At 42.8% G+C, this 144,179-nt stretch overlaps 1 protein-coding gene, 2 non-coding genes and 1 pseudogene across 3 annotated transcripts; 3 read left to right on the top strand and 1 right to left on the bottom strand.

Moving 5' to 3' along the window:
- The first annotated feature begins 16,431 nt into the window (after positions 1-16,431).
- LOC103286630 (dual specificity protein phosphatase 5-like) lies at positions 16,432-18,552 on the top strand (annotated as a pseudogene).
- Positions 18,553-23,925: 5,373 nt separating this feature from the next.
- On the top strand, positions 23,926-81,715 carry SLC28A3 (solute carrier family 28 member 3). The gene is made up of 18 exons (XM_028146238.2): positions 23,926-24,114; positions 50,607-50,702; positions 52,565-52,647; positions 55,382-55,473; positions 57,239-57,428; positions 58,490-58,634; positions 60,089-60,202; positions 61,080-61,157; positions 63,206-63,286; positions 64,902-64,982; positions 66,941-67,066; positions 68,624-68,754; positions 70,409-70,577; positions 70,976-71,173; positions 76,017-76,098; positions 76,812-76,910; positions 77,141-77,261; positions 80,507-81,715. Exons 1-18 carry the CDS (start codon positions 24,037-24,039, stop codon positions 80,631-80,633), a joined length of 2,091 nt encoding a protein of 696 aa, XP_028002039.2. The 5' UTR covers positions 23,926-24,036; the 3' UTR covers positions 80,634-81,715.
- Positions 81,716-84,505: 2,790 nt separating this feature from the next.
- Positions 84,506-84,632, top strand: LOC114231751 (small nucleolar RNA SNORA25). Its single transcript, XR_003617748.2, has one exon. It is a non-coding gene; the product is annotated as a small nucleolar RNA SNORA25 (small nucleolar RNA).
- A 900-nt stretch (positions 84,633-85,532) lies between these two features.
- Positions 85,533-85,639, bottom strand: LOC114231736 (U6 spliceosomal RNA). Its single transcript, XR_003617736.2, has one exon. It is a non-coding gene; the product is annotated as a U6 spliceosomal RNA (small nuclear RNA).
- Between the last annotated feature and the right edge of the window lie 58,540 nt (positions 85,640-144,179).

Here is a 144,179-nt window from a genome sequence, read left to right as displayed (position 1 = left end):
GATTTGGTTGTCACAGACCTTCCACCTCAGTGGAAATAATTACACAGGACTACTTTATCCTAGTGAGGAACTAGCGCCAGGTGGGGGGCAGGAATGCTGGAAGCTGGAGTGGCTTCAATATGAATATCAGGTTTTTGCTCCATCACACTCACCCTTTCACGCTTCTGGCAGGGAGAGAGGGAAAGGAACCATTTATAACTACAAGAGAGCACCGTGTTCTTCTTAACAGGCCATGCCCTCAGGAGAAACTGCTTCACCAGAGCTTAACCTGCTGGGGTTCTATCAGAGCCTAACTGACCCAGGGAAAGGGCAATACCCAACTCCAGCCCCCTCTGGCCTTGCATGTGAAGGAAAGGAAACACAGAACCCCACTTCTTCTAACTATCCTGTCCCACCTAAGGGAAGGAACACTGAGAAGCACCTGTGAAGGTCACAGTCTAGGGACACAGGGTCACTCAAAGACTGAGAGCTCATCAGAGGACAGTAGAATTCTTCCCCTCCCCCTACACCTTACCACCAAGTTCCTCGAAGTCATTTATAACAGTTCCTTTTACCCACTACATCATGTCTGGCTATGAAGAAGAAAACAACAGTTTACAGAAACAGAGCATCCCTGGCTGGGTAGCTCAGTTGGTTAGAGCATCATTCTGATAGGCCAAGGTTGCAGGTTCGATCCTTAGTCAGGGCACAGACTGGGAGATAATACTTGCAAAAGACTCATCTGATAAAGGACTATTATCCAAAATATACACACACAAAAAAAAAAACCACCACTTCTTAAAACTCAACAATAAAAAACAAACAATCTGACTATAAATAGGCCAAAAACCTTAATAGACACCTCACCAAAGAGGATATACATTGCAAATAAGCACAGGAAAAGATGATCCATATCACATGTTGTCAGAGAAATGCAAATTAAAACAATGAGATACCCAAGTACATCATGTACACGCCTATTACAATGGCAAAAATCCAGACACTGACAACATTAAATGCTGGTGAGGATGTGGAGCAACAGGAACTCTCATTCATTGTTGTGTGAATGCAAAATGGTAGAGCCACTTTAGAATACACACTGGCAATTTCTTACAAAACTACACTTACTCTAGCACAGGTAGTCACACTCCTTGATATGGACATAACAAAGTTAAAAACCTGTGACTAGCCAAGGCCAGATAACTCAATTGGTTGGAACATCATCCCATACACCAAAAGGTTGTGGGTTCAATTCCTGGTCAGAGCACATACCTAGATTGTGGGTTTGATCCCCAGCCACGGTGCATACTGGAGGCAACTAATTGATGTTTCTCTCTCTTTTTCTCTCTCTCTCCCTTTCCCTTTCTCTCTCTCTCTCTCCCTCTCTCTCTCTCTCTCTCTCTCTCTCTCTCTCTCTCAAATCAATAAAACATATCCTCAGGTAAGGATAAATGAAAAATAAAATAAAATAAAATCTATGTCCACACAAAAACCTGCACATGGATGTTTATAGCAATGTTAATGATCATTGCCAAAACTTGAAAGCAACCAAGATGTCCTTCAGTAGGTGAATGGATGAGTAAACTATGGAACAGACAGTGGATTATTATTCAACACTAAAAAGAAATGAGTTATTAAGCCATGAAAAGACATGGAGGAATTTTGAATGCATATTACTAAGTGAAAGAAACCAATCTTAAAAGACCACACACTCTATGATTCCAACTATATGACATTCTAGAAAAGTTAAAACTATGGAGATAATTAGAAGATCAGTAGGTGCCAAGCATTTGAGGGGAGGAAAGAAGAAATACACAGAGTACAAAGGACTTCTAGGGCAGTGAAATTACTCTTTTTGATGGCTATATGTCAATATACATATCTGTCCAAACCCATAGAATGTACAACACCAAGAGTGAACCCTACTGTAAACGATGGATTCTGGGTGATAATGATGTGTTACTGGAGGTTTATCACGTATAACAAATATACCAGTCTGCTGTGGGGGAAGAGGTGGGGAGGGGGTAATGGGGAGTCTCTGCATGTGTAGGGACAGGGGATGTATGGGAAATCACTGTACCTTCCACTCAGTTTTGCTGTGAATCTAAAACTGCTTTAAAAACAAAGTCTATTTAAAAAAAGAAAATTCCCCTACTCCCCAGGATATTCAGATATCGTCACCCTGGGGGGCTCCCCACTCCCCAACAACAGCCCCTGTTATGGCCATTTTTAGAAGCCACTGGTTTATGTGTCATTTAATAGTTCTGTGACCCTATGACCTGGGCAAATTCTTTCACCCCTGGCTTCAGTTTATTTCCCATTAAACGGGGATAATCACTTCCTCATGGGATTCCAGGAGGGATTACATGAGGATTCCGTGTGGGGAAAGTACCTAACATTGTAATTCCTTTCCCAATCCCTAAGGAATTTGGGTTTTGGTCGAAGAGCATTTAGGAACTCAATAATTTTCAGGATGGAGGTGATATGATTAGCTATGCTTAGAAAAATCACTGTTTGAGAAAAACCATTTAGTCAGCAATGTGGAGATGGATGGAGAAAGAGAGGGCAGTCTGGAGGCCCAGAAAAATTAGCTGACAGCTTCTTACAGGGCTCCAGGAGAGAGGTAGTAATATCGGATTGAGTGGGGTGGGAAAAAGAGAGATACAAACATTCAAGAAGTTAGGAGGATTAGAAGAGCTTTTGGGATCAGAGTCAGCCTTGGAGCTTGTCTTTCCTTCACAGCCCACATCTGCTCCAACAGTAGTAGGTCTTACCTTCTCCACCACCAAGTACCCAGGTCCTCTTGCCTCTCGATGCTGCTACTTCTGCCACCGACACTGCTCAGTCCCTGTCTTGGGCTGTTACAAAAGGCTTCTGGTGCTCTTCCTGCTTCCAACCCCAATCCATTCTCTAAAAAGCCCCTAGAATGTTATTTGGAAGTGTAAACCAAATCCCATCCACGCCCCACCTTAAAATCCCCAAGTTTCCCACCACACAGAATAAAACAAAACTCTTTAAAGCTCCCCCCCTCCCCGCCCCCAGGATCTGGCTGATTTCCTTTTCCACTTTATTGCTAATTTCCCCCCCTCACTGTGCTCCAGCCTTTCTGTTTTCTACCAGCTAAGCTCAGCCCCACCTTAGAGTGTCTGCAACCAGCGTGTCCTCTGCCTAGAATGCTCTCCATGCCCTCCCATCTACCCAATCCCACCTCATCCCCTCCTCCACCTCCCCACTTCACTCCATGTTTGCTGGCTGGCTCTTAATTCAGATCTGAGCTGCAATGTGACCTCTTCAGAGAGGCCTTCCCTTCATATTTCTATTTTATACCTAGCACTTATTACTACCTATTTTTTCTTGTTCATATATTGATTGATCATTGCACTGTCTAACTCTCCCTATTGAAACGCCACCTCTCCAAGAGCAGAAACTGTCTTGTTCCTTGTACCTGGCCCATAATAGACACGCAATAAAGATTGTTGAATGAATGAAACAAAATTATATGGGAGTGGAGACAACATTTGCAAAAATGCCTCTCGTGATCCAAACCCAACAATTACTTTCATAGCACTTTAAACTCTTGTTCAGTACTTAGTGTACTTCATTGCATTATACTAGTATCTTTTGTACATCTACCTTTCCCATTCCTTTTCAGGATAGGGACAACTCTTTTTATTTATCTTTGCATTCCCAACATGTTGCTCAACATCTGTCACATGGTAAGTGCTTAACAAGTATTCATAAAATGAATGAATGTGTGGATGAAAAAGGGGTTCTACAGAAAGTAACCTCCTGGAGTGGTCTTGCTGTCGGCAGTTAGACAGACATGAGCGGAGCAAGGACGATGGGCCAGGTACAGAAGATCACCAGAACGGAAAGCCCCAGGTGCCTAGCAATGGACAATCGATGGTAGGGTGGGACCTTGCCACCAACGTGACTTTTTCTCCCCTAGCATGTTCCTGGCCTTTCCTCCCTGGAGATAACATCTAGGCCTCAGTTGTATTTCAGCGCCAGGCCCAGATAAGCAACAAAACCAACCACTGCTGACGTCAGAACCAGCCACAGGGAATAATGACCCCCTGCCCTGGTGCCGGTCAATCCATCAGTGGAGACCACAACCCTGAATGGACACACTTGGAAAATTTCTGACTGTTCTATTAAGATCTCCCCCTGGGACCGCCCCTAAAGTCTCCGCCCTGAAAACCCTTAGGACGGAGGACCCAGTGGGCCCTCCCTCCTGGGAGCACACCCTTGCCTTTCCCTTCCTATACCAGGCACGTTACCATTAGCTTCCCCACTCCCAAGCTCCCAGGGCCCTTCTTTTATCTCTATAACTTGTTTCCTAAGCCCATTTCTTCTAGGAATTACTTTTTTCTGCCTCTGTGATTTACACAATAAATGTTCTCTTACAGTTTGGGGTCTTCCTCTGAATTCTTTCCTAGCCAGAACCCAAGTACCGAGGTTGCTGAACCCAGGTTTGGTCTGACCCCATGGGTCAGACACCTGGTGCTATTCCCACAACAATCTGATCATAAGTTTCTAAATGGTCAGGTCATGGTGATAACCATGCCCCAGGCATATAATTTTTTAGTAAAAAATTTACCTTTGCCTTAAGCAAGCGCGGTTCATTGTTTCTGTGCATCTGTATCAACACACCTTTGAAATAATCAACTCCAAGAGACTGCATAGTCTTGTTAACTATCCTATATATCTAACCCTCACCCCTTGCCTTCTCCCACCTTCATGCAACATCCCTTATGTTCACAATTTAATTTCAAATGTATACAAGAAACTGCAAAGCTATCATTCTCTGGAGCATTTGAGATTTTGTTTCCTGGCAATTGTCATCAGTTTTTACTCAAATAAACTCTTACAAAAATTCTCTGCAGGTTTGAACATTCCTTACATTGATGAATGAGTGAATGCCTCTAGGTTGAGGATTTACTTTTTGTTGAGCCTACTTTCTCATGTAGTGGCTTCCTGAGTTATCCCTGCTGGCATTGCTTTAAACTTTATCTCTTGTCCTCACATTTGCAGTTGAGACCTGCTCACCTTCAACATCCACTGTCCTCATACTATACTAGAAAGGAAATGCCCTCTAACCCCTGCCCCCCACACTTCTCTCTCTTTCACCAAATAATTTCTCTGGATTCTCTCACTTCCTCTCCTCCATTCTTGCCCGATTTTACCTCCCCATTGTTCCCCTATACACCCTCTGAGGCAACGTTTCTCCAAGGATGGTTAGAATCAACTTAATTATTAAAAATGTGCATTGCTGGGTCCCTCCTTAGACCTAATGTATTGGACTCTCTCTGGAGTTGAGGTCAGGAAACAGACATTTTTTTAATTTCTCAGATGATTCTGAAGGAAACCAGAATGTCACTCCAAAATATGCTTCTTTCACATGAAAATTATTTTAAGCTCAAGAAACAGTAAACACAGAAAAAACTCCTTTTCTGTCTAAAGGCAGGAATTAAATTCTCCTTTGACTGGAGAGAGACCCTCCTCAGACCAGAACCAGAAACAGAGGAGTCTGGGAACAAACCTTGTTAAACTAAACCTTATCTTCCCAGTTAAGGAAGAGAAGGACTGTCTCGCCCTAGGTGGGCCAACCCCAAACCAAACCCCTTTGTCTCGTCAATTCTTCACAAATGTATTACTTCTTTGCCTGTAAGGTATAAAAGCTTCCTGCTCTGGTCACTTCCTCGTGTCTTAATGCTCTTATGAAGGCTCCCATGTACATATGAAAATTCAATAAAAATTGTACGTATTTCTCCTGTTAATCTGTCATTGCCCCTTTAATTTGCAGACTGAGCGAGGGCCCTAAGAGGGTCAGGGAGATTTTTTCCCTTCACTACAATTCTCAAACACACAAACATTTAGGACTCCTAGTAAACTATTTTTAATTTTTTTAATAGTTATGTCCATACAAAATATGCCCAAAACTGTAGAGTTTTTACAAGAGTTTATTTGAGCCAAACTGATGACATATGCCAGGGAGCAAGATTTCAAATGCTTCCCAGAATGACAGTTTTGCAGTTTCTTTTATGCATTTGAAATTAAGGAGGGAAGGGAAGGGAGAATGGAGTTAAGAAGACTGTGTGCTCTCTTGAGGGTTAATACCCCTTCAAATGGTCCCATAAAACACACAGCATTCTGCGTTCTGTTTTAGATTGTTGCCATTATGTTAGACTGTCTCATTCTATAACCATCTCATTTTCCTATTGAGTTGTTGAGCTTTTCCACATTTATTTGTAGGAGCCCCTTTGAATATTTTTAAATAGCTCTTTTTCATACGCAAATAAATTTTCCTCAGTTTCTCTTTTATCTCTTGATTTTGTTTATGGCATTTTTCCATACAAAGATTTTAAGTTTTAATATTGCAAATTAATCAAACTTTTTGTGGGTTTGTTTATGGTTTTCTTCATGCGTCCAAAAGTCTTTGCCATTCTAAGATTTTTTAATATTCCTCCATTTTCTATTGATATTTTAATGAATTCATTTTTTAATATTTAATATTTTTATCCTTCTGCAATTTATTTTGGTATTTAACATGAAACTGGGATACCATTTCTTTTTCTAGACAGTCAGGTGTTTTCTAGCACTAGGCATTCAGTAAGCCATATTGTCCCTCTGATTTGATGTCACCTTTTTCATGTAATAAATTCCTATATGCACTTGGGTCTGATGAATCCATGTTTCCTCATCTGCTGGACCTTGTCTGTTGTCAAACACAACCTATAGCTGAAGGGCCCACTGCCTTCCGAGGTCTGTCTGCAAAGGCAATACAGGACCGGAGAGGACCATGAAGAACATGGTTAGGCGCTCAGCCCTGATTCCATGAGCAAGGCGTCAGCTCCTGGATCCAGCCACAGAGCTCAGCAACCAGCCTTGCTGAGTAAGGGGAACCATTCTTTATCTAATGCAGTCTTTTCCCTCTGACACTTTATCCCTTGTATTTGAAATAGGAGCATCTCCAGGGCTCTGCCAGTCACGCCCCCACCTTCCCAGGTGCATGATGCTAAGCAGGTTCTCTTTACAAGACCATTTACCATCTTTCCATTTTTTCAATAAATACTCATATTCTCCTCCAGTCTGACCTAACAAAATAAGTCACTGCCACCTCGTTCTTCCAGCCACATCAATTCTATTTTGCTTCCTCTTTGAGTGACAGAGGTTAAGACAATACAATAAAAGTATGCCTTAATTATGCTGTCAGAATGCACATTCTCCAAGGCATTAATCAGGCCTACAGGGGTGGAAGAGAACAAACCTGGGAGAAAGCTTTCAATCTTTGACTTCAAAGATTTAAAGATGCATAAAATTCATTTTTAATACAAAACATATGTACCGTAACTAATTAGAATGAAAGTTTTCTGGAAACCAGAGTCCTAACTGGAACCTACCAGCAATGTCAAGTTTAAAGTAGAAGGTGACATGGGCAAAAATAAAGATAAATGAGGGCTACTAGGGGGAAAATTAGGATCTGACCTCACTTATAACCAGGCAAGACAGGGCCAGTATTTACAATTCATTAGGTTTCAATAACCTAATCAAAAGCAGAAGGTGGCCCTAGAAGCACACCTACTCAGAAAAGATGGGTTCAGTTAGTCTACTCTCAATGGACTGCCAGTGATGCTTTTAAAATGTAAATCAGATTGTGTCATGTCCAATAGGACCCTCCCCAGTCCCTTTTCGCCTTTATGATCTCTCCAGAGCTCCTCCACCTTGGGCAACCTGTCCTTCTCCTAACACACCTTCATATTCCCGCCTTAGGGCATTTTTTCTAGATCTTCTCTGACCACACTTCTGCCAGAGACCTGCTTGCATGGTTCTCAGTGAGGCTGAACACTGAATACTCAATGAGGCTGAGTGAATGCTGAAATAAGCCCTCCTGCCCTTGGCACCCAAATGCCCCTTACTCTTCTCAACTTTTTCCTTTTTTCCCCTAGCACTTAATTACTTTCTAGCATAATATAATTAACGTATTTCCTCTAGTTGTTGTTTTTTTCCCCACCTACACCTTTTAGAATCTACGACAGAAGGATAGGAATCTTTGTTGTTCATTGATTTACCCCCAGAATAATGTATAGCATATAGTTGGTGCTCAATAAATATTGTGGGATGAATAGATGGCTTAGATATTTAAATCAGTTAAAGTGTTGCTGTTTATTTGTTGCAAAATTTTAAAAAGAAAATTAAAACCTCATGTGTTTTTGTTACAATTCCAAACTATAGTCAACCACTCCAGTGGCCTCTTGGCCATCAATACCAGAGATTTGGCTGATTAGCATAATGAGTGTCATAAGTAGATTTTCATTGGTAAAATCAGTTGGCTTGTTAATCAGCATAAGAGTTGTGAAAAGTGAGCTCTTATTTAAGGAAATTAATAGTATTCATGCTATGCAGATTGGTTTAAATATTCCAGGGACTCTACCCAACCAATGGTTGCACAAACAGCATAAAAAAATTCCGTAAAGTCTGTTGACACAGTCTTAGGGATAATGGCCTGGGCTAAATCCTAAGTGATCTGTGTCCTATCATGATCTCAGATTGTGCTGGTTGCCTGATGCCAGCCATCAGTCTAACAGAATCCTACCTCTAGAGCATGCCTTCTCAGCTTCGGCACTATTGTTATTTTGGCCCAGATAATTCCTTTTTGGGGGGAGAGGTGTCTGTCCTATCTGTTGTAGGATGTTTAGCAGCACCCATGGCCTCCACCCACTGGATACCAACAGCACCCAAGCCTTTCTTCTGACAACCAAAAACATCTCCAAATATTACCAAACATTCCCCAGGGCACAAAATGACTCTCTGGCACTGCTGTTCAGTAGCACTTTCTGTGATGATAAAGATGTTCTATATCTGCATGGACCCAACACTAGCCACTAGCCACATGTGTTTTATTGACCCTTGAAAAGTGGTTAAAGTGCCTGAGGAAGTAAATTTTTAATTTTATTTCATTTTAATTCATTTACTTTAAAATCTAAATGACCACATGTAGCTAAAAGCTACCACAATGGACCATACAGGCATAGAATATTATCATACCTGACTTCACATAGAAGGTGGTGGTCAGATCGCATAAAAAGGAGAGAGCTGGGACTTCATCAAGGTGCCAGAACAAGTTGTATGAACTGTGTTTATGGCAGCTTGCTACCAAATGTTTGTTTTATAGATTGAGAGGAAGAAGAAAAAAACACTCCAACCAGATCTGCCCAGTTCCTCTATTTTATGAACCTATTTCCATCCAGTCACACCTCACACATAATCAGAATTCTGTAGGGATTGCACCTTACACACAAACAAATGGAACAGAAGGAGATGAGCATAGACTTTTTTGAGATTTGTCAGAACTTTTACTTAGAAATGAACCTAAATCTTAATTTTCTCTCATATTCATAATTTTTTAATTTCACATTTAATCTATTCTTTATTATCTAGACTTGTAAAAAGTCTGTGCCCCAAAGCAATAAAACTATGATCTAGCCTCTCATCTTTCATCAAAACCCCCTTTCAGTATATTCAAGTAATTATAACAGACAAGCATATGTATCAAAACAGTGCCTTGGATAAAGATTCTGACTTCTCCAGGGATAGAAACTGATGAATGGATACATTTACAGCAGTTGCTCTGGGATTTTTAAACAAGTGGTTCTAAGGTAGAGAGGAGGGAGGCCAATAGAACAATGAATCATGTCTAGATAAGAATTATGACAATCCTCATATTGTGGATGAGACAAAACTGAGGTTTAAAAAGGTTAAATGACTTAGCCAGAACTGGAAAATCACATCTGTAGAATGGACTTGAACTTGGATCTTCTGACCCCAGATCCAGGGTTGCTGCTTCTGTTTTTTGGCATATGATGGAACCAAGGGAAAGTATGTTTTGTTTTGTTTTATTTTGTTTTGTTTTGGAATGTGTACTTTCCTGCATCCTTGACAACTGGACTGAAATCATGGAAATAGTATCATTTTAGAAATGAGATTATCATAACATTCAATTATGATATTTTATAAATGGGATTATTATATCATCCAAAGTGTGAAAGGAATACTTTGTTGATTTTATTGTAATTAATCTATGCAAAGGTAATTTTAAAATCCTGGATGGTGCTAGGTTCCAAACTTTAGTCTGTACCAAATTACTTGTGCCATTTCTTTAAAACATAGTGGAACATGGGTACCCCAACTGCCCATTCTGATTCACAATGCCTGGGGTGAGGCCCACTCATCTTCCTTTTTCTTTTCTTTTTTTTTACTTTGTTAATAAAACACACAATTCTGATGCAGTACAAAGTTTGAGAATTATTTAAATAGGGTATAGGTGATTGAGAAAGAGCAGTAAGGTAGGAGAGTGATGAGTCATAGAAACAAAAAAAAAAGTGCTTCAAAAAGGTGAGTGGACATTTGAGACATAGTGAAGAGATACAGAGAAGTAGCCATTGAACTTGGCAACATGGAGGTCATAGAATTTTTGACAAAAGCAGCTTCAGAGAAATGGGGGTGTCTGAATGTGTTTGGCATTAGATGAAGAGGAGAATAAGGGGAGTCAGAGGAGCCAGAGTGACACTAGACCAAAAAAAAAAATATATATATATATATATATATGTATATATATATATATATATATATATTTGAGAAGTTGAGTTGTTGAAAAAGTCAGAAAAATAGGGTTGAAATAGAGAAAGGGGGAGGTATTGGGTCAGGGAGAATATTTTTAATTTTATTTTTATTTATTTTTCAACGGACATACAATATTATTTTTAGTTTCAGGTATACAACCTAGTAATGAGACATTTATATAACTTACCAAGGGATCACCCTGATAAACCCATCTGACAATCACACATAGTTATTACATTGTGATCGACTATGTTCCCTATGTTGAATTTACATCCCATAACTTTTTATAACTGCCAATTTGTACTTCTTAATTGGATCAGTGAGAATTCGAGATTTTGTTTTTATTTCTCTTTTTCATGAAAGTAATGTACTAGAGAATTCACTGGTATACTGACTAACTAACAATATAAACCACGAGAGAGCAGGGCCTTTGTTGTGTTTATAACAGAATGACTAAGACCCAGGGCTCAGCAGAAATAAACCCATGCACACACAGCCAACTAATACTTGACAAAGAAGGGAGCCAAGAATACTCCATGGGGAAAGGATAGTCTCTTCAATAAATGGCACTGGGAAACTGGACACTCACATGCAAAAGCATGAAACTGGACTCCTATCGTACACTACTCACAAAAATTAACTCAAGATGAATTAAAATACTTAAATGTAAGACATGAAATTGTAAAACTCCCAGAAGAAAACATAAGGGAAAAACTCCCAGACATTGGTCTTGGCAATGATTTTATGGATATGATACCAAAGGCACAAGTAATAAAAGCAAAAATAAACAAATGGGACTACATCAAATTTGAGAGCTTCTGTACAGAAAAAGAAACAATCCAAAAATATGAAAAAGCAACCTAGGAATGGGAGAAATATTTGTAAACCATATATCTGATAAGGGGTTAAGGTCCAAAATATATAAAGAACTCACATATCTCAGTAGCCCTCCCACCAAAAAAAAAAAAAAAAAATCCAATTTAAAAAAATAGGCAAAGGACTTAGATAATTCTTGAATTTTTCCAAAAAGACATTCAAAAGGCCAACAAGCCCCAGGCCTATAACTTCTCTAGTGAAAGGTTGTAAGCAAGCCCTGTCCATTGTTCCTGTGCATCTACGTTACACACCTTTTAAATGTGATACCTTTAAAAACTAGTGCCCCTTCAAGGGAGTATTAACCCTCAGGAGAGCACAAAATCTTAACTCTCCTGTAATCCAATCCCCACCATGCTTTCTCCAATCTTCCTTAAATTCCCTCTTTAATTTCAAATGCATAAAAGAAACTGCAAAACTGTTATTCTCTGGAGCATTTGAGATCTTGCTCCTTGGCATATGTCATCAATTTGGCCCAAATAAACTCTTATAAAAATTCTCTACAAGTTTGGATGTTTCTTACATGACACACCATTTCCCTATAAGTTATTCTAATGTTTTTCTTTTATTACATTGCAATGAACATCCTTGTACCTATCCCTGAGGATTTGTGTGTTTCCATAAAAAAAGAGTCGTACAAGTTGAATGTGGGGTCATGTGAAATGTGCATTGTTTTAAATGTTCATCTGCTTTGCCCTAGCCGGTTTGGCTCAGTGGATAGAGTGCCAGCCTGCAGACCAAAGGGCTCCGAGTTCAATTTCGGTCAAGGGCACCTACTTTGGTTGCAGGCTCGTCCCCGACCAGGGCCATGGTCGGGGTTGGTTCAGGAGGCAACCAATCAATGTGTTTCTCTCACATCGATGTTTCTCTTTATCTTTCCCTCCCTCTTCCACTCTCTCTAAAAGATCAATAAAAAATAAATAAATAAGTTCATCTGGAAAAAAAAATAAAAAAAATTCATCTGCTTTGGCTGCCCTGAGCCTTTTGGTGATGGAAGTGCAGGGTAACTGCAGCTGAGGAGGGCCAAGATTCAGCATCAGAATCGAGACTGCCCAGGGTGTTTGGATTTGTAAGGAGAGGAGTCACTGGTGACCTCAGTGGGTGGGGATTCTGTAGAGGGGTCAGGCACAAGGCGCAGGAAGGTAACCTACAGGTGATGAAGTGGATTCAGCCAGGGTAGCTCCTTCTCTCAGTAACAGTCCAATTAGATCAGAGGCCCTTATTCATCGATAGGCACTGAGCGCCCTGCACACTGTAGCTGCTTCTACCCATGACAAATAACCAGTCACTGCTATTTATTTAGAAATGAAAGTCAGATTTGGGATGAGAGGACTCTGAAGAAAGAGTGAGGAGATCTGAGAGGTCAGGGAGTGAAGAAGAAAAACAAAAGGCACAGAGATCTGCGTCACAGAGTTATGACTTGGTCCACATGGATTCATGAATTTTTTTTCCCTTTAACGACTGAAATCTGAGTTGTCTTCCTATGTCATGTGTGAAATCAAAAGTTAATAAACTTGTTGGGGGGGGGGAGTTGTTTCACTTAGAGGCAGTATACAGATAAGAAATCATTTCCTCTCAGCAAAGAGAGCAGGAGTGCATTTGATTTATAAGCTAATAAAAGCAGAAAAAACAATCCCTCATCTTAAAAATATGCATGTGTTAAAATAACCTACATTTGCAATGAGGTCAGAGTGCACACACAGGTAGCGAGGGGTAAATAGAAAGATGGATGATAAGGGCAGCAAGGAAACTATCGTTTTAAAAAAAGAAAAAGTCTGATTGGATGGGAGGGTATGAAAACAGCCTTGTGTCTTGCTTTGTGAAATTCATGCTTCCTGTACGTAAATTACGAATTCTTTCTGAAACCTCCCCCCACCTCCCTACCCCCCACCCCCTTCTAGGATGCATGCAAGCAAATGCTCTGGGCATCATGGTTTCAGGGCTTCCCTCCACTTCTCACTCATGATCTGGGTCTCCGCGGCGCACTCCACACACCAGGCCCGCTTCCAGGAAGTCTCCGGGCCTTGACAGAACTTCTTGGATCAAAACTGCGGGGTTTCTCTGCAGTTAGAAAATCCCACAAATCCTCTTGTTGGTTAACTGACAGTGATATAACCATATTCTGAGTACTAAGAACAGCAGCCGCTACTGCTTCAATCCTTGTTACTATGTGCCCAGCATAAATGCTTTCTATATAAACTCATTCCATCTTTGTAACAACAAGGGGAGGTTGGCTGAGTCATTGCCCAGGGTCACACAAGTAATAAGTGACAAAGCTGGAAATGATCCCAAGTAATCTGTTCCTACCTACCACCACTTCGTGCTAATCGATGCACTCACCACACACAAAACCCAAGAATCAAATCATAAACAATCACGTTGCCACCAGCCAGAATTGACAGTTTCCATTCAATCCAAGTTGCTTTACAACATTTCCTCTTTAAAACAGTGCTACACACAGGTAAACAACTCTGTCCTCAAGGATCCACGGCCACCGACCCAGCCTTCCCTCTTTTGCTCTAAAGAGGCAAATCAGTGTCAAAGTCAATTCCCATTCTCCTAATCTGATCTGTGGCGATACCATAGACAGTGTCAGGGCACACGGTCTCCTGTCTGTTTCAACCCACGACACTGAAACCCATCTTTTTTCCGAACCACAGACGGTGACACAGCCCACTCTGGGGTGCAAGGGCTGCATCTGGAGAGCAGGTTCCAACGCCGAGGCCAGGGTGTGTGGAAGGTTGTTCAGGTGGGACAGGGGAGAAGCAAGAAGTTTAAAGAGCTGGCTTCTGTCTCTGCCCCCCAGCACTGCCCATCATAGAGCCCCCCACCCCTCTCGGAAGACAGCAGCTCCATCCAGGAGCTCAAGGCACAATTTTTAATGTGATCTTTGGCTTTTTCCAAGTCTTGTAGATCAGATCAGGGATCTTTGTTCGCTGATGATGTCTAGAACAGTGGCTAGCTCATGACAGGAGCTCAGTAAGTAATAGCTTGGAAGCTGGAGATGGCAAAAGCAGACAAGGGGACGGGGGGGAGCCCAAGCCTACAAGGCAGACAGCCTGGGTGGGGTTGTCTCCCTCCAGCAGGTTCTAGCTGTGTGACCCAGGGCACAGTGTCTAACGTTTGGGGCCTGGACAGGATGCTCCATCATGGTTCACTGGGTGGGGCACCCTTTTGACCAGGCAGTTCTGCCTAGGACAGTGGTTGGCAAACTGCAGCTCGCGAGCCACATGCGGCTCTTTGGCCCCTTGAGTGTGGCTCTTGCACAAAATACCACAGCCTGGGCGAGTCTATTTTGAAGAAGTGGCGTTAGAAGAAGTTTAAGTTTAAAAAATTTGGCTCTCAAAAGAAATTTCAATCGTTGTACTGTTGATATTTGGCTCCGTTGACTAATGAGTTTGCCGACCACGGGCCTAGGATACACCCTGCGCCATCTCTTGCCAAGGCTGTGCTAAGCAGTCTCCACTCCCTGACCCCTTCTCCCCGCCCCCCAATCCTGAGGACTTGAGATTCACAGCCTTGATAGGCTTCTTGCGGTTAGTCACACACATTTAGAGGAAGCCAAGAGAGAGGGCTGGGAATCGGAATTCCTACTCACTCGGTGACTAACACAGCAGAGGGAGAGTTACGGGGAAAACCCCAAGCTACTGTGTGCAAGGACAGGTATCACACATACTTACCTCAGGCCTCTCACCCAAGCTCCTCAACAGCTTTGGCAAACATTTGCTGTGTGTCAGACCCTGTCGTCCATGCTAGGGATATGTCAATGAACAAAACAAACATCTCTGCCTTCCGGAGCTCACAGTTTAGCAGGAGAGCCAGCCAACCAATGTAGTGATGAGTACACTGTACTGTTTATAAGGAGATGGTGCTATGGAACTTTTATTCTGGAATAAGAATGATGATCATAAAAGATTTAGTAAAACAATGTTATGGAAGGAGTGGAATTTATTTTGGAAAATTTAAGAAAAATAGGGTCAGTGTGCTGTCTCCTGTTGGGGGTAGGGGGGGCACTACATTATATCTCATATACCTTGTGCCCTGGGATTTTAGAATGTGGTCATGCTGAATAATACCTTCCTACCCTGGTCTGTACCATCTGTCTTCCCTATGTGCCACACATTTGAGGTCCCTCCACCCTGCCCACCTCTCTTCCAGGTTCATGATGAGGAAACAGGGTCAGAGGCCTTAAGGGACTAACTCAGGTCCTGTAGATGGGTTAATTATGGAAGAATCTGGAACCTGGGTCCTGATACCTTTATGGGTTCTCAAGTTTCCCCTGCTGGAAAGTTATGGATAAGGGAGTGGGGAGGAAAGATAGACATATATAGCCACTATGACTGTCATGTTTATTTATTCAGGGAATAACTGGATATTTACAACAACAATAGCTTATTTATTGAGTGTTGAAAGTGCCAGGCCTTGGTCCAACAATTTTACAAATATTCCTATTAGGTCCTCACAGAATCCTAAGAGTCTAGGAAACTGTGGCTCTGAGAGAGTGCATACACTACTCAAAATCTCAACCTCGAAGTGGGGGAATTCACATTAGAATCCAACAGTCTAACTTCAGAACTCTTGAAAAGAGAAACCAAAACATTACAAATGCAAATAAAACAACAACAAAAAAAAAACACAGAAGTGATCATATGTGCTTCATATTGTCCCACATCGGAAGCTCTTAATACCTTGTGTATGTATTGAAGCAAATTGTGCATTTGGATCGGGAGAGTCCTGTATAGCTATTCTCTGTGTTGCCTCCAGGACTCTCTTGTTTGCGAGACAGTCAATCCTTCACTAGAGGTGGGCTGGCAAGAGGACTGGGTGATCTGGGAACCAAGCAATGAGAAAGAACCAGTCCAGAGGCCACTCAAGTTCAAGTGAAAATGCTCTGAGGCAGAACAGAGCCTGGAGGGCCCGGGGAAGATTTTCGAGCAAGGAAGAGAGTTGGATACAATGAGGTAAGGGCCAGGCCTCTGCCTTGTTCCTCTACTAACAGAGAACAAAGGTGCACAGTATCCCAGTGCCTGCCATCTCAGAAGAGGAAGCTTGGCCTGGGATCTTTTTTTCCTTTTAGTAATTGTAATTTGAATTGAGTGAATGAATGAATGAATGAATGAAGTTTTGAATCCTGCTAATGAATACTAACAAAGCAAATGATAAAGTAACAAAATGAAGTCAACAGAAAATTCAGAAACGAGGGTTTCTTCCTTAATTTTACATAGTTTTGTGTACTTGTGATTGTTACATTGCATATGTAGGACATGGTCTTTTTCTTCTCATAAATTATTTGTAGCTCAGTTTTTTTAATAGAATTGAATATAAATATTTCCCAAATATACTACATCTTCCAGATGTTCTGTCATCTGGTTTAAGGGCCCTGACACTATCTCAGGCTTCCACCAGTATGTGAAATAACAGGGTGGAGATGAGTGAAGCTGAAAATATAAGTGAGCTCAAGATGTGATTTAAACATTTACTTTTAGACTTAAAGCAACTTTTAAGACCAACTTAGAACATTTGGGATACATCCTAAAGTTCTTTAAATTTAACATCACTCATAAATGCTAGGCATCCCTATAATTTTGAGCCAGTAATGGAAAATTTTATCTTTTTATGAATATGTGAGAGGAAACCTCTATACTGTACCAGAAACATTAACCCCATCAATAGCAGAATTGTTGTTATTGTTGTTAATGAATCCATCCCAATTCTAACTGACATAATAAAATTTGCATGAAATCTGTATTTAATTACATTGGGGGAAATGTGTGGGATAATATACTGTTTCAGAGATTTATAAAAGTATAAAATAGGGCTTCTGAGGTGTTGAGGAGCCTGCTCAGGTTGGGCACTGAGCATACAGGGTGGCCTGGAATCTTTCTGGTCACATCTACTTCCTCAAAGGAGGTTATGAGACCTTCTACTCAGAACACCCTGGATGCAGCATGGATGTAAAGCCCATTTCACAAGAGAAGTTGAAACTTGAGAGGGCCTTCATTAGCCAGGGTGAGAAACCGGTGCTCAACATCAGCTGCAGGCCATCTTCTGAGCCCTCCCATTCCTCAACCTTGGAAATGCCAACCATGCATCCAGGTTTGAGATCCTCACCAACCTGTTCCTCGTGGTCCTGCTGAGTGTCTCACCGAGGACCTCTGAGGCCTGCCTGGCCCATCTACACTACAAGTGGATCATCGCGGCTCACATTAGCTTCCACTTTTAAGCAACAACAGGCATGGTCCTGGCCCACTGTGAAGCTGGGATCTCCCATTTGCCCACCACCTGCATGGCTTACCTCATGAAGACCAAGCAGCTCCCCCTGAAGGAGGCCTTCAATGACATTAAGCAGAGGAGACATGTGATCTCGCCCAGCTTTGGCTTTTTGGACCAGTTCTTGCAACATGAATCTAAGATCCTGTCTTCCACACCCACCTGCAGGTTCCATACTGCCCAGGGGAGGCAGCCAGCTCTTCATTCACAGCCCACCTGCAGACACTGAGCCCCGGTGGGCAGGGCTCCTACTGAACATGCACAACTGCCCTACCTCCATGTGGGCGCCAGTGCCCGCGCGTCCACAGTCTCAGAGCTCAGCCAGAGCCCCACGGCCACGGCCACATCCTGCAAAAACTGGGGTGGGGAACCAGCCCAGGCCCAAGAGCAACAGCAATTTTGTTTTTTAAACTGGTGGACATTTCATACCTGTGCAATACTATGCCAGTGTGACTGAGTAGTCACCAGGCTCACAGACAAAGTTCAGGCTGACCTTGGGGGCAGGTCTCAGGACTGAAGGAAGGAATGCCAAGCCTGTGAGAGCACATGGAGTCATCCTGTACTTGCAGACTTCCTGCCCATTCAAGCTGCCCAGTCCTGGCACCTCAAAGTTCACCTTTTCACTTCCAGTGTAAGGCAATGCGTACCTGCAGCAACAGGGGAGAAATTCTTGCTAGGCTCGAAGAAAAGCTATTACAAAGCCAATTTATTTGGAAGGAAACACTATTTCCACCTTATTTGTTTTTTACTTTGGTAATCTCAGTATCTGTCTCTGCTTCAGGGCCTAAGCTGATCACCAACGTCTGAGGCAACTAACCCTCCAGGGTTCATCGGGACACCAGATATGTTCTGATTTGACCCCTTAAATGTTTTGGAGGTTCCCTCTGGGTCCAATGGAGGCAGTTGGTTGAAGTAGGGAGACGCTGGCCCTTCTGGGTGGCCTTTTCACTGTGGGCTCTTTCTTGGACTTCGGCATGATTCTTATTCACATTGAACCTTTCTCTCTGCACCTCTCCTCCCAGCAACTTTTGGGTCATTTGAAAGGAATTCTTCAGACCATAGACCGCCAATCACCCCTTCGAGGTGGTGGCAGTGGGGGAGGCGGGAGGGGGTGGGGGGGGAAGGGGCAGGAAAAAGAGGTCCCTGCTATGTATTCTGGAATGAAAACTACGGATTTCCCCAGTTTGCAGTCCTTACTCGTGCTTGTCTGTCTCCTGCGAGACTTGTTTTCTTCCCCACCCCCAGGGTTGTCTGTAAGCTGTTGACTTCTGGGATTTGCAGATTTCATAATGTAGTACTACTTCTTTTTTGTCTGCAGGTTATTTCTCCAGAGGAAAAGGCAGTAATTTCCTCAAATCCATACAAATGTGAAGAAAAGCACTACTACTGGTTGTTGTTCTTTATAGTGCAAAATAAAAATAGTAAGAGAAAAATATATCTTATATAAATTAACCATTTCACTGTCCACATGCATAACTGACCAAGAGTCTAAATTTATACATTTGCATAAAGTGACTAATTCAGAAAAAAATTTTGTAATTTTTCACTCTGATATAATTTCAAACTTAGAGAAAAGTTACAAAAATAACAAAAACTCTCATAATTTAATCAGATTCACAAGTAACAAGCTGCCTCATTTGCTTTCTTTATTCTCTCTCAGAGTCATTTATATTTTCATGGCATTGCTTTTCTTTCTGAACCATTAGGGAATAAATTGCAGACATCATATTCCTTTATTCCTAAATTCTCCAATGTCTAACTAAGGACATTCTCTTACATGACTGGGAAAAGAAAGGATGCTTCAGTTTAATAACCAAGGGAAAACAATGAGCTGCCCTAACATTTCTTACTAAGGCACAAACCATGGGGATGGTCATATCTTTTATAGTTTCTCTTTTTTATTAACTTTTTAAATTGAATTTATGGGGGTGACATTGGTTAATAAAATTATATAAGTTTCAGGTGTACAATTCTATAATACATCATCTGTATATTCTGTTGTGTGTTAACCACCCCAATCTTTTACAGTTTCAACACAAAAGACCAATAAGTATGGAAATCAGTGCCCTGTTTTTGGTAAATCCTGATAAAAATTCACCTGACAGGGGAAAAAACAACTTAAATGTATATTTGAAATAAAAAGTACTTTGGGATTTGTTTTTCTAACAAAATGACTTTTGTGGCTAGATTTTGCTTTTCCACACTCCTCAATTAATATTGATATTTAATTCCATTCAATCTACTGTGCTCTGCGATCTGGAAATACTAGTAAACTAGTTTCAATGCAGTTTAATTACTTTCAGACCCTATCCCCGGACTCCCTGACACCAGGGGGCACCTTATCTTTCCTATACTGTGCATTCCTTCCATTTGCTGTAAACCTGTTAATCATTGAAATGTATGCACCCTAATTGAAACTTCTGATGCACCAGATGTACGTTTTGCTTACTCCTCTGCCTAGATAAGCACCCCACAACTTTTCCAAAGTTGGGGCACTGTTTACAATTTCTTGAAGTTATTCTCTTGGGCCATAGTCCTCGGCAAGGCCTAAATAAAAATCTTTCTAATACTTTCAGAGATTCAGGTTCTTTTCATTGACATAACTATTGTACAATTATTGTAATGAGGAAATTTGATATTGACACATTACTATGTGCAAAATTTAAATTTGGTCAGTTGTCCCTACATGGTCCTTTATAACAATGGACCCACTCCAGGAGCGTGTGTTGCACTTATTCGTCATGTATCTTTGGTAGCCTGCAATCTGGAATGGTGTTTGTCTTCTTTGTCTTTCATGACCTTAACAATTTGGAAGACTACAGATCTTACTTACGTTGTATTTTGGACAAGAATACCACAGAAGGTGCCTTTTGGGCAAGAATACCACAGAAGCGATGTGCCCTCTTCAATGCATCATATCAAGAGGCACATGTCTCTGCCACATTCTTGGTAGCCATTTGGTTAAGATGGTGTATCATAAAGTTGAAAGGGTCTTTCACCCCATTGTGCTTGTACTCTTCAAGTTTACTGTCTACAGCCAAGGGGCAGAAAAATCAATGAGTTGTTACATTTTTATATTTAATCCTCACCTGAGATCTATTTTTATTGATTTTGAGAGAGAGAGGATGGGAGAGAGAGAGGAGAGAGAGAGAGAGAGAGAGAGAGAGAGAGAGAGAGAGATCCGTTGCCTCCCACACACACCCTGACCTGTCACCTTTCAGTGTACATGACACCACTGCAATCAACTGGGCCACTTGGCCAGGGGGGTTGTTGTGTTTTAAAAGGTTCATGTGACAATATCTACAAGAATGTCAGGCATCTGAGTCATGTTTGTGCAATTATGAATAACCGTAAGTGGCAGAATGAAGATTTTCCTTTTCCTCCAGAGACTAAGTTTCCTCCATAATCTTAAAGTAGATTGAGTCTTGAGTTCATCTATCTGCTCCAACAACGTTACCAGGTAGTTTCCCACATTGTTTGCCTTCTGTTTCTCTGCCTCTCTCTTGATCACTTTCACGCTGACGTTTTGTATTTGGTAACACAGGGACTACTTACAGGAAAATCACAAGATGGGGACAGAACTGAAAAAAATTCCCAAGTCTCTATTCTTCAGAGAATCTATAAAGAATCAATACAGAGATAAAGCATAAATAAAGCATGGATAGTGTTGATAAATGGGTAGGACTGGGAACAGGGGTCCAGGAACACAAAGTAAACTAGAAGTCAGGGGTCATCTTTCCCACAGTGCCAACAGGGATTTGGGGGAGATATTGACCTGACCCAATTCAGCAGGGGGTGCTATGCTTTCTTGTGTAAATGCAGCATAACACTTAGGTATACCGGGCTTCAACTAAAAAAATGTACCTAGCCTGGGCAGGGTGGCTCAATTGCTTAAAGTGCCATCCCCATACACCAAGGTTACAGGTTCAATCTTCAGGTTGGGCACATACAAGAATCAACCAATGAATGTGTAAATAAGTGGAACAACAAATCGATGTTTCTCTCCCTCTCTCTCTCTCTCTCTCTCTCTCTCTCTCTCTCTCTCTCTCTCTCTCTTCCCCTCTCCTCTCTCTGAAATCAATCAAAAAATAAAAAGATGTACCTAAAACACATGCAAATCACTTTGTAGAGATCACTTTGCCTTTGTAGCATTTTAAAGTAAGTATTATCTTACAACAAATTTACTATATGCCAGGCATTATTCCACTTGTTTTTAAGTATATTAACACATTTGCCATCTCAATAATAGTGTAAAATAGTTACTATTATTCCCATTTTGTAGATGAATAATCTGAGGCCCAGAGAATACAGTGACTTGTCCAGGTTCACATGGCTATTAAGCACAGAATTTCTGTAAAGGGCCAGGAAGTGAACATTTTAGCCTTGAGCCATGCGGTCTCTGTCGCAACTACCCAGCCCTACATTTGTGGAGCAATAGCCATTAACGATAATACATAAATGAATGAGTATGTTTATGTTCTAACAAAATTTCATTTATGGGCACTGAAATGTGAATTTCATATCATTTGCATGTGTCATGAAATATTTATCCTTTTGATTTTTTCAACCATTTAAAAATCTAAAAAAGCATTCTTTTTTTAAAAAAGGATATTCATTTTATTTTTTATCATAATTATTATTATTATTTAATTATCATCCAACCACATTCTCGGAGAGAGAAAGGGAGAGGGAAAGAGAGAAACATCAATTGGTTGCCTTTTGCAGCTGAACCCGCAACCCAAGTATGTGCCCTGACCAGGAATTAAACCAGTTGGACAACCTTTCAATGGACAGGACTATGGTCAAACAACTGAGCCTCTGGCCAGGCTAAAAAGCAATCTTAACTCCCAGGTGGTATAAAAATGTCAGCAGACTGGGTTTAGCTCTTGAGCTGTAGTTTCCTGCAATAAATGGTAGAGCCAAGATTTGAACCCTGGCAGTGTGAGTCCAGCAAGCTCTTAGCCATTCTGTGTGTGTGTGTGTGTGTGTGTGTGTGTGTGTGTGTACACATGTGCACACATGCACATGCAGGCTATATCATGATGATAATATACAGTGCTCTTTATTTAAAAAAACCTCAGCAAAGTATATAGGAGAAACTAACAACCATCCATAAAATCACAGCTCAGAAATAACCACTAGTAGTATTGGAAAACTTCTTTTATTCTTTTGTCTGCTGTATGTAGTATTCAATTTATTAATTCTAGTTTTTCACTTCTCATAAGCGTTTTCTACATTTCCACATAGGCCACACAACCATCATAGTTAATAGATATGTAATAATTCATTTTAAAATGTACTATTTTGGCCCTGACCGGTTTGGCTCAGTGGCTGGAGCGTCGGCCTGCGGACTGAGGGGTCCCGGGTTCGATTCCGGTCGGGGGCATGTGCCTTGGTTGCGGGCACATCCCCAGTGGGGAGTGTGCGGGAGGCGGCTGATCGGTGTTTCTCTCTCATTGGTGTTTCTAACTCTCTGTCCCTATCCCTTCCTCTCTGTAAAAAGTCAATGAAATATATTAAAAAAAAAAAAAAAAAAAAAAAAAAAAAAAATGTACTATTTTGAAAGAATCCTACAGCTAATAATTTCATAAAGCCAAGGATCCTTTTCTTAAGTGAGCCGTTGGTCACCTTTCATTTATCTCCCACATAGTTGCATTTCTACGAGTGGATTTTTAAAAGCAAGCGGTCTACAGACAGGGATGGAGGGAAAAAGGCTTTGGAATACACCAAACCTGGATTTAGCTTCTCTTCGTGCCTTGATTAGCCAAATGATCCTGAGTACATTGTTAACTTCCCACACCTCCGTTTTGCCTCGCTTTGAAAATAAACCAAGACCACCATATACCAAGTACTGAGCATCTTCCCAGCACAGCGCAATGGTCACTTGGTTGCAGCCAGCCCTTACGTTCCCTGCCACCCCCACCACTCCTAGTCCCCAACGCCACCCACAGGAAATAGGCTATTTCACTCATGGAGGTAAAGAGAGTGTCCTTTTCTGTTTTGTGCAGGACGTGAGCTTTCTCCCTGGAGTGAAAATGGGCTGGCAATCGTGGGGAAACTGGGAGGATTAATGAGGTGGGTGGGACCTGGGTTGAAAGCCTCCACCCCACCCACCTTTCCTGCCCCGCCCCAATGAGGAGGTTACTGTTGAAAATTTTCAAACTGAAGCAGTGCCCGGGTTTCTACAACAGCAGGTGGCATTCTGACATCAGCAGAGGCTGTGCTCCTTCTCCCAGGTACAGAGGACCTCCGACCAGACATCTGGAAGGACTGCAGAGACCAGCCAATCCCATGAGCAGCGAGGAGCCCATGGAGCTCAAGACTGTGACCGCCTCTGAAGCCGACGGCTACAGAAACACTGCCTTCCAGGTGAGCAGAGCTTCCATCTATTTTTAAGACCAAGTAAGTGGAAATAATCCTCTTTCCGTGCCTCTTTGGCAAGTGTCTTAACTAAAGCAGTGGAGTGATTGGGACCCAGTAAGATTTTTAACGGCGCTTTTTAAACCTATTGTTTGTCCTTCTTGGGTGGACAAACCTGAAAAGTCTCTTTTCACCAGAACCTATTTCGATCCCTGGCTTGCCTTATCACTGGGAAACAAGACTCTTCTCCTGCTTTTGTCCAGCTAGCTCCAGGCAGGGACACAGTATGTGCCTGCAGGCTGGGTGAGAGGGAAAGAACAGAGAAAATTCAGATCCTGAATGTAGTTCACACCTCAGGGTTTCTTTCTCTTAAACCAGGTCCCCAACTCTCTGATGGGGGCCTGGGGGCCTACACCAGGGCAGCCGGGTTATACAAACCAGTCTCATGTCATCAACCAAAACTCACTGAGTGATTAATGCTGCTTGGCCTAGGGCTGGGTGCCAAAGAGACGCAGGAGTCCCGTCATTGGGAAACACCAGGCTGCTCCGACTGGGTCTGGCCTGGGGATTTTTCAGGGCTGTTCCTAAATGTGCTTCCTGGGAGCCTGCAATGCCTTGGACTTCAGAGTCACTAAACAGGCAAAACAAACTTCTAGGCATTAGCAAAAGAGGAGCAAGGAAGGTAAAAGGGCTGTGACACAAATCCTGACTCTTTCACTCACAAGTTATTAAAACTTCCCCGAGCCTCAGTCCAGTTGCCTGCACAGAGGTCACAGTGGTGCTCATCCCATAAGTTATAAGTGTTAGGGGGAGGATAAAAATATTTTCCCTACCCTCTTAGATTCAGTGCCTGGGGTCTGTGAATTAAACTGATAAATGATAGATTTACAGGAAAAGTTTTACAAATTTTATTAATATTTTTAATTTTACCTGCACTGGGATTTATAGAAAAGACCTAAGATTCAGGGGCTTATATACCTTTTGAAAATATATATATATACTAGAGGCCCGGTGCACAAAATTCGTGCACGGAGGGGGGTTGTCCCTCAGCCCAGCCTGTACCCTCTCCAATATGGGACCCCTCAAGGGATGTCCGACTGCCCACCGGGATCGGGCCTAAATGGGCAGTCGGACAACCCTCTCACAATCCAGGACTGCTGGCTCCCACTGCTTGCCTGCCTGCCTTCCTGATTGCCCCTAACCGCTTCTGCCTGCCAGCCTGATCACCCCCTAATCACTCTGCTGCCAGCCTGTTTGCCCCCAACTTCCCTCCTCTGCCGGCCTGGTCACCCCTAACTGCCCTCTCCTGCAGGTTTGATCACCTACAACTGCCCTCCCTTGCAGGCTTGGTCCCTCTCAACTGCCCTCCCTTGCAGGCCAGGTGCCTCCCAACTACCCTCTCCTGCTGGCCATCTTGTGGTGGCCATCTTGTGTCCACATGGGGGCAGGATCTTTGACCACATGGGGGAAGCTATATTGTGTGTTGCAGTGATGATCAATCTGCATAGTACTCTTTTATTAGATAGGATAGAGGCCTGGTACAGGGGTGGGGGCCAGCTGGTTTGCCCTGAAGGGTGTCCCTGATCAGGGTGGGGTACCCTTGGGGCATGGGGCGGCCTTAGTGAGGGGCCTGTGGTGGTTTGCAGGCCAGCCACACCCCCTGGCAACGAAAGCGGAGGCCCTGGTATCTGGAATTTATTTTCCTTCTACAATTGAAACTTTGTAGCCTGGAGCAGAGCCAAGCCTGGGGCTCCCTCCGAGGCCCGAAGCCATTTGTGTTGGGGTTATAATTGAAACTTTGTTGCCTTAAGCCGGTGGGCCCGGCCAGGCTGTGTGGAAAGCTTTGCTTCCCCTGTTGCCGGCGGCAACCCTGGCCTGCTCTCTCAAGCTCCATTCTGCCGCCATTTGTTTGAATTTGTTTACCTTCTGTAATTGAAACTTTGTAGCTTGAGTGGAGGCTTAGGCCTGCAACGGCTGGCAGAAAGCTTGGCTTCCTCTGTTACCTAGGAAACCTTGCTCTCTGTGGCTGTAGCCATCTTGGTTTGGGTTAATTTGCATACTTGCTCTGATTGGATGGTGGGCGTGGCTTGTGAGTGTGGCTTGTGGGTGTGTCAGAGGTATGGTCAATTTGCATATTTGTCTATTATTAGATAGGATATGTTTTTATTGATTTTTTTTTTTAGAGAGAGAGGGAGAGTAAGAGAGAGATAGCAACATCTATAGAGAAATAGGGCATCATATACCTTTTTAACAAAGAATGGGTAAATGTGAAGAAGTGTCTAAACAAAGGAAAGAGAGGTTGGACTTTTAAGGCCAATATATTGTGGGAAACTGACTGGGAAGTAAATGGGGGGGACTAATGGAGGATAAGGTTTGTTAGTGAGGTTTGGTTATGCAATCTTACCTCAATGCGATCTCTGTTTCCAGTGATAAGGGTTGTTCACCTCTTTCTGGTTTGGGAGAGGGGGACACATGTACAGGGGAATGTATGCCCTGTCTTAGGGCAGATAGGGGAAAAGAAAGAGCTCTTTCTGTGTCTGCTTTTTGTCAATTGCCTTTAGCTCAAAAAATCGTTATGCCCAAGTGTCATATTTGGGTTGCTATATTTTTTTAAATATATTTTTATTGATTTCAGAGAGGAAAGGAGAGGGAGAGAGGAGGGGGGGGGGAATGATCAACGATGAGAGAATCATTGATTGGCTGCCTCCTGAACTCTCAGCACCAGGGACCGAGCCTGCAACCCTGGGCATGGGCCCTTGACCGGAATCGAACCCAGGACCCTTTAGTCACAAGCCAACACTCTATACACTGAGCCAAACCAGCTGGGGCTGGGGTGGCATATCTTTATCACCTTTAGAAGGGTTAAATGAGAAGAAAAGCATAGAGCAAAGGGCCTATTATGATCCAAGAGGATTAAGGGGATGGAATGGGATAAAGAGGCAACGTGAACACGGCAGCAAGACAGAAGTGTCTGCTAAGGAGAAAGGTCCATGTCACAGCAACTGGCTGCTCCGTCAGCGAGGAGGACACACCCATGGTGGCCCTGCTGTTTTTTGCTTTGTGTTGTTTTGGTGGTGGTGGTGGTGCTAATGACTGAATGCCCTGTTTTCTATCCCTCACTTTCTTCTATCAAAACAGAGCATCTCCAAGCTTCAGGGTGCAGAGCAGGGCAGTTCAAACCTAGCGGATCATTGCACATCAACACCAATCAATGGTGACCAGGCTATTTCTTCCCTGCTTGCTTTTCAACAAGAATTTCCAGGGACAGGTTCTTACTCAGCAAAACCATTAACTACCCTCTAGACACGGCCATCACTAGGAAGAGATCCCAACTCAAGAAGGAATAATATACTATTCTGGCCCTCAAGGAATAGGGCAGGCAGAAACAAATGAGCAATTGTAATTATAATATAATGTGATGGAAAACAAAAACAAAAGAAATATAACCCTGGAGGTTGGCGCCAAATGCCTTGTAAATAAATGTAGGTGGAGCTGGGTGACTGAGTGTATGACAGCATCACAGAGGGAGAGAGAATATCAGATCGGGCTTAAAGGGTAGGCAGGGGTCCCCAATTGAACAGAGCATCGCAAGCAAAAAGAACTGTCTGTGCACAGGCCCAGGGGCCTGAAAGAGCATGTGTGCCAGGACAAGAGGGCAGGCTGGCACTAGATCACATGGCCTCTGTGTGCAGCAAGGCATTTCAGAAGGAGCCAATCAGAATTAATACTATCAATTTTTTTTTAAATATATATTTTATTGATTTCAGAGAGGAAGAGAAAGAGAGAGAGAGAGAGAGAGAGAAACATCAATGATTAGAGAGAATCATTGATCAGGCTGCCTCCTGCACACCCCCTACTGGGGATCGAGCCCACAACCTGGGCAAGTGCCCTTGACCAGAATCGAACCTGGGACCCTTCAGTCCGGGCAGGCCGATGCTCTATCCACTGAGCCAAACCAGCCAGGGCTATAGTATCAAATTTTTTAAGAGTACTTTACTACCCCTGTTGAAGGTGGACAGAAAAGGAAAGAGATGTGTGTGTATGTGTGTGCAGTGGGACACCAGTTAGGAGATGAGTATAATAATCTAAACTAGGTTCGAGGCAGTGGAAACAGATGTCAGGTGGGGAAGCCTGATTGCTGATAAGAGGGCCTTCAGCACTAGAACTTTTTTAAATTAAATTTATTGGGGTGACATTGGTCAACATGAACATATAGGTTTCAGGTGTGGGTTTCTATGTTACAAGATCTGTATATTGCACCATGTGCTCACTACCCAAAGTCAAATCTTCTCCTCTCACCATGAATAATGCTGCAATGAACATAGGGCATTTGCATATATCTTTTCAAATACGTGATTTTGAGGTTTTCGTATATATGCCCAGGAGAGGAATCAGCACTGGAATTGATGGGAGTCTGGAATAAGAGCTGTTGGCTCTGAAGATTTCAGTTTTCTCCTCTGTAAGGAAGGATAATAATATCCTATATTAGGGTTGTTGAGAGAATTAAGTGAGCTAAATAAGTTTTTAAAATGTATGTCATAAATATGTCATATATGTAAAAAACAAACAGTTCTGTCTATGCCATTCAAGCTGTATAACAAAATATCACACAGACTGGGTGGCTTATAAACAGAAATTTATTTCTCACAGTTCTGAAGTCCAAGATTAAGGTAACAGCAGGTTCCAGGTCTGGTGAGGACCCACTGACACTGAACTCAAGTTGGGCTGCCACTTTGATAGCCAATAATCAAGAGACAGATGCTGGTGCAAGGAAAGACACGGTTTATTCAAGTGCCAGCAGCCTGAGAAGAGGGCAGACTCCTGTCCCAAAGACCATCTTAACATCTCAGTGCGCGCCGGGGTTTTTATTAGGAGGGAGAGAGAAAGCAGAACAAATAAATAAGTGACTAGGGGGTTGACAGTTCTCTACTGTAAGTTAGCACAGTCCATTCTGATGATTATCTCAAAATTATCTCTACTGTAAGTTAGCACAGTCCATTCTGATGATTATCTCAAAACTGGTCAAGGGAAGATCCAGTTTTTATGGTTGAGAGTCAGCAAGTCTCCTGGAGCCAGAACATCCAGTTGCTGGAGTCAGCCTCCTCCCTGAAGCCAGTTCCAGCAACTCTTGCACACATAAGCTGCTCATCCGTGGGATACATATTAGTTAACAATTCATCTTTAACAAAAGCACTTTTAACAGAAACAATATTAAAAAAATAGAGGGGTGAGTTACCCTACCTCCTCAGAGACAGCCGTCTTCTTGTTGTGTCCTCACATGGAAGAAGGATGCAAGAGCGCTCTCTGGGGCCTCTTTTATAAGAGCACTTCTCCTATACACGAGGGCTCTTCCCTCAGGATGCAATCACCTCCCAAAGTGTCCACCTCCTACATCACATTGGGAATTAGGGTCTCAACATATGGATTTGTGGGGGACAGAAACATAAGTCCATAGCAAGAGCCTAGCATACAGAATGAACATAATCATAGTGGCCTTTGGTGCTGGGGCAGGGTAAGGAGAGTGGTGAGTAACTATTTCTAGCTTCAGATGTCAACGTGGAAGTTTATTTAGATAGGAAATCCGGAAATAGGGTTGGAGTGAGGAAGAGAGTGAATTGGTTTTGAGGCCTGCTGGTTGAAATTCAGGAGATTCCGTACACCTGGATAAAGAAGGAGATGAAGCAGGAAACGGATGCACAGCTGCACCTGGAGCCTAGAAGGGGACATCAGCCATCTGGGGGCCATGAGCACCGAGATGGGCCACAGGCAGGGATGAGACCTCCCGGAGGGAAAGCTGGGAGGCTCCTGTGTTGAGTGAGCAGAAAAATTGGAGAAGTCAGATGGAAGGGTCAGAAGGGGCGGGGGAGCCAAGGGAAAAGAGAGCTACCAGGTCAACAGCAAAACCTCCTCTGGAGAACAGAAGAGTACATCGAATGAGATAAGGTCATTTGATTTGCCAGTTGCTCGTGACCTGGGGGAGAGGGCAGGGGCAGTTCATGTGATGAGTGGGAGTTAAGAGACTGGAGACAATGAGGGCAGAAGGGACATCCCTGAAGGGACTGAGAGAACAGGGGAGAGAGAGAGACGGGCTCAGGGGAGACAAGACTGGGCTTGTAGGCAGGGAGAGATTTTATTTAATAAAATTATTTCATTGTGAAATTGACATGCAGAAATACACAGAACCAAATAGACAACTTATTATAAAGTGCCACCCAGGTTAAGAAACAGGATGTTGCCATCCCTCTGCTCTGAGGCCCCAACAGCGAGCCTTCTGTCATAACTGCCGCCCTCCCCCAGGGTCCAGCTGCCCCAGCTTTATGGTCATTGCTTCCCTGCTTTGCTTATGCTTTAACTGCTAGTTATGAATCCCCAAGCACCACCTTTTCCTGTTTTTTAACTTTTTGCAAGTAGAAACATACAAGAAAAATGCTTTGCTCACTGTAAAATGTTTATATGGAAGTAAGCAAGCTGAATCATTTTGTAATTGGCTTCTTTGGTTCAGTTTAAAATGTCTAAGATTCGGCTGCTTCAGTGTTGCATGTAACTGGAGTTCATCCAATTCCACTGATGTACTGTATTCTCCATAAATATTACAGTTTATTTTTACTGTTAGTGGACAGTTAAATTTGGAGTTTTGGGGAGCTTTTACAAACAACAAAGCTATGAATACTGTTGTATATGTCTCCTGATACATATGTAACACGTTTATTCTGGAGTTATATCTAAGAAGTGGAATTGCTAGGTTATTGGGAATGCATATATATGTTTTCAACTTTAGTAATAAGGCCAAACTGGTTTCCTAAGTGCTTTTACAAAGTTACACTGCCATCCACAGAGTGTGAGTTCCTATTACTCCATAGCCTCACCAATATTTATCTGGCTTTTTTAATTTCAGTGATTCTGGTAGGTGTGTGTATAGTAGTCTATCACTGTTAAACAAAATTATAATTAAACTTTAATTCCTGTATGTTATTGGCCATTAGATGCCTCTTTTATGAAATACTTGTTCAAGTCTCTTGCCCATTTTTCTTCCTGGATTTTGTCCCTTTTTTATTGATTTAAAAGAGTTCTTTAAATGTTTCAAATACAAACTCTTTCTCAGTTATATGGTTTGCAAATGTCTTCTATCACTGAAGCTGTCTTTCACTGGAATATTCTGATGAACAAAGTGAATTACATTGTGTCCCATTTATCAGGTGTTTTTCTGTTTTATATATCCTGTTTAAGACATCTTTTCCTTGGCCCTGGCTGCATAGCTCAGTTGATTAGGGTACCATCCCAATATGCCAAGGTTGCAGGTTTAATCCCCAGTCAGGGCACATACAAGAATCAACCAATGAATGTCTAAGTAAGTGGAACATCAAGTTGATGTTTTCTTTCTCTAAAAATTAAAGATTTTAAAAAATATGTTTTCCTTAGAGAGAAAAAACTAATAGTTGCCAGATGGGAGGGATTGTTGGAGGACTAGATGAAAAAGGTAAAAGGAAGAAGAAGAACAGATTGGCGGTTACAAAATAGTCACAGGAATGTCAAGTACAGCCTAGGGAATATAGTTAATAATATTGTAATAACCATGTATGGTGCCAGGTGGGTACTAGACTTATCTGGGGATTACTTCATAAATTATATAAATGCCTAACCACTTTGCTGTATATCTGAAACTAATATAAAACAATATTCAGTGTGAACTGTAATTGGAAAATTTAAAAACAAATCATTTCCTAACCCGCAAGATCATGACGATACCCTCCCATATTTTCTGAAAGCTTGTCCTTGCTTCTACATTAAGGCTTCTAGTCCCCTGAAATTGATTTTTATGTATAGTGTAAGTGGGAGTGAAGTTTTTTTGTTTTTTCTACCTGGACACCCAATTATTTCAGCATCACTTTTTTTAAAAACCCATCTTTTCCCCATTTGAAAAATACCACATTTGCCAAGTGTTCATATTTGGGGCATGACTTTTTAGAATAGAGTGACTGAAAGATTTTTCCAAACTCAATGGAGGTGGACGGACCCAGAGAAGAGAGAGAGGGACAGCAAGAGAAGTCAGATAAAGTTCCGAATTTCCAAGGGTGAAAATTCAGGCAAGTTTTTGAAAGAACACCTTTACTGAAGGTGTCCCTCAGAATCCCAGATCAGGTTGCCTTATGCTCATGAGGAAGTCAGTTGGGTAGAAACCACTTAGGAAAGTCTGGAGGCAAGACCAGACGGGAAATGTGCCTCCGCCCTGCTTACACACAGAGGAAGGCTGACCTGCTCCGTGAATTGCCTGGTGTGCCAGTCAGGTATGGAGAGTTTGTTCAATGGAGGTTGAAATTTGAGAGGTCATATAAGCGCTAGAACATTGGCATGGACTTCTAACCCAGATTCTTTGAATATAATAGCTCTGAGGTTGGAAGAAATTATGCAAAGTGAAGAGGAAGAGTATTGTTTCTCCAACACACTAGTCAGGGAGGTCAACGTAATCACACCCAGGTTATTAAGTAGGTTTTCACATAGGTCAGGACAAGCTTGGCTGAAGCTATCCAGATGCTTTTTCCCCCATCAGTGAATTAGAACACAGAAAACCCATGACAATACAGTACTTTGCTTTTGTGAAGGATGTTTAAAAAATAAATAAATAAATAAATAAATGCATTCTCTATTTTTCCCCTCAGATCTGTATGATCATCCCTAGACCTACTTAATTCTAAAGGAAAATAACCTAGATGACTATAACCCATGTCATTTCCATGACATCTCAGAGGGGATGTGCTTAACGATTTTGTTTTTTCCTCATTCAAGCATTCCTGAAATGATTCCCTTCAAAAAAGGTGTGTGTGTGTGTTGGGGGGAGGAAAGACACTTACTCATTAGTAATTAAGGCATTGGAATGTGGCATAATAATGTGGATAAAAGTAGATATTAACTGAAGACTAACTAGGGCAGATCTGTCCAATACGTGTGTACAAGCCACATAGGTAATTTTACATTTTTCTACAAATTCATTAAACATGTAAAATGAGCCCTAGCCATTTTGGCTCAGTGGATAGAGCGTCGGCCTGTGGACTGAAGGGTCCCATTTTCAATTCCAGTCAAGGGCATGTACCTCAGTTGCAGGCTCCTGACCTTCGTAGGGGACATGCAGGAGGCAACCAATTGATGTATCTCTCTCACATTGGTGTTTCTCTCTGTTTCCACCTCTCCCTTCTACTCTCTCTAAAAATCAATGGAAAAAATATCCTTGGTTGAGGATAAAAAAAATTTTTTTAATTAAAAAAAAGTAAAATGAAACAGGTTTAATTAATTTTAGCAATATAGATTATTTAACCTGAAATACTGAAAATATCATTGCAACCTGCGATTAATGTAAAGTTATTGAGATGCTTTCTTTACATCCTTTGTTTCATACTAAGTCTTTAAAATCCAGTGTGTTTGTATACTTAACAGTACATGCCAATTTTAATGCTAAATTTTTATCAGAAATACTTAATCTGTATTTAGATTTCACAAAATGTATAGTTGCAAAAGTAGATTCATACCCAACTTTCAAACATACTTAAATGTTTTCCAATGAATGAATCTCTCATGTTCATTTTAAAATTTAAATTAGTTAAAATTTAAATAAAATTGACTTTCAGGTTCTCAGTGGCACTACTTTTCAAATACTTGGTAGCCACATGTATTGATGACTCAGGTAATGTACATATTTTTTGGTTTGGGAGGATACCAAAAAAATCTGATACTACTTATCACTTGATCATACAGATTCTCCCTTGTGACATATCTGACTTTTCTATTTAAATCTGAGGTTGTTGGTGACATTAACAGGATGGTGGAGTAAGGACCTGCAAAGGCCTCTTTCATAAAAGTAACAAGAATGCTGGGGAAATTGTCCAAATCACTTTTTTAAAACTCTGGAAATTAATCAAAGCCTCACAGCAATGCGGAGAGTGTCTTGTGTGTGTTGTTTTTTCCATGTAAAACAACTAAATTCCAATTAGAACAGCAAGCATTCTGGTGTCTTAATTTCCTAGTCCTATTCCACTCTCTCCCGATTCACGATAGTCTGGAAAAACAACTCTGAAATCACAGTGAAAACTAGCAGCCTCACAGCCTACAGAGGGGGCAAAATTCCCAGGTAACTGCCATTATTTGACCTGTCTTGCAGTTCCTTAGAAAATCCCACAAGGCTTGTCTGTCCTTGATCTGACTTACAGCTCACCCACCATGATTTCCCTGGAGCCAACCGTTATAAAGGCGTTTACCTGAAGCAGTGATACAGTTAGGGGGGAAAGCCTATAACAAGTAAAAAGATTGGCTTAGTAATCACACACTTCCCAACATAGAAAGGTCCAGAAAAAAATTTTAAAAGACCAATGTGAAAAAAAAAGAGAGAGACAGAAAAGATAAATTACTAAAAGCAGGCAAATCTGAACTTATTACTTTACTTTTAATTTGGTGGCCTAAACTTAGTGGCCAGGCCCTTAAAGGGCAGGAATAAAGCTTTCGTTCCACAGTCCCTTAATTTAAAACGAGGGTGGTGTTGCTCACCGACCCATCTCATCCAGACCCTGCTGATGTTGATGAGAAGCTGGGCCTTGCGTGCTAGCCAAACTGCTATTTGTCAAATTAAAAAAAAAAAAATCAAAGGTGGGAGTATTTGGAATTTTATATAGAACAGATTATTGTGAGCATGAACCTGAACTCCCTATTGTGCCACAGAGTATAGAATTCTTTCTTCAAATTGCAGATTTAGGCAGACAGAGTGCAGCATGATTTTCATTCTAAGCCGGGATCTGGATCTGGAGGCGTCTAATTGGACTCCACGCATGGGCTAACGTGTTTGACCCAGAAGCCACTTACAGCCTTGGCATGTCTAATTGTTCTTTCTTTTTCCTTTGAGAGAGAGAAAGAGAGAGAGAGAGAGAGAGAGGGAGGAGGAGAGAGAGAGAGAGAGAGAGGGAGGGAGGAAGAGAGAGAGAGAGAGAGAGAGAAAGGAAGAAGATGCACACCGTGTGTCCTTTGGCAGGAAATAAAGATAGAAGTTTCTTAAGGAAACCCTATGAATCACATGGTTAAGGAGCCTCCCAGGGTGTTCAGGAACAAAGTAGATGATTACTAGGAATGGTTAAATCAGGAAGCGGGGAAATGTACTGGGATACTTCTTAATATTCATTCCAGTTTCCTGGTTTTGCAAAGTCAAGGTTCTGTTTGCTTCTTTTCCTCCAAGAGCCAAAATTCTTTGACATAAACCATGACATTTATTGATTCAACAAATATGTATTGAGCTCTGACATAGTGCCAGGCATTATGCAAGGAGATGGAAACAGAGAGCCACTGTTTGGTTAAAAGCAGTTAATAGTGGCCAAGTCATACAAAGCAGAGTGAAGGTGAGCTCACCTAGGTTGGGGGTTGGAGACTATTTCCCAAATATTCCAAATGAACCCTTACAGGTCTTCATTCTCTCCCTCACTTATTCCAAATATACATTGAGCATCTACTGTGTGATAGGTGGAAGGAAATGTTAGGCTTCCTGTTGGCCCAGTAGAGCAGAAATAACTCCCCAAGCTACCATGTCAAGAACCATTTTTTCCACATTGCATCGCGTGGAGAAGGCAAGGCCCTGACTGGGAAGGCTTGAGAGACGTGAGCAGGGAGACAGAAAGGCTGGTGAAGACAGACACACAGGAGTAGAGAGGCCAATCAGGTCTGATTTACCTCAAAATCCTGGTCCGAAGGATCCAAAATCAATGATACGTTTAGGTGTAAAACTAAATTTCTAAACTGTGTGGACTCAGGAACATTTCAGAAAAAAAACTAGCCTGCCAGATTATAAGGGGTTGTAACTCCTCCATGAAACATGATCAGAAAGTAATTCATTAATGTGAGGCAAGGCTCTTCACACCATGAGGAAATGTCGGTCATAATCCAGAAGGGCCAGCACAGATATACCTGCTCTCCTTCCCCACTCTCCAGTCGCCTGACCCTCCTGACCCGCTCATCTTCGGGAGCATACCAAAGTTCCTCACAGAACAGCCTGTACAGTTGTGCAGTTGTCCACTGATGGGTTCTACTTCCCTGTCAGTGTCCCGCCCTTTCAATTCTATCACTTTACAACTCTGCTAGCGTTTAAAGAATTTTTATTTTTCTAATTCAAATTATTGCATCATGAGTTTCTCATCCACCCAAATCCATTGGTTCAGGAACATTTGCAGGGAGAAAGTTGGTTAGAGAGCACAGGGCTGACTTGTGCAGCCATGGAGATTTAAAATAAAGAATTGCTGCCCGGCCAGCATAGCTCAGTGATTGAGCGTCAACCTATGAACCAGGAGGTCACTGTTCAATTCCCGGGTTGTGAGCTTGATCCCCAGTGTGAGGCATGCAGAAGGCGGTGGATCAGTGATTCTCTCTCTCCTTCTCCCTTCCTCTCTGAAGTTAATATATGTATATATAATTTTTTTTTTAAATAAAGAATTGCTTAATTGAGGGCCAGACCCATGCAGATAAAGGAGGTGGAGAACAAAGATCCAGTTACATGGTATATTGGATCTAGCAAGGAGGGGAAAGAGACAAAGGCACACAAAGCCAACAAAATGTTAGGCTTCCTGTTGGCCCACATGTCCACTTCCTCATTCCCCTGTAGACCATGAGGTCTTTAGGTCAGAGAATGGGAACAAAGAAGTAGAGGAGGAAGAATTTAGTAAGCACAGGTGGGAATAAGAGGTAGTCTGTCATGTTCCAAGCACTGACTCTACTATATGTGGAAATGACAAGGGGGCTCTCATTAAAGGGGAAGTAAGAGAGCGAGGATAAGGGTGAGCCAGATGAGAGGCTAGGAGTGTGAGGGGGGGAAGGGAAGGGTGACAGGCCGGCACAGATGCTGAGGCTAAAAGCCACATACTGAATGAATCATGAGGACATCAAAATTTTGATCCCTTCAGATACCTAGAGATTTGCCTCTAAAAACAAATCAGAGAAGGAAATAAGACTAAGGAGAATTAATAGATTCAAAGTGATTATATACTTGTTTCTTTTTTTCCTTTTTTTTTTTTTTTTTTTGTTTTTCTCAACTGTAGGAAGATATTTTGCTAGTAAGAGTATTTCCAGTTCCCTCATGGCTAAATGGGTTGCATCTTTGGACTAACAGACACCAAGTTTATTCCAGTTAACCAGTAGAAGTAGTACCTTGAATCTTTAAATAGTCCTTACCCTGACTATTTAAATAATCAATTGTATAATTTATGGTCAACAGCTTTTTTTCTAAACTCTCTAAGAACAGGAATCATATATGCAATGCCAACAACCAGCACAATAGGTACACAGTAAATATTTGTTAGAGGAATGGCTGAGAATGCCTGGGACAGAGCCTCAAGGAACTGTATGTGACAATGGAGGTTGAATGAAAAGGTTGATATGGTACAAGAAAGGGAGAAGGAGAAGTCTGGGTGATAAGAGGAAACTAGAAGGAGAAACCAAGATGGCGGCATAGGTTAACACCTAAACTGCTGCCTCGCACAACAATTTCAAAACTACAACTAAAAGACAAAATGGACATCATCCAGAACCACAGGAAGGCTGGCTGAGTGGAAATTCTACAACTTGAAGGAAAGAGAAAAGCACAGTGAGACTCACAGGAGCTGCGGAAGGCAGAGGTATGGAGGCGCGAGCACGGAGAGGGCTGGCAACTGAGTATGTGGCTGGCTTTTTCAAGCAGCAGGGAGACAAAAGCTCCCGACTGCTCTGAACTCCAGTTCCAGGTGAGACTCTGGGAACCCAGACTCATACGGGGAGAAACTGGACTGTCTGGCAGTGGGCGAAACTCGAGAGCGGCTTTCTCTCAGAGGTTCCTTGCAGCGATTACCACGGTACACTGAGACCCAGGGGCCTCTTAGGGCAGGGCTGTTGGGAAGCCATTGCTGTTTGCTCTGACCTGAGACTCTGCCCCATCCAAGTTGAGCACAGAGGCTTTTGCATATGAATGGCCTGGTCCTTTGAATTCTAAACTTACCTAACAAACTGCAGCTGAGTCAGTGAGACCCAGAACATCCAAAAGCAGGCCCAAGGCCCCACAGCACCTTGCATTGCTTCACAGCTGGGCCTCATCTGGGCACCTCCAAAACCCAAACAAAGAAGAGGAATCTGCAGATCTCTCCATAGCTCCTGCTGGGTGGCCTCAGGCAGAGGCTAAATTAGTACCTCCTTGGAGATCCAAGAACCAGTGTACCCAGGGGTCATAGTGGGACCATCCAGATTACAACTCCTCAGATCCATAAGGGACACACTCAGGGGGCAGACTCAGTGAGCACCAAAGCCCCACTGAAGCAAATGTTGTCTCATAAGGGTGTCTCCAGCACAGAAGTTCTCCCATTGTAGACATAGCTGGTCCTCACAGCCAATTGGCCTGGAGGTCAATTCCCCCCAGTGATACCAACAACAATCAAGGCTTAACTACAACAAGACTGTGCACACAGCCCACAAAGGGGTGCACCAAGAGTGTCCACCTCACGTAACTGGGGAGGCTGAGCCACTGGGCCCTATAGGACACCTAGCACACAAAGCCACTCTATCAACTCAGGGAAGCAGCCACAATGTGGAGACAAAGAAACAGGTCACAAATGAAAGAAATGGAGGAAAGCAAACGACTGGATATAGAGTTCAAAACCACAGTTATAAGGTTTTTCAAGAATTTTCCAGAAAAGGCCGATAAATTTAGTGAGACACTCGAGGATATGAAAAAGGACCAACTAGAAATTAAGCATACACTGACTGAAATAAAAAATAATATACAGAGATCCAACAGCAGACTAGAGGATCGCAAGAATCAAGTCAAAGATTTGAAATACAAAGAAGCAAAAAACACCCAACTGGAATAGCAAAAAGAAAAAAGAATCCAAAAATATGAAGATAGTGTAAGGAGCCTCTGGGACAAGTTCAGGCATACCAACATCCGAATTATAGGGGTGCCAGAAGAAGAGAGAGAGCAAGATACTGAAAACCTATTTGAAGAAATAATGACATAAAACTTCCCCAACCTGGTGAAAGAAATAGACTTACAAGTCCAGGAAGCACAGAGAACCCCAAACAAAAGGAATCCAAAGAGGACCACACCAAGACACATCAAAATTAAAATGCCAAGAGCAAAAGACAAAGAGAGAATATTAAAAGCAGCAAGAGAAAAACAATTAGTTACCTACAAGGGAGCACCCAAATGATTGTCAGCTGATTTCTCAACAGAAACCATGCAGGCCAGATGGGAGTGGCAAGAAATATTCAAAGTGATGAATAGCAAGAACCTACAACCAAGATTTCTCTACCCAGCAAAGTTATCATTCATAATTGAAGGTCAGATAAAGCGCTTCACAGATAAGAAAAAGCTAAAGGAGTTCATCACCACCAAATCAGTATTATATGAAATGCTGAAGTATTCTTTAAGAAGAGGAAGAAGAAGAAAAAGGTAAAGATAAAAATTATGAACAACAAATACATATCTATCAACAAGTGAATCTGAAAACCAAGTGAATAAAAAATCTGATGAACAGAATAAACTGGTGAATATAATAGAATCAAGTGCATAGAAAGGGAGTGGACTGACATTTCTCGGGGGGAAAGGGGTGTGGGGGGTGCTGGAAGAGACTGGACAAAAATCATACACCTACGGATGAGGACAGTGGCGGGGGGGTAAGGGCAGAGGGTGGGGTGGGAACCGGGTGGAGGAGAACTATGGGGGGGAAAAGAGAAACAATTGTAATAATCTGAACAATAAAGATTTATTTAAAAAATAAAAAGAGGAAACTAGTAAAACATGTTATCACAGAAGTCAGGGACAAAAGTATTTTAAGGAACACTTAATACAATGAAAACTGGATTTAGGGAAATGGAAACCATTGATGACTTTGACAAGGGTGATCTCCATAGCATGGTAGGGGTAAAAGCCATACTGGAATGGGTTGAAGAATGAATATGAGGCAAGATATGGACCTAGTGTCTTAGCCCATCTAGGCTGCTATAACAAAATATCATAGACTCAGTAGCTTATAAACTATAAAAAATTATTTCTCACAGTTCAGGAAGCTGGAAATCTAAGATCAAGGGCACCATGGTGGCAGTCTTGTGAGGGCCCTCTTCCTAGTTCACAGCCAGAACCTTCTCACTAGGCCCTCACATGATAGATGGGACTAGGGGTCTCCTGTAGGGTCTCTTTCATAAGGGCACTAATCCTATTTATGAGGGTTCCACCCTCATAACTTAAGCAACTCCCAAAGGCCCAACCATCTAATACCATCATCTTTGGGGTTAGAATTTCAACATAATGAATTTTGAAGGAACACAAACATTTAGACCATAGCAAGCAGTAAGGGTAGAAAGAAGACTGGTTTTTAATGGGAGAAGAAAGGATCCTTATCTATAAATTCTTGGCTTCAGGGTAATAAAAAATTGATAATGAGGCAAATATTAGAAAACAAGGGAAGGCAGTGTGTAGAGAAGCAGAGAGTACTGTGCCTATGCCTGGCTCAGAGTAAAAAGTCCAGGCACTTCCATATTGTTCTTGGGATTAGCTTTTCATTGGGTATCTTGAGACTTAGTTCTGGTCTTCTCCCTCTCGAATATATAGTAGAAATCCTTACGGGAGTATTTTTCTTTATTCAAACAAATCAGACTAAGTCAAAGGAACAATAGCAGGAAATTAGAACAAGGCTTAAAGGATCACACCTTATCAAACACAAATTATCAACACAAATACCAAAAGCATAGTGAGAGTGAAAGGCAATCCAGCAGGATAAGGTCAGTGATGTCTTGGAGTGTACAATTCTATTTTTATGTGACTTTTAGCTAGCTCCAAGCTCTAAAAACTCCAAATGTAAAAAAGAAATAAATACACATACATGCATTTGGAGGAACTTAACTCCCCTCTTGATGATGACTGGGACAGGGTGTGATGAGCCGCCCACTTTATTATAAAGGTATACAAGTCTCTTTCTAATTAATAAGCAATTTGAGGAAGTGATACTTCAAGGCTGTGTGAATATCCAGTTTCCCTCGCACTTCACTTGATGGTTTTGGCAACCATGGATGAACTTTCTCTGAATCAGTTATTACTTGGGATCTGTAAAATGATTATTTTTCACTTCTTCAATATTCCTTACTTCACATTCTTCTGAAAAGAATAGATTTTCCTTTTTTGTCTTGCTCTCTCTTTTTGAGTGTCATTAGAGACTAACATTCCCTTTTATTCAATATTTTATAATCAATTATCAATATTTGTTTCTTTCAACATCTACATAATAAAAGAGTAAGATGCAAATTGATCATACCTTCGCGACACCCACCAGCCAATCAGGAGTGAGTATGTACATTAACCCAACAAAGATGGCAGGTTAATTTGCATACACAGGCGCCAAGTGTTCTGCACCGCCCCAGCCGCTCTGGACCTCTGGGCAGCATGGGAAGGCGGAAAGGCGGCTCTGGGCCAGAGCAAAGGCGGTGCCGGCAGCCAGGGTAAGGAAGGCCCATTCTTGCACGAATCTTCATGCATTGGGACTCTAGTTTTATTATGAAAAATTTAAAACATACAGAAAAATTAAAGGATTTCATAGTGGGCACCTATATATCCACTACCTGCATTCTACAATTAATATTTTGCTATATTTGCTTTCTCACATATTTATTCATCTATGCTACCCTCTATTCACCCATCAATCCATCTATTTTTGACACAAGTTGCAGATACTTTACTCATATTTTTTACTTTTGGTGCTCAATTTGTACCAAACTTGGCCAGCAATCTCAGAACGCTTTTTGACAAGGATCGAATTTACTAGGTATAACCATCCTAGACAATATATGAAATAAACATTTATAGTATATAAAATTGAGACCATGGCTTAGCATATTAATGCTTTCTGTTGTTGTTGTTATTGTTAATCCTCACCAGAGGATATCTTTTCCATTGATTTTTAGAGAGAGTGCAAGGGAGGGAGGTTGAGAGGGAGGAGAGAGAAACATTGATATGAGAGAGACACATCGATTGGTTGCCTCCCAACCAGGGCTGGGGATCGAACCTGCAACCCAGGTACATGCCCTTGACCAGAAATCAAACCTGAGACCCTTTCCCTGCTCGGGCCAATGCTTTAACCATTGGGCAACACTGACCAGAGTGCATATTAATGCTTTTAGTCAGGTACCTGCTTCCAACATACTGCTGCAATCAGAAATTGGGCCAAGCATTGGCCTTCATAGTAGCTGAATCTTACAGCATTGGTGGAGTGGTGCCATCAAGTGGAGATTTCTTGCAGCGACCACTAGGGTCCAGCCTACATGAGCCCGTCTGGTCTGGCACCTGAATTACATTGATTAATTTGCATTTCATCTTCTAAATGGAACTCGGGACTCTGATGAAGTCAATGGAAGTCAGCCTTACACACAATTAAGCAGAATGCTTAAACATTACTCATTTGCTGTCTATTTCAAGATTCTATGTGAAGACGATGCTAAGGCCTTTACTCCTGGGTATTATTTGATTTCCCCCACTTACATTTATGAACAGATCCATAAGTAAAACCAAGATATCCAATTACAAATAAGAAAAAAGATCCATATTCTCCCAAATGTACCCATTTATAGTTACCTCATAACTAAGAGATACTTTGGATGAAGGAGGGGTGGGACTTCCACATAACTCTGAGGGGGAAAAGGACACATTCCATTCTATACCACAGACCAAGAGGAGGTAGAACCCCTAGTTTGAAATGAACGTTCAAGGTGCAAAAGCACTCTCACTCCATGGAGTTAATACATACAGGTAGTAAAAAGAGTTCATATCTGTGGCAGATATCTCAAAATATTGAAATTATCACCTCATTATTTTAATATTTTAAAATTATCTCAAGGCATTGAAATTAAGGTAGTTATTAAAACTTCTCACTGGACCTTGTTGGTTTTTTTCCTTGTTTTCAATGTGTTGATAAAGATTCATACACACTATTCTATCACAAATTTATTTTAGTAACTACTTCAATATAACTGGTTTTCTTTGAATCCTATATATTTAATTTTGTGTATTTTAAAACACCTAGAAAGAAGTCTAGAGGCTCCACTACCTATCCTGCATGAGAACATTTCCCAGAAGTTGCCCTCAGCATCAACCACACTGGCAGAACAATATAGAAGCCACAGGGAGCTTGAGAAATGTATCTTTATTCTGGGAAATTTTAGACTCCGTAAAACTCAGAGTTCTGTTTTTAAAGGAAATGGGGAAGAATAGATTTGGGGACAACTAGCGGTCTTGGCCAGAATATATTTTCTATCCAGGTTATAGAGTTCAATAGATGTTTATTAGATTTCTATTATTCATTGTGATTTTGTCTTCCTTATCTTTACCTTTGCCCACTTGATCTGTCATAGACGGAACTCTTTCTAAATGCATTTCTAGATATTTCTGTGTTTCCTTTATGTTAATCTATGCCATTTGTACATCTCAAAATGTGAGATTGTATCTCCCCGCTTCCCCCTTGCTTCTTTTTGGACATGTTTATTGTTTGGGAGGTTTTGTCCTGTATTCAGCCTTGGTGGCTTAAAGTAATGACCACTGCATGTTTCGTCTTCTTGGATCACCTTCAGTATATGCTTGTGGTGTGTTTGCTATATGACTCAATCAAATCCGATGATTGATTTTCCAGATATATTTGTTTGCTCTTAGCTCCTCTCATCATATTTTATGTTGTGCTTTTAAAAAATATTTTCACTGTATGGTTTGTGTCCTTTATTTTTGTTTGGTTTCTACTGAAGACTGGTGTGGGTTTTTGTTTTTTTTGTTTTGTCTTGATGGTTCCTTTCATAACCAGTTTAAGCCTGTGAGTAAGACAAAATTGGTATGTTTTCCACCTTCCATAATTTCTTTCTTTCTCTTCCACCACTTGATTTTAACTGAATATATATCTTGTAGTGTTTACATTTCTATCTTAAACACAGCTATTTATAATCTCTTTCAGCTCCCAGAAATTAACAAATGAGGAAATGGTACTTTACCTGTATACTTCACCTTCTCCCTTTCATTCCTTCTCCTTCAAGTAGTGTTCTGATCATCTTTCTACATTGTCAGGGGTAGAATGTTTGAAATTTGTTCTGGAATCTCTGGAAATTTTTTTTTTTAATTTACTTCACTAATTAGATCCAAAATATATTATCACTCCTTTTGCCATAATTTCTCCATCTACCATTTGTTGGGCTGAAGTTCTTCCTCTAACAGTTTTTTCAAGAAAGGTCATAGAAACCATATTCTATGAGTATATGCATACTTAAAGCTATTTATACTTCTTTTTTAATTTTTCAATTACAGTTGCCATTTGCAGCAACATGGATGGACCTAGAGGGAATTTTGCTAAGTGAAATAAGTCAGACAGAGAAAGACAAATACCATATCATTTCACTTATATGTGGAATCTAAGAAACAAAATAAATGAATAAACAAACTCATAGATTACATTTATGTTTTTAATCTGATGATTGTAAACCTTTCATTTTTCTCCTTTCAGAACAAACCTCTGCCACTTTTCCTTTTTCTTACATGGTTTTGTGTGCCCCTCGCTCACAAAGATCACAAGGGGAGAATGTTGCACCCAATTCAAAGCTCCCTTCAGAGCATTCCGAGATGACAGGGAGCTGTGGCCAGGCAAGTGTGCCAGTGCGTCCCAGGCTTACCAGGTGGTTTCCGCCCACAGCACTGCTGCTCCTTACCCAGCCTTCAAACCTCACCGGCCTGCAAGAAGAACAGGAGGATCGCAGGGAGGAAGGGTCCAGCCAGTGCCCATTAACTCACGTTAAAGATTGCATAAACCCCAGACCTGTGCCAGAAGGTTACATGAGCCGGGAAGGCCAGGAGCAATAGAAAAAGATCAAAGGCTTCTGGAATAATTCTCTAGATTGCCTTTGGAGGTGCAATCCTTCAAGGTACAGCCCATGCCATCAATTTAGAGGACAACGTTATAGAGAAATTGCCTTAAAATATTTGACATTTGTAGCTTTGGGAAATTAATTAATTAATTAATTAATTAATAAGGAGGGGAAGGAATGATCTCAAATAATTTGGAGAGATCAGATTCACAAAACAGATGTTGACTTTTACAGGCCAAATCTAATAGAGAACGAAGTGACTATACTAGTACATGCTGCAGAGCAAGCAAGCAAGTACAAAACTAAACCATAAAATTATATAACCTACCAGTCAATGACCTCTGACTATGTGTGGCTTTGCAACAGCCACACAGCCCAAAAGTGCTACATTCCCATCTAACAAGCAAGTAATGACTGCTACATTCCCATCTGACAGGGTACAGGGCCTCAAAATATTAAGGCTGGATTTGAACCCAGGTATGACCATGGAACCCAAGCTTTATATTGCAATGCAGTATCAATTAATATAGGTAATTTATCAATATTCCAAACAGCAGTCATCAAGGGGGAACAGAGGCTTTCCTGTCATAGTAGAAAAATCCTGGTCACAAAACTGAGAAATGGAAGTCACCTTGTGAATTCAGGGCCACCGTGGTGGGAGAGACTGAGTGAGTGGAGCAGACATGTTGGAAGGAAAAAGAATGTCAAACTAATCACAGAGACATGACATGTCCACAAATGCAAGAATGTCCACTCACGTCGTTTAAAGATAGAATCTACTTAAAATCAGACTGTACGGTGGGGCTTGAAAAATTCTGGCTTGAGAAATGACTTCCAGAGCCCAAATTTGTCCAAAAGGGGCCGCGAGCAATTCTGGAATCTTTCACCACTTCTCTCCTTTCTACTCTTGTCTTTTAGGTGTAGGGTTCAAATCAAGTTTCCTAATCAAAAGGGGATTTACTTTGTCGGTATACCACTGTGTCTACATATCTCCAAAGCCAAAGGGCTTTGGCCCGAGGGCAAAACTCTGCAGACACAATGTGGCCTGAGATCCCATCTCAGCTATTTCTGGTTGTGCAAACCGAGTCAAGTGATTTACTTATTTTTGTTTTAGTTTCCTGATCTGTAAAAAGAGGATACTTTTTACAGACCAGGAAACCCATCTCACAGGCCTCTTAGGGTCAAATAACAAAACTTTTAAAGGGTTTAATCTAGTATGTCAGTCTAGGTGCAAATAAAAGCAAAACCCAAAAGAGACAAAAGGAGAAGTTTGTTTCCTGCAGATATAAGTCAGGAAGTGGGTAGTACAGAGCTGGGGTGGGAGCACTGTTCAAAGCTCTCAGGGACCCAAGTCCCCCCCCCCCCCCCCCGCACCCCAACTCACCACCAGCTATCACTAGGATGGGCCCTTGTGTTCTTGGTCCAGATGGAACCATCCACACACCAGGCAGCAGGACAGAAGACAAGATCAAGGGGACAAAGAGCACCTCCCACTTCTAATTACCTTTCCTTGACCAGAATCTAATGAAATGGGACTCTAGGAAATGTAGCTTTTATTCTGGGTGGCCATGTGTTCAGCTAAAATTCTATAGAAGGGGGCATCACAAATAGGTTAGGGGGAGGGAATGATTTCAATAATTTCCTATATTCTAGAAGTTATAATATGTTTTAGAAACTGAGTAAAAAGAAGAAATCAATAAAAAGGTCTCTGTCCATCTGTACTCCCCGTAACACCCACTGTGGATCTGTAGTTGCTCGAGCACCATGGAGAATGCAACATCAAAGAGAAAAACCCGCCCTAGCCGGTTTGGCTCAGTGGATAGAGCGTCAGCCTGTGGACTCAAGGGTCCCAGGTTCGATTCCAGTCAAGGGCATGTACCTTGGTTGTGGGCACATACCCAGTAGAGAGTATGCAGGAGGCAGCTGATTGATGTTTCTCTCTCATCGATATCCCTCTTCCTTCCTCTCTGTAAAAAAATCAATAAAAATTTAATAAAAAAGAAGAAGGAGAAGAAGAGAAAAACCCCAGGCACATGTTCTCCTTGGTCAAGGATCTGCCCTTCAGAGGGGGCTCTATCCAGAATCATCACCCTCAGAATTCCAGCAGCGAACGTTGATTTGAGAAATTAAAAGTGTCATGCTGCAAACTGTTTAGAAATGCTCATACACACATCCACCGTGTTGTAACTCATTCTGTGCAGTGACAGGTTTGCACTTAGAACACAGTGAGGATTGTAGGAGTCCAGGGGACTACTAAGCTGCTAGTAATCTGAATTGCTAAATAGATGGGGAAAAACAATGGGCTCAGGAGTAATTATGAGCCACCTAGTACAGCCTCCCGACTCCAGTTTGAAAAGAAGCTGAGAAGCATGTGTTTTAAGGGTCATTTTTCAGGCACCAATCAACACCCACACAACACTCCCATTATTTCTGTTGGAAATCCTCAAATAGGATGCATTTTTCTTCCTGAAAATGCTAAAAAGCTAAGGTGTGCACTCTACTGGGGGTAAAACAACCTCATTACATGTTGCAAAGTACATTCAGAGGTACCCTTGTAATCATTCATGCCCACTCTGCACCCCCACCTCATACCTCACTCCCCCCCCACACACACACACACACACACCCCTTCCTCTCTTTTTAATTCTGAAAATGCAGGCTCCACCCTTGTGTTTCACAAGGAAGCTTCAGATTCTGCCACCAGGTGGCAGGAATAATCAGCATCGAGAAACTGAAGCTCCTCATGGAACCGGAAAATGTCAGGATTCTGGAAGGAACCATGAGAACACCGAATCGAAACTGTGTTGTATAAATGGGTGGACTGAGGCTCACAAAGATATGACCTGCCCAGGGTCACACTTGTAATTAGGGACCCTGAGGACCAGCCCCTTCTGTTACCTGTGTCCCATTTTTCTACCAACTCCTGCTGGATTTTATGTTTAATGTTTTGTTAACAACAAATTTCAGCATCCATGAAAGTAAGAATAGTAAAATGAGTCCCTAAGTACACATTAGCAGCTTCAGCAATTAGCAATAGTTTGTCATCCTTCTATATTATACATATTGTCCCCACACACCTATCAGATTTGATAGGAAATACCAAGAGATACTACATTGCTGTATCAGTTAGTGCAACATTAAAATCACTGTGGCTTATTAATGTAACAAATAATTGTTTGTGTCTGCTAAGCACAAGGAATTATGCTAAAGTAAAATATAAACAACTAACACAAAAGAGCATTTTGGCAACAAGACATGCATAAGTCATGTATGTGCTGGAAGTTAGATTTTATTTATGTTTATATACTCTTAGGTTTCAATAAATGGAAAAGGCAACACAAGTTGGAGATGCAATATTTTCTAGATCCTTGGGACCATTCAGAGATCGAAAGTTAAAATCAAAGTTGGGGACTTGTTCTTTTTTCAAAGACAAGGTCACAGCCAATAGAGCTAGCAGGGGACATCTCTTAAAAAGACATAGGGACCTACCTGGCACTATTTATCTATCATTTGCCTTATTTGAAATGAAGTACCATATAAAAAGGCAAGTTGGGATGAGATGAAAGAAAGATTGGAGCCCCAAAAAAAGGTAAAAGAGAAACAAGCCAGGTGTTTGTCACATCTGGAAACAGCACTAAAGGATTAGGAGACCCCCTTCAAGAGCAAACTATACTCAGTTCCTTAAAGTAAAATCAAAAGGGCCTCACAGCCCTAACCAGTTTGGCTCAGTGGATAGAGCGTCAGGACTGAAGGGTCCCAGGTTTGATTCCGGTCAAGGTCATGTACCTTGGTTGCAGGCACATCCCCAGTGGGGGGTGTGCAGGAGGCAGCTGAATTAGTGTCTCTCTCATCGATGATTCTAACTCTCTATCCCTCTCCCTTCCTCTCTGTAAAAAATCAATAAAATATATATATTTTTTTTAAAAAAAGGGCCTCACAGAAGAAGGCATTTTCTAATTCTCATTTCTACCAGAGATTGCTTTAAACCAAACAAGACACATTTTAATATCTCATAAATCCAACATCTATGAATAAAATGATTGGTCTATAATTTACTATATTTTGTTTTAGAAGTTGAAAGCCTGTGGGATATGATAGAAAGGAGACTGACACCTGTACCCTCAGCCTCAGCTCTGCTTTGAGAAGTTTATATGGCCTAGAAAAGGGCAACTGTCTTCCTTTCTCTCTATCTCAAGTTGGACCACACCAAACCTTTCTATCATAACAAAACAAAACAAAACTCATCTATGTTTCTTTATTAGCCAAAATGCCCTGGTTCTTTCTTTAATCAGCTGACTCATCTAAACACTTCATCTTGGCCAATCCACCTCTAGATTGTTGTTTGTCCCCATATACAAAAATTAACTCAAAATGGATCAAAGACCTAAATAGAAGACCTGGAACAATAAATTATATAGAAGAAAACATAGATACTAAACTTACATTGGTCTTAGAGAAGATTTTATTAACTTGACCCCAAAGGCAAGGAAAGTAAAAGCAAAAAAAAAAGAATGAGACTATGTCAAATTAAAAAACTTCTACACAGCAAAAGAAACCACCAACAAAACAAAAAGGCGACCAACCGAATGGGAGGAGATATTTGCAAACAACAGCTTTCACAAGAGGTTAATATCCAAAATATATAAAGAATTTACACAACTCAACACCAAACAAATAAACAATCTAATTAAAAAATGGGCAGAGGACCCGAAGAGACACTTGTCCCAAGAAGACATACAAATTGGCAACAGATACATGAAAAGTTGCTCCACTTCATTAGCTATTAGGGAAATGCAAATCAAAACTACAATGAGATACCACTTCACCCCTTTAGAATGGCTATTATCAACAAGACAATAACATGTTTTACAGAGGCTGCAGAGAAAAAGGAGGTGGGAATGTATACTGGTACAGCCACTATGGAAAACAGCATGGAGGTTCCTCAAAAAATTAAGAATAGAATTACCATATGACCCAGCAACCCCTCTTCTGGGTATCTACACAAAAATTTGAAAACATTTATTCACAAAAGCATATGTATCTCTACATTCATTGTAACATTATTCATAATGGCCAAGGCGTAGAAACAACCCAAGTGTCCTTTGATAGATGATTGGATAAAGATGTGGTACATATATACAATGGAAAACACTCAGCCATAAGAAAAGAAGAAATACTGCCATTTGTGACAACATGGATGGACCTTGAGAATATCATGCCAAAAAAAAAATAAGTCAGAAAGAAAAAGTTAAAAACCATATGATTTCACTATATGTGGGATATAAAACTGAAAGCACAAATGAATAAGAAAAACAAACAAACAAAAATATATACACTCAGACAACAGTGAAGTGGTTATCAGAGTGTAGGGGATGGAGGAGGTAGGAAAGGGTAGAGGGTATCAAATATATGGTGATGGGAGATGGTTTGACTTTGGGTGGTGGGCACACAATGCAATATGAAGATCATGTATCATAGAAATATACACTTGAAACCTATATAATCTTATTAACCAATGTCATCCCAATTTTAATAAAAAGAACATAAAGTCTTCTAGGCAGCACTCATTGAAAGAACATATATTTGTTTGGCTCTGAAATTTTATTTTTCAAACTGTACTTTGTGTTTAGAATGAAGAAGACATTCATGAAAACCAGAACACATCAGGAAACAACTCCATAAGGAACAGAGTTGTGCAAAACAGAGAACATGTAAATGCCAAACAGGTATGGCCCAAGATTGGTGTGTGAGTATATTACCATGGTAACCATTGTGTGACAGGCACCTGACAGCTATGGGGACAGAAAGCATGGTGCTCAGCTGGCACTCAGAGGAATGAGTTAAGTGGTACTTAGAGTGTGTAAAACCAAGTCATGAAGAAGACATTCGTGCCCAAACAAAGGTCTTATTTACACTCCTGTCCTCAGAGTTCTCTGATGGGGAGCGTACCCAGGCTTTCTCTGACATGTCACTACTACAGATTTCAAGCTCCATCCTGTGCAGAAAGCACGGGCTTACACAAAAGCATTTTAATTTGAAGGTAAAGAAGGCAGACAAGAAAGATTCTAAGAGGTGGTTCTAAAACTGTGTCCATCAAGCCCTAGGGCTCCTCAATGACACCTCAGTTACATAGCAGTCCGAGGTGCTCCATCACAATGCCACTTTTGTTTCTCTTAAAAATTGGATCTGGGTAGGATCTCATTTGAAGAAAGCCTTCTGCTATTAAAAGTGAGCAAATCCTCCCTGTCAGTCATCCTTTTTGCTTGTTCTTTTTAGTAATTCTGGCTCTATAGTAATTGCCTAGTATGGAGCCATGTCTTGGGGGATAGTTATTCTCATGATAAAAAGAATAACTTGTTTGAATTAGGGAAATAAAAGGAAAATGATTGTAGCAAAATTTGGAAGACAAAAAAGTAACCTGTAATTTCAGAAAAAAATCAGTGCATTTCCATTTTAAGGAAAATCATGTAATAAGGCAAATACTCTATATACATTCACATGCATGTGTTACCTAATTGGGATCATGCTATACATATTATTACTATCTATTTTATTTACTATATTATAAAAAGTGTTCATTTCACTAAATATTATTCAACAAGAAAAGAGAAAATAAGACTTCTGTCCACATAAAACCTGCATATGGATGTTTATAGCAGCTTTCTTCATAATCACCAAAACTTGGAAACAATCAACATGTCCTTCAGTAGGTGAATGGTTCAATGAATTGTGGTCCATCCAGACAATAAAATATTCTTCAGCACTAAAAACAAATGAGTTGTCAAGCCATGAAAAGACATGGGGGAACATTAAATGCATATTACGAAGTGAAAGAGGCCAATCTGAAATGGCTACATAGTGTATGATTCCAACTCTATGACATTCTGGAAAAGGGAAACTGTGGAGACGGTGAAAAGATCAGTGCTTGCCAAGAGGAAAGGGAGGATGAATAGGAACAGTATTTTTAAGGCAGTGAAAGGACTATTTATGATAGTTGATACATGCTATTAAACACTTGTTTAAACCCATCCTATATAATAAAAGCGTAGCATGCAAATTGTCCCCTCGACCGAGAGTTCCTCCTGCAGTTCGACCAGGGGGCAGGGCCAGCCAGGGGAAGGAAGGGAGTACCCGGCCAGCAGCCACTAGGAACCCTACCAGTGCATGAATTTCAAGCACTGGGCTTCTAGTAGAATATAAAACACTGTTAAACAAAGACCTTTTTGGCCAAAAGATTTTCTGAAAGAAAGTGTTTATTAAGCCATGTGTCAGCCCAAAAAAAGACCGGGTCCTGGGGCACGCAGACCAAACCACCACCAACAGAGCTAGATGACAACATGACAACATGAGCACCATCCTGAGGCCAAGGGGGCTCTTTTATACAATGAATTTGGAAAGAAAGATGTAAGTTGTTTTAAAAGAATTTACATTGGCTATAGACAGGGATGGGGCAGGAGAAGGGGAAGCAAAGAAAGTTCTGGAATAGGTGCATAGTCCATAAGGAAGAAGTGTTTGCTGCAGTCCAGAAAGGGCCCATTATGCCCAAGATTCTCTTCATAGCATCTCTGTTCCAATGTTTGATTTCCAGGGTGAAGAGCAGGTCACCATTGAGCAGGATTCTCTAAAAAGCGAAGAAGATGAGGAGGAGGATCAAGTGATGCATCCAAAAGGGTACAGGCTTAAACGAGATACATAACCACACCTACCTCCTAAATAAATGGCTTTGCTCTTTTGTGGGGGGTTTTTGGGAGGGAGGGGCGGGAGGCAATATGTTTTTATTGATTTTAGAGAGAGGGTGAGAGAAAACCATCTATGTGAGAAAGAAACATCTGGCTGCCTCCTGCACACCCCCTACTGGGGATCAAGGCCAAAACTAGGGCATGTGCCCTGACTGGGAATTGAACCAGTGACGTTTGGGTGCATTGGACGATGTCCAACCAACTGATCCACACTGGCCAGAGCATTCCTTTATTTATCCTCACCTAATTTTTTAACATTTATTATTTATTATTAGAGATGGTCACCACCACCAATTCTATTTTCTACCATTTTCAGAAAAATTAATGGAGTTCTATGATAATCAATGTGGTAAATTCAAATTGCTGATGTCCTGGAAACTGAATATGCAGGACGGTCTTTTAATTATAGGTGTAAATTACCCACAAATTGCTCCAGTCCACACAAAAGTAGTTAATTCGTCTTCTCAATGTTAATCAATAAGCAATTGGTTTCTCAAAACCCAATCTACTTGCTATTACTTTAAGATATCCTGAAGGTATTCCAATTCTTTATCACCTTGTGAGGTAGGAGAGGCAAATTGTATATTTTTTTGGGAGGGGAGAGGGGCAGGAGAGCCTCAAATATTTGTCAATTTTCTAAATTCTGATTTAAAGTTAATTTAAATTCCTAAGTATCTGAGGAACTTTGCTTTGATGTATCAGAGGATATCTCTGGAGTTGTTCAGAGTTAGGATTGAAAGATCTTGTCACATATACCCCATCAAGAAATATTTACTACCTGAGAAAGCTGAGCTTCGTTCCATCCTTCCTTGCACTTCATGAATCTCTGACCCCGGGGGCTGAGAAAGGTCCCCTGGGTGGTCAGATAACTCAGGTTTCACTAATGTTAATGGGACAGAAACAACCACTGGACGGTTGGAAGTGGCTCAACCCAGATAACCAAATGGCAGAAGTATCTATTTCTAGCTACTTTATTTTATGCAGTGTCAGATTGCTTTAATGGGCTACACACATTCCATGCAATTAAAAAATCTGATCAATCCAACCTAAAGTAGATGGATGTTCCCTATGAAATGTTGCCCTCCACCACTGCTACTTTTTAACACTATATCCACAACTGAGGATAATGTGTTATCCTCAATTAGATGTAAAGACTTAGTCTTTACTGCACTTCTATTACCTCAACATCTTCTAAAATAGTGTTTCTAATTCTCAGTGCACACATTCACACACATACATAACGACAGAAGTCTCATGAAATAATACCTGTCATCACTAAAGGTGATCCACTCTGACATGTCCTATTTCTTTTAGTGGTGGTTATCATTCACAACCCACTAATGGGTCCCTACCCACAGCTATAAAATACTGCTCCAGAAAAGCAATATAAACCCCCATTTCATTTATCTAGTAATGTAACAAATGCCTAATGTCCAAGATGCTGGCGCTATAGGGCTCACAGAGGTCTATTCCCCAGGAAGTCAGTCAGATCAAGGCTTTATAACAAACACAATTAAAAAAGACAGTAGGGCAAAGTGCAGAAGAATGCCTCTGTCTGAGCATATACAAGAAGGCCTTGTAGAAGCAAAGAACTTGAGCTGTGCCCTGAAACGTTAAGGGGGCTGAGGCTTGGATATGTGGGCATTACTGCTGGAAGGAAGGGAACTAGAGGTACCAACCCAGGGGAGAGATGTCCCAGCAGGGAGCTGTGTCCTTTGAGGTCCTGGAGTTTGGGATCTTCTACATGGACAAGAAGTGCTTGTTTTAGAAATGCTATCCAGTGGCCTGGAAGTGGCAATGGTTAAACGTGTGAGTAAATTCCTTCTGCCCGGCCTCAGGTGGGAGGAGAGGCCTCCGTTAGCTGTGGCATTGAGGAAAGAGGCACCTGCAGGGAAGCCAGGTTTCAGAGCAGGTGTGGAGAGACCAGCAGCATCCCAGGAGAAGTAGAGGACAGTTGTTGTGGGTCTGGCCCTGTGGCCTCTCCAGTCTCACTCCCTGGTGGTCATGATCTTCCCAAAGAAGTGATCACATGGACACGTTGCTCACACACTACCCACCACTCCACAACAAAGCCCTGAACAGAAACAGGCACAATTCTAGAATTTTTTGAGGAAGCTGCAAAACAACCTACTGGTTAAAGCTCTCAAATCCACAGAATCCTGCTTTACATTTCGAGCGCTCAATGAAGTCTGTCAGCTTCCCACTGCAAGGTGTGGTGAGCGAGGACAGGGAAGCACCACATTACTCAAACTTTGTGGAAACAGAGAGATGAGAGTTCACTGGATTTTTTTAAGTCAACATTTCATAACAGTGGCTTAAAAGCTAATGGAGGCCCTCAGGGTCCAGTGAGAAACTTGTCCTATGTATTATTTCCAGCTATTGGTTAGTTATCAATCTTCCCCGCTCTATTTCCAGGAACATGTTTTCTGTATCTCTGGGATCTCTCAGTGCTTGGCACATCCATTCAGCAAAGGTGGATCCAAGCCATGGCTGAGTTTAGCCTACCATAAAATGAGTTTCCCATTTCCATTTTGTAGGACATATGCTTCACGAATTTGTTTGTTTGCTTGCTTTATTTACAAAGGCTCATCTAGCCGTAGCATACGGGTTTACTTCATTTTTTGGCATTTACTTCTGCCTGCCATTTTGTTTTTGTGTTGTTGCAGGTGTCTGGCAAGGAAGTATGGTACAGTTTGTGATTTTTGTAGAAAACACAGAACCACCATTCAGTATATCATCTGGGGCATCTTATTAGCAGGTAAATAACAAAAGGAGGTGGGGTATCAGTGTCTCTCTTTGAGGGTCCCCCAAATATTATGCTGAGATTTCTGTGGAAAGGAAGTTCCTTTGCCCTGGACCTCATGAATCATCCAAGAGAAGCAAATCAAGAAGGCCCTGAATTGCAGGTCTCAGCGTGGGGTACCTATCCAGATAGGCTCCCTTGTCTGGTTAACTTAGTTAATTTATGTCACCTACTCTGTGGCCTTGGTTAATGTGATGTGGATTTGAAAGTTGGTTAACCCAAATCCAGGTAACTGGAAAATATGGTAATCACAGGTAGGACTCTACTGGCAGGAGAAAAAGTAAGCAATGGATACTTTATGTGGATACAATGCCGGGAGCTGCCTAGGGCCATGTATCCCACTCCTCTTGCCCGAAGGCAGAGCCATAACTGTCTACAGTTGACCCTTCTTTTAAAAAATTTTTTTTGTTTTTCTTTTGTTTTTGTGTGTGCATTTTTCTACCTTTTACAGTTGACCCTTGAACCTTGAACGAACACTCCTCATCCTCCACCACATGGTCAAAAAATCCACATCTAACTTTTGACTCCTCAGAAACTGTAATAGCCTACTGACGAACCGAGGCCTTACCAATAACATAAACAGTCAATTAACACATATCTGTATGTTATATGTATTACATACTGTAAGCTAGAGGAAAGAAAATGTTATTAAGATCTTAAAGAAAAGAAACTACATTTACAATTTATTTTTAAAAATCCGTGGATAAGTGCACCCACGCAGATCAAACCTGTGTTGTTCAAGGGTCAGTGTACACAGAAGAGCAGGTTTTTTGTTTTCACTCCCTCCAAAGCAGAGGGCTCCACCCATTTAAAGAATATCCCTATCTATAAAACATGAACTCTACTGCCCAAGTCTATAGATATTCATCCAAGAATGCTGCACCCTCAAGGGCAGTGGTGTTCCTGGTGCTCACACAGCCTGAACAGGGAAGAGCAGGGGTGTAAGTTTCCTCTGAACTGGGTGGGCCAGGTAGTATTTTACAGGCCATACATCAAAGCCACACATCTCTGCCTTCAGGGTACAAAAGCAAAGAGACACGCATGGCTGTGTTCCCAGGTGACTTTATTTATAGAATACAAATACAAATATACAAATACAACTGTACTTGCTACCTACAAAAACAAGTGGCAGGCTAAATTTACCTTGCAAACAAAACTGTGTTTGCTGATCATTAATGGGAAACCTTCTTGTTCTTATTCTAGAATCTCCTTTTCAAAAATTAAAAAAAAAAAAAACAGCTACCTTGATTACCACCTCCACCACTTTCCTTTAGAGATTCTGTGGCACTTAGCCATTTTCCTACTCAAGCTTAGGCCAAATCTGAGCTGCAAACCAGGTGAATCAATGTCTTTTTGCCAGTGGTTGCTTCAACACCTGGGTTTTCTCTGATAGAAGTTCACTTGCTGAGTCTGGCTGGATACCAGAAAAAAAGGTGGTTAGTACTAAGTGGGAGACCCAATGACCAAGCAACAAGATTCAAGAACTCAGAAGGTTACATAAGGAAAAAAGACCTAGGACCCTGATCTCGTGGCATTCACAGTGAGATTGTTAGGGACTTATCATCAGAGGAGACAATAGCCATATCAAGAATATGAGGAGCACTCCTGTGTTCAGTGGTTTGTTCCCTGAACCTGCCCTTGGCTGAGCCAGATCAGCGCCGGAGGCTGGTCTCCAGCCAGTGTTGGTGATGTTCACTGTCTGCCTTTGCTTCCTGGACAGGCTACCTGGCCATGGTGATTGCAGCCTGTGTGCTGAATTTTCACAGAGCCCTTCCTCTTTTTGTGATCACCGTGGCTGCTATCTTCTTTGTGATCTGGGATCACTTTATGGCCAAATATGAACATCAAATTGATGAGTTCCTATCTCCTGGCAGAAGACTTCTGGACAGCCATTGGTTCTGGCTGAAGTGGTAAATGCAATTGCTTCTCTTATTACAGTTGAGGGGTGTTAGTTTTTCCAACACTGTTTCAACAGTTTGTTCTGAAATTGCCTCCTCATTTATGGGATATTGCAGCTAGAAACAATCTAGGGGGGTATCTGTTAAAATGCCTTCATTTTACAAGTAGGAAATCAAAGCTTAGATAAGACAATGACTCATTTGAGATGTGTTCAAATATCCCTATAAACTACCGTAATTTCAAGTGCTACTAAATGAAAGAAAAAAAAAATGGTGTCCAATATATGGGATGATTCTACTTGGGAAGGTGGCTGCCTGCTCTGGCCTCCTTGGGACGAAACTCCTGTAAATTCCTAAAGCCAACTTTTCCCTATAGGACCCTGTGTCCTGCAGGTGACCACTCAGGGCTCTTCCCTCAGTCTCTGTCTGTGGGACCTCCTCTCCCTCCAAGTGACCCTACAGGATAGGATCCAGGACCAGTTTTCCACGGCATGGCCCACATAGGATCTACTAGGAAACTTCACATATCCTTGGCCTAATAAACCAGGATTGTGCAATACCAACACGGCACCCTTTCTGGCTCTGCCACCCAAGTCATGAATCAGACTTGTCATACCTGCCAGATTCCCCAGGGAGTCATAACCCAGTCTAACTCTAGCTCTCTGAGGCTCGGTTAAGTTCCCTCCACTGCAGAGAACACATTTCAAGTTCTCCCTTAAAAGGTATCGCCTCACCCATCTCCCAAAACAGAGGTGAGGACTCCCAGGAGATTCTCAAAGAAATCACCAGACTTCCCTCTCCAAACATTCTTTCTCCTCTCTGACCCCTTTATAGATCCTTGAACCAGCAAAGAGCCCAAGACTTGTGGAGTGAGGGAGACATGTTGCTTAATATTTTGGCTATTTGCCTTTATAGCCACAACCAAAAAGGATCTGTTGCAATGTCTAGAAGCACTACTTCCTGGTGCCAGGGTGTGTTACTCTTGTTTTTGTTTGGTAGTTTTAGCCTGACTGAGATTTTCAAGTTAGTTAGCACAGAAAATGATGCCAATGCCTCTTTGCTGGTTCTCTTAGGGTGATTTGGAGCTCGCTGATCCTGGCGGTTATTTTCTGGCTGATCTTTGACACTGCCAAACTGGGCCAGCAGCAGCTGGTGTCCTTCGGGGGGCTCATCATGTACATTATCCTGCTATTTCTATTTTCCAAATACCCAACCCAAGTAAGTACAAAATCGATCTTTTTTGTTTTTTACTCTTTTTTCCCCTCATGTGTAAATTGTTCAGATTAATGAATGTGAGTGAATTGAACTGTTATTTAATATTTATCTCACCTCACTATTATATTTTAAGTGGCTAGGGCAGTGGTCGGCAAACTCATTAGTCAACAGAGCCAAATATCAACAGTACAACGATTGAAATTTCTTTTGAGAGCCCAATTTTTTAAACTTAAACTTCTTCTAACGCCACTTCTTCAAAATAGACTCGCCCAGGCCGTGGTATTTTATGGAAGAGCCACACTCAAGGGGCCAAAGAGCCGCATGTGGCTCACGAGCCGCAGTTTGCCGACCACAGGGCTAGGGCACCCTTCTCCCCGAACTTTCATTGTACAGTTGCTCTCTCATTTTTCACTTTCAGAGATTTTTTCAGTTACACAACCAATGAGATGTTCTCTCCTGTCAAGTCCAATCGCTACTCATGTACCCCACCACCCCCTGTGAAACACACATCTAAAGAAAACTTACCCATTTTCATCCAGATTTCCCCAGACCAGCAATTAATCTAATAGTCTACCATTGAATTCCGCATTTTATCAAATTTCCATTTGCAATTTAGGCTGTTTTACCCCATAACTTTGTCCTTGAACTGTTTTGTTCTTATGGAATTCAATTCTCATCCTTGCCTGTAATGCATTAAATGGGCAAGAATTCTGAGACATTGAAGCTTTCGCATATGACTCATATGGGCCAACTCTGGAAGATTTTACTGGCTGAAAGATTGACCAAAGGAATAAAAAAGTCACCTAATATGATCCCACTTCTTTGCCATGTTCTGGTGAAAGTCTCCACTGTGTTCTATGCCTCCAATCCCATGGTTCTTTGCAAGCCACTCATCTCTGCACCAAAAATGAAAGCAGATGATTGTCCATTACCGCTGCACTCTCTGGGTCTGCATTAGAGTTAATTGGTGCCTTTTACAGTGAAATGAGAGCCCCTCAACAGGGTGGAATTTCACTTAATTCACTTACAAATTGTCAGATCAACAAACCTTGGGCACACAGAGAAGTCATGTTCTGCCTTTTCATTTTCCAGGCAGGGGAAATAATGGCACATATCTAATATGAACAGCATGGTAGGAAGGCCAGGTCCTTCCTCCTTTAATGACCCTTCTAAGCCTACTCTTCTGTCTAAGTTAATTTAGCATGACATAATAGTTATATACTCTCCCAGGGCTGAAGGCTTCAAACTCAGGATTAGGAAGAGAGAATGCAACCCTGAGATGTTTAGGTCTGATTCTATCATGGGATTCTCTGCTCAGGACCACTTTGGCCTCCCACAGAAAGCCGGTCATAGGCTGCGTGAGAGAAGCTTCCAAGGAACTAGTGATCCTTTGGGCATTGATGCTGAGTTCAGTTTTCACTTTCTAATGAGTTCTATCTCTTCATCTTTCTGCATAGGTTTACTGGAGGCCTGTCTTTTGGGGAATTGGGTTACAGTTTCTTCTTGGGCTCTTAATACTAAGGACTGAGCCTGGATTTAGAGCCTTTGATTGGTTGGGCAAACAAGTTCAGGTAAGTTGGGTTCAAATGAACACCTTGCTTTTAGAATGCTTTTAACATTTGGATACAATTTTCAAGACATGTCAGAAATAGGTTTATTTGTCTGCATTAGTTGACCCAAATTTTAATTCTGTAGCATGAGTTAGACAAATAATTTGGCTTATGTAGAATATTAACAACTGTCTAGTTTATTAATAGTATGGGTGTCCCTTACCATATCATCCACTACATCACACCCTATCCTGATTGCCCCCTTTATTCTGCCCAAAGGGTTTCACATTTTTTAAATGGTTCCACAGATAGAGAAGAAACAGGCTTTCTTTGCATCTAGTGGTAACTAGTGCCATCTGTGACTTGCTGGAACAATATACCACACCTGACTCATTCTTGAGCATTCTGGAGCCAGGTTGAATGTCAGAAATGACAGGAAATCTGTATGCATGTAGAGTTCAAAAATACACTTCCAGCCCTAGCCGGTTTGGCTCAGTGAATAGAGCATTGGCCTGCGGACTAAAGGGTCCTGGGTTCAATTCTGGTCAAGGGCACATGCCCGGGTTGCGGGCTCCTCCCCAGCCCAGGCCCTGATTGGGGCTTGTGCAAGAGGCAACCAATCGATGTGTTTCTCTCTCTCTGTCTTTCCCTCTCTCTTCCAACCTCCCTAAAAAATCAATGGAAAAATATCCTCAGGTGAGGATTAACAACAACAAAATACACTTCCATGCCATCCACTGGGGAAGGGGGGAAGCTGAGAAATTAACTTTCCAAGTCTATCCACCAAATCCAACAAGCATGCTGGGCCCCCGCCTCTGCAGAGCCTGGTAGGTCCTGTGAATTGTAACGGCCATGTCAGTGGTTGTAATGGCCTTCTCTTTTCCTTTCTTCAACTCAGACGTTCTTGGAGTACACGAATGCCGGTGCTTCATTTGTCTTTGGTGAGAAATACACAGACCACTTCTTTGCATTCAAGGTAAAGCCAAGCTCCTTTTCTATGTGGCCACTTCCTTTTCAATAACTTCTCAGTCTGTGTAGCTGTTCAGATAGAACCTAACCCACCATAAGCCAGGTGTAAGTTGTAGGTGTACAGCATATTGTTGCCCTTTTTCATTTACAATGATTTCTGAAGTCAGTGGCCTGCAAACATTTTACTTTGTAACCACAGCATTAAGGAGAACATCTAGAGGAAGTCAGAAATATTAAAAGAATCCTTTGGGGAGTGGGCTTGTAGAATGCCTGAGATACTTATGAAAATCATATGGGGTAAAAGTATCTGAGATTTCAGGGAAAAGGACATTAGGTACCTGGCAGTGAATAGGCCACTAATGGTTCCGGGTCTAGGATCGGTGACAGCTCTGTGCTTGGGAAACCCTTCAGTCCCAAGCAAACCAGAACAGCTGGTTACCCACATCAACTTCGTCTTCCAGAACCATCCCCATGCTAAATCTCTCCCATCTTTCCATAAGCACAGCCTTTGCCTATGCAGGCCTAGAGGCAGGGCCTTCTCCCAACCAAAAGAGGGATGTTATTCTACAAGAGAAAGGCCAGCTGGCCCCATGGCCAGGCCTAATAGGTTTCCTCCCAAGGTTCCCACAAGCCCCAGGAAGCTCACCTTCCTTGGGAGAATCCCTATAAATCCTTGTTGATGAGCCGGAAAGATGCATGTGGCTTTTCATTCCACTTTATTTTTTTGTGGTATGTTATTGTTCCTACACTTCTAAATTGTTTGCTCACTTAGTGACTCCAAATTTACCTCCAAAGAACCCCAGCATCAGTTAGGCCAACTGTTAACGGTGAATCTTTTTTAAACTGCTGATTTTTTTTTAAACCGTTGATTTGATGCTTTGGTGCTGAGATAACTAAGCCATCTTGGAAAGGTCAATTGTTTATAAATTGAGACTGAAGTGTGCTCATATCATGAATTTAATTCAGAACTGGAAAAAACAAAGCCACAAGGAAGGTGAAATTTGCTGTCCAGACTGTCTGAGTGTCTTCAGATCTTGTTCTCCGGGGGCAGCAACATCTGTCCTTTCCACCGAAGCAGAATCCCTGTGGGAACACTGGAGAGATGAACCCCTCCAACTCCCTGAAGCTTTCAGAAAGGCTCTGCCTCCCCATTAAAGCCAATAAAAGGACATGAGTGAGCTCTCAAGAATGGCACAGAATGTCTTTTAATATATATTATTAATAGATTTTTCTAAATTAGATCTTGTACAAATTGTCTTCAGTCATTCTGTGCCTCTGGTGGAGGCTTATCTCTAGCCATTTAGCTGGGGAGCAGAGGGCTTGAAGGGGTGGGGTAGGGGTGGGTGCGGAGGTCGCAGACCACAGCTCTGTGTGATCTCTGCAGGGTAGAAGCTGTTCCCTGTAGACACACAGGCTGCATTGAAGGCACCCAAAGAGCATCAGGAAAATAGGATCCAGAAAAAAAGACAACGTTTTGTTAGCACAGACGTTAACTAGTTTCCCAAGTTTAATCATTTCAGTGATTCAAAAATCTATAAGTAAAATAATTATTACCTTCAAAGCTAAATGAATGAGTGCTTACTCTATAGGAGGCACAGTATGTAAGCACTTACCACGCTGTAGCTGATCTGTGTAGCCGCTATGAATAAGGATCTAAGGTTGCGCACACTTAACCTCCACCACTGGTGAGTGGTGGCACCCATGTCTGCTAAATATCAGAACAAGTATATCTCCCAGTAGCACCTTCAGTTTGTTGATCTAGTTATTACAAATTCCTCTCAAACTTCATTCCTTCTCCGAGAAACTAAAGTAAGAAGAGCTCATTGTAGCAGAGGGGAAAAAAATGTCAATTTTCCTATGAAAGATACTCAAGCTTACCCGGAACAAATTAGAGTAAGAGACAGTCAATGGGGAAGCTGCCCAATAAAAGTGTTGTTTTGTTCAAGAAGAGTTCCTAGTATTGTTATGATGCCTCCGAGGGAGGCAGAAAGGAAACCTACTAACACCAGGAGGGCCAACATTAACCCGTGATCACTTTCATCTCCACCCACCCAGATCCTGCCCATCGTGATTTTCTTCAGCACTGTGATGTCCATGCTCTACTACCTCGGGCTGATGCAGTGGATCATTAGAAAGGTACCTGGACTGGAAGGGGTTGGGTGACAGGTGTAGAGCTGGATTATTTCAGGGACAAAGTCTTACCTGCCTTTTATCCAGGTTTTTCCAAGTACTTTTCTCTTTGTACCAAGATGCACCACCACCACCCATATTATTTGATTGAAACGCCCCAAATCCCACGTGTTTCCAAGGAGGGAAGGCTATCATCTCAGGCACTTCTATTAGCCACTACTTCTTTAAGTCAAAGACTTGACGCCAACAGGTCAGACACCTGCCGGGGATGTTCCTTCATCCTGGCTGCCCACCGGCACCTTACACAGAGTAGGTCTATGTAAGGAGGTCACAAAAGTGGGCGCTCCTGGTCTAGGAGCTGCTAGAGAATCAAAGCAAGAAGGAGGCAGGGAAAGCTGCTTCTCGCTCCTGGGCGAGTTTTATAAGCACACAATGTTTGCTTTAAATCTGAAAAGTTTATCTCCTTCCTGCTGCCTCAGCAACTGTCAGTCCTACACTCATATGTTTGATTTTAAAAAGTAGGAAATTTGTAACAGAGCTTGAATTCACATGAGAGTGAAGCAGTACATACAGGGCCTTGGCACAGTCATGGCCCTCCTTTTATTTCTGTAAATTTAAAAAAAAATGGATCAAGGGAGGAAGGGAGAGAGGGAGGAAAAGAGGGAGGGGAAGGAGGGAGAGAGAGAGAGAGAGAGAACCAGAATGAATACCAGCAGATTCAGAATTTCAACAAGAGAGCCAGGGCCTATAATTATCTGCTTGTCAATTTAAACATTCAGAATTACTGTGTCTAAACAGAAAGGAGAGAGAATGCAATTGGAAGTCCTCATCCTGAGGTGGCCCCACAGGCTCTGGTTGGAAGGACCAGTACAAAAACAGGACCCTAAGCTATGTTCATTTGAGTTAACTAGGAAAGGCCAAACCTCAACTACATGCCACTACTTAGTAGCTGGGTGATCTTTGACAAAACAACTAAACTGTCTGTGCCTTGGTTTCCCCTTCTATAAAATGGGCATCGCCCTAGCTGGTGTGGCACAGGTTTGATTCCAAGTCAAGGGCACGTACCTGGGTTGCAGGTTTGATTCCCAGCTCGGGGGTCTGGGCACGTGGGGGAAGCAACCAATCAGTGTGTCTCTCTCACATCGATTTCTTCTGTCTCTCTCCCCACCATCTCTCTCTCTCCATTCTGCTATCTCTAAAAAAAATAAAGGAAAAAATATCCTTGGGTGAGGATTAACAAAATAATAAAATAAAATAAAAATAAATAAAATGGGTATAATTATGGGACCTCCCTCAAAGGGTTATTATGAGGATTAAATGCATTACTCGGACAAAGAGTTTAACATAGTGCTTGGAATACAGTAAAGCCAGCATGACTGTTTACACTATTTCAACAGAAATTCTTTTGTATAATGTTCAAAGTATATACAATGACTCAGACTTATGACTCAAACAGGAGGATTTGATCAGCCTGCTCTGGACTAGATATGATATACTCACATGCAGCACCATCACAGCATAATTGAAGGTCACAGCATTTTCCTCCAGCTTAAAGATTCTTATCCCTACTTTGAAGTTTTGTGCATATACAAATAGTTCTGCGTTGACTTTTCCCATTTAGGTTGGATGGATCATGCTAGTTACTATGGGATCGTCTCCTATTGAATCTGTAGTTGCTGCTGGCAATATATTTGTCGGACAGGTAAGTTGTAATGTTAAAAAATAAAACAAAACATCTGCTCAAATGGATACTCTTCCCAGAAAGTAGGATTTTAAAACAACTATGTTATTTCTTTCAGTGTAAGGGGAAGGGTGTCAAAATAGAAAACAGTCAGTATTGACAATGTCCAGGATTCCAGAGAAAGAGAAAAAAAAAAGTGAGAGTAAGACGGGGAGGGGGGATTGAAATCCATTCCAAGAGTCCGGGTGCACTAATATAGTATTTCAGTTCTTGTACGTTCATGGACAGGAAGAAAGATTGACTCATTTACCAAAAGCATTGGGCTTCTTGTGTATAGCTTCTCAGTACATTTTTCTGAATTTTTGAACTGGTCAGGTCTCTGGCTCACCCTTCCGAGGATAGCTGCTCATCCCCTCGAAGGGAACTCACTGTGTATCTCGAAGCTGCAAATGTGCACAGGCATCCCTAGTATAGTGCTCGTGGTAATGAAAGAGGCCAAGAAAGGCTTTCAACCAACAACCAGGCAGCTAGCTGTATGAATACTCGAGCTCATTCTCCCTTTTCTGAACTGGCCAACACGCTATCTTTGCTGAGCCTGAAGAAACATGCTGATGAACAAAAGCATTTTCATCTCTCTGACCCATCAGGCAAAGTGTCCTTTTGCTTGAAGTCCATTTAAAAAAGAAAGAAGAAAAAAAAAAGTGCCGACAGATATCCCTCAAAACAGCAGCATTCCTGAGGGGTGGACACGTAATAAATGGTACTGATCATCTCATCACTCAGATATGTAGCTCCAGGCAGAATGGCATCACACACCACAGAAACCCCGTATGAATGCTTGCTGTCAGGGCTGCCCAAGGAAACTGGATTTGAAGTGAAAATCAAGTCAGCCAGGAAAGCACATGGCCCAAATCCTAGGCTTGCAACTGCTCTGGGCAGACTGGGCCTTATTGGTAAGCCCAGCTTGCTAGCCTGGAGCAGAGTCTTTAGAGCGGGGCCCATATTCCTTCCGTAGGAATTGAAATTATTATAATTATAGTCATAAACTCTCTCAGGACTAATTAGGGCACCATCTTGAGTTGATTACTCCTACCTGCAGGGTAAGAGGGCTCATGTACTGAGTTTCAATTTAGTCCATAAATTGGAGCTCAACACATTCAATCTTTTAGAACAATTAGAAATAATGAGGGGAAAATTGTAAAATTGCACACATGCTTCTGTGGTGCTCAATTTGGCACTTAATATGCTAAAAGTACAGCTATTATTTATGGAGAGCCCCACGCTGCAGGCACCGGCTCTCCTTAATGGGACTCAAGCCTTTACAACCACATCCTCTCCAATTCCTTTCCGCCCAAGAGGAAGAGGGGTGTCTCTGATTCTCAATGAGAAAAGGGCCTGTGAGCCCCTGTCCTTGTTATTGCTGGTATTTTTTTTTTTTTTATATTTGTGCTTCTATCTCCCTGTGGTATTAGCAAAGTGACTTAGGGTCTGTCGCAAGAAGCTGGAAGACCGGAAGTTACAGAAGCTTGGGAATCACAATTCACAAGGCCAGGCCACTGGGTAGAGTTATTTGGCCAATGATGTTCCCACCTTTGAAAAGTGTACACAGCCATCAGAATTCAATCCTAGGTTATGTGGGGGCCTTAGGTGAATTGGCCTTGCAAACTTTGCAAACAACACATGACTCTCTACTGTAACTGCACTGCCCTAGAGTTCAAATGAGCCAGACACTTATGGTGGGGGTCCTCAAACTCAGCATGCATCAGAGCCACCTGGAAGGCTTATTAAAACAGGCTGCTGGCCCCACCCCCAGAGTCTCTGATTCAGCATGTCTACAAAGTTCCCACGTTCTGCTGATAGAGCTGGTCTGAGGTCCACTCTTAGAAATTCTGCATTTAGACAATGGAAATTTCAGTAGGTTGTCATAAACTCCCAAAATTTAAAAGGGAATGTTTAATCTGGTCACACTTTCTTTCCAGTCAGAGTCCCCACTGCTGGTCCGACCATACTTACCATACATCACCAAGTCTGAACTCCATGCAATTATGACCGCTGGGTTCGCTACCATTGCCGGAAGTGTCTTGGGCGCATACATTTCTTTCGGGGTAAGAATATTTTGGGATTGACTTATGGAAATACAACCTCGCCTTTCTTTGCCATTATTATTTCTTTTTCTTTTCTCTCCCATTGCTGCTGGATAAGGAGACCAAAGGAGTATCCTTTTTGCTGTATAGTTGGTCACAATTCCTTTAGCATTTGAATGGAGTGACCTTTTGGGGGCTTCACTTTCATATCCTTGTCACCTAAATGTGGATTATATCCACCCATAATAAAATGAAATCATATTATGAGGTTAGTTTTGCTGAAAATTTAAATTTTATTAAAAATTAAAGTATTACTGACATTAGTAGAGGCGATCTAGACCAGGGTCAGCAAACTAGGGCTTATGAGCCAAATCTAAATCACTCCCTTTTTTTCTAATAAAATTGAAGTTTTATTAGAAACCAGCTACTCCCATTCATTTCTGTACAGCAGCTTTCATGCTATAGCATTGAATAGTTGTGGTCCCCAAGGCCAAACTTATTTACTCCATCGCCCTTTACAGAAAATGCTGTCTGACCCCTGGCCTAGAGCAGTGGTTCTCAAACCTTACCATACATTAGAATCACCAGGGAGCTTTCAGAAGCCCTCATGCCCAAACCCATAACCCAGAGTAATTAAACCAGAATTTCTTGGGAAGAGACCCAGAAATAAATATTTTTTTAAAGTTCCCCAGATTCCAATGTACAGCCCAGTTGAGAGTTGGTAGCCTATGGTATGGGGCTGGGGAATGTTATGAGAGCTGGTGCACAGAGGTGCACGTAGATGGAACCCCGTATTGGAGAAATGGAATAACACATCAGCTGTGTGAACCAGTGATTAGCAATTCTCACAAGACAGATGTGTTTCATTCCAGGACTTCGTCTTGGCCTTGGAAAGCCAGCCAATAAAAAGAAGGAAGAAGAAAAGGAGCAAGGAGACCTCAGGAATAGCAGTTTAACCAGATCCCCAGATGGGAGTAGGGAGAGAGATGCTGATTCTAGAATTCTGAAACTATAAGTGAGAATGCAGAAACAATAAGGGTAAGGGGAGGAAAGGGGAAAGAGTTTAAGTAGACCAGCAGTGAGGAAAACAAATAGTTTACAGATTAAAGGGATTCTGGGTAAATGAATATTATGTAAAGACTCAAAGGATAGCAGAAGAAAGATGGAGAGGGGTACATCCATGCCTGTACCCCCCAGGTAGTCCCTATCTAAATTGATGACATAATGAAGTATGGGCTTTAGGGACTATTAGAACATTCAAAAGGACAACAGAGAGGTGGAGGAACTTCTTTGAAAGTTCCTACAGCACAAGATTAATTCTCTTATGAAATGATCTGAGTCGTTTGTATTTCTCCCCAAGAATGTGATTAATTCACACAAATTCCTTTCTTCTCCCTCTGACTCTCAAGGTGATGCCAACTTGGCTAAGTGAGCTCTTCCAAGCCTCCAAAGAAATATTGTTTCTGACATAGAATCAATTCCTGCCCATCTTCTCCCTTGGAAGACTTTTGGGTCATTTATCCTGAACACAACAGAAGAGCTATACCTAAGTTAGCCTTTTTTCTCCTGAAATCACAGGTTTCGTCCACCCACTTGTTGACGGCTTCAGTTATGTCAGCACCCGCATCACTGGCTGTTGCTAAACTCTTTTGGCCTGAGACAGAAACACCTAAAATAACCCTCAAGAATGCCATGAAAATGGAAAGTGGGTAAGTGGAACACATTCACCTAGTTCATCACTACACAGCCAGAGGGGGAGGGAGGTCCAAATTCAAGGTGATCATCAGAGAGCACAGTGAATTATGGCAGTAAACCGAATTTAATTTCCCAGTGACTATTTAGACTTCACCCCAAAAAATCTTGTTTTCACACTGGAGGAAAACCTTTCTAAATACCTGAATGTCAGTACAATTCCTTGAATGTTAAATGTAGATATTTCACTTTAAATATAGTATGGTGTTAGTTCAGCTTAAGACTATTGGAAAGCTATGGGATAATCATTTCTAGAAGTTTATTATATAACTAGAGGCCCAGTGCACAAATTCGTGCATGGGGGAGGGGCGGGTCCCTAGGCCTGGCTGGCAAACGGGGCCCATCAAGGCCAACAGGCCAGGGGGAGGGACCGCAGGAGGTTGGCCGGCCGGGGGGGGGAGGGACTGAAGGAGGTTGGCCAGCCAAAGGAGGTTGGCTATAGGAGCGCACTGACCACCAGGGGGAAGTTCCTGCATTGAGCATCTGCCCCTTGGTGGTCAGTGCGTGTCATAGCAACCAGTCAACCGGTTGTTCAGTCACTTAGGCTTTTATATATAGAGATAGGGCAGAGACAGTGTGATATAATAATCCTTAGCCCCTCATTGGTTCATTTTCTTTGGCTCTGTGGAAAAGAAAAAATAGGTGGAAGAAACTAAGGGATTTAGGATGTTTAAGAGTGTTTCATGAAATCACAGAATTAACCAACATGTTTTTGAGATTCATCCTTTGTTTGTATTATAGGGAAAGTCCTAACCATGAGTGAAAAGCAAGTTGTTGAATGCATATATGAAATATGTGTGATTCCACTTATAAAGTTAGCAAATGTGTAAACCTATACAGTATATTATTTAGGGATACAGACAAGTAGGAAAATTGAAAAGAAAGGGAATGATAAGCTTATTTTAAGGGAGCAAGGTACTTCTGAGAGTAGAGAGAAGAGGATGAGACTAAGAAAGAGCACTGGGTGCGGGGGTAGGCAGGAAGGTGGGACTCAAAGTTGTTAGTCACTTTGCATTTCTGAAGTGAGGTTAGGAATATTCGGACCTTCCTTGAACTGTTAGTTCTTCTATAATGAATATTTTCTAAATATTCTCTGATAGCTATTTTTTAATTAGATATAATTTTTAGAAAGTTTTTTTTAAATATTGTTTATTGATTTTTTACAGAGTGGAAGGGAGAGGGATAGAGAGTTAGAAACATCAATGAGAGAGAAACATCGATCAGCTGCCTCCTGCACACCTCCTACTGGGGATGTGCCCACAACCAAGGTACATGCCCTTGACAGGAATTGAACCTGGGACCTTTCAGTCCACAGGCCAACGCTCTATCCACTGAGCCAAACCGTTTAGGGCTAGATATAAGTTTTAAAACCTAAAGTTTTATCTTTTCCTAATTTTTATATTATAATGAAAAGAGTAATATAACACATACCCATCACCTATACTCTGCCACCATGATTTCATAGAATTCAGGTGAGTGTTTTGACTCAGACATGGGCCTGAGAGCTGGTCTCTCCATCCAAATGAGCTTTGATTAGGCCATTCCTATACATGTGGTATCCATCCAGGGAAAACTCATCGGTAATTCTGGGATTACTATTTTTTGATAAAGTGATTCAAGGAATCTCCTAGAAGCCGCAACACAGGGAGCCTCCTCATCCATCTCCCTGGTGGCAAACATTGCTGTGAATCTGATTGCCTTCATAGCCCTGTTGTCTTTTATGAATGCAGCGCTGTCCTGGTTTGGAAACATGCTCGACTACCCACAACTAAGTTTTGAGGTATAATTCTACCATGTTTCTCCTCCATTTTATTTCTGCCTATCTTTCTTAAAAGCAAGAAAAGGTTTCTGAACAACTTTCCCTAACTGCCTATAGCACACTCTTACCTAATGTACACACTTACCGCGTAACCCCCATCTTCTCACCCTCACTTCCCTCTTTTAACATCCTCCTCCCTGCAACATTCAGTCATTCTCTCCTGACCCCGTCTCAAGAATCCAGATTACTTCAAATGACCAATTCTAACCTTGATTCCTAATGGATAAAGATGGGCAAGGGTGTGTGAAGGGATTTTTATGCCTCAAGGAAACACAGAAGGGGCAGGAACAATCTTGTCCAGAGGGTGAGGCAGAAGCTAATCGCCACTCTAATAAAGTATCTGTTTTTGGTTTCTGTAGCTAATATGCTCCTACATCTTCATGCCCTTCTCCTTCATGATGGGAGTGGACTGGCAGGACAGCTTTATGGTTGCCAAACTCCTAGGTTATAAGACATTCTTCAATGAATTTGTGGCTTATGAACATCTCTCAAAATTGATCAATTTAAGGAAAAAGGCTGGACCCAAATTTGTGAATGGTGTGCAGCAATATATGTCGGTGAGTAAATATTTTGATGTTCAGTGCACCTTTTCAACACATACATACATTCATCAGATAGTTACTGGTGCCTCTGTGTGTCAATCAGCATGGCAGGCACTTGGGAGGCATCAAGAAAACAAAACATACCAAAATCCCTGGTCTCATGGAGCTCATTGTGTACTTAGCACCTCATAATTTTCAGTTATGCTGAGTTAATCAGTGTGTGTGTGCGCGCATGCGTGTGTACAGAGAAACACAACTAATCCTTATCACTGTGATCATTTACTTTTGAGCACTATGGAGCTGGGACTGAAATTAATCAATCATCAAATACTTATTGAATACCTTCTATGTATAGCATACTTAGGTACTGAGGCCACAGCACTGAACAAGTGATGAGGCCTAAGCCCTAATGGGGCTCATAGTCTAATGATCTCAAGGTCCCTTCCTTCCAGCTTAAGCAATTCTATGAACTCTGAGAAACCACAACATAGTGCCTGGACAGTCGCCACCCTCCAAGTGGATGAGAGAAGAGAAGGTCAGGTCTGTGGTCGGAACCTCTGAGACAAGTATCCCATAACTATGTCAGAATTTGAGGTCAATAGGCTGCAAGGAGATGCTCATTTCTGCTTGGCCCTACATGGGATAAGAGAACTCAGGAGAGGCCATTATTCAGGCCCTTTTTACAGTTGAGTCTCTAACTTTTACTTCCTAGAAGGACAGAATTGTCACACAAGGAAGCTCTTAGGGAAATGGTGAACATTTCTGACCATTACTCATTGACACAATCCATTTGGAATTAATGTCCTAGGCTTTCAAAGGAAAGGGGAGGAAAAGCATGCTGCCCAAGGTTCTAATGGAGACAGACAACCCACCATCTCTCCCAGCCCCCCAAAGACCAAACATGCAAATTTACTCCCACACATTACACACATGTAACAGCATACCCCAGGAGAGTACTTTTCTATTTTAGGTTGGGAGCATTTTGACCCACATATCTGCTATGAGCAATGGCTCTGTTAAGTCTCCTGTTTCTCAAATGTTCATTCTTCAACGGGCAGCACAGTGGTGCTTGGCCCAGTGACCTCATTGTTTAGATGCCACCACTAACCAGGTTGCTCCCCTGCCAAAAGTAAACAATAGGCTAGATGAAGGGAAATGTTTTCCACCCCCAGCTGCCAGCTGCCAGGAGAAAGTGGTTCTGTTAATGAGCACAGCAAGCTCACAGTTCCGGCAATGCTGAGCAGGTTTGCCAACAGGTTATTAAGGGGATGGAGGAAAGAACAGTAGAGCTGATTTGGGTTGGGGGTGAGTCCAACCCGAGGCAGGCGCACAAAGGACATTTGGAAATATGAGCTCAATGACTTCTACTAATGTTGAGTCGTGATGGGAAAAGCACTTTTTTATTTTCCAGATCTTATTTCCAATCAACAAAATGGGGATGAGTCCCTGCAAATTCTTGTTTACTAACCAAGAAATGTGTGTCCGGGGAGAGGGGGAGAGGGGGCAACAGTCTCCTAGGAAAGGTACTCTGTAACTGTAACTGGAGTGTGAGATCTGGGTGCAAGAGGCAAAAACACGATGTAATCCATTGAATTATGGCCACTGCTGATCTCCGTTTTAAGAGATCAGAACATGTATGCAGCACCCACATAAATAGAATGAGCTCTTTATTTCTCAGTCATGTTCTCTTTCTTAACTATAATATCTTGCATGTTTGGTTACATGTAATACAAAGTATGGTACAGAATTAAAAGGGTACAAAATGATGTAGAGGGAAAAGTAAGTCATTCTCCCTATTTCTCTGCCCCCAGCCCCTCTCGCTGTAACACATTAGGCTCTCTGTTCTTAACCTTGCTCATCGCACCTAATGACATATTTCAGATGCCTTTCCATATCGTTGTCTGTGACATGATATTCTATTGTACAGCACACTGCAATTTATTTTAACCAGTCCCTTGCTGATGAACAATATTAACAATTTTTTGCTGTTAGAGGTAATGCTGCAATGAATGTCCTTGTACATATGGCATGTTTGCAAGGAGAGCCGAAGGATCTATTATTAATTTCCTAGTACATGCAGCCCATTCCATCATGTAATCTTGCACATTTATGGGAAAAGGCAAAATGCAATCATCTCAGCCTCCTTTTCCTCTTATTATAAAACCCTCCATGGCCACATCTGTGTACCCCCTTCCCATAACTCCCCAGAAAGGGGAAAGAGGAATCTCAGTCCTTTATGCCATTTCCCTCCCTATGGTCTCTTAATAGGCTTGCCTGTTTTTTAAGATGACTGAACTAAATGAAAAGCACTAGAGAAAGCAGGGGATGAGAATGAGCTTGTCCAGAAACATTGGACTGCTCGAATACTTGAAATATTTTTTCCTGCCTGCTATAAGCACACTGATTGAAAACCAACAAAGGAGTTCTCAGAAACCATGAACAAGAAGAGGGGCCTTATAATCAACAAAAATTGCAATGACCACTTGAGTCTTAAATGTGAGCTTTTAAAAATTCCAGTTGCCCTGACCGGTTTGGCTCAGAGGATAGAGCATCGGCCTGCGAACTGAAGGGTCCCGGGTTTGATTCCAGTCAAGGGCATGTACCTTGGTTGCAAGCACATCCCCAGTAGGGGGTGTGCAGGAGGCAGCTGAACGATGTTTCTAACTCTCTATCCCTCTCCCTTCTTCTCTGTAAAAAAAAATCAATAAAATATATATATATTTTTTTTAAAATTCCAGTTAGCGCCCTGGCCAGTGTCGCTCAGTTGGTTGAGCATCGTCCCATGCACCAAAAGGTCGCTGGTTCAATTCCCAGTCAGAGCACAGGCCTGAGTTGCAGGCTCAATCCTGCAGTTGGGGTGCATGCAGGAGACAACTGATTGATGCTTCTCTTTCTCCCTCTCTCTCTCTAAAATCAATGAAAACATATATTTTTTTAAAATCTAGTGAGTGAAAAAGGGAGAAAAGACACCACCTCTTTGAATGTAGCATTGGCCTTGTTTGTCCTTTGAACCAAATCATAGATTTTTCAGGATTTTGGAAAAGAAAATTATTGCCTCAATGTGGGGGGTGCCTTAACCAGATGGGGTATACCTTTGGTGAACAACGAAGTCCACTGAATCTCTCAGCCTCCTTCCTACAGTAGGTCCCTCAGTCTGAGAAAGAATTACGTATCTGGCCAGAGCAACACCTCTTGACTATCAGAATAGAGGCAGAGGGCCATGTTCATGGTTTTACAAATTCACCTTCCATCATCTCACTGCCCTGTGAGGAGGACTGTTCACTCTCCCACTTCTAAGCAGGCACCTAATATTCCCATGGGATGTTCAGAGCTGAGGAACAAAGAAAGGAAAGCAAGCACACACCACACCCATACTGAGAGGAACCCCTGAGGTATCTCTGAGCTTCCTCTTGCCTAGTATAATTCATTTTAACACATTCTTTTTGCTGAAATATAGTTTACAGACCACAAGGCCTGTTTTGGGTGTACATGAGTTTTGACAAATGTGTCCCCTGTGTAACCATGACCACAAGCAAGATATAGAACATTTCCATCACACCTAGAAAATGTCCCACCTCCCACTGTAGTCAACAGCCCTCCTCCCCAGTCCCAGGCAGCAAAGGCCTTTCTTTCACTATCGATTACTTTTGTTTATTTTAGAATTTCATATAAATGGATTCACTTGGCATTCATGTTGTTGCATATATTAGTTATTTTCCTTTTTATTGCAGAGTAGTGTTCTATTTTATGGATAGCCACAATTTGTCCATTTGCCTGTTGAAGGACATTTGATTTATTTCCAGCTTGGGACTATTATGAATAAAGTTACTACAAGTATTCATGTACGGTTTTCTTGTGGACATACATATTTCCTTATCCTGGGAAAATTCCTAGGAGTGGGATTTCTGGGTCACACAGCAATGTTATGTTAACTTGATAAGCAACTGCCGAGTACATTTGTATTTTACAAACAGGCTATGTCAGCTTACGTTCCCACCAATAATGTACAAGAGTTCCAATTGCTCCACATCTTTTTAGCCATTTTAGTGGACTCAGTGGTATCTCACTGTTTTAATTTGCATTTCCTGGTGAGTAAGGATGAACATCTTCTCATGTGCTTATTGGCCATTCATATGTCTTTTGTGAAATCTCTTTATCTGTTTTTTTTTAATTGGGTGCTTGTCTTCTTACTAATGAGTTATAATAGTTCTTTATACATTCTGAATAAGTCCTTTGTCAAATAAATGTAATGTGGATATTTTCTGGGATCAATTTTGTATCTTTAGTAGTTAGTACTGTGCCTGGCACATTATAATAGGTGGCCTGGTCACATTGATGTTAGAAGCTATCATTGTAAGCAGAAAGTAGCAATTTGTAGAGGCCACAACCACCAACCTCAAATATTTTTTTTTCTTAAACAACTTTTTAAAATCTCTTTTTTATTGATTTTTAGAGAGAGAAAATATTGATGTGAGAGAGAAATATCGATCGGCCGCCTCCCATACACACCCTGACCGGGGATCAAACCCACAACCTGGATATGTGCCCTGACCTGGAATCAAACTGGCTACCTTTCAGTGCATGGGATGATGCTCAACCAACTGAGCCACACCAGCCACGGCAAACCTCAGGTCTTTTATAGAGAGTCTCTGAATCCACATAGTCCCTTTTCCCTCCCTCAAAATTCAAGGGGAGATGGAAAAAAGTGTCTATGAAGCAACAAGTGTTGGACACCACGCATTGCACATTTAGTTGTCAATACTGTTTCCATAGTCACACTAGGAAGCCTGGTCAGGATGTCATATTTATAAGCTGGGTCACACCTTATAGACACCTGTGTGTTTATGCTTATTTACAGATTCGTTCGGAGACCATTGCCACTTATGCTCTCTGTGGCTTTGCCAATATCAGTTCCCTAGGAATAGTGATTGGTGCACTCAGTAAGTGGAAAGAATATTATTCAACAATAGATGTGATGTAAACATGCTTCAGCTCTCCATTTTGCTCTGTGACATTATTTGTGTTTAAAAAAAAAAAGCCCTGCCACAGCAGTAAATCTTTTGGAGTCTATTTTTTATCCCTGCTCTGCAATGTAGTTTTCCTGTGTATACCCAAGCTAACTTGAGCAAGAATTTGCTCCAATGGACAGGTTCTTTTCCCCCTGAGGATGACACATAGGTTTCACTTTGCATGCCAGTTCCCAGAGGTTTATAATGGCCACCTGGAGAAGGATGCAAGGGTTCAGTGGGAAAATGCTGTGATTAAATTGTGATTTCTCTCATGGGCATAGAAGTAGATGATGATGAATGGACTGCAAATATTTGAAATGCATCCTTGCAATGCAATTGCCTTGCCATGCCCCCAACATACCAGGAGCCTTCTGGATGAAACTGAGGACTTGTTTCTTTGTGTGGACAAACTTCATCCCTTCCTCACACACCAGAGAACTTCTCTGGTTGTGGAGCTCATCACTAAGTTCTTGAATCTTGAATTTCCCAGTTTAGTTTTGTTTTGTTTTGTTTTGTTTTGTTTTTGTTTTTTAAGTTAGCTGACCTGAGACCCCACCCCAGAACGATTCTCAGAGGCTGGGAATTTGGAATTCTACGCAATAGTCTCGACATTAATCTCTAATTCTTGCTTCTATGTTTCCCAGCAACCATGGCTCCTTCCAGAAAGCGTGACATCACCTCAGGGGCAATGAGAGCTCTGATTTCAGGGACCACCGCCTGCTTCATGACAGCCTGTGTCGCAGGTACCGCCTCCTGTCCTCTGTGTCCTGTCTCCCTGTGCCCATAGGATGGCAGCTTTCAGGGGGACAGTGCTTCCAACCAGCATATGCTGCTGCAGAAAGTTGAGAGGCAGAGCTGCCTGTAAGCATGTTGTAAAGTGAAATGTGTGGACACGGTGGAGAAGCTAAGGAACCAAGGAATGTTCAGGGGCTTTGTTAATGAATACACTGAATGGCATCTGTTCCACTTCCAGGCATTCTCTCTGGCACTCCTGTAGACGTCAACTGTCACCACATTTTAGAGAATGTCTTCAACTCCAGTTTACCTAGAAACACTACCAATGTGGTATCTTGTTGCCAGAGTCTAATGAGCAGGTATTGTATTCTTGATTATTATTTATTTTTTTTTAATTAAATAAATCTTTATTGTTCATATTATTACAGTTGTTCCTCTTTCCCCCCTCCCCCATAGCTCCCCTCCGCCTGGTTCCCATCCCACCCTCCTCCCTTACCTGCCCCCCACTGTCCTCATCCAGTCTCTTCCCACACCCCCCACACCCCTTTCCCCCTGAGAGTTGTCAGTCCACTCCCTTTCTATGCCCCTGATTCTATTATATTCACCAGTTTATTCTGTACATCAGATTTTTAATTCACTTGATGTTTAGATTCACTTGTTGATAGATATGTATTTGTTGTTCATAATTTTTATCTTTACCTTTTTCTTCTTCTTCCTCTTCTTAAAGAACACATTTCAGCATTTCATATAATACTGGTTTGGCGTTGATGAACTCCTTTAGCTTTTTCTTATCTGTGAAGCTCTTTAGCTGACCTTCAATTCTGAATGTCAGCTTGGCTGGGTAGAGTAATCTTGGTTGTAGATTCTTGCTATTCATCACTTTGAATATTTCTTGCCACTCCCATCTGGCCTGCATAGTTTCTGTTGAGAAATCAGTTGACAATCATATGGGTGCTCCTTTGTATGTAATTAACTGTTTTTCTCTTGCTGCTTTTAATATTCTCTCTTTGTCTTTTGCTCTTGGCATTTTAATTATGATGTGTCTTGGTGTGGTCCTCTTTGGATTCCTTTTGTTTGGGGTTCTGTGTGCTTCCTGGACTTGTAAGTCTATTTCTTTCATCAGGTTGGGGAAGTTTTATGTCATTATTTCTTCAAATAGGTTTTCAGTATCTTGCTCTCTCTCTTCTTCTGGCACCCTTATAATTCTGATGTTGGTACGCTTGAAGTTGTCCCAGAGGCTTCTTACACTATCTTCAACTTTTTGGATTCTTTTTTCTTTTAGCTTTTCAAGTTGAGTGATTTTTGCTTCTTTGTATTTCAAATCTTTGACTTGATTCTTGCGTTCCTCTAGTTTGCTGTTGGGTGTCTGTATAATAGTTTTTATTTCAGTCAGTGTATGTTTAATTTCTAGTTGGTCCTTTTCCATATCCTCGAGGGTCTCTCTCATATCCTCAAGGGTCTCGCTAAATTTATCGGCCTTTTCTAGGAAATTCTTGAAAAACCTTATAACCGTGGTTTTGAACTCTACCTCCAGTCATTTGTTTTCCTCCATTTCTTTCATTTGTGATATGTTCCTTTGTCTCTGCATTTTCGCTGCTTCCCTGAGTTGGTAGGGTAGCTTTGTGTGCTAGGTGTCCTATATGGGCCAGTGGCTCGGCCTCCTCAATTACCTGAGGTGGACACTCATGGTGCACCCCTTTGTAGACTGTGTGTACAGCCTTGTTGTAGTTAAGTCTTGATTGTTGTTGGTATCAGTGGGAGGAGTTGACCTCCAGGCCAATTGGCTGTGAGGATTAGCTATGTCTACGCCGGGAGACAGCCTTATTCAACTAGACTTGCAAAATTGCAAAAGCCTCTGTGCTCAGCTTGGATGGGGCGGAGTTTCAGGGTGGAGCCTACAGCCTTGGCTTCCCGTCAGCCCCGCCCTATGAGGTTCCTGGGTCTCAATGTCCCTCAGTGTCCCTCAGTACTCACTGCAAGCACCTCTGAGAGAAAGGCGCCCTCTAGTTTCGCCCACTGCCAGACAGTCTAGTCTCTCCCCCAATGAATCTGGATTCCTAGATTCTCGCCCGGAACTGGGGTTCAGTGCAGTCGGAACTGGGGTTCAGCACAATCCGGAGCTTTTGTCCTCTGCGCGCATTCATGTGCGCACCTCTGGAGCTCTGCCTTTTGCCGCTCCCCTGATTTTCCGCCTTACAGCCCAGATTCCCCCAGTATGAGCCTGGGTCCCCAGGGTCTCGCCCGGAACTGGGGTTCAGTGCAGTCGGGGCTGGGGTTCAGCGTAGTCCAGAGCTTTTGTCTCCTTCCTGCCAGGGCAATCCAGCGGCACAGTCAACAGTCCGTCCTCTGCGCACATTCACATGCGCGCCTCCGGAGCTCTGCCTTTCGCCGCTCCCCTGAGTTTCCGCCTTACAGTCCAGATTCCCCCCGTATGAGCCTGGGTCCCCAGCATCTCGCCCGGAACTGGGGTTCAGTGCAGTCCGGAGCTTTTATCTCCTTCCCGCTAGAGAACGCTAGCCAGGCACTCAGCCGCCCCGTCCTCTCTGGCTCTGTCCTCTCCGCACGCGCACGCCCGTGTCTCCGTATTTCAGGCTTTTACAGCTCCTCTGGTTTTCCTTGTGGTTTTCTCTTTTCTTCTAGTTGTAGAATTTCCAGTCAGTCAGCTTTCCTGTGGTTCTGGATGATGTCCGTTTTGTCTTTTAGTTGTATTTTTGAAATTGTTGTACGAGGCTGCAGTTTAGGTGTTTACCTATGCCACCATCTTGGTTTCTGTCTGATTATTATTTCTTTAGACCTCATTCACTTATCTTTATATCTTCATAAATCTTACTTTATTTAAATATAAGAATGTGTGTGACAATTCTAACCACCTTTCACTTTGACTTTTCTCAGCTAAGGCTAGGAATCATAGTATTAAACAGTGCTGCTCAAGCATTTTATACTGCCCCAGCTATGTATTAGGCACTATGTCTGAATTAGCTCTCTTGAACTTCGAAACGGCTCTTTAAGTTAGGCACTCTTGCTTGGGTAAGCATCGGATAAAATCAGGGCTTGGAGAGGCTATGTCCATTGCCTAAGAAAAACGAGTTCATGCACAATCAAGACAGAAAGATCTAAGAAAAATTGGGTATTTCTGCCACAGAACCCACACCCTTAACTAGTATCCTAGTTTCATTACTTGGTACTGCCTCCCTTTGAAGATCATGCAACGCAGGTTATCCTGACAACATGGTGATGAGCTACAGTGCATGAGGGCCCACCAGTGGCCCATGCCAGCCACCCCCATCCAGTACAGTTTCTATTTACAAAATCAATATCCCCCACCCCCCATCTGCCCTTCTTAATATGTAAGTGTTCTATAAGGATTGATTCAATTCTCCCTTTGTTTATTCTGGAGGAATTAGGGGAAGTCCTTGAGGCCAAATAGGATTTGAGAGTTAAAACTAATTCTCTGGGGCCTCCGTCCTTAACCTACCCTAACCGGAATGTGAGGGAGGAACTCAGCTTCCTCCCCTATGCTTTTTTTCTGAGGTGTCATCTTCTGCTCATCTACTGTTTCTGTTTTCTAAGGCTCAATTAACTGGTTCATTCCACTTTCCACTAGCACTGTTGTCAATGGTACCAGCAAGGTCATCCCAGGAGGAAACCACAGCCTGTATTCTCTGAAGAACTGCTGCCAATTGTTGAATCCATCATCACTGAACTGCAGTTGGATCCCTAATGCATTCTGAGTTCAGTTACTTCTCCAACAGAACTCTAAGTACGGGTGCTGAATTTTCTACTTTGGAGAGAGAGGAAAAAAAAAAAAAAAGCTATTCTCCAAAGATTGATACATCCATCATGAAATCAGCTTTAATTGGAAAGAACAGGAGTGAACCCCAGCATCTATCCTGACTGGGAATCAAACTGTGATCTTTTGGTTCCTGGGTCAATGCTCAACCACTGAGCCACACCAGCCGGGCCATCACGAGTGCTCTTCATATCACAAAGACCATTTTGTGTGAGAAAACACAAACACTAATGTCTGGACTCACAGAAAAATGAATGTGAAAAAGGTTTTGAAATACCTTAAGTAATTTATTTATATTTTCCTTTTTATTAATGTACAAGAATAATTTTTTTAAATCTATGTGTAAATAGTTGATTTTCTTTTGTGCTGGTATTGGTGGTGAAAGAGCAAGCTAAATACCCAAAGAACTCTTTATGCCAGAAGCATAATATACCAGGATATTTCTAGTTATTGATCATTTGTATCAAATTTTTCTTGGAACTCAATGTGCCCTGTTGGTATATAGACTTAATTTTATGGAAACATATTTATATGTCTTTTCCCTCTGTTCTTATGTTCTGGTGTCAGCCTTCATAAAAGCTTTTGGCTTAATGTGCCATGGATGCCAATTATTCATATATTGGTTCTCCTTTGTCTGCTATGTCTTAGTGTGTCATGAATGCCAATTATTCACATGTTGGTTCTCCTTTGTCTGCTATGTCTATTGTTTTTCTCTCCCTTTTTAACTCTTTGCATTTTTTTTTCTATTCTGATTTATTTTAAGGAATCTCTAGTAGAATCTCTTTGCTGTTTCTAGGGTCTCTCTCTGACCAACTAATTTTCAAATTATGTCTGTTACCATTACTATTCCTTGGATGTTTGTAGCTCTTAGCTCTTCTCTGAGCTCTTTTTTAAAATTATTATTTCAAGGAAAATAATTACTGCCCTGTTTTTGTTAAGCATTTTTCTTTTTCAAATTATAAAAAATAATACCAATTTTAAAATGATGTCATTTTTAAATGATGATGTTACAATGGTGTTACATCCCAATAAACTCATTATAAGTTGAAAATGTAAGTCAAAAATGCATTTAATACACCTAACCTAAACATTGTAGTTTAGCTTAGCTTAACCTACCATAAATGTGCTTAGAACACCTACATTAGCCTATAGTTGGACAATCATCTTTTGTTTCATCTCAAGAGTAATTGCCTTCCCCTTCTCGCCAGAACTAGAAGACACAGATGGGTATTATGTAGACATGATAGGATGGGAAAATACAAAACACAGTATCTAAAAATGTTAGCAACACAATACACTGTAGAGTATCAGTTGTTTACCCTTGAGATTGTGTGACTGACCAGGAGCTGTGGTTCACTACCACTACCCCGCATCAAGAGTATCTTAACATATATTACTAGCTCAGGAAGAGATCAAAATTCAAAATTTGCAGTACAGTTTCTACTGGATGTAAGTTGCTTTCACACCATTATAAAGTTAAAAAAAAAAAAACATAAGTTTGGGACTATCTGAATACACACACACACACACACACACACACACACACACACACACCTTTCTCCTCACCCTATTAACTCCAGCTCTTTCCAGTACCACACCCCTGAGACTAATATTGTTAATTGACTGCCATATGCACCTTTCTCCAAACATATAAGAATGTGAAAGATTTGTTGGTGCTATACAAACAGAATGAGTCAATTTACATATCACCTTCAACTTCTTTTCACTTGGTAATATAACCTTGCAAATTTCTATAAGTCATTATGTATAGTTCTAGCTCTATCCTTCCCTTCCCACCATTGTGTGTGTGTGTGTGTGTGTGTGTGTGTGTGTGTGTGTGTGTGTGTGTGTACAATTCTACATAAATGAGATAACAAACTACATGTTCCCAGTGAAACCTCTTAATGGAGGTTTTTGGTGCATGGTAAAATCTACACTCTTTTTTTAAAATATATTTTTATTGATTTCTGAGAGGAAGGGAGAGACAGAGAGAGATAGAAACATCAATGATGAGAAAGAATCATTGGTTGGCTGCCTCCTGCATGCCTCCTACTAAGGATCGAGCCTGCAACCTGGGCATGTGCCCTTGACCAGAATCGAACCCAGGACACTTCAATCTGCAGGCCAACACACTATCCATTGAGCTAAAGCAGCCAGGGCATCTTCACTCTTCTTTAGTAGACATAGAAGCTGAAGAGATGTTTGCACACACACCTAGTTTATCCTTCACCCAGCTCCCCAGTGTTCTAAGATGGTATGTCCATGTGTTTCCTATGTGCTTGCTCAGTTGTTCTCTGAGGTCACTCAGTGCTGACAACATGTTGCTATCAGCCTAGGTACCTGGACCTGGTTTTAAGCCAAAGCTGTGATATCTATAGTGTGTCCCCAAAATATATATACACACTTTAACACTTGACAGCTCAATTTTGAAAACAAAATGTGTTTTAATAGACACTGCTTTATAATTATTCAAAGTGTGTGTATACACTTTTGGGGGCAACCTATATTTTGAAAAACTCTGCACTCTGTCCTATCGGCCCACGAAATTTGAAGCCCCCGGCCTTCTCTCTGAGTCTGTGTTTATACTAATACAGTTTTCACTACTCTGAAAGTCCTTTTCAAACACAGTATTATAAGTCCAGATAGGAATGTCTCCTAATTTCAATAAAGATGGAAGTTTGCTCTATTGCTTATTATTCTCCTTATTGTTTTCCATTGGTTTGCAAAAGGAGAAGAGGGCAGAAATGGCATTTCTTTCCCCGGTGCAAAAACTATGGTTATAAACAAATTTTCTGACCCTATGGAAGCCTTAGGGCCTCAGCCAAAAATTAATTGGAATCATGGACTATGGAGAATTTTCTTTGACTCCCCTCAACCCCCATTGGTAAAATCAGAACATCCAAGCAGTTAGACCTGAGTGGCAAAGTCTTTGCAACTACACTGATTACTAACATGGATTCATTTTGCAAATGCTCCCAACTAATTATTTTTATATGTCTATAGCTTATTTAGGCTGATAGGCTACTGTGAAGGGCTTAAGATGTGCACTTGCCCAGTGAAGCTAACTTCCAATTACAGAACAATTACAAAATCGGGCATGCTTTTAAAGAAGGTACTGAAGGACACAGTGTGCCAGGAAGGATTAAACTCCCCTGAATGTCCTGGAGTGGAGAAGGGGAGGCAATCATTCACATTTTAAACAGGCAGGAGCACAGGACTTAAGGAAGAGATGTCTGGTACAGGCACGCCATACGGTGCTAATGAACCACCTGGTCCTGAGAATAGCTACTTTCTACAACCTGTCACTTATTTATAAAAAAAAAAAATTTGTTTTAAGCTCAAGCAGGAAGGAAAGTATACATTTACCAATTCTTTTTCTGGATCTAAAGACAGCACAAGCTTGTAACAATTGTTTGCCTTTATGTCACAAGGCAATGTGACTGCCTCCTGGATGTAGAGTGAGTATTTTCAACTGTGGTCATTAGTGGGACTACTTGGCGTTTTCATTTCAAAAGACTCTAGAAAATAAACAATGAATCTGCACCAAGTCAGCCCCTCTTACTCATTATATCTTTTGCAAAATGGGAAGATAGTGACTGATGTTGAGGAGGATATAGCCAGTAGCCATGCAACAGAGGAAAGCATTCAAATGACAACCTTAAGATTTAGTCCTCCGACAACTGACAGCAACTACTTGACCATGAGAAACCAGGATTGGAATAAAACATATGACTTACAAGCCATGTTAACATGTAAAATCAGCCCTACATCTTCCACGTACAAACATGCTTCTGGTAATATTCGTAAAACTAGAGGCCCCAAAGAGAGCTTATGGGACTAAAACCAGGAGCTCTTAATGCTGTGACCTAAAATTGAAGTTCTCCATAGGATGTAATAGACACTCTCAATAGTGTCTATTTTGTCCTGAAGAGATATATGATAAAAATAAAAACAAAAACAAAACTAGAGGCCCGATGCATGAAGATTCGTGCAAGAATAGGTCTTCCTTCCCCTGGCTGCCAGCACCCAGGACCCGGGCCTTCGCTCTGGCCCGGAGATGCCTTCCGCCTTCGCACATTGCCCAGAGGCCCGGAGCAGCCGGGGCGGGGCGGAATGCCTGTGTTGTTGCCATGGCGACGATGCAAGCATCCCGGCCCAGCCACCGCCATCTTTGTCGTGTCAATTTGCATATTCCCTCCTTATTGGCTGTGGGTGTCGCCATCTTTGTTGCAAAGTGATGGTCAATTTGCATATTCCATCTTTATTAGATAGGATAAGAGAATTGCAGAACCCTACATCATTCAAAAATGTTTCAACTCCCCTCAGCCCCCCTACTCCCTGCCCCCAGACATGTAGAGCCAACAAACCCATGGCTTATAGCTGAGTTGGGGCAATATCTCTGGTCTAATCTAAAGCCCTTCAACTGCAGAGTAACCACCTCATTGTTTAATTGTTTACACACATGTCTGTCTGACCACTAGACTACTAATTCCTATGTATCTCCAGTACCTAGGATCTGGCATCTAGTAGACATTTGGTAAATGTTTATTCAATGAATAAATGAAAATTGCAAAATGGCTAACCTTCACATAAGCAGACAGTTAACTGGATCACTGTTGAAAACTTTAAAAAATCTCATCAAAATTACACACTCATAAAAATTGCAAAGGCTATGCAAGTGCTTAATTGAGAAGTTGGAAATTGCCTCCCACTTCAATCTCATTCCTACCATAGTCAGCCACAGTTAACACTTTGGTGTCACCGCTAATTTTTCTCTATATATAATAAACAGTACTATAAGTGATAACTAGCAAACTGGAGTGGTGAGTCATCTTTATTTCTAAATATGGAACATTTCACAAATTTGCATGTCATCCTTGCACAGGGGCCTTGCTAATCTTCTCTGTATCATTCCAGTTTTAGTATGTGTGCTGCCGAAGAGAGCACAGGTGAGTCTTCTTTCAAGCTCAATGCCTGAAACACTTCACCTTCCATCTCTTAGCAATGTCAGGCACAGGGTTTTGCTTGTCTTACAGGAACTGTGTTGTACAGTAATGAGCAAACAAAGTTCAGGAGACTGGCCTTCCTGATAATCTATCTGCAAGGCCAGCCTGCAATTTAGTAATGTTGTCTTTGTTGAAACTAAATGGAATCATTAAAAATATCCCAACACCCAGCATGAATAAGCGTATTTACCGTAACCAGATTCCTTCTGCATATATGAACCATTGTCCTACTATTACATTTAGAAAAGCTCTTTCAAGAAATGGAAAACAACCATCTGATTGCTACTTCAGCAGCTAAGATTTCAGCTCTGGAGTGGAACTACTAGTATTCAAATCCTGGCCCCTTTACCTTTGATATAACCTCTCTACCTACTCAGTGTCCCCATCTGTAAATGCAAATAAACATATCTTCTCTCCCATATTTTTGTGATAATTAAATAAGTTAAAATAATGTAAAGCACTTAGAAGCGTGTCTCACAGAGGAAAAACTATATAATACACTTTTTTTTTCATTGAGGTATAACTTATTACAGCAACTACACAGAATTTCAGTGTACAATCTGATGATTTTTGACAAATGTATACACCCATGTATGTGACTTCACCCCAGTTGAGATGAGTGCATTTCCTTCATTTTAGAAAGGTCCCTGGTACCCCTTCCCAGTCAATCTCACCCCTGTCCTCCCAGTTTAGCCTGACTTATTTTCTTTCCCCTGGAGATTAGCTCTGGTAGGTTCAGATGGAACTTCATATAAATGGAATCATACAGCACATGCTCTTTTGACTCTTGCTTTTCTCATTCAGCACAGTGTATTCATTTTTTATCCAGTAGGTCTTTCAACTTCTATTGCTGAGTGTTATTTCCTTGTATGAATATAACACCATTTATGTATCCGTTCTACTCTTAATGAACATTTAGATTCTTTTCAGTTTTTGCAAAATTGTTTTTTGAAAATAACTTCTATTTACCACACTTTGCTTAGGTGTTTCGGAATATCTGAAGTTTAGGAAATGTGAATTGGAAGGTAAAGAAGGTGTGGCTTGCCCACTTTGGGGTTTGCTCCTTAAAGCCCTTTCTCTCCCTCATCAAGCTGAATCTCTTTACTCACATGTTGTTTTTCACGGGTATTTTCAAGATCATTGGCTTTGGGCCACAAACTGGAAGGTCAGTGATAACTGAGCCTTAAAGGAGAATAACAGGGAAGCTGGAGTACCTGGAAGGTCATTCTTGGTGGAAAAGAGTGGTGATTAATCTGTTCCTACGCACTACATAATGGCACTTTCACTGTACTGTGTTTTGAAAAACTTCACTTGGCTTTTCTAAATCTCCAATAGATCTACTTTACATTAGCATTTGACGTCATTGGGCTGTAGTGTAAGAAACTTGAATTTTTAAAAATACAAGTAATGTAAGAAAACACTTTGTAGTTTGAAAGTATTGTGGGCAACCCTGGCATGCATGCGAGATGAGCTCTGGTCACATAATACTTGGGCTCAAGCAGCTCGCAAGTTACAAAAGCATCCATCAGCTGAAAATTTTGTTACTTGGGAGCTACAAAAAAATGTAATCCCATTCATGGGGATGGCTGGCCGGTTCTTAAAAGCACCTGTGTGAAACAAAGGACTAATTCTCAAACAGGAAGCACGGTGTTCTTGGGGGCTCAGGGGAAGTTCTCCTGTCAGTGTGACTTGACTATTGTTTCCATAGCAACAGACTCTGGGATTCCCAAAGCTGCCATGTGCCCACAGGAGGCTGCAGCTGGACACTCAAAAAACTTCTTTCTCAAAAGTTACTGAAGTATTCAGAAAGAATTCAATCAAAATTTCATCTACAATTGGCCTTCTAGATGACCTGAAAGTATTGCTTCAATGCTCTCTCTTCCTTCTTACCAGTAATATCAGGAATGTGCCTGAGGGGAATTGTACTCAGGGTTTAGGTATTTACCCTGAAGTGAGGACAGAGCAGAGATCCAGATAGTTCCCGCAGCAACTGGCCAGAGCCCGGATGGCCCTGGGAGGACAAGGCAGGGATCCCTGTTCTAGGGGTGACTGCGTTAGCCGCTGTAACTGGATTGGGAAAGGCACTCAGAGGCATTTCTGTCTCTACCACTTTTGTAAGATGCTTCATTGCAAAGTAATCAATCCTTTGTTGTAGAAAAATATTCATAATGTTAAGGAGAAAATAAAAACTTCCCCATACCCCATTACAAAAATATAACTAGTACTAATAATCTGTAACATATAGTCATTCAATGTGCACATGTGAGTGTGTGTGTGTGTGTGTGTGTAACACCATTGTGATATATTTTGAGGCCAGCTCCCCCCCCCCCACCTCCAATGTATCATGAACACTTTTGCATGTTGTTAAATATTCTTGTACATTATTTTTAGATGGCTGCAAAGCATTCCATTATATGACTTTACTATAATTTAACCTACCTCCCATGGCTGGCCACTATGGATGTTTCCCCTTTTCTTTCATTAGTTTCTCCCATATATTTAACTTCCCACAATTTGCTGCGCCTAGAAACACAATTTACTTCTACAATTTACCCACTCCCTTTGTCTTGTTATTTCACAATCTTTGTTAGAATGAGATGGGAGCCTCCACATCTAACCACTTCTTTGGGTTTTCACTTCTTTCTTGTGAAGCCCCCATATGCATGTCATATAAACTGTTTCCTTTGTTAATCTCTTTTGTTAATTTAATCGGTGGGCCCCAGTCCCAGAACGTAGCAGGGTAGAAGAAAAGATCCTTTTTCTTCCCTATAATTTCTAAAATGGAGATTATCATATCTAACCCAGAGAATTAGCCTTAAACATTAAATAAATGTGGACTGTTTGGCCCATAGAAAAATTCGATAAGTTTCAGCAATGATGACAAAGAGAAGGAAATGTCACCTACTTCACTCTTGTGCGAAGAAAAGCAGATACCCAGAGGGTTCAGAGCTAAGGATAGCCTTTCCACTAGATCTGAACTAAAGACGTCTTTACATGTGGAAAATTATGTCATCAATGATCTGGATAATAGGTTTGAGATTATTTTAGTGAATTTTTTCACTAATTCAGTTTGAAAGTGAAACTCAGGGGCTGTTATTCCCCCTGAAGCTGGCCTGCCAAGGCAAAATGTCAGGTGAGACCAGATTTGAATTCTAGTTTAGCCATTCATCTCTAAGACTCCATGTCCTTCTCATTAAAAGAGGGATAATTTTACCTCTTTCTCATTCTGACAAATAATGAGATAATAATATAAGAAAAGTGGCTAGCACTATGCTTATCATATAGTATATGTTCAATAAATGATAATTATTTTTATTATCATCACATTCTTCACTGTATCATTAAAGATTATGGCTATGAATGGATGAGAACAAATAAAAGGAGGGAAATAAATGCCAGAACTGGAAGGAAAGAAAGAAGAAAATAATCAGAATATTAAAATCAAAACTATCCAAAAAAAGTAAGATATATTGATAGAGGAACAGAGGGATATACAGATGGATAAAATGTGATCAAGTAGCTAAAAAAAATATTAATGGTAGAATCTAACCAGTATGTTTCACAATAAATTCTTTCAAGTTTGCTATATGTTTGAGCATTTTTTTATATTAAAATGTTGGGAGAAACTCAAGGCTACCATGCTTCTCTCCCTCTAGGTCTAATTTTACCACACCTCCCCCACCCCTCACAAACACTCAAAGGCAAAGGGTGATGGGTTTTCCTTGTGTCTTGATATTTCATGTAGAGTGCAGAACTTATAATTCACCTCCTGGCCTAAATTTCAAGCTGTCTTTGTGAATGTGATTCATTCCCTTCCCCTGAGATTCATACTTCTTATTTCCTGCTGGTCCAGCTGACAGCTCCAATTTACACATATCTGCCACCAATTTCGCTCATGTCCCAGAATCCCCCTCTGACCCTGTTTCTCTCAGGCCCCAATTCCCAGAGTCCAAACAGCTTCTCACCCAGAAACTGCAGAGAAGAAGTTGGGGCCTGAGACTGAAAGCCCTGTTTCCAGGACCGTTGGACCACCAAAGCCAGCTGCAGCTTCCTCCTGCTGCTGTGACTCAGGTGACCCTGCAGAGTTGTCAGCCTGGAAACTGACAGAGATCAGTGTGCACCGGTTGCCATGGTGAGGAGGAACCTAAGGATGATTTCTCCATGCACATTGCTGCCTGGCATGTCAGGTGCCCAGAGTTGCAAGAGAGAGCTAAAAGCCCCTCATCAAATCATTAGCATTTAGGCAGGAATTCAACTGTACGCAATGGGTCTGAGGGTCATGCTTCACAAAAGAGACTGGGAGGCGGAGGAAAACTGGACCCTTCAGAAACCTAGAAAATTTAGTACTTAAAGCAAATTATATATTTTTTTTTTACTGTATCTATACCTTTTTGTGTCTTTTTAACTTTTTTCAATTACAGTTCAGATTTAATGTTTTAGTAGTTTTAGGTGTACAGCATAGTGGTCAGACATTTATATAATGTACTAAGTGAACAAATTCTGTATTTTTTAATGACATGTTCTTTTTTGAAAAAACAAAAGTTTAACTAACTCCATTCAGGAATGTTAAACTTTGAGTAATCAGCATCTTCCAGTCCAGTATTTGTCAAAAATGCTGTCCCCCAAACGATCGAATTAGAATCTCTGGGGATGGGTCCCAGGTAACTGCAATTTTAACAATGTCCCTACGGTCCTCCATACAGTTTGAAAAATATTGCTTAGGGTAGCTATATAACCTGAAAGTCTCATGACAAAACAACAATTCTAGTCAGTAGCACCCAAACTTTTCACTATTCTGGATCCTTTTTGTCATGTTCTTCTATCCCATGGCACCACAGGAGTCACACTCTTTGAAGGCTATTTGTCCACCAAACAAACTGCATGATTCACCTAGCTACAGGCCCAAATCTCAAAACTTTATCACACTGGTCTAGTTGTTACCCGCAGTAGTCCAAAGTCATCTGTTCATTCATGTATTCAATTCATTTCCAAAAGGAATCTCTTATCAGGATCAGCTTTGTTTGAAATTATACAGCAAATGAGAAAATTAGAGGACATCATTAATAGCAACTGCAGATAACTTTTAAATCATCAGGATATTTCTCTCCAAGAAGTCACTGTTCTCTTCCATTTAGGAAATAAAAATATTTTGCCTGCATTGGCAACAATCTCAACAGCATGCATAACAATAGTAACAATGATAATTTTTAAAATGTCAATCAACATCTGGGTAGATCTTTTTCAATACAAAACACTTTAGTTGCATATGCATCTTCCTTGTGTGCAGTAAAGTAGGTGTTTTCCCATTATTTCACAGACACAGGACAGGGGTTCATAGCGGGGGCTCACGTCACTGGGGTTTGGATCTCAGTTGTAACACATACCACCTCAGTAACCCTGGACAAGTTACATAATGTCTCTGACCCTCAATAACCCTATAAAATGAGAATAAAAATAGTACCTACCACAGGCAGATGCTGTGATATGCAGTACAGACATGCAGTAACCCTGATAAAATGCTGTAACTATTAGTTGAGGACAGAGAAGTGAGTTGGTCTTCCCAAGGCAGAACCAGATCTGGCCTTACCTGAAGCAGAGAGGGTACAATGCAAACATTTGATGATCAGTGGAAGAGTCTGTAATGAATAGAACCCACAGAATCTCCAAGCCTGGAAATGCCTGTCACAGCCTAGAGTAGCCTGAGCACTTAGGGGACAATGTACGATGCTAAAGTCCACAGCTGGCCACAAGGTGGCAGGATGTCACCAGCAAGGACACGCAAACCCAAATTTCACTGCAGAACAAATCTCCGTTGCTCAAGCCCAAACTTCACAATCGGCCCCGGCACTGATTGATGTCTGATGTCCAAGATGACAAACTGAAATATCCCAGTTAACATCAGTCCTAAACCTAAATTAGTGACAAAAATTCTGAAAATGCCATTCTTCTGCCTTAATGCTCAGCTCTTATTTAAGACAGTACCATAGGCACCTCATCAGTCTACACAAAAAGGAACCTTAAGGTGACCAGGAACTTATTCCAACACAAATGACCACTTCTGTTTGCATGAATTCCAAGCATCAAATGTATAAAGGAATTGAGAAACTTTAGATATCAGCAGCAACCCTCCAGAATCTCCAGAACCTTCTTATTATAGCATTTTCTTTTTTAAAACATTTTTTATTAATATTTAGAGAGAGAGAAACATTCATGTGAGAGCGAAACATCTATTAGGTGCCTCCTGCATGCCCTCTCCAGGGGATGGAGCCCACCACCTGGGCATGTGCCCTGACTAGGAATCAAATCGGCAACCTTTTGGTGCACAGGACAACGCCCAACCAACTGAGCCACACCGGTCAGGGCATATAACATTTTCTTATAAAGATGAAAATGTCTTTAAAAATAGTCAAATTTAAATTATTCCCATATAATTCAATTATCATAAACATTTTAAAACCTGGATTTTCCTACCAATCTTCCTATTTCTGAGCTATCTTCTCTTTTACTCGTTACAAAAAAATGAATGTCTAAGGATTATAGAATAACTTAAATAGAGCCTAATGACATACAAGGTTTTACATAGACTCATGAGTCAGATGGTAACTGGGAGATTATCTACTTTAATGGCCTCATTTTCCCAAAGAAGAAACTAGTATTTCCAGAAGTTAGAACTTGCCTAAGATAACACAGAAAGCCAGTTCAGAACTGAGGCCCAAACTTTTGTTACCTGATTCTCAGGATAGTTGGGACTAATGTGGATCTTCTATCTAACTATGTCAGGAAAGCCGTGATTTTCCTTTACCCTATAGTGTAGAGAACCACTAGCAAGGAGGGAATATCAGTCCAGCTCTGTATCAGAAATTCAATGACAGTTAGGACAAAAACTATCTGAGAAGCATCATGATTATTCCAATAGCAAGGCCTTAAAAACAACAACAAACCCTGATGATCCAGGGCTAATCTCTTTGGAACTTGAAAAAGAACTTGCCAGGCCACAGCCACTCAACTAGGATATGTGATTGAATAAAATCCAGATGGAAGGAACAAAGTCACTTTCCCTGGACCCTGGTGACCCTGAGCCGATATCACAAGGTGTGACAATGAAGTAATGGGTCTGATGTTAAAAGAAACACAGCCAGCGCTTTCCAAGTGAGCCCTGTGTCCTCCGAGGCAGAGCTTGGGAAGCTGCGTATTAGTGCCAGATACACTGCAGCAGCTCAGATATTAGCTCCCCTGCGGGACTTGCCCTCAGAGCTTCAGCACGTTCCCCAAATCTCTACCCCAGCATAAAGCTTGGTCACATGAGGGTGCGGTTGTTTCTGGAAAACGTGCAGAATCAACTCTTGGGGAAAACGTGGGTGGTCGAGGCAGATAATAACATTTTCAGATAAAACTGAATTGCATATAGTCATTGGGTCGATTTCCCCTGTGACTTATAAACTGAACCATATGGTCCATCAAGTGAGAAATAGATTCACCTTCATGGAGGCAGTCAGGAAAAACCTTACGGTATTCCTACCACCACATGCATTACTGGCTTCAAAATAAAAGCCTCTGGTTTCCAGGTCTTAATCATACGTACCTATTGATAAGTTAAACTTCTGTCTCCCAACTCATGTCTAAACTCCTCTAAGGGAAAGACCGCTTACTGGCTTGAGTTCTATGAAACTGCTGCCATTTCACCATATTGATCTACAAAAATCATATGGTTAATTTGACATCTTAATATCTTACATTTGACACCTTATTATTTTAGCATGAGAGTGAAAAGGAGTCCAACGGTGTTGATTAATATCACTGTGCTGACATGGACAATCCTGACTGTCCACATTGAACTGCCAGAGAATGGGCGAGGGATGATGCTGCTCCACAACCGAGTAATAACCTGCAGATCGCGGCCATAGTCCACATGTCTGGGAGCAGGTTTGCTGGCCTGGTCCTTCTAGGTCCTGGGACTCAGCTAGACAGGCCGGATAATCTGATTTGCCCTTAACCAATTTCACTAAGGAACAAAGTGTGCTCTCGGACTTCCCACCCCTCTCCCTCAGGGCAGATGTGACGCTGCAAATCAGGGCTGAAGTCACTGTGCTGCAAGCCATCTTCTTCTTCTTTTTTTATTTTTTTAAATTGACTTCAGAGAGCAAAGGAGAGGGAGAGAGAGAGAGACATCAATGTTGAGAGAGAATCATTAATCGGCTGCCTCCTGCACACCCCACACTGGGGATCCAGCTCACAACCAGGCATGTGCCCTGACCTGGAATCGAACAGTAACCTCCTGGTTCATAGGTTGACACTCAACCACTGAACCATGCCAGCTGGGCTGCAAGCCATCTTTTCCCTCTGGTTCTTGCTTTTGTTTCTCCTTATCCTAAATTTACCACCAACGCACAATTAGAGCAGCTGCCCCGCCATCCATTCATTTGCATATCCAGGAGGTGTCATCCAGCATCTCTAACCTACCTGGGAGAAAGGACTCGTGGGTTAGAACACAGAACCTTCTGGCTATGATTTCAGTGCAAAATGTCATTTAGTGTTTGCATGGAAAACTGCGTGCCATCTATCTGCCTCAGAGAGTACTCTTCTCAGGGAAGGCATTGACTAAGGAAAAACGTCACTGATCAAACCTGGCCTGAGGCGTTTACCAGGTGATAGGCTTGAAGAAATGCTTCCCATCTAGAACAAAGCCTGGCCTGAGCAGAAACAGGCTGGCAGCACAGCCACGGCCCACCTCTTCCCACCAGCCCGCCCTGCAACTCCACCTCCTCAGCCTCCACGCCTCCAAAGTCATCGTCAGTGGGAAGTCACTGCACAGTCCACTTACATTGTGACAGATTTTACATTGTTCACCCGCGCCTCAAAAAGAAACACATGGGGTTTCATGGTTGTGAGATCATGGTCTCCGCTGGGGTCTCCCTGAGAAGTCCCAGGCGCAGGGGGAGGTAGTCACGCGTTCTCTGTGGTAGCCCACGAGCAGCTGGGCTGACTGGCTTCCAGGGCCCTCCCTTGGCATTGTTGCTGTCCAGAAAGATAGGTCTTATTATTTTTAAATAATGTTTTGTGACTACAAAAGCAATATTTTTTCAATATTAAAAAGTGAAAGCATTTAGCAATATATGTGTCAAGTCATCACGCTGTACGCTTTGAACGTACACAATGTTATATGGCAATTACATCTTAATAAAACAGCTTCAGCTGCAATCCCATGGGCTGGGTGTTATCACAGCAAGTTTGCAACAGCAGGGGCCTGATCCCACCTCCCACCTACCACTTCAGTCTCGCTCTCCATCCTGGGGGCAGCGACTCTGTGACAATAGCTCCATGCATTGAGGTTGTTTGTTGAGTTATGGTTGCTTGCGTTCACTGCTACATAGGAGGTGTGGAATGGGTCCTCTCAAGTACAGGAACCATCAGGCACCAAGGTGATCTGCTGGTCTTGATAGACATGCCTGGTACATGATGTACTGCTTGCTTTTTCAAGATGAGAATGGCACAATATTGAAGACTACAGTAAAAAAAAAAAAAAACACAGGATTTGTCAACCCTATGAGCCAGTACAACTGGAAAGCCTCAGAAGGAAGGAAGATGCCTCTGAAGACATTTGCCTCTGTGCCCCTGAGCAAAACACTCGTGCAAATCCTCAGAGCCCAGGTGGCTGTGTCTGAGACTGCCAGGATGGCCTGGTTTCCAGAATAACAACAAAGATGTGCAATTAGCCTGGATACAGCCAGTTGGCCTAGGGCATGAAAGAAAAATAAATACTACACATGCAAAGCCCACCCCCCCACACACACACCCCACCACACACACCCGGCCAGAACTTGGCCTCAAGCCAACATAATACAGATTTAGACAGTCTGCTTCAAGTGAAATTTATAAGTCATCGCATGGGTGACTTCCCTGCCATGTAGAAAGAAGACTTGAAACGGCTCCCGGGACCACTGGGTGAACATCAGACTGCATGAGCCTTCTGAGTGCTCAGTTAACGGGGAGTCCTTTGCATGCCTGGTAGACACACGGCCTTCGGCCAAATGGAAACTCGATAACTCTGTCTGAACGATCCAACCAGGTAAATTTCCCCCTAATGGACATCAAGTTGAAAAGTTAAAGAAAAAGAGCACGGTATTTAGAAAAATGGGTCCTAGAGGCTGTTCTACCTGCTGCTTCCACTCTGGGAGGGCTCCTCCAGCCTCTGCTTTTAGTACAAGAAGCTTGTACAACCAGTTCGGCTGGAAGCGTGCCTGCCGCCCGCCAACAGCCCTCATTAGCTGCCTCTGACCTGCGGGAATGCTGAAAATAGAACCTTGGGCCATTTTCTCTGCAGCTCAACTCTTATATTCCCTGTCTTTCTAAATACTAGCAGCAGCCCAGTAATAACATGATTTTTCAAAAGTACTGACATCCCCAATCACCACATACACTATTTTTCTTTAGAAAAAAAGCTCTTTACGTGTGAAGTGCCTTTCTTTTGTTTGTTTGTGTGTTTTTCCCTATGTAGCGAGGGATGCCACTTTTTTTTCTTGATGACTTTTATACCTGGTTAAAATCACCTGGAAAAATTAGTAGGGAAAATGGGTTATTTCCTTAGTTACCCACTGGCCATAGTAACTAAAGTCTATGAAATCCACTTCCCATTTTCTATTTAAATTTTATAAACATTTAAAATACTCACTTGGATGCTGTGTGTTTTCTTTTACATCCCAGGTGAGCTTCTTTCCCACCCTTATGCCTAAAAGCTGGCTGATTTTCCTCTCTTGCTTTACTCACTTAAAATATTTTTTTTTTACTAATAAGTAAACACCCAATTCTGTTCATTAAATCAGTAACCTTTGGCTTTTCTGACATGGTTCTCCTCCTAAACTGGAGCCAGTTCTTAACAATCCTTTGGGTGATGGGCACACACAAATTAAACTCTCTGCCCAGGATGTATTTTTCTCCCTGAATGAGCAGGATTCTCTGCATTTAGGAACAGGATCCCTAAACATCATAGCCAAAATTCACCACAGCTCCCCTTTCCCAACTTTAAAGCTAACACGGACACCCTCTCTGCCACATCAGTAGCCTGGAATTACCCAGCCCCCCAGTCAGCACTCTCCAGATCCTTATCCTAAGGGGACCGAACCCCAATTGGACAGACACATCTCCATCTTGTAAGCCCCTAGAGACTCAAAATCCAAACTTCTCAGGGATCTTCTTCATATTCCCAGGCCTCAACTCCCACAGATTCTAACCCATGACTCTTAGAGTAGGTCTTAGTAGAATCCATGAATCTGCATTTTCAACAACCTTCTGTTTCCACCCAAACCAAGTAAAAGGGCCCCTAGAACTCACTCTGACAAATCAGTGACCTCCAAGAGTGTGCATCTCAATGGCTTCTGATCAATGCTGTGTTCATTCATTTATTCAACAAACTAGGGGCCCAGTGCACGAATTTGTGCACCTTGAAAGGAACTGTGGGCCACGAGGCTGCAGTGGGCACAGGGGTGGGTCTCAGCCCATCCCCCATGCCCCACCCGGGCCCTCCCGCCACACCGTCCCGCTCTCCCCCCTGCCCATCACCTGTCTGCCAGCAGCCCCACTCCTGCTGCCGCCACTCCCATGCGCTGATGGCACCAGCCCCGCTCGCACCTGCTGACCGTGTGGAGTGATTGGGGCCGGCACCAGCAGCCGGTGCAAGCGACGGCTGCTGCCCCAATCGCCCCTCAGGAGCAAGGGGAGGTGGAGAAGCCCTCAGGGGCGATCAGGGCCGCTCGCACCCACTGATGGCACTGAGTGATTGGGACCAGCGCCGGGCACCGGCAGCAGGTGCAAGCGACAGGTGGGACCATGGCGCATGAAAGCAAAGAATTTTCAGTAACCACCAGAGGCTCACCCCAATGACAGCAACCGGCGCCCGCCTTGGTCTGGTGCCCCCGCTCACCTGCTCCACCATCCCACTGCGGCCAACACCTGCCTGCCATGTTCCATACACGCCCTTCTGGTGGTCAACGCATGTTATAGCAATCGGTTGTTCGGTTGTTCAGTTTTTCCGATTGTTCTGCCGTTCAGTCTATTTGCATATTAGCCTTTTATTATATAGGATAATGACCTGCTATGTATAGGATGTCACTCAAAGGGAGTAAGAGATTTGTCATGAGAGAGGAACAGAGTTCAGAAGAGGAAGAAGTAATATTGAGCCGGAGGGGGAGAGGGCATGACTTTGTCGAGAGGTGATGTATACATTAAACCTGAAAGAATGTGTAGTATTCAGGCACATGGAGGGAGAAAAGAGAAGGCAACCTGAAACACAGCAGGTGTGAGTAATGGCACAGAATGGAGAAGCATGGGGCTATATGGGGAAGAGGGAGACATTTAACTGGCTTGGAACCCAGGAGATAAGAAGGGGCATAAAAGCAAATGAGCTTATAGAAGAGACTTGCAGCCAATCCTGGAGGGTTTGAATGCCAAGCACAATGCCATGGTCTCCAGAAATGCCTTGGTGTGCACCTGGCAAAGGGATGGACTATGAGCAGAGTTTCGATAGCCCCAAGCTGCCCTAAGCATGTGGCATCCTGGTGCGCCTGGGATGTGGGAAGAAAGTCTACTGAGCTCTTCTCTGTAAGGATCCCTCAACCCCGCATCCAGCCAAGAGCCTCAGACCTTATTCCTCTGACTAAGATGTCCATTGCAAGCTCACACCTTGCCTCTCAGCAGCCCATTAATGTTAGAAAAGGGCTGGAACTTTTATCAGTGGGTTTTACCACCACAGAACCTACAAGTGCTCCTTGCGATGAAAGGATGAGGGAAAATGCAGCGTGTTCTCCATGCTCTCACCCTTTTATCCTCTTGAGAACACTACTGCCTCTCCAGCTATGCTCCAACACACACACACACACACACACACACACACACACACACACACACGTGCAAAATTGAGGGGAGCCTGAGATAGGCTCTCCTGCAGGCTAAAAAGTAGGAACACAATGGTATTAAGATTAGACTTTCCCTAGCAAAATTTCCATCCCCAGTTTAATGAGTAGGTTTCACTTCTGTGTAGAGCACTTTGTAGACTTGCAAGGCTTTGCAGCCTGCCTGATAGCCCACCCCGGAAAAAGGTGCGCCATAGCTATTAAATGTATCATGCTTTCTGCAGTCCTAATAGGTTCCCCTCAGTGATGCCTCCATCCTCAGCTAGAGTTCCCCCATCAGAGGCCGACTCATCATCTGCATATCAAAGAATCCTGTGAAAACACATAATTTAAAAGCTAATGCCTCAGAATGTATTTCTGAATCACCAACAGCATAGATTACAAGAGTAAATTGTACCAATAAATTAGCTGCCACCCTGCTTTTCACCTTAGTCTAATCAGAAATACAAAACAATATGTGCCAGAGAGAAATGAATGCAGACAATCAGAAGCAGGGACACAGAAGAAGCAGATGGGCACTAGGATTACGTGCCCAGGCAATGGGTCATTTCTTCAGGAAATCTAATCAGAGGTGAAGATAAGGTACTTTTTTTCTACTTGCTTTTCGACAGCAGCACAACCTTTAGCAAGTGCAGCAGGTCCCTTGTATTTCTTTTGCACATCAAGTATTATAGAGAGCCATTCTAGTAAGAGTTAAGGTTACAGCACCCGCTGCTCTCCGCTGGTTTTACCAACACATCAATGTATCAGCTTCCTGGTTCTGTATCCAGGCTGGCCCATTCCTGTGTATCCAACTTTGGGAGAGGCCAGGAAGAGTGATCTGAAGACTCATGTCCCCCTTTGTATGGGTGTGCACTGACAGACATATCCTCAACCATCTCTGTCTGCTGGGGTTTCAACTACACTGTGGTGTTCCCCCACAACTTAATGAAGAACTGGCGGAAAATGCAACTTCTCAGTGAAAATCAGACCTGACAAAAATACAGTTCCCTGCCCTGACCCAGTGAGACATAATTGTGCTGTTATTCTCCTCACTGTCCTACTCAGGAACTGTCACCACGGTGGTGCGTGACACTGGGGCGGCTCCCATGCAGGTGCCAGCGAAAGCAGATCAAAACAGAATGTGGGACGACAGTCAACCATACTGTACTGTATACTTCAAAGTTGCTATGAGGGTAGAGCTTTAACGTTCTCACCATAACATCAGAATCATAATTACAGGAGGCAATGGATATGTTAACTAACCTTATAGTGGTAAACATTGACAACATATACGTCTGTCAAATCATTGTACACCTTAAACTTACACAATGTTATACGTCAATTATAATCTCAATAAAGCTAGAATTTTAAAACATAGATTAATAAAATGGAATGTGGACCCTCTACAAGTAGACACTGGCCTCTGTGCAGATCGGGAATAGATGCCTGCCAACATTGGCAGGACTGGGGGCAGTGACGAGGGATCTGTAGCAGGAGATCAGTTTGCAAGCTGGTTCCTATGGGATGACCTCTAGGATCTGCAAAAACTGTCCCTTTCTCCCTGGGCATCTGGGATGTCTGCCAAGGCTGCTGGCCCTGCCCCACTGCCCACAGACACAGCATAAGTGCTCATGGAGGCAACCCACACTCACACACACACTTCCTCACACATATGCAAACTGCCACAGCTATCTGCAGATGCCTTGAGCTGAGATTAGTCAATCCTGGGCACCTCAGATTTCAGAATCCGGGGACAACGGATCTAGAATGACACCTTTCAGTATGGTAGTCACCAGTCACATGTGGCTTCTGAGCCCTTAAAGTGGGGCTAACCTTCAGAACTCAAAATCGAGATCTGAGCTGTACTTTAAGTGTAAAATACATGTGCGACTTTGAAGACTTAGTATGAAATAAAAAACATAAAATATCTCATTGATAAATTTTATATGTTCAAATGTTGAAATGAGAATGTGTTGAATTGCATTGGTTTCTTATTGCTAGTGTAACAAATTGCAACTAAATATAGTGGCTCAAAGCAATACTACTTTTTATATTACAGTCATGGAGGTCAGAAATCCGAAATGGGTCTCACTGGACTAAAATCAAGGTGTGGACGGGGTTGTGTTCCTTCCAGAGGCTCTAGAGAAGATCTGTTTTCCTGCCTTTCCAGCTTCTAGAGGCTGCCATTCCTTGACTTGAGCCCCTTCCTCCATCGTCAAAGCCAGCAACGCTTCATCTGTCTGACAATTCTCCTCTAGTCACGTCTTCCTCTGACCAAAGCCAGGAAAGGCTCTCAACATTTAAGTATCAATGCCATTAGATCGGGCCCAAATAATCCAGAATTATCTCCCCATCTCAAGGTCCTTAACTTAATCACATCTGAAAAGTCCCTTTTGTCAAGTAGGATACAGACTGTGAAAATTAGGATGTGGACCTCTTTGGAAGCCATTGTTCTACCTACCACATGGATATGTTGGATTAAATATAATATATTAAGGTGAATTTCACCAGTTTCTTGTTTACTTTTTAATCAGCCTACTACAAAAAAATGTCCAATTACATGTGTAGTTGGCATTGCATTTCTATTGGACAGCACTCCGTAATCTAGGGCCTTTCTAATCACTGAAATTCACTAGATGGACCATTTTATGGTGCCCAGACCCTCTCCAGGGCCCAGGGGGATAGCCCTGAAGAGACCACTCCTAGAATACAGCCACATGGCATGTACTCAGGGTTGTGTGAGTTTCCTATCCTTAAGAGTGACCATACGCCCGTTTGCCAAGACAGTCCTTATTTACACTGAAGTCCCAGCAGAATTACTAATGTTCCCATTCACTCAAAATGTACTGGCTTGGCCAATACATTAAGTGTTAGCCCTACTCCTGTGTTACATCTGACGATTAAGCTGCTCCCTCACCATCAGTCAAGGAGAGGTTCCGATCGATTTGCTAGTGGTGGTAATGGGATGGCATTGATCTGCACGTCCTGCCCCACTGGCCTTTCCCAGCCCTCTGTGTGAGCCACGGCTCTATCAGCAAGCACAGCTGACCCACACATCCACCTCCAAAGGCCACGTCAAACTGATTAGCTGGAAGCTAATCGACTTCCGGGTTTTTTAATTATACTTTGTTGTCATTTCATAATTACAAAAAATAGCACACTAATTATAAAAGTAAATCATCACAATAATCCATCATGTTGAAAACAGAGGCCTCCTATAATTCTACACACACACACATATACACGCACACGCACACGCACACACACCATAGATGACCGCTGTTAACAGCCTGCTGAATTTTCCTTCAGGTATTCTCCTCTCTGTGCAACAGGTTGAGTTATGTGAGGCTTGCTTTACTGCTCTTTGATGGGTTTTCCATGCCTATTCCACATCAGGAAGACTGAACATAGCTCAATCAGTCAAACTCAATCATCCAGTAATGATTAAATCACATCCATCTTAAACTTTATCTCTCTCTCTAGTTAACACTCAGTGAATTTCTCCAAAACTTCCCATGCATCCTTTTTAAGAACTCTAATGAGGGTGAATCCTAATAAAATAATAGCTGATATATAATCAAACATTATTACTAATTTTCAAATATATACAGAGAAAAAGATGACTAATAAGAAGTATGGAAAAAGACTACTAACCCAAATATATGGGGTCTGACCCATTCTGCATTCCCAGAATTCAGATATTTTAATGATTTTTGTATACATGGTATAATATGGAATATTAAATATGATGATATTTAATACGTTTAAAATATATACAGTTATTAAGGACCTTTCATTTACTATAAACATATCAAGCAAATCAATTGTTCAACCGTATGCTTGTAGCTCATGGCTTTGATGTTTCTTGTGTCTAAAATTAAAGGTGAAGTTATCATTTGGGTGTTAAGAGAGCATGTCAGGCCTAAAATTTTTCATTTAGACTTTTTTTGAATTTTTCTAAATTTGCTTCAATTAAAATACACTGCTTTGCCAGTAAAAAAAAAATTTCAAAGAGAGAGGGAGATGTTTTTAAGACCTTTGGCAATGCATTTGAATTTTAAAACTAGATGCAGACACTACTCTGATAAAAACAAAAATTTAATTAGAAAGGAAAGAATTAAAATGGAGAAATTAATTTCTTTTTAAAGAATAGAAAAGAAAATGATCCTGTATCATATAAGTATATTTAGTTTTTCTAAGTGACTCAAACCCAACATAGCACATGCCAAAAGCATTTCTTTCACATGTTTTACTGTATGGGACTCTCACCAATGTTGCTCAAAATGACAGGCCGTAGGTGAGGATTGGAAATCCTCCATTACCTAAATAGAGACTGCTCACTGTGATATAAAGTGGAAAGAAACATTGGCTGCCTCCTGTCAATGTATAATTCCAAGAAGGAAGGGAAAGAGAAGAGAGTGAAGTGATGGACAAACTCCTTGCCCTTCACACGGCTCGCCAGGCATGAATCTGAGAAACCCAGAAGCCCCACAAATGCCTCCTTCTCTTTCTCTAGCCCGAGGCATGGCTGTTACACAGAGGGCTGCAGGGAGTTTCAGGTCAGAAGGTGACAGGATGGAACCCTCTTCCCTCACCAGTAATTCACTTAAATGTCAAAAATCTTAACGCAGCCTGTTAACAACTCCATATAACATTTAACACGTGTGGCCTCAATTGAGTCTCTAACTCTCCTTAAGTACTTTAAAAACACATTATCATCTCATCTCAATTTACAGCAGGGCCTTAAAGAAGTGCCATTTCTTGAAGTAAAATGTTAACATGAATCATGGCTGCAAAGTGCTGTGACAAAGCCGACCTGAGTGCTGGCATCCCACGGCACACACAAAGGCAAGAAACCTGCTCTCAAGACAAAGAGAAGAGATGTCTGTCTGTTACAGACTGCCCTGCATCAGGGAGTAGCCTCAAAGGGATACAAAAGATTCCTGTACAAAATAGAATGCAGTTTCTGGGAGAAACCAAGATGGCGGCATAGGTTAAACACCTAACCTGCAGCCGGGCACAACAATTTCAAAAATACAACTAGAGGTCAGAACGGACATCGTCCAGAACCACAGGAAAGTTGGTGGACTGAAATGCCCACAGCTGGGGGGAAGGAGAAGGCCACGGGGACAGTCGGGGAAGCCGTAAAAGCCTGAGGTATGGAGAAACGGGCGGAGACACGAGCACACGCGCCTGCGGGGAGGATGGAACCGGAGAGGAAGGGGTGGCTGATGACCTGGCCGGAGTTCACTGGCAGGAAGGAGATAAAGGCTCCGGAGTGCGCTGAGCACCGGCTCCGATTGCACTGAACCCCATTCCGGGCGAAACCCTGGGAAACTCACTCACTTTCGCAACTCCGCCGCCCCCGCAGGCCGCCCGGCCCGGGACGCTGGGGACGCCGCCGCAGTGGCGGCGCCCGGAGCCCGGCGGCCTCCCAGCACCCGTCCCCGCCGCGCAGCCCCCGCGCGCCTGGTGCCGCGGGCTGCGCGCCCCGCACACCGGACGGAGGCCCGGGCGCCCTCTCCGTGCACCTCCCGGCGGCGCTAGACTTCAGTAGAGTTGACTGAATTCAAGGGATTAAGAAGTACAAATTGGGGGGGACGCCGCGGCGGCGACGTCCGGAACGCGGCGATGGCGGTGCCTGGAGCTCGGCGGCCGCCCAGCGCCCGTCCCAGCCGCGCGGCCCTCTCGCGCCTGGTTCCGCGGGACGCGCGCACCGCGCACCGGACGGAGGCCCGGGCGCCCTTTCCGTGCACCTCCCGGCGGCGCTAGACTTCAGTAGAGTTGACTGAAATGAAGGGATTAAGAAGTACAAATTGGGAAGTTTGAAAAAGATGGCGGCGGAGGTTAAAGGCTGTTCTGTTGCCTCGCACCCAGCGAAATCGGAGGGGATGAGGTGTGGAGGTGCGTGGGTCTGGCTGGTGGCGGGGGAAAGGGGCTTTTGTTCCAAACCTAGGGGAGATTAGCTCTCCATCACCCTGAAATCCATCTTCTGGCGAACCCCGGGAGACCCAGATGCCTGCGGGGAGAGGCGGGACTCTTGCGGAGGTGCGCCCAGCAATCAGTGTTTGCTGCGCTGGAGTGCGGAACGAGGGGACTTAGATAAGTGGAAGGCAGAAGGACCAGACTCACAGCCATCGCGGCTCGCCACACCATGGCCTGTTGGCGCCCTGAGACCCCGCCCCCCCCTGGGACCCGCCCCGCACGTTTTGAAGACCTGCCCCGCAAGTCTTGCAGGCACACTTGTGCCCCAAGCAACGGCTTATGCATGTGGGTGGCCTGCCCTCTGGCAGCGGACCAGATGAACTGCTGTTCTAGTCGGTCTGCTCCAGGGCCACTCAGACAGGAGGAAGAAACTACAGTTTTTGCTGTAATCCTTGCTGAGTGCCTAAGGCAGTAGCTGATCTACACCCCATTGGAGACCCAGAAACGAGGGCATCTAGTGGTCTGTGGGAGATGACACCAGATTTCAACCACGTGCATAAGGGACACATTCAACGGGAATATTCAGTGAGCGCCAAAGCTTTGCTGCACCAAGACCCGGCCCATAAACGTGTCTCCTGCACAGCAACTCTTCATTTATAGACAAAGAGAGCCCCCCCAGTGACACCAACAACAATCAAGACTTAACTATACAAAGGAGGACCAAGATGGAGGCATAGGGCGGAAGCCTGATTGTTGCCTACCACAACAACTTTGAGACTACGACAAGAGAGCAGAGCAGACACCATCCAAGACCACCATAGGGCTGGCTGAGTAGATGCTCTACAACTAGAATAAAAGAGGGGTATGTGGGATGATGCTGATGCCGGTGACCCAAAGACCACACTTTAAGAACTACGGCTCAGGCGACACAAAAGAACTATGGCTCAGGCGATACAACAGCGGCCTGGAACGTGCTCGGCGCAGTTCCCCCGGCGGTCTCCGGCTGAGGGGACGGCTCCACTGGCAGCCAAGCACGGACAGACGAGCCCCTATGAGACATGGGGTGGGAGACTCCGCGCTTGCTGACCTCCGAGTCCGTCAAGAATCTCAACGCCCCGGAAGCGGCCAGGTGCGCATGCTCGGCGACCGGCCACCGATGCAGACCCAAGGGCCGACGCAGCGACGCCAGACCGGCCCACCGCCATGCACCGGGTGCACCGGAGCTTCGCCGAGCCGCCGCCCGACGAGTTCTGCAGCAGCCATACTGGAGCTCTGGAAGGATGGCCAGGGGAATTGCTGAGGGGGGATTGACCGGCAGGAATTGGGATCGGGAAGACGGGGCCCCGCTGAGACCCGGGTGCGGGCGGGGTTGCGCGCCTCTGGGCTCGGGTGTGGTCACACGCCTCTGGGTATAAGTGAAGCCTCACGTCCCTGGGTCTAGGTGAGGCCACATGCCCCTGGGTCCAGGTGAGGCCGGACTCCGGGTCCGGGTGAGGCCAAGTGCCCCTGGACCCGGATGACGCTGGATCCCGTGCCCGGGCGAGGCCAAGCGCCCCTGGGTCTGGGAGAGCCCACACACCCCTGGGTCCAGGCGAGACCATGTGTCCCTGGATCCGGGTGAGGCCGCGTGCACCTAGGCCCGGGTGAGCCCAAGTGGCCCTGGGTCTGGGAGAGACCATGCGTCCCTGGGTCTGGGTGAGACCATGTGTCCCTGGATCCGGGTGAGGCCTCGTGCACGTAGGCCCGGGTGAGGCCACGTGCCCCTGGGTCTGGGAGAGACCAAGCGTCCCTGGGTCTGGGAGAGACCAAGCGTCCCTGGGTCCGGGTGAGACCATGCGTCCCTGGATCCGGATGAGGCCTCGTGCACCTAGGCCCGGGTGAGCCCAAGTGGTCCTGGGTCTGGGAGAGGCCAAGCGTCCCTGGGTCCGGGTGAGACCATGTGTCCCTGGATCCGGGTGAGGCCTCGTGCACCTAGGCCCGGGTGAGCCCAAGTGGCCCTGGGTCTGGGAGAGGCCAAGCGTCCCTGGGTCCGGGTGAGACCATGCGTCCCTGGATCCGGATGAGGCCTCGTGCACCTAGGCCCGGGTGAGCCCAAGTGGCCCTGGGTCTGGGAGAGGCCAAGCGTCCCTGGGTCCGGATGAGACCATGCGTCCCTGGATCCGGATGAGGCCTCGTGCACCTAGGCCCGGGTGAGCCCAAGTGGCCCTGGGTCTGGGAGAGGCCAAGCGTCCCTGGGTCCGGGTGAGACCATGTGTCGCAGGATCTGGGTGAGGCCTCGTGCACGTAGGCCCGGGTGAGCCCAAGTGGCCCTGGGTCTGGGAGAGGCCAGGCATCCCTGGGTCCGGGTGAGACCATGTGTCCCTGGATCCGGGTGAGGCCTCGTGCACCTAGGCCCGGGTGAGCCCAAGTGGCCCTGGGTCTGGGAGAGGCCAAGCGTCCCTGGGTCCGGGTGAGACCATGTGTCCCAGGATCCGGGTGAGGCCTCGTGCACCTAGGCCCGGGTGAGCCCAAGTGGCCCTGGGTCTGGGAGAGGCCAAGCGTCCCTGGGTCCGGGTGAGACCATGTGTCCCTGGATCCGGGTGAGGCCTCGTGCACCTAGGCCCGGGTGAGCCCGAGTGGCCCTGGGTCTGGGAGAGGCCAAGCGTCCCTGGGTCCGGGTGAGACCATGCGTCCCTGGATCCGGGTGAGGCCTCGTGCACCTAGGCCCGGGTGAGCCCAAGTGGCCCTGGGTCTGGGAGAGGCCAAGCGTCCCTGGGTCCGGGTGAGACCATGTGTCCCAGGATCCAGGTGAGGCCTCGTGCACCTAGGCCCGGGTGAGCCCAAGTGGCCCTGGGTCTGGGAGAGGCCAAGCGTCCCTGGGTCCGGGTGAGACCATGTGTCCCTGGATCCGGGTGAGGCCTCGTGCACCTAGGCCCGGGTGAGCCCAAGTGGCCCTGGGTCTGGGAGAGGCCAAGCATCCCTGGGTCCGGGTGAGACCATGTGTCCCTGGATCCGGGTGAGGCCTCGTGCACCTAGGCCCGGGTGAGGCCACATGCCCCTGGGTCTGGGAGAGGCCAAGCGTCCCTGGGTCCGGGTGCGACCATGTGTCCCTGGATCCGGGTGAGGCCTCGTGCACCTAGGCCCGGGTGAGCCCAAGTGGCCCTGGGTCTGGGAGTCGCCAAACGTTCCTGGGTCTGGGTGAGACCGTGTGTCCCTGGATCCGGGTGAGGCCTCGTGCACCTAGGCCCGGGTGAGCCCAAGTGGCCCTGGGTCTGGGAGAGGCCAAGCGTCCCTGGGTCCGGGTGAGACCATGCGTCCCTGGATCCGGATGAGGCCTCGTGCACCTAGGCCCGGGTGAGCCCAAGTGGCCCTGGGTCTGGAAGAGGCCAAGCGTCCCTGGGTCCGGGAGAGACCATGTGTCCCTGGATCCAGGTGAGGCCTTGTGCAACTAAGCCCGGGTGAGGCCACGTGCCCCTGGGTCTGGGAGAGGCCAAGCGTCCCTGGGTACGGGTGAAGCCAGATCCTGGGTCCGGGTGAGGCCGTGCGCCCCTGGATCCATCCGGGTGAGGCTGGGTCCCAGGCCCGGGTGAGACCACGCGCCCCTTGGGTATGGGTGAGGCCACGTGCCCCTTAGTCCGGGTGACGCCGTGCCCCTGGGTTCGGCCGAGACCAAACCAGAGGGAGTCGGACCTCCATTACCACCATTTGTCCACCATCCAGAGCTGAGGGGTCAGTGCTGACATGTACACATAAGGAACTACTGGACATCGAAATTGGGTCTCAAAAGAACTGTTGGTCCAGGGGGAAGCTCGCTACAGATTGATTCATTTGCCTGTCAGCATAACTATTATTGCTCGTCTCACATTCAGTTCTTGTTAGTATATATCTAGTGACATGTGATCTCGCTCATCTAGGGGAAATGATGAACAACATAGACTGAGGAACGGGAGCGGAACCAGAGGCAGGGGGGCATCGGTCGGACTGTCGGGCCTCAGAGGGAGGATAGGGGAGGGTAGGGGGAGGGTGGGGGGAGGGGGAGAGTTCAACCAAAGGTCCTGTATGCATGCATGTGAGCCTATCCAACGGTTGAGTTCAGCAGGGGATTGGGGCATGCGTGGGGAGAGGGGTGGGATGGGAATGGGGGGATGAGGACAAATATGTGACACCTTAATCAATAAAGAAATTAAAAAAAAAAAAATAGAATGCAGTTTCTGAATAATCCTGGTAAGTTCCGAAACCACCACACAGCCACTCCAGTGTCTGTGGCAGGATAGTAAGGAGCTGGGGAAATTCCTTGACAAGTGGAATAAGGGAAACTAAGACAATATAATTAAACAAGGCCAAATATTTGAGTAGCTTACAGCCAGTTAATGATTCACAAGTTTATCTTCCTTAACCAAGGACACTTAGGAGCAAATGGTTTACATATTCCAGACCTCCCCAGGACAGAAAGGCCTCAGGCCCAGTCCAGTCCCTCTTCAATGATGTTCTTTGAAAAATAAAACTAACCAGAAAATAACCCTGACCCCTCTACTCACACATTTTGATGAATCGACATATTGAAGGGCACACCTGGAAAGCTAATGAATATTCTGTTTAGCTCTCCCCGGAGATTTCTCTTGGGATTCCAGCCAGCCAAAGAAAGATGAAGAAGCCTCAAGACAAAGGACCCAAGGAGCGCTTTTGCTAGAGCCCACCCACGCCTTGCGTCTTTGCTCTTTTTATCCTCAACTCTAAGGGTCCCCATGAGACTAGCAATGAGGGGAGCAGTGGGCAGCAGCAGCCCCTCCCGGGCTCACCCCCTGAACCTGCCTCCATGGGCCCCCTTTTCTCTGACTTCCCAGTGAGCCAAAGCAGCCCCGCCCAGGCTCTCTCCTGCTGCTCCTTCTACCTTTCGCCCTGTCTTTGTCCCAGCTTTAATCAACATACTCTCAAAATCACCTGGACTCAAGTTGTGACATCTTTCCTGCACAAAGTCAAGAACCCACACACTACTGGCCGGCCCGAGACAGACCCACTCTGGGGCCAGTCCCCGTTTGGTAACAGCTCGAAGTGTGGCAAACACTTGGAGAACGGCCCTGGGATCTGGGATGCCTCCCAAGGCCATAGACTGCCTGGAATAGAGGAATGGGGCTTAAAATGTCCCTGGAAAATCTGGTACTAAGAGCACTGATCCCAGAGTACCTTGGGATAAAGTTCTGAAAAAACGACTGCACTAACCTTGAAGAAGATCCTCTAGTACCTTCAGGTAAACGTGTTCCCAGAAGGCCTGCTGTGATAACCTGCAGGTCCCAGGGTGAGCACAGGCTCTGAGGAGCCCCCAAAGGCCCTGGAAGCACCCGGGCAGAGCAGCACCAGCCCTCGTGACAGAAAACCATACCAGATGGTTTATGGCATCTGTTATGACAGGCCTAGAATAACCTGACACTTCTTAGAGTCCATACTCAGCTTTTGAACTTGTCTTCCAGTGACCACTTTCTGACCGGCTTTGATCAGCACCTTCCCCCGAGTCCTGCCTAAGACCTGGGTGAAATTCAAATGTTTGCCACGGGCTTCACTCTACACTCCACCTCCATCCCTATGGCCCGTTGTGCTCCCGAGGAGTGTTCGATGCTCCAGCCTGGTGACCAGCTCTCCACCAACCAGCCTCCTCCACCGCCTCTGAGACCACTTTCTAAGTTGCAGTTGGCCAAACTAGAGAATAGGTTCTATCTAGTCCCCCTGGTCACATAGGGTCATACGAACTCGAAAAGAGTCTGGAGACTTTTTCTAGAAATAAGTGGTAAGTATATATTCAAGGGTCTTGGAGTTTGCAAGCTGGGAATACAGCTAGGCAAAACCTTAGAAGTGTTCCAAATGAAGAAAAGTTAAAAGTTCTTATAGTGAAAAGTACATTCTTCGAAATAATCAGTCCTGCACTCTTAGTCCTAGGATTGGTCCAGGACCATTGTCAATCAGATGTCAGGCAGTCAGGATGGCGGATGCCAGGTGGTTTGGAAGATGGGCACCAGGGGGCCTGGTCAGTCCCGGGGACCTGGATAATGGATGTCAGGTGGATGTATATGTGAGTCCTCCTGGGGTTAATCAGGTGGCCTGGATACGTGAGTCCTTCAGGTGGTACTTAGAGGGTTATTTGGAGGTCCAGATGTATAACCAGGCATTGTTGCAGGAGTGGAAAGTTCAACAAAGTTTAAGTTCTCAGGTTAGTTAGAACAGTAATGGAGTCCTTCCTCAAGCTTCAGCCTTCATAATGTTAATGATTTTAGCAGCTTGCTGAAAGTGACTTCATTTTACATATTCCCTATCTTCAGTCTTTCCTCACTGGAAAGTGCTCACCCGTCCACTTTGTCCCATGCCCCATGCTCCATGCAGGCGGGCAGCAGGGGGCAGCGGGCGGGGGTCACATATCTTTTATTGCATAACTCAAATGCAATCCCTCTCAAGCCTGACCTGATGGGAAGTCCAATGTCTGTCCCTTTTCTAATTGCATTTTCCTTCCCTCCAATCATCAGGGGCTTACAGAACCCAGAGGTGGTGGGGACTCTGGGCATCTGGTTTCCTGGTTTTCCTTGCTCCTTGCAGAGAGCAAGTGGCCTGCCATTTGGCCAGCCTCATGGTTCTGCCAGGAATGGGCTTCCTGACAGGCCCAGCCCACGCCAGAGCACTTCAGCGCGCAGGGCCTGCCACCTCCGGAGCCAGGCTCAGAGCTCTTCGGGCCTTGCCAGCGTTGCCTGAGCTCCTTCCTCTTCAGGCCCTAAAATCCAGCCCCACCCTAGGGCCAGCCCGCTTTTCCAATCCTGGAAATACAGGGCCTCTACTTGCTTGCTTTTCTTTAATAAAGGGGCAGAATTGCCAGTGATGAGGCATTTGATGGTCCCAAGGCGGGCCTTCCTTAAACATAGAGTTGGGAGGGAGGAAGGAAAACAGAATCAGGTCAGTGTAGATGCGCTGTAAGTGCAACTTGTACATAACACTTCTATAAAATGGGATTCTTTTGGAATGCATGTGTTCATTCATCAACCATTTATGGAGTCTGTTATGGGCCCATTTGACAATGGAAATGCAGACAAGAGACGTAAAACCAACCCTCAACATAGCATCTGGAGAACAGCCATCAAAGAGCCTCCTCCCATCCACCATGAAGAAATACTGTTTATTATCCTTTAAACAACGCATTATTACTGTTCTGTAGCACACAGCTTAAATTTCCAAATCTTAAATTACCAGTTAGTTGCTTTACCTTTTACAGAGAGGATGGTAGAGCAGATTTCCTTAGGGTACAACCCACTGGCACCAACAATTATAGGAGTTTGCTCGGACTTGGAGCCACAAGATGGATACAAAATGCCTTTGCTCACATCATGTGATCCCTCTTACTGAATTACAGGTGGCACGCCTGTCAGTCCTCTGATTACATGTTACAAAGAAAGAAAGCAAAGCTCATAGAATTAGTTTCCAAGGAAGAGGCCAATTCTGGAGAAAGGCCCAGGTATCTAACCAATGACTCATCTTCATACATAAGCAATTCCTCATCCCAGTTCCCAAAACTTTATCTTCCTCACTGGGAGCTGAAGGAAAGTGGGAGCCTGGAGCTGCTGGGACGGGGGGGTTTGAAAGGTCGGGGTGTGGTCACCAGAATGAGATTTACCATGAAGCTGAAAAAGCTTATGCTTTGGGGCTCTGCACTTGCCCAAGCTCCTTTTGAGGCTCATAATATTAAACGGTACCCTTTCTATGCCTCCCAGTTAGGAAACTGTAATTTCTCACTTGTTTTAAATTTATAATTTCTTGGGTTCTATTTTCTCACTTTAAACTTCTGGAAAATTTTTATTCTTTTCCTTATATAAGCACCCCAAAATTGTACAAGTTCCAAATAAACTGTTTGCCCATCTGGTGGTTGGCCCCACAGCCCTGTGTTCGCTCAGCAAGGGGGTGGGTTCACAGTGTCCTAGGGCACAGAGAAGGCAGCTGTCAGCCCCTGCAGATGTCATCCTTTACCTCACCCACCCAAGAGGGAAACCCATATGTAGGAGTGGCTCAGTGATGAAGCCACTGGTTTGATTCCCAGTGAGTCAAGAGGTCGCTGGTTTGATTCCCAGTGAGTCCCAGTCAGTGCACATGCCTGGGTTGTAGGCTCAATCTCCAGTAGGGGCGTGCAGGAGGTAGCCGATCAATGTCTCTCTCTCATTGGTGTTTCTATTTCTCTCCCTCCCCCTTCCTCTCGCTCTAAAATCAATAAAAATATTTTAATAAAAATAAAATAAATAAAATAAAACAAATAGCACTTAAATTTAATAAAAACACCTATTAATTGACTTCCTACATGCCAAAGAATGAAACAAAGACCTTCAGTGCCAGGGGGAAATTTGCTAGGCAAGGGAACACCCACTAATGAATAAATGAGCTGAGGAACTCACAGGGATTTTTAAGTGTAATGAAGGCAGTTTCGCCATGGTTATTAAGGACTGAATTCTCTCTAGATGACTGAATGAGTTGGTTATACCAGCCTCATTGTTTATTGGTCAGGAAAGTCTTCAGTTAGGTCTGGTGTCCCCCAAGCCACTATGCAGGCTCATGGTCACTTATCTGCTTCATAACCAACTTCTCTTCCCAACTGTCTGCCTTATGGACTTACAACCACTTCAGGCCAATCTCTAGGCAGCTCCCCTCCATGGTCCCTGGTTGGAAATTTGTCTCTGATCCTCTAACTAAACTCCTTCCAGAACTTGATTTCCTTAGCGCTTCCATAATTGCGTGAAGTCTAATCATCATAACAAATCCCTTTATCCACACACCCACACTGGTTCTGTTCTCCTGACTGAACTCTGACTGATGTGCTACTGAGAAAGAAAGCTGATGGGGAACAGAGTGACAAATGAACCCGAGAAATGGGACTCCAAATCTCAGCTTGTTAATTACTGCAGTCAAGCCAACACTCACTTGGGAACACAGGCAGAAAGCAAGTCAATGCACCTCATTCCTCACAGTCATCAAACTCTTCACCTATTTTATACTCTCTGATATAGCCATTTCACCCCTAAGAATTTATTTCAAGGAAATAGTTATGGATTATATAACATTTTGATAAATCACTTGGTGAAACTTTCCAGGGACATATTTCAGTTCTTCAAAAATAGATGCTCCAGGAATTGCTGTGTCAAGATGGGTAGTTCTGCTGACGGCAGAACTTTTTGCATTGCTGAGGAAGAGCACAGAGATGAGTAACTCTGAACTCCAGACTTCATGGGAAATATTTGGAAACGGTATCCAGGGAAGAAAGAGAAGAGAGAAGAGGTTGTTGTCTGGGAAGAAGAACAGAGGGTAGAAAACATAAATACCAAAAGGCTATTGAGCCTGAGTTTCCAATCTGTGCTGTGCGCTGTATGTTTCCCCATGAAACATTCATGTCTGTTCATTCACAGTGGAGCTGGTTCTAGCCGGAGACAAGTCAAAGTGCTGAGTCCTTTAAAATGAGCAAAAATAGAAAGAAAAAAAAAAGAGGAAATACTGGGAACAGTCTAAGTGTTGAAAATGAGGAATGACTTAAATGAATTATGTCATTTTCAGACAATAAATATATTAAGCCACCCATCAAAAAATAATAGTTTAGTAAATGTAGTTTAGTAATATGAAAATACATCTTAAATGAAGAAAGCACATTTCAATAGAATGTAGAGTGTTAGCAAACAAAAAAGACAGAGAGTAAATAGCAAATAATGACAGTTATGGTAGGTTAAGTTGATTTTTATTTTCTGGTACTTATTTGTAATGTCTATAATAAACATGTATTTCTTTTGTAACAAAACAAAAACAGATCCTGCATGTGAATTTTTGTAAACTGGGTGAGTCTTATACCCAAAGCATGAGCTTGTTAGGTAGACTTAGGCAGGTATTCATGTTCTAGAAATTGCTCATCTGATCCAGCTGTGTCCTATCACACTTCAGTAGGGACACAGATCAACACTTTCCTTCTCACCCCAGACAGAGTCACACACCCCAGAAGGTGCAAAAAAAGGCCAACATAGATGTTGGACTCCTTGTCCTCAAAGTGAGGCAATCTGAGTCCTGACCTGGTCTCTGTCTGCAGCTGCCATGGACGCTGGGGAGCCCCTCCGCACAGGCCAGGGAAGCTGAAGCTGCACTACTAAGTTTATGACCTGAAGAGCAATGTACCTGCATGTTCATTTCAGCACTGCATTCTTTTGCATTAATGTGTTTTCTATAGGAAGTTACAAACACATACAAAAATTTACATAGAAGTTTAATAAACCCCCACATATTTGTCACTCAGCTTCAATTATAATAAATTCATAGCCAATCTCATCTCATCTACCTACTCACCACCACTCCTATATTATTTCAGAGCATACCTCAGACATCATATCATCTCACTCATAAATATTTCAGTATAGATATATCACATACACTAAATAGATGTATATAAACAAATATAATATATACCTCAAAAATAAAAACTCTTTTAAAAATACCAAAAAACAACAACCATAATATTATATCTAAGACACAGTAACAATCAATTTTTAATATCCTTCATTATCAGGTCAGTTTTCAAATTTCTAATTTTTTCATAAATGTGATAATTCTTGAGACAATTGGGACTCTAGAAATCATGGAATATTTAATTATATTTGAAAGCTACTATTAAATTTTTTAGCTATGATAATGATTTAGAATGTTTTAAGTCTTGTGCTGAAATATTGGGGATAAAATGATATATAACTGGAATTTGCTTCAAAATGGGATAAGGGAGGATAGAGATGAAACAAGATTGGTTATGAGTTGATCATTGTTGAAGCTAAAAGATGGGTTTATGGAGTTTATTATTATACTATCCTCTCTGCTTTTTATATTTGAAATTTTCTATAATAAAAAATAAAAAGATCTAAACAACACAGTGTTTATACATATAAAGAAAGATAGGAAGACAGAACCAAAAAAAGGGGGGAAAGATAAACATACAATTAAGGGCCTGGTTACCTGGGGGCAGTCAAGATTATTGGAAATGTTCTTACTAGTTCTTAGTTGCCAGTGACCTTTATATTACTTTTCTAATTAAATTATTAAATGATACATAAAATAAGAGTGCTTTCATGTACCAATGCCAATACGTGATGTCACAAACTAAGGATTAGCACTGGTTCAATTTGGTGTACTTGAGGCTTCTATTGCAGTTTCCTTTTTTTAAATGCTGGTCAGGATGCAATAAACTGATTTCCTGACCAACCATGGCCCACAGGGGAAACACACAGGACCACGTGATGATTGGTGTCGCTCCAGACTCTCAAACTCTAAAGGGCTAAAGCTGGCTTCATCTACACAATAGGCACTAGCCCCGATTACAAATACCCACAGTAAACAGGGGCTTCTGCTGTATTTCCATTTAAGCGAATATAGGGAACTGCTCTCTTTTGCTGGATCCTCAGCCTCTTCTTGATCTCTAACTGGTGGAGGACCTTTGGACTCAGTCCTCAAACTCTTATTTTCTCTTCCTACACCCAAGCCCAAATGATATCATCTAGTTCCTGGGTTTCATATACCATTCACATGCTAGTGACTCTCTAATTTATATTTCCAGCCCTGACTTTTCTGAATGCCAGATCCCTTTATCCAACTATCTGCATGACGTTTCCACCAGGATATCAAATACTAGGCAACCCTGCTAGCGGTTCTCAACCTGTGGGTTGCGACCCACAGGTTGAGAACCGCTGCTGTAGAGCCTAAGACCATCGGAAAACACAGATACTTACATTACGATTCATTAACAGTAGCAAAATTACAGTTATGGAGTAGCAACGAAAATAATTTTATGGTTGGGGGTCACCACCACATGAGGAACTGTATTAAAGGGTCGCGGCATCAGAAAGGTTGAGAACCACTGCTCTAGTCCCTTCTGCACCTTCCATCTTTCCCACTGTAGTGTCTCCTCACCCTGGGCTCTAACACTCAAGAATGGCCCTTGCCTGGAAAACCTATTGCTTGCTCTGCAGCTCTCTGTCGCCATAGCTGCGGCTTCCTTTCCCCGCAGGGCCTCAGCCCCTCCAAGCCACTGTCTTCCTCTGCCTTCACCCCCCGCCTTGCTTTCTCCAGCTCCTCCAGAACCAGCTCCCATCGTGGCTTATGATGTTCCAGTGATATGTGCTCCATTTATAAACAGAAACCTGAAAAACAGGGCCAGAGCGACCTGCCGGAGACCACAGGGTCAGCTGCCACCTGGATTTCACACCAACACTTTTTCATTCACGGGCCACCGGAGGCCCGGGATTAGAGCGGCAGCTGCAGAGAGCCCTGCTTTAGTCATCACCTTCCTGGCTGATTCCAGGCACATCCATGTCTGGGTCTCTTAACCCCAAGCTGGCACAAGCACTTGGAACTGCACAAGGAGCCCAAAGAGAGGCACTTCACCGTTTAATAGGAAATATCATTGTTCAGTCCTGCCTTACATACATGTTACGTGTGGACAGCCACCCAGCAGCAGGCTGGAGAAATGTCCTTTATATCTTTTTGTCCTGACCACGACCCTTTTAATAATGCCACACAGACAAACAGACCTCTGTGGAAATTGTGCCTTCAGAGCCAGTGGCTGCTACCTGCCAGCATCCTGAAAATCAAACTTGGTGCTGATCATAGACTTGCCTTTCTCAGGAACAGAACTCTCTGCTCACCAGAGAACCCTGCAAGAGCCACCTGTTCTGTTCCTAAATTGAATTATGAGGCCACAGAGATGGGCTGACCATGTCCCCCCATCACCTGACTGGCTACACATGCCACCCATGCCAAGGAAAGGGTGTAAATAAGCGAACCAGATTGGTTAGCCTGCTCAGATTCGTCTTTGCATAGCCCCTCATCTGTCTCCTCCCCACCTTGGGTACTCCATACTGAGGGTTCCACCAGCCAAGTGGCACATCTCTGGCTTCTGCAGCCCCCAGGCCAGGCAGGAGCCCACTATGCAGGCTGTAGAACTCCAGTTGGAGTCAATGGTGACCGAGCCCAGCTCTAATCCAGGCACAACATTAACATCTGTCACATTAGCTCCACCAGACCAATCTGAGCAGGACAGAGCCCCCATATTTCAGAAGCTTCCGGAGTCTACTGGGAGATCACACACACACACACACACACACACACACACACACACACACTGCCCCCAGGGATATAAGAAAAGTACAAACAAAGTGCCGGGAGTTTAGAGGCGAAAAGTCACATTTAATTGGAGAGAGGCTTTGTCTCTAAGATGAACCGGTCTCTTTATGAACTCTGTGTAAACAGAAAATAACATTCATGACACAGAATCATATTTACAAACTCAATTTCCTATGTTGATAATGCCCATTCTACTTGCCATCCTGAGGAAACACACTCAAATTTCCCATTTATGTAAATCATGTACTTTATTTACTAGCTGAGGCACGTCAGTCAGTTTGATGGGATTGTTACAAAGAACATGGGTCGTGGCCACAGGCCATCAGGGATTGCACTGACTAATCTCTATTTCTTATTTCATTATACCAACACTTCCTATTTTCTAACTCTTTGAATTCTCTCAAGCACCCAAGAGGTACTACTCCCCCCATTTTACAAGTGATGGAACTAAAAAGCACAGATGGACTACGTAACTCATCCGAGGTCATCTAACCAATATGATTTAAATCCTAGCTAACAGGATGGAAACTCATGCAATCTGTGATCTTAACCATGACACTGCTTATTGACTTAATTATAATAGTCCCCTCAGGTGTGATCTGTGATGGTGACAATTTGCCATGAGTCTCTCATGTTTTTACACATCTTTGCACAGAGACACAACTTTCTATGTTCCTGCCTATTATTTCATAGGTGGAGCAAAGGGCAGACATACCCCCTGCTCATTATAAATGATTCAGGCTTCCTGAGAGGTTTCCTCTCCTGTAAGCGAATCAACGGGTGACATCTGGCCTTCTTCGAATCTCTTTGTAGAATTAGGGCTCAGGAGCAAATGCTGGCGCCGTGGCTACTACGGCTGCTAGGAGTAATGACGTCCTTTGTCTCTGAGCTGTGTGTCTCCGGTCTGCTGCCACATGCATGAAACTGCTCAGCTACCTGTTCACTTGCAAGTAGTGTAAAATCTCAGACCCTTTACAGTCTCAACAACCTGTATCCCCACTGGGAAGACGGACCTGCTTCGCAGAAGACTTTCGAGAGGAGGCAATGTTTGAGCCACATCTTACAGGAAGTGATGGAGAGGAAGGGCCTCCTGGTAGGAGAATGACAGGTAAACTCAAGAAATAGGAGGATGCATGCCGCTGCATGGAGTGGCTGGGCCTTGTGACTCCAAGTCGTTGTCTCTCCAGTAAGCTCTCCACTGGGAAATAAACTTATTTTTAGATAAGTCCTTTCCTATCTCTGTTTCTCTTTGGAAGCTGCAACATGGTTGTTGTTTTTTCTACTTTGTCAAATGGGCCACCCATGAGCTGAGAAAACCACACACTGAAACTTCATCTGCCTCAAACATTTCCGACTGCCCCGGCCTCTGGGAATCAGGCTTGCTGAAGCTAAACATCCAGGTTCAGCAAGAGCTGGCGGGAGTCAGGGACAGGCTGCATCTTCGGGAGCCCTCGTTCTCTTCACACCAGATGTCTGCCTGCCATTGGACTGAGGTTTATGGCCTTCGTTACGAGTTTTACTCTAAACATTTGTTGCAATAAAACATCTTGGAGCTTAACTGATGTCAACTCTTGATGGTAACATCCACACTTAGGATAATGCTCCCAACCTGAGCGTATAAAAAAGCATCTTGAAGATTAAAATGGGGGCCTTAGTGTATTCCAGCAAAATGTGACTGTCTGGTATTGGGTTGCCTCCAGAAGCAAAGCCTGAAACAAGGATCCAAATGTGAATGGTTTAACCCTGCCGAGAAAACCCCGGGCGTCAGTGCAGGATCCACACCTCAGAGATCTCCCTCCCAGGAGTGGAGGAGCTGGAGTATGCGCATGCCAGCTCCTGTCAATCTTTGGCTGAAGGCTGCTGGTGGGCGGGGAGGACTCAGGAGGAGAGGACAGTCAGTCCCCAAGCCTCGCTATTGCCCAGGCAAAAGGCAGACATGGGCAGGGAGACAGCAGCCAGCCCCCCCTGCACTGGGGAGGCCTGTGAGGAACAAAATGGACGCTGCTTTAGATGAAAGCTGCTGCCAAAGGACATTGATTCTCCCTCCCTAGGAAGGAAAGTTACCTGAAAAAAATATCTAATGGAATGGCTAAAATTACAAGTATATATATATATGAAAAGAACAGTTTTCTGCAAGGATCCTTGTCATATAAGCAATAAAAATGAAAGATGTCTCTGGCTGGCCATCCGCCCCAAAACAGCTGCTTGAACAGCACATCAGCAAGGGTGCGAAGAGAAGAGGCAGGTCAGAGATGGAGAGGGGAGCAGAGGCAGGTTAGCTATGAGCGGGAAGAAGAGGCAGGTCAGCTATGAGGGGAGAAGAGGCAGGTCAGCTATGGAGGGGGAAGAAAAGGCAGGTCGGAGATGGAGGAGGGAGAAGAAGCAGGCCAGCGATGGAGGGGGAAGAAGAGGCACTGGAGAAGTTCTGCGGGACCAGATCTCCCGGGCCTTTAACTGTGTCTGAATAGGGCACAGACACTGCTTACCCTGCCAGTCAGAGCAGGAACCAGCCCCTGAGGCTGGGTGGCCTCTGAGCAGGGTGTTTGTGCCTAAACTGGCATGATGTCTTCAGTGAACTTGTCCAGAACACCCCTCACTTTCTCCTGAGCACAAATAAGCAGGCATTTGCCCAAGATAATTACCAGGGAGCAAAGGAGAAACATGGAGCCAGCAGTGGCCTTCAAAATGCAAGTCTGTGAGAGGAGGGTCTGTGGAATAATCACCACCCTCTGCCTGGCAAGGCTCTCAGCCTTCAATAAGCTGGTCACTGCTTGAGCACCTTCCTTCACGCAGCCTCTCCACGCAGCTAGACTGGGTTTCCTTACAGTGTGGTGGTCTCAAGACAGCGAGGCCGCTCACATGATGGCTGGAGTCCCAAGAGGGAGTATTCAAGGAGACCCAACAGAAGCTGCAAGTCTTATCATTTAGAAGATAAACAGTGTCACTTCCACCATATTCTGCTTGTCAAGAGCCAGTCACAGGCCAGCTTAATTCAGTAAGGTGGAGAATGGTTTGTAAATGTAGGGAGGGAAAGAACTGATGGTCCCCACTTTGCCGTAAAGCCACCAGCCTGTCCATCCATTTCTTCCAACAATGTTAAAATGGCATGGACGACTGAGAAAGTTAGGTCTGACCAGAGCTTCCTAAATGGATAAGCATAAATGTTTAAATTACTGTTCTATAAATAATATGTGTGTTTTTTAAAAAATAGCAAATAGAAATGGGTAAATAAAAATAACAATCACTCCTGTCACCCTGAGGGGAAAAAAATCACTCCTACTTTGGTTATAGGCAAAATTAATATTTATCTCATTAGGAAGAATTCAGATAATTTTTCAGCTCTCTCCCCTTTGAATACCAATTTAGCCCAGGAAATTACTCAATGTTACTCAGCTTTGTTGGATGGGCAAAGAGCCAGCCCCCAGATGTCAGGACAAATATTGGGGCTTGGGAGTTGAATAGGTAAGAGGAGACAAATGATTTGAGCAGATGCCTCGCTGAAGTTGTGAGAGGGAACATCTGCTGTCCTATTTGCGAAGGTATTTGGTAATCAAGAAGCCGGTGTGGATGCGCAAACGGAGCGACCTGCGTTGAGATTCAGAGCATGAACACCGATGTCAGAGCTTTGTAGCTAATTAGACAGAGAGTATTACATTGTGTCTCTAATTTTACAGAATGAAATCAGAATGTCTCTCTCCATCAGAGTATACTCCCAATTTTCAAGCAGAGTGTGGCCTTGTTCCCCTTCCTTGGACAACATAATGAGCAAAAATAAACCGCAATAACCAAGCTGCAGTTCCTCACATTAGTTAGGCCAAATTTTTAGGCTTTACAAGTTTCAAATGACATAAAAAAGTTCCATCTATTCTGTAAAAATGATGGCACCTCAGGTTCCTATCCACTTGGCTCCAGGAAGGTCCGTTCTTCTACCAGCTTCCTGTTCACCAGCATTTCTGGGATTCCCATGGAATCCTTTCATGCAGCATGATGCTGTTTCCGCGGCTGACTGCAGCCTAGCCTCTGATTGCAGCTGGTGGCTCCCCTGTGGCCCCTGGCGGCTCCCCTGTGGCCCCTGGCCCTGCTTCTTTCCAGCTACTGCTGTTTTCTGCTGTCCCATTCTGAAGTTCTCTCAGTGAATGCAGAAACCAAGCCACATGTTTAAAGGGGGTTTCATGGGGTCTTGGAGTTAACAGAGAGGAATTATAACAAAAAGAAACCCGGTGCTGGACAGTAGATGTGGTTCTCCGTGGTCCTTATAGTCTTCCATGTGGTCTCTGGTCGGCCTGGCTCTTCACATTCATCAGGTAGATAGTTCTAGCTTCCCTTGCCCCATGAGAAGCATCCTCGAATGGCCTTTCTTTTAGAGTCAGGGGCATCACCATCATGAGGGCACAAGAGAGGGAACTACCCTTCCTCACCTTTCTCCAGCCTAAGACTCACCTCCTGAGCCCCTGGGAATAAGAATGCCTGGTGGTAAAGAAAAACCATCAAAACTGGCATGAGATATTGTCTTCTCTTTAGAAAAAGACAGGAGCTTGCCACAAATCAGGTATGTGACTTGGGAAAAGGCTCAGACACTCGAGGCCTTAGTTTCCTCAATATTAAAAAATAATCATTTTTCCTAATCCAATAATTCATCCACTGAAAAATATTTTTAAAATATATTTTATTGATTTTTTACAGAGAGGAAGGGAGAGGGAGAGAGAGTTAGAAACATTGATGAGAGAGAAACATCCATCAGCTGCCTCCTGCACACCCCCTACTGGCGATGTGCCCGCAACCAAGGTACATGCCCTTGACCGGAATCGAACCTGGGACCCTTGAGTCCGCAGGCCGATGCTCTATCCACTGAGCCAAATCGGCCAGGGCTGACAAAATAGTTTTTGAGTACCTGTTTCCTGGGCAGCGGTGATCCAGTGGTGATTTAAAACAACCTCTGCTCCTGTGGAACATTACTGGCTGCCATGGAGTAAAGGATTAACCAATGTGTAGTTTTTCATGAAGGAAGAGAGGGTACGCTGAATGACCCATGTTTCCCCTTTGCAGAAAGGCAGCCACTTCTTCCTTCACTGTACAAAGGTAGGATGAGGTTCTGGAAGGCAGGTTGGGGTTAGGTACACACCTTCACAGTGCCATGCTTCACAGTCCTAAAGGCCTAACCTGGCATTTTCACCATTATTCCAACCCGGTCTTGGAGTTCATGGCTTCTGGAGGATGCAAAGATGGATTCATGTTCCACCTATCAGCACAGTCTTAAATGAAAGTTAACTTTAGCACTGGTAGTTCTCCCATAAATGCATTTCTTAGCAAGTCCTTGATGGATGCCAGCCTACATGTCCAGAGCTTTAGCATAGTCTCCTGTCCCCATGAAACTGACACTTCTTCTCAGTCACCTGCCCCTCCACAAAGGGACCGTACACAGTTGCCAGCCATCACAAAGAAAACTATGGTGCTCTGTGATGCGTTGGAATGAGGGGGGAAAGCTTTGTTTGACTCCCGTACAATGAGAAAAAAACAGGAGAGATTTCATTGAAAGAATTCTATAAACACTATGCCTTATGACCACTAATGGTTCGTGATTTATTCTACTTCTCTCCAGCCCCATCTGATCAAGATTGACAAACACTGAGGCCCAGCGTGAGAGAGGGAGGGACTTGCTTGCTTTCATGCCCTGTTAGATAGGAAAACCCATGAATAGTGATGAGTCTGCTCTGTAAAAGGCAGGAGTTCACAAGCATGGAAGGGATCAGTCTGAGAAATCCTCAATAGGGTAGATATTGGTAAAATTATTTTTTTTCTCCCAGTCCATCTAATGGGAGAAGTTTTTCATTTATTCACTCAGACATTCACTGAACACTGTGCTAGTCACCGGAGATAGAAAGATGGAGCAGGTAGTTCCTTCACTGTCTCAGGGAGCTCAAAGGCCAGTGAAGAGACAGGCAGGTAAATAATGAGCCCATTACAGAGGTGTTACACTGAGTCTAGCAAATAGATCCTGTATGAGTGTATAGGAGATATAGACAGGCTTCTCCTAATTTGAAAACCATGTTTAGCAATTACAAGGTCCTACCATATACTGAGAGCCTATTTTGTACCAAGCCCTGTACTAACTGTTTACAAGCCCTATCTTATTTTATTCTTTCAACAACTGTGCTAGATGATGATTACTATAATTGTTTTCATTTTCCATAGGAAGAAACTGAGAGTTCAGAGAGGACTATGCGATTTGCCCAGAGCTAAATACTTAGAAATTGGTGGAGCCAGAATTTGCATTAAAGAAGGAAGCTTCTATAGTTATTCAAGCAAAAAATATTACAGTGCCCCACACTTTTTCCACTGATTCTACCTGCTTCCCCAGGCAGGGTATGGTGACTATGTTATCCAGATACTGCTTCACCGCTAAAGGAATATGAACCCTTGGCTCTCCAAACTTACTGACCTTGACTCTAGAATGGTTAACCTGAAATTTTGTTTAAACCTCAAGTTCAGCAGCCACCTAGAAAAAAAAAAAAAAAAACTGTGCCTAATCCTCATTTTGGCTTTTTCTTCAATTGCTTGTTCCATAAAGATTCCAACCACGTCTACAGGACAGTAGAGGAACTGCTAAAAAAAAAAAAAAAATCTAGGAAACTTGGAACAGAGGTTTAATATTCCATGTGGTACTTCAGGGCCACTCTATCAGTACAAAGCCATGTTCATTTGAACTTGTCCATATCTCCCTGATCAGTGGGCTTAGAGTTCTCTGAGTACACTTATTTGCTATTTTTAGATCAAATCTCCCATTCTTGCCCCTCTTGGACTTCTGTTTGATTTAATCTTCCCATTGAGGTGATGAGTTTGAGCTAATGATTTATATTGCCTCACTCATGGGCTTTTCTTTTTTATCTATCTTCACTCTCTGTGGTCTATCCAGTCTCATATATGTCTACATGCTGACAATTCCAACATTTGTAATTATAGTTGGACCTTCCTGTGAACTCCTGACTCTTATCTCCAACTATCTACTCAACATTTTTATTTGGGTATCTAATAAACATCTCAAATTTACCATGTCCAGAACTGAGCTCTTGATCTAAATTTTTCAACTATTTTTTGCTTTATTGAGACAAAATTCACATAACATGTAATTCACCCATGTCAAGTCTACCACTCAATGGCTTTTAGTATACTCACAGAGTTGTACAGCCAACAGCACAATCAATTTTAGAACACAATTTTCATCACCCCAAGAGAAACATCATACTCTTTAGCAGCCTACTCCTCTAGCCCTCTCATCCCTGTACAACCAGTAATCTACCAACTGCCTGTATAGATTTGACTATTCCAAGTGTTTCATATAAATGGAATCATACTGTCTTAAGTAACTGGCTTCTTTCACTTAACATAGTTCATCCATGTATGTATTGGTATTATATTCCTTTTTGTGGCTGCATAATATTCCATTCCAATGAACATGTCACTTGTTATTTATCCATTCATCATGATGGATATTTGGATTGTTTCTACTTTTTGGCTATTATGAATAATGCTACTATGAACATGTATGCAGAAGTTTTGGGGTAGACATATGTTTTCATTACTCTTGAGTTTATAACTAAAATAGAATTGCTGGTTCACATGGTAACTCTTTTTAACCTTTTGAGTAACTGCCGGATTGTTTTCTAAAGTGCTGTACTAATTTTATATTCACAACAGCAATTGCGTGAAGCTTCCAATTTCTCCACATTCTCACCAGCACTTACCATCTACTATTTTTATTGTAGCCATCCTGGTGGGTGTGAAGGGTATGTCATTGTGCTTTTGACTTGCACTTCCTTGATGGCCAAAGATAGTAAGCATCTTTCTATGTGTTTAGTGGCCATTTGTATATCTTCTTTGGAGAAATAGCTACTCAAATACTTTGTCCATTTTTTAATTGAGCTATTTGTCTTTTAATTATTGAGTTTTAAGAGTTCTTTGCATATTCTAGATATGAATTCCTTATCAGATATATGATTTGCAAATATTTTCTCCCATTTTATGGTTTGTCTTTTCACTTTCTTAATATGTTGAAGCACAAAAGTTTCATTTTGATGGTATAATTTATATACTTATAGTTTGTTGCTTGTGCTTTTGATATCATAGCTAAGAAACCATCCAAAGCCACAAAGATTTATCCTTATGTTTTTGAGTTGTTGATCTTACTCATAATGCATGTTCCTCATGGTTCCTTAACAGAGTAATGGCATCTCCATCTCTGCAGTTGTTCAGGCCTAAAGCCTTAGAGTTATTCTTGACTCCTCTTTATCTCTCCTATCTACAGCCCTTCAACATTTCCTGTCAGCTCTAACTTCAAATATATCTGGAACCTGGCCAGTTTTCATCCCTTCCACTGCTACCATCTCTCACCTAGTTATCAGAATAGACTCCTCATTGGTCTCTCTTCTGCAGTCTAGGCTCACACAGCAGTTGGCTTGATCTATTTAAAATGTCAGCAGGCTATGTCATTCCTCTGCTTTAAATCCTCCAGTGGCATTCCATCTCACTCAGTAAGAGCCATAGTCTTTGCAAGAACCTAAAAGGCCCTGTTCTCTTTCTTTTTTGTTTCGTTGTTATTTGTTTTTAATAATTTTTATTGATTTTAGAGAGGAAGGGAGAGGGAGAGAGTGGTAGAAACATCAATGATGAGAGAGAATCATTGATCGGCTGCCTCCTGCACACCCCTCACTGGGGATCAAGCCAGCAACCCAGGCATATACCCCGACTGGCAATCAAACTGTGACCTCCTGGTTCATAGGTCGGCGCTCAACCACTGAGCCACACCAGCTGGGCTTCGTTGTTTTTGTGTTGTTGTTTTTTATCCTTATTGTTTGAAAGTATTGCAGATATCATTGACTCCTTTTTTCCCCCATTGACTCCTTCTAGCCCACACCTGCTCCCCTACCCCAGCCCCAGGTCTTCATCCTGTTCTCTTTCTGATCTCCATTCCTATTCACCACACCCTTAGGACACACAGGGTGGCTTGATGTGCTGGGACACACCAGGCAAACTCCTACATCAAAGCCTCTGCACTTGTTATTCCCTCTGACTTGAATCAAATCCCCAAATAATAATAAGTTCACTCCATGTCATTCAAGTATCACCTTCTAATAAAGCCTTTAATGGTCATCCTACTTGAATTACCAACCTAATAACCTCCTTTCCTTTTTTTTCCCTCTATAACCTTTATTACAATCTAACAAACATACTTTTACTTATTATCTTGTTTATTGTCTAGCCTTCTTCTCTAGAAGTTAAGTTCCAATAAGACAGACAGTTGTGTCCGTGTTTACTACTATATTCCCCAGTGCCTAGGACAGTGCCTGGCACATTTAAGGGGTCACTAAACATTTGTTGGACAAACAAAGGGTATGACTGTGGCTTTTGTGTGTAACATCACCCATGAGTTCAAAGTTCTGGAGCTATTTTTGTATGGATTTAATTTTTTAGAGTAGTTTTTGCTTTAGCAAAATTGAGTGGAATGTAGATCATTTCCCTATACTCCCTGACCCCCCCCCCACACACACACACACACACATTCAGCCTCCTCCACTATTTACATCCTTGTTATGAACTGAATTATGCCCCTTCAAAATTCATATGTTTAAATTCTAACCACCCGTATCTTAGAATGTGAATGTTTAGAGATAAGACATTTAGAGGCAATTAAGGTGAAATGAGGTCATATGGGTGGGCCCTAATCCAATCTGACTGATGTCCTTATAAGAAGAGGAAATTTGTACACACAAAGAGATATCAGGGATGTAATCGCACAGAGAAAAGACCATGTGAGGACACAGGGAGAAGACAGCCATCTGCTAATCAAGAAGAGGGGCCTAAGGAAAAATCAACCCTGTGACACCATGCTGTTATACTTCAGCCTCCAGAACTGTGAGAAAACAAATTTCTGTTGTGTAAGCCACGCAGTCTGTGGTATTTTGTTATGGCAGCCCTAAGAAACTAATATAATCCTGCACCGGAGTGGTACATTTATTCCAATTGATAAACCTACATGGGCACATCATTATCACTCAAAGTCCATAGTTTTCATTAGGGTTCACTCTTGATGTTGTACATTCTATAGGTTTGGACAAATGTATGCACCATTATAGTATCATACAGAATAGTTTCACTGCCGTCAAAAACATTAAATCTTAAAAATGTGCTCCATTTATTCATCCCTTCTTCTCCCAACCCCTGTCAACCACTGTTCTTTTTACTGTCTTCACAGTTTTGCCTTTTCCAGAATGTCATATAGTTAGAATCCTACATGTAACCTTCTCAGATTGGCTTCTTTCACTCAGTAGTAGACATTTAAGTTTCCTCCATGTCTTTTCATGGCCTGATAGCTCATTTCTTTTTAGCATTGAATAATATTCCATCGTCTGGATATACCATAGTTTGTTCATACATTCACCTCCTAAAGAACATCTTGGTTGCTTCTAAGTTTTGACAGTTATGAATAAAACTACTATAAACATCGATGTTCAGGTTTTTGAGTGGCCATGAAGCAAGAAGTGCGGTTTCTAGTTCCTATGGAAAGAGTATGTTTAGTGTTTGTGGGGGAAAAAAACAAAAACAACAACTGCCAAATTGCCACCAGCAATAAATGAGACAGCTCCTGCTGCTCCACATCCCTGCCAACATTTGGTATTGTCAGTGTTTTCAATTTTCATCATTCTAATAGGTGTGTAGCGGTAACTCATTTTCATTTACAATTCCTTAATGAGATATAATGTTGAGCATCTTTTCATATTGTTTGCCATCTGTATACGGTGAGGTGTCTTTCCAGATCTTCTGCACATTTTTTAATTGGGTTGTTCATTTTCTTATTGTTAATTTGAAGCTTTTTAAAAAATAAAATTAATAAATACTGTTAACCTGACTGGCGTGACTCAGTGGTTGAGCATCACCCTATGAACCAGGAGGTCATGGTTCGATTCCCAGTCAGGGCACATGCCCAGGTTGTGGGCTCAACCCCTAATAGAGGGTGTGCAGGAAGTAGCTAATCAATGATTCTCTCTGATAATTGATGTCTCCATCTCTCTGCCTCTCCCTTCCTATCTGAAATCAATAAAAATATATTATTAATTAATTAATTAATTAATTTTTTAAAATTGCTCTAATATTCTGACTTCAAAGGACTCATTTAACCAGAATAATCTGGTATATTAGCTATAGCAGCATGAATCACAAATTGAGATTGTGAATCACGTGGGAATGGAAGATGAGTATGGTAAAGAGATTTCAATTTCTTAAACTATATTAGTTCCTCCTTTAATTGTTTTTACACAAAGTGAACATCTATTTGCAAAGCCAGACATAGAGTCTGGCATCTGTTGTCAAAACTAAGATAGCAGAGACTGTGAATTTAAAGTAGGTCTCTGCTAGATATGAAATCCACCCCCAGGAAGGAAAAAGGGCAGTGCGCACACTTCAGGTCCTTGCCCGCCTTGCAAAGATTCATGAAGAGGGGAGTAAACACAACAGACTTTCTTTGGATTCAGTAATACCTAGATAAACCATCAGGACAAACACAGTACAAAAATGTCTCAATGTGTTGGTTCACAGCTATTTGTAAGGCATGCAGGCAGCATATATGTGCAAAAGGTCCTAGTAGTTGTCTAGTACAAAAGCAACCTATAAAAGGGTCTTGGTGTTTGTCCAGTAAAACAAAAGAGATCGGTCATTTTGCTGACATTCTTTTATCTTTCTCTGACTGATTTTTCATGGAGGCTCCTTGTTACAGCAGAAGGTCGATGAGTATTGAGTTTCTGTTGCAGAAAGATATCTCCATTTCAGGATGGAGCCTGCAGATCTGGCCTTCTTTGAGACACCCCCACCTCCCAAATGAGCAGTGTATCAGAACATGCAACTTACAGGGAATTGGGTGCAAGGGATCACTTCCTAGGGACACTTGCCTGAGCTCCCGCAGGTCTTTTTACTTAAAGAAAAAAATAAATAAATCAAGCAACTTCCAATATTTTTAATAATTTGAATCTCTTTGTTGACAAAACAAAACAAGTGGTTCCCCCAAATAAAAGTGAATCAAAGAATAGGGCAAAGCATACCTTATGTTGGTCCCCTCGTAAATGTCATGGTCTCATTCACCAAATTCAGTTTTTGATGTGTACATGTTTTTGTTTATTTGCTTGTTTGTTTTGTTGTTTCATCAAACGAGAAAAATGTACAACCACTTTGAAGAACTCTTTGGCAGCTTCTTATAAAATAATACCTACACCTACCACAAGATCCAGCAATTGCACACAGAGGTATTTACCCCAGAGAAATGGAAGCAAATATCCACATAAAATCTTATGCATAAAAGTGTTCCGACAGCTTTATTCAAAATAGCAAAAAAGTGGAAGCAATCTATGTATTTACGTGTTTACGAACCAAAAGAGATAAGTTGTAGTGCATCCTTACAAGGGAGCACATCTCAGCAACTAAAGGGAACAAGCTATTGATTCAGGTAGCAACACAAATCTCAAAAAACATGCTGAGTGAGAAGAAGCCAGACCTAAGAATGCATACTGTATGATTCCATTTATACAAGTACAAAAGCAGGCAAAACTAATCTACGGTGATAACAATCCAAACAGTGCTTACTCTCTGGAGAGGGGTTGGATCAGGACAGGATATGAAGTAGTAACTTTCTGGGGTAATGGAAATGTTCCATACCGTTTTTTTCAAAAATAAGTTTTTATTGATTGTTTTTTTCCTAAAGAGAGAGGAAGAGAGAAACAGCATCGAAGGGCTGCCTCCTGCACATCCCTACTGAGCACAGAGCCTGCAACTTCTCCATGTACAGGGTAACACTTAATCAACTGAGCCACACCGGCCAGGGCAAAATGTTCTATATCTTGGTTGGGATGGCACTTACACGGGACTATACATTTGTCAAAACTCAGCAAACCGTATGCTTAAAATCTGTACATAACTACTGTTGTAAATTATATCTCAATTTTTAAAAAGAGACTATTAAGGAAGAAAGAAAAAAATACCCGTTGAGGTAAAAAGAAGGGCAGTAGTTTCTGGTTTCTGTGGCAATTTTAACTCCATATTGGGTCTATGTATTCAAATGAATTTTTATTACCCTGGGATTATTGAAAGTCATCATCAGCCAGATGACAGCAAAAGAAAGAGAAAACAGACCTTCCAGAAATCATTTTCCCCGTCATGTTTTTAAAGCGCATTTTTCAGTCATTATCTTGAGAGAAAACAAGCAGCTGGGTCGTTTAACAAAGAGGTTTAAATAGGCTACTAGAAAAAAAGAGAGGGGAAGTTGAGGGGAACAATGCCTGTTTTGGTGCCAGTCACACAAAACCAAGCCCGGTAAACTGATGGCGGCTCCTGTCTGCCGCTAATCGCGTTAGAGGCATCACACTCAATAACGAAGGGTGCTCCAATTATTGGCGTGATTTGAGGCATATTGTTCAAAACATTCTAAAACCTGAAATTACAGCCGCAAGTGCATTGACGGCCCTCACCCTCATCTGTGAAAATAGATGTAAATGCAAAAGGAAAGATTCGAGGCTCTTTGTGTCCCCATGTGCATTGTCAACCCACTCAGCGTCTCTTGCTTCTTTTTACCTTCCTTGCCAATTTCAAACCCATCTGGGATTGAGTTGCTGGTTTCAAAGTTTCTGTCTGACCTCCCACCCAGTTTATTTATCTCTTACCTTCTTGTCAGGTTTGCGTAAAATTATCAAAACACGACTAATAGAAAATTTGCAAAGACATCACACAACGTTCTGAAAAGGAAAAATAAGGGAGGCGTGGGTTTTGTTCGGCAGGTTTCTCTCCTCGCCGCAGACCACACGCATATGCTGTTTAATTGCAAAATTCAGATGTCGAAGGGGGGGTGGGAGAGGAGGTAGGAAAGCCTGTAACAAAAGAAACACTGAGATGCCTTCTAAAATTCTACTTAGACTAAATTAACTACGTGGGCAACAATACAGGTGCTGCTTTTTTTCTTAAACATACGTATTAGTAGAGATGCAGGCTAAATAAATAACTGTTTAGTGGGGAATGAATTATGTAAATGTAATTTATAGCATTAATTTGGGCTTATAAATTTAATCCACTCAAACGTGGAAAGATTTCCATGCAACGAATATTTCTGAGGTTGTTTAATATGTTAAAATAAATACTGAGCAGCCGACAGAAAAACATGGCTTCCGCATCACAAAAGCTATTTTGAAACAATAAATTAAGGGCCTGCTGAATATTTACAATCATGAGTTTTTTAACTCTCCGGTAAATTTTCTTCTTAAAATATTCAAGCAGCAGGCAGATTTTGGTGGCAGCAATTCAAAACTGTGCATGCCGAGAGAACATTTTAGGTAAATAAGTGCTACAGTATGAGACGGGGGAAGGCACTTTTTGTAAAATGGGTCTATTTAATGCCACCTGGAAGTCTGCAAGTAACACAAATATTTGGGGAGCTTTATGCTACCCAAAGCCCTTTTCATTAACAATTCACCCTGGTGAGGCATTTACAATGATGGCTTAAATAAGTGTCAAAGGGGAAAACGAATAAGTGCTTTAGAAACATTTTATTTGAGCATAAGTTGAGACTTTACACAAGGTATTTTTAAAAATATAACGATAGAGTGTTGGGCTAAAATTACTCATTCCTCTTCTTGGAGAGAAAAAGGAGAGCCTAAAGGTCTTATATGAAAAAGTACCCAGCGGGCAGACTTAGGGGAGGTCAATGGCTTCTGCTGGTTACATGGCTGACCTGTGTCACCAAGTGGGAATGTGGGTTTGGGAGCAGGTCACAAACTCTCTCATCTTTACTATGAAGGTTTGTTTGTTGCTTTTTATTTGGGAAGTGATCATCATTTCTCAGATTGATAGCATCAGGCCAGAAAGCTCCCCGAGAGGAAAAATGGAGACCTTATGGTCTCTACTTCTAATTTTCTTCTTCCTCCTGTTCTCTGCAGCAGTATCAGCCCTCTCTGGAGTGCTCATTACATGCTCAAAAGAAGCAGAAACTGTCTACCTCACCCTCCCTCTCAGTCGTGTAGCAGGGCAGCATGGCGGTGGGGGGGCCGGGGGGAGGAGGTGGGGGCTGGCCAGCACTGGTGAATTAACTTCAATCCGCCCTTCCCACCCCCACACTCACAATTGGTCTTGTTGATTCTCAGATGTTTTTTTATCTCTAGGACCTAAAGAGAGGGGAAGGGAAGACCTGTCAGCTCTTGGGGCAGGTGTCCACTGGGAGTGCAGAATTTCTGAGCTCCCATCCCCAGCCATGTTGGCAAAGATGCAGCAAGTGCAGAAGAGGCAAGAACAGATGCAGGGGCCTGGTGTGGACGCCCAGGCCCAGGGCATTGGCACGTTTTGATAGAGAAATACTTCTAACAGTGCTCATCACAATTGCATTAATCCATTTGATTAACCTTCCTTGGAAGGATACAAACCAGGAAAAGTAGACATGAAAACACAAGACGTTGATAAAGATCAAAATTTTCTTAAAGCAAGTGTTAGTCTTCTCAACCATCAAATCTATTACATGCTGAAATCAAAGGGTTTTGGGGGGAGGGATGCCATCTTGAAATTAAAATAAGATTAAATGGAAAAACATGATTAGATATAAAAATTCTCCCCATCTATAGGACTTTTTAGGTACATGTTATGCATTAAAATGAAGCAGTTTTATTGCCAAAGCAAAGTCGAATCCTGCCCTTAAGTAGGGTCCCCTTGGACTGTGACAGTATGACTTCAACAGGATTAGAAATCTTGACTGGTACTGGGTCTAAGGGTGTGCTGCACTGTCCAGTATAGCCAAGAGCCACAGTGGCTATTTAAATGTAAATTAATTTAAATGAAAAAAATTTAAAATTCACTTCCTCAATCGCATTAGCCCCATTTCAAATAATCAATAGTCACATGTTATCAGTGCCTGCCTTATTAAACAGCACAGAGAATATCCCACGACCACAGAAAGTTCTATTGGACAGTGCTGGCCCAGAGTAAACACAAAGCATTCTACCTCAGAGAGAAAGTATTTAGATCTTAGTATTCAGATCTTAGAGAAAAGTTTATTAGGCATCAAAGAGACAACATTTAATACATTAAATATGAGTGATAAAGATTATATTTACCTTAAGATCACACAGGAGTTTTAAAATGAGTTTTACACTTATGGGTAACCATAAGCTTTTTAAAATTGCTAACATAAAAATAAATTTCTAAGTGATGAAAAATATAACTGAGAGCTGACTTCCTCTAGTTTTTATTGGTTAGCCCTTTGGTATTTGCAAACTGTGCAAAGTATTTATAGTCTTATACATAGGCTTTCATTGGTCCTTCATGGCCCCTGTGTGTGCTTGCACAGGTTGTGTACTAAACAATTCTAGAGGCAACATCCACATTCAGCAAAGAGAACTCTGGAGTATTGCAGGGTATGAACTACACAGAAGCATACAGCAGCCTGGGCCCCTCACAGCTCTTGTGATTTAGAACGTTGCTCAATAGCACACTTTTCTAAATTCAAAAATTCCTTTTGACCACATTATCCTAGTTCCCGGGGGAAGAACTTGCCCCCTCAGATGGAACGCTGCAGTCTGGAAGCATTGTGAACCTGCCTTTGTCCTGGACACCCGAGGAGAGAGCTTGTGTTTAGATGAACATGCTTCTAGCCTTTTATGCATGCACATTTGTGTGTGTTTAGAAAACAACACTGCAAATAGTCATAGAAATAATAGAGTCGTACCATGTGTCTCCCAAAGCAGGCATTATTTCATTCAGACTGACAGCTGCCTCGCTGATGCGAGGGCATAGACACCTCCACGGAACTTTTACAGGCTTCAGCTTGGTAGCTGAAGGGAGTGGATTTAAACTACCCACCGAGGCTGTCTGCCCTGCGCCTGAAAAATGACACTGGGAGCTGACAAAGCTCTTGAAAGCCAGATTCCTGCCCTGCCTTCTGATGACAGTGGTCATAAGGGGCAAGACCCATTTCTAAGTTGCTTGGCCCTGAGCACTCAGAAACTGGTCAGAAACCACGGGGGCAGCACGTTGGAGTCTGTGAGGGCTGGCGGGGGTGAACAGAGCACATAGGAACAGTAGTAGCTCAGGGAGATGAAAGCCTCAGGGGTCTGGCAGAGCCGCGTGGCCACACCTCTCTCTGTTCACCAGCGTGTAAGTTGAACTAGGGCTTTTGGATTCCCAGTCCCACCTTTACTCCTCTCTTGTGACCTGACTCACCAGCCTTGACATGCCATAGAGCAGGTGGCACACACACCTTGTGGGGCTCTATCCCTCAGCCAGTCCGCTGACGGCTAAGCGGTGACCCGCCCATGTCCCATCACCTGTGCCAGCACCTGCATGCAGGCTAGCTTCCAACACTACACCTGCATTTGCCTTAGCACTTTTGCTGGCTCGCTGGCTCATAGAACCTGCCTTGCCACCTAATAACAGGCCGGAAGTGCACTGGAACCAACACCCTTGGAAGCAACCATTATAAACACCCCGCTCTGGGCACATGGTGTTTCTGCCTTCAGCTCCAGTTGTCCACATCGGTGACTTGCTTGGAAGCACACCGCTTACTGGCTGCCTGCCCTCCCCTGTCTCTCTTCCCATGCCCCTTCCTGTACTTCCTTCAGCAACTTGTAGCAGGATCTGCTTCCAGGGGACCCCAATCAAGGTAACGAGCCAGCCAAAATCTTCAAAGCAACAGATGCCCTTGCCAGGATCTGCTTGCTCCCCCTCTCGTCCTACAAAGGCAGAGACCTACTAACTGGCCCTGCTGGGCCCAGAGCCGTCCACAGTCTCCCAATAAGGGTGGAGAGTGGGATCAGGATCCCGGTAACCTCCTGTCCTGACCTCTGCCTGGGCCCTGACTCTCTCTCCAGCCTTCCTCATTGCCAGATTCTCTGTGAAAGGCAGCCTGGGACCAGGAAGAAAACCTGACCTGCCACCAAGTTATTTGACTTTGGACCTTAGTTCTACATCTCTCAAATAAAAAGGTAATATTAGCAGACACCAAATGTCACCTCCTCGGTAATTCCAGAACTCCTCTGTGTTCAAATCTCATAACCCCTGCCCCCACCCTCACCCTCACCGCCCCCCACCCCCGCCCCGCATCAGAATAGCTCTCAGAATTTAAAGGCATTGTCCGGGAAGAAACAATTAGCACCGTGGCTGCCACAGAGCAAGAAGGGAATACATGTGAGGCTCTGTTATTCTATCCCCAGCTGGAGGAAGATGGGGGCAGGATGGTGTCCCACTCAAACTTCCACCCAACTCAATGACTTTCTCCTTTCAAGCACTATAGGATGCAAAAACCAAGGAAATGCGGTCCTGGAACCATCCTTGCTCTTTTCAAGTGTTCTGGAGAGAGAGCACTGTCTCATCTTCTACATGCTTCCTGGGGCTAAAAGTCCTGGATGCCACTCTGCAAATTTCAAGTGCCTCCTAAGTGCTAGCTAATAACAACTCTCAAAACCTGGGCGGGCAGAGAGCCCGTGAGGAGCTGGCTGCCTAGCACTCTCTGAACCTCTTCACTTTGTTTATACCTTCAAGGTCTACTTTAGTCTCAGCCAATGTTAATGTAAAAACTTTCTCTCCCATGGCGATAGGATGCTTAAAAACTCATGGTGAGATGGAGTCTGTGGATTGAGTAATCCAAAGAGCATGGTTTGAGGGTCAGAGAGGTCTTAACTAAAATCTTGGCTCTGCCCCTTAGTAATAGGTTCTTTTGGCAAGTTTCTTCTCTTCTCCACAGTGGGGGTGGGGAAAAGTGACATCACCTTCTTTATAGGGCTGTAGCCACAATTACAGAAAGCAGTGAAAAGGAGCTTGCCCAATGCCTGCATTAGGGACTGTTTTTTATGACAGATAATCCTACAGCCTGTATTACTTAATTTCTATCTCTTTTGCCTTAGCCCTTCCAGAAACATTGCTCAGAAGGAGCGAAACCATTTGTTCCAGACTTCATTTCTTTCTCATCCTTTTTCTCTCTACTTGAGACTGTGACTAATGGGAAAATGGTCAAAAGATGTTGAACAGAAAGGATGAGGGAATGAAAAGGGGTCTCAAGAATCCACAAATAAAATATGCTGTTCCATGTGGGCTGAATTTTGTTTAGCATCAATCAGACAGACATTCGAAATAAAAATTTAAAAAATACGCTTTACTTTTTACTGTTAGTATAGATTTCATCAGAGGCAGCTCCAAAAATGGATGATTAGGATCAAGCAATTGCATTGGCACATTAAGTAAGATTTGTAGTTGCATGTTATACCAAAATTAACCATTTGGAACTATCTATATGTAAAAACTTTCAGTAGCAAAGACTCCTGGTATCTGTCCTCCCTTTCTTCCATAGCAATAGAATCTGTAGTTGAACATGTAACCTTCGAGAACAAAGACTACATTTCTTACTTTCCCTTACTTACAGGTGTGGTCAAGTTATTATGTTCTGAGCAAAGAAATGTAGAAGAGAGTGGTGTACGCAACCTCCCAGAAGTCTCTTTAAAGAGAACTTCTCCTATTACTCCCTTCTGCTGGCTGGAATGTGGACTGATGGCTTAAATTGGAACAGCCATTGTGGACAATGAGAATAGAGGACAACATGGAGAAGAAACATAATATTTCCTGGTATTGTGAATAATCATGCCAACCCTGGACTTTTACCCAGAATTTCACATGAGAAAAATTAATTTTCATCTTTTTTCAGACACTTGTTATTTTGGATTTTCAGTCTCTCACAACTGATTCTAATCTTAACTTAATTCGGTCTGGATGGCAAAGATACACAATTTGGTATGAAATGCTCAATTTCTTGGCTTTTTTTATACAAATCAGGCATTAAGATGCATTAAGTTAGTTTCCTGTATTTGTTGGTTTTACTATTAACAGAAGTCCTACTTTAGGAAGCAACAAGAACTGTCTTGGTTATCACTTAAATAAAATTTGCTTTGCATGTACAGAAAAATCTAATTTATTCCTGCCATTTGAGACCTGGGAGATTTGGATGTCTAATAGACCTTTACTACTGAAGATTCCCCCCCACCCCCCGAATTGTACACAGATGCTGCTCTTGGCTTTATTCCTCTTCCCAACAAATAAAAATCCTCAGAATATATTTCCCGTTCTTTTTAAGGGGCGGGGGAGGGGAGAAGGTGAGGGTGGATATTTTAACTCTGAAGTTACCAAGGAACCCAATCCTAGAAACACATTTTTTTCCTTTTTTGTTTTGTTAATGTTTTTGTTTGTTTGTTTCTGCAACAGGAACAGAGATCTGAGTTACATTAATAAAGTAGGAAAACCCAGAATGCTTGCTTGCTTGTTTTTATTCCTTCCTTTTCTTCCCCCACCCCCCTAAAGATTTTGAGACCTTTGAGAGACTGAGGAAAGAATGGATTTTGGGTAGGAGAAGATTCAAACACATAACACTGCATAATTCTCAACAGTTCACAGACCCGTTGGGAGCCTTTCCAGAAACCTTGCTTTAGGAATCAATGTTATTTTGCAGAAGAGAACATTTCAGCCCTGGCCGGTGTGGCTAGTGGGTAGAGTGTAGGCCTGTGCACCGAAGGGTTGCAGGTTCAGTTCCTGGTCAAGGGCACATACCTGGGTTGCAGGTTTGATCCTCGGCCCTGGTCAGGGTGCATGTGGGAGGCAACTAGATGATGTGTCTCTCTCACATCGATCTTTCTCTCTCTCTCCCTTCTCTCTCTCTCTCTCTCTCTCTCTCTCTCTCTCTCTCTCTGCCTCTCCTTCTTTCTAAAAAGCAATGGAAAAAATATCCTCAGGTGAGGATTAACAACAACAACAACAACAAAAGGCCATTTCGGTCAGGTGGGGTAGGCGTCTAGCTATACTATGCTATTTTAAGAGTGTCAGAAAAGAGTCCCTCCACAAAGAGATCTCTTTTTGAAATTTCTCCTCCTCTACTACTTATTTTCTTCTTGAAGTTAGGTGCTAAAAGCCTTTTTGGCTGCAAATGTTATTTGGGAAGAATAAAATATTAAGTCATTAGCAGCCAAGAGTTTAGATGTCATTAGTTTAACAGATGAGATAAGCTGTTAGGCCCTAGCTAATATTTGTAATTATTTATATCACATCTGCCTTCCCCCTCCCCTGGGAGTGTAAATTCCACAGGGCCTGAGCCAAGCCTGCTCTGTTCATTGCTGCATTCCCAGGGCTTAGCCCAGTGCCTGGCGCAGAACACCTCTCAGTCAACATTTATCAAATGGATGGTTGCACAAATAAGTAGAGAGAACGAGAGAAAGCAGGTTTTGATGGAAGAAGGAAAAAAAGGGGGGTGCGGGGGCCAAACTAGGAAGCGGGTGGGCCACGTGAGGGAGACAAAGAACAGGTAAAAAGGATAATAGGTGCTGCAGAAGCCTCTAAAAGAAGTTTGCTTATTTCTGGTCAAAAATTCTTTGGGGAATAAAGTGTCCATACTTCACTTTGTCTATCTTCATGGTACAGACCGTTTCTAAATATCAGAAAGTGCTATTGGAGCAACTCAATGACATTTTTGCAATGCAGTGTGATCCTGGCTTGGATATCACAGTCTTGATTCGTATTCTATGTCTTTGTGAACTTGGGGAAATGTTTAGATGACTAAAGGATGTGATGAACTATACTTCTTTACTGATTCAACCAGTACATTATTAAGTGCTTCATGCCAATCACAGTATGGAGGAGTTCTCAAACTGGCTCTGCCCTGGAAACCCTGCAGGTGCTATTTAAAACACAGATTCCCAAATAAGTCGACAGAGAAAGACAAATACCATATGACTTCACTTATATGTGGACTCTAAAGAGCAAAATAAATGAAAAACAAAATAGAAACAGACTCATAGATACAGAGATAAGACTGATCAGTTGTCAGAGGGGAGAGGAGTTGGGGGACTGGGTGAAAAGGGTGAAGAGGTTAAGAACTACAAAATGGTAGATACCAAACATGTAAAGTACAACATAGGGAATGTAGTCAATAATATTGCAATAACTATGTACAGTGCCAGGTGGGTACTTGAAGTATCAGGCAGACCACTTTGTAAAATACATGATTATCTAAACACTATGCTGTATAACTGAAACTAATATAAAATAATATTGAATGTAAACCGAAGTTGAAAAATAAATTTTTAAATAAAATAAAAGGCTAGAAAACTAAAATATAATAATAATAAAATACAGATTCCCTGGCCTCTCCCTCAATCTCTGCATCAGAAACTCCTGGGGTTAGACCTGGGAATCTGAATTGTTAAGTTCCCTGTGTGACTTGAATGCAGGCAATCTGCTATAGGTCAGTCAACCAACAATTGGGAATCTTTGCTACTGAGGATACAAAGATGGTGCTGTCATTTTCATAAAGGAGTTTGCAATCGCAAACAGAATTACTATAAGACATGGATATAAGTAACAGAATAGAAGTTAGATGACAATTGTGACAGACTGTTGACATTCTCTTGGGAAGAATGCATATGGGAAATAGCATTTAATCTAGACCATGACAGATAGACAGAATTGTAATGGGGAGGCCAGGAGTAGGGGTAAACAAACTTGAGGAAGGAATCTGGTGAAAGTCTAAACTCCAGCAAGAAACTTCTTTTAATTATCATAAGATCATAGAAAAATGGAAGGGGCTTTAGAGACACCTTTTTTGGTCCCCTTCATCTGTCATTCAAAAGGAGTCCAGGGCTCAGAGGGCTAAAGGGATCAGTGAGGAGTCACACAGATAGTTGCCATGAGGACATGTGCTAAAATGCACGTCTCTAAACTCCCAAGCCCAGGCACTTCATTCCACCTCCCTGACTCCTGTTGGTCTGGCCAGGGAGTTAGGAATGTGTTTCTGTTACTCCTCGGGATTTCTTGGCTCCTGTCAGCTGAGAATGCACTGCTATATGGGGCCAGGTGTCAGGCACGGCCTCCCAGGGGGCCAAACAAACCACAGGGCCAGCTGGCAGGCTTCCAACCTCTCCTCTGAACAGGCGCTGTTTCGCTCCACTCTGTCACTCAGAATCTCTATGGACAACAATGTTGAGGAAGGTGAGAAGAACACACATACACACCACACACACACACACAGTGACTGAGTAATTCAGAGACACTGAGAGCCACCATTAACCAGGTTGGACTCACATCCAGGGAATTTCTGTCACAGGCTTTGCACAGTTAGGCCTATGACAGACTGCACATGTTCATCCACACTGGACAGGGAGAACCTAAAGGGCCGCCTGGTTGGTGGTGCCAGGCCCTCCGGACACACCAGCTGGGGTCCACCAATGAGCTAGGGGTCCTTGCCAATGAGGGCTATTCCTGGAGATGGAAGAGCCACTCATCAGATGTGATGCCTCTCATGTCCTAAGGCTGTGGTTGGCAAACTGCGGCTCACGAGCCACATGCGGCTCTTTGGCCCGTTGAGTGTGGCTCTTCCACAAAATACCACAGCCTGGGTGAGTCTATTTTGAAGAAGTGGCATTAGAAGAAGTTTAAGTTTTAAAAATTTGGCTCTCAAAAGAAATTTCAATCGTTGTACTGTTGATATTTGGCTCTGTTGACTAATGAGTTTGCCGACCACTGTCCTAAGGGATTGCTGCTGTGGTGGCTGAACTTCTGTGAACAGTAAAGGTTCCGCGGAATTCTTAAAAGTAAAATTTGCATTGAAACGTAACATTCAAAAACATGCCCAAAGTGTAAGCGAATCATGGAACTGGCCCCAGAACAAGAAACAGAACATTGCCAGCACCCAGGAGAACTTCTCAGGCCCTTCCCCGTTCCCTCCCACCAAGAGTAACCACTACGCTGTCTTCTAGCACAATGTGTTCGTTTTGCCTGTTTTTGAAATGTATGTAAATAGACTCATACACTACCTTACATCTTGAACATTCAAGACACATGGACAGTTAACAAGAAATCGCCTGCAAAGTTCTTTGCAGGTTTAAAGAGCTAAAAGAGTAGAAAGTATAGTTAACAACAAGGCTTACTTCAGGATCAAGAGCTGGAGAGCTGTTTGGCCCAGACCTCTCTCTCAGGAAGGGCTTCAAATTTAGATCTGTGACATCATCTCCAAATGACATTAACACATATTCACAGAGATGCATGACAGGATGGGAAAAATAGTCTCATCAGACAATTTTAAAGCTGTGCTCCATTTCTGGATTACATCACCTATCATGAATTAATATATTAAAGAAATCTTATAATCGCCTGGTGAATTCAAAATTCTATGACCTCAATTTTTTTTATGTTAAAAGCATTAATTTGTTAAATGAAAACATTTTCTATATACTGGTATGTAGGTTGGTCATCCTATTGGCTTTCTCCATTTTTAACATATTAAGGTTGCCCCAAATTAGAAGTGGCTCAGACCTTGTTTACTTCCTAAAAGGCCCTGCTTAGTGATGGCCCTGGGTGTGTACTCTCACATCTGGACAGGGCGGGTGCTGCCAACACCACCTGTGATTGGAGAAAAAGGGAGGAGTCCACAAAGGAAATGATGCAATCGACTTCCTAACAACTTCCTGCCACTGAGAAGTCACTTTGTAGTCCTTCCTCCTCATGGTTAATATGAAAATTCCTTTCTCTAGTATTTTGGAAAGATATTTATGAATCTTCGTACTTTTAATTCAATGGGCCATCACTCCTTCATATTTGCCAAGTGCCTTTATGACTTCAATTTTCACCTATGCTTCATTGGTGTCAAGATGGTCAGCCTGCGTAAGCTCCCTCTTTCCTTCTGAAGTGTGGTGTATCTCAGTCTCATTGTGGGGCCCTTGGATCACCTGAATCAAGTGAGCCAAGATGCTTGTTACTCACGCACATTTCTGGACCCCACCCCACCTCTCTTGAAGCAGAATCTCTGGAGGTGGGGCCCAGGACCATGCTTCTTATATTCAAGACCTGTAAATTATGTATCACCTCATGTTCCTCCTTTGAAGGAACTGCCTAGTATCTGTCTTTCTAAAACTATTGTCTGCTATATTTTAGTATCATGCACACCCAGCCTAAATGGAAGTCCCACACTGGAGCTCACAATGCTCAGAGAAGCAAATGTGAAGGTTATAAAGCTTGTCCCTAGTTTAAGATCCAGCTCTCCCACTTCCCAGAAGTGAGTCTTTCAGCAAATTACTCAACCTCATTAAGCCTCAGTTTCTCACTTGTAAAATAGGAAATCTAACAGTACCTAACTCATAGAGTCGTTGTGAAAATTAAATTAGTTAATGCTGTTAAGAACGTAATGTGCCTTGCACACAAAAGCATACAGTAAGTGGAAGCTATTCTTATCATTACGACTACTTGCAATTTAGTTTTTAAAAGTGAAACTTAAAATTGGCAAGAAAAGACCTGATGTTCAGGCTATCTGGATACAGGCCAGACCTAATATAGCCAGATTTTAAAGTTTTAATAAAAATGGAATGATAACATCCAAAGCTGACAAGTGTAAGCTAACACTTGTCTATGGTATACTGCTCCTGGGAATGTACCATAATAAAAAAACAATTTGGCAGTAGGCAACAAGACCCTCCTGGGGCAGAAATCTCACACATATATTATTAAATTCATCCATATGAATGTCATATTTTTGATGCTATTGTAAATGTCATTTTATTTCATTTCTGATTATTTGCTGCTAGTAAAGAAATAAAATTGGTTTTTATATGTAGATCTTGTATCCTGCAATCTCGATAAACTCACATATTAGATCTAGCCACTTTTTTGTAGATTACTTAAGATTTTCTTCATAGATGATTATTTCATTGAGAACAATGATAGTTTTACTTCTTCCCTTCCAATATATCTGCCTTTTATTTTTTTAATATTAAAATTTATTAAATTGATTGGGGTGACATTTGTCAACATGAACATATAGGTTTCAGGGGGGATTCTATGTTACAGGATCTGTATATTGCACAGTGTGCCCACCACCGAAATCAAATCTTCTCCTGTCACCTATATGAGGACTCTGCCTTTTATTTATTTTATTTTACTTATTTATTATTTTTTTTGGCTGGCTGTACTGGCTAGAACCTCCAATACCATGTTGAATAGAAATAGTCAGAGCTATGCTTGCCCTGTTCCCTGTCTTTCACTATTAAGTATGATGTTAGCTGCAGACTTCTGTATATGCACCTTATCAGATTGAAGAAATTCTTTTATACTCCTAATTTCTTGAAGTTTTTAATTTTGTGGAGGGTTTTTTCACAAATGGGTATTGAATTTTGTCAGATTCTTTTCCTGCACCAGTTGTGATATATGGTTTTTATTTTTTATTCTATTACTATGGTGAATAACATTGGTTGGTTTACAAAAGTTAAACCAACCTGGTATTCCTGGGATAAGCCCACTTAATCATGAGGCATTATCCTTCCTATATAGTGCTAGATTAGCTTTGCAAATATTTTGTTAAGGATCTCTGCATCTAAGTTTATGCAGGAGAAAAACATGTTTTTATTTTTTAATGTTTTGCAGCTGGCATTTTCCTAGGTCTAAGGTATTACAGGACAGAGAGCAAATTGCCCGAGACACACATTGCATGTCCTA

The sequence above is a fragment of the Eptesicus fuscus genome, chromosome 15 (genome assembly GCF_027574615.1).
Source record: "Eptesicus fuscus isolate TK198812 chromosome 15, DD_ASM_mEF_20220401, whole genome shotgun sequence".
NCBI classification, from domain to species: Eukaryota; Metazoa; Chordata; class Mammalia; order Chiroptera; family Vespertilionidae; genus Eptesicus; species Eptesicus fuscus.
Note: the sequence above shows the minus strand (reverse complement) of the source record. Positions and strands in the feature narration are given on the sequence as shown.

Excerpts from the sequence above, each read along its gene's own strand:
- SLC28A3 (XM_028146238.2), top strand. The coding sequence starts at position 24,037 with ATGAGCAGCGAGGAGCCCATGGAGCTCAAGACTGTGACCGCCTCTGAA. Across the intron at positions 57,429-58,489 it reads CATTGGTTCTGGCTGAAGTG|GGTGATTTGGAGCTCGCTGA; the intron begins GTAAATGCAATT and ends TGGTTCTCTTAG. Across the intron at positions 63,287-64,901 it reads TGCAGTGGATCATTAGAAAG|GTTGGATGGATCATGCTAGT; the intron begins GTACCTGGACTG and ends TTTCCCATTTAG.